Source organism: Anomaloglossus baeobatrachus, chromosome 5, assembly GCF_048569485.1.
Source record: "Anomaloglossus baeobatrachus isolate aAnoBae1 chromosome 5, aAnoBae1.hap1, whole genome shotgun sequence".
Classification (NCBI taxonomy): domain Eukaryota; kingdom Metazoa; phylum Chordata; class Amphibia; order Anura; family Aromobatidae; genus Anomaloglossus; species Anomaloglossus baeobatrachus.
This window is the reverse complement of record NC_134357.1, coordinates 39,533,764-39,675,990: the sequence shown is the minus strand read 5'-3', so window position 1 is coordinate 39,675,990 and position 142,227 is coordinate 39,533,764. Positions and strand designations below refer to the sequence as shown.

General features: G+C 49.1%; 2 protein-coding genes across 5 annotated transcripts; one reads left to right on the top strand and one right to left on the bottom strand.

Moving 5' to 3' along the window:
* Positions 1 to 47,222: 47,222 nt before the first annotated feature.
* Positions 47,223 to 96,922, bottom strand: CUTC (cutC copper transporter). Of its 4 annotated transcripts, none has more exons than XM_075348423.1 (9): positions 96,690 to 96,922; positions 95,094 to 95,170; positions 94,944 to 95,003; positions 92,164 to 92,373; positions 71,318 to 71,353; positions 70,038 to 70,171; positions 57,476 to 57,503; positions 55,323 to 55,428; positions 47,223 to 47,960 (listed from the first exon to the last, which is right to left on the bottom strand). In XM_075348423.1, the coding sequence occupies exons 1-9, from the start codon at positions 96,695 to 96,697 to the stop codon at positions 47,849 to 47,851; spliced, it is 771 nt and encodes a 256-aa protein (XP_075204538.1). In that variant the 5' UTR covers positions 96,698 to 96,922; the 3' UTR covers positions 47,223 to 47,848. The 4 variants fall into 4 exon arrangements, with proteins under 4 accessions (XP_075204538.1, XP_075204541.1, XP_075204539.1 ...); XM_075348426.1 differs by having other exon boundaries at positions 96,672 to 96,698; XM_075348424.1 differs by lacking the exon at positions 96,690 to 96,922 and adding an exon at positions 96,625 to 96,662.
* Positions 96,908 to 134,632, top strand: COX15 (cytochrome c oxidase assembly factor COX15). The gene is made up of 10 exons (XM_075348422.1): positions 96,908 to 97,098; positions 101,601 to 101,731; positions 101,971 to 102,158; positions 102,542 to 102,664; positions 104,970 to 105,156; positions 105,246 to 105,413; positions 107,447 to 107,528; positions 127,010 to 127,164; positions 132,129 to 132,242; positions 134,329 to 134,632. Exons 2-10 carry the CDS (start codon positions 101,651 to 101,653, stop codon positions 134,458 to 134,460), a joined length of 1,230 nt encoding a protein of 409 aa, XP_075204537.1. The 5' UTR covers positions 96,908 to 97,098; positions 101,601 to 101,650; the 3' UTR covers positions 134,461 to 134,632.
* Positions 134,633 to 142,227: the final 7,595 nt, after the last annotated feature.

Genomic DNA, 142,227 nt, shown 5'->3' with positions numbered 1-142,227 from the left:
AGAAAGCATAGGTCCCTTAAGCTCAAATTTCGAAAGGAGGCGAATGGGAGGGTCATCCGCTGACAAAAAAAGGCCCCTCTCATAGTCAAACATAGTTAAACCTTAGAGAATGGAGACCAAGGGTTTTCCAAAAATAGTACCACATCTGTCTCGCCAGAGCGAGGGATCGCTGGGCGTGTGGCACAACAGGAGGTGTACATCAGGGAAGATGTAAAGAAAGGTGCTGGAGATAGGGAGAGGTCGAGTCACCACCTCACACGCACCTGTGTCTGATCCCTGCATTCCCTAACATTCCTAGATGAGTCTTTGCTCCTGTGCGTCATCGGATGACTAAACCCTGGCTGACCCTGGACTAGCCCTGGCTAGTGAGCAGGCCAGCAAGACACTAGTCCTACTACTAATATAAATACAACACAAGGTAAGGGAGACAATCCAGGAGACAGATACAAAAGAACTCCAAATCTAATCCAGAGTGAGAACTCCACTGGAAAGCTGACCACAGCTTTCTTCAGAGACGTCTTCACAGGTCAGCATAGAATGAACTAATCACTGACACATGGGGGGGATCCAGGAGTGAGTTTAAATAATGACGAGCAGTGGCAGCAAGGTGCAGCAGCTGAGATTAGAGTTAAGTGCTATCTGAGCAGAAACAACAAGGATCCCTTAACCCCTTCAGCACCAAATAAGGTTAAATCCACTAATGTTAAAGAGAACTTGCGATCTCCAAATCGCCGTGACCTTTAAATGACAGATACTGCAACGGTCTCAGCCAAATGCGACACACTTGTGCCAACATCGGTGTATGGTTGTGTTTGTGATAATATTTTTATTCATTTATATAGCGATATTAATTCCACATTGCTTTACATACATTGGCAACACTGTCCCCATTGGGGCTCACAATCTAGAGTCCCTATCAGTATGTCTTTGGGGTGTGGGAGGAAACCGGAGAACCTGGAGGAAACCCACACAAACACGGGGAGAACATACAAACTCCTTGCAGATGGTGTCCTTGGTGGAATTTGAACCCATGACCCCAGCGCTGCAAGGCTGCAGTGCTAACCACTGAACCACCGTGCCACCTGTGATTGCAACTTATCTCCATTGAAGTGAATAGACAACATTCTTGTCATTTGAACAAGTATCACAATGTTTTTACAAGAGAGTTGCCTTGTATCTCCAACATAATACTTTCCAATCTATCCGAAGATTAACAAATAATTTAACTGGTTGCTGGTATTGTATATGGCATAGATAATATTTTTGACCCAACTATTTTTTCACATGTTAGTCAACTGCGTAAAAAAAAATATTTCCTATTAAAGTGTATTTTATCATTTTTTATTCAATTTATAATGAGTTTTACTTTTTATTATATTGTAACAAAAAACATCATTTAAACAAATTGCTTCTTTTTATCCAAAAATTCCTTGTACAAAACGTTAATGTTTGTATTATTTAATGAAAGGATTTTTTTGCAACTTTTAGGTTAGAGAAAAAAAACGTTAGGTCAGTTAATAATTTATTGATTTTGTTTTTTCATTTTTTTTTTTTTTTTAAAGACTGGCAGCCGCAGTAGCAGAAAAAAAATAGGCAGTAATTCATCGTATCTCTCCACTTATATCTATAAATACAGTATATCCACATTTATTCGTCTCCGATTGTTCCATTTAGTCTTTCCACCAATCTCAAGTACTATTTTATTTATATACATATATATATATATATATATATATATACACACACACTGTGTATATATATATATATATATACACTGTGTATATATACATATATATATATATATACACATACATATATATATATATATATATATATATATACACACTAACAGATTAAAAAGATCAAACGATGTAGACAGAATATTGTTACTCTGTAAAAAAAAAAAAAAAAAAAAAGGGAAAAACAAACACACAAAAAAGGCAGCTTTATTTTATTTGCACCCTACAAGGCCGCCTTCACCTCTTGTTTCATCTCTCCCTTTTTTTTGAATGGCCGATATTATCATCAGGAGTTCATCAAGAGCAGAAGTTATCTTATATATTTAAGACCTCCAATAACAATAACCCCCCCCCCAGTTATGAGGTCACAGTCCTTAGCGATTGCCTTGGCTAAAGTTGACCATTTCTGTTCATTTTCAGATTAGATGTGAAATGCCTAATTTTTCAAATTTTTGAAAAAAGATATTTAACGGGTTTGTTTCACCATAAAGAGAAAAGCAATGCGGAGGGGTTGGGTGGGGGTCAGAGGAGCTGTTGCCTCCATGAGCAAAATTTCCACTCCCACCAAACGAGCCAGGATTTCACTGCACTGAGCCACTTCTTGAATTGACGTCCAGACACATTGAGTTCCTGTGTTGCGGTGAGATGACAAAAGCATTCAGTATATTGAAGGGAGATTTGTGATCTCAGTCACTGCCTATGCAGAGATCAACAGACAATGACAAACTCATCTCACCTGTTGCACTGTACATAGGCAGCGACATTGTTGAATCATGTGCACTTACACATGTGCTACACTGTTCTCCGTGAAGTGAGCCAGGAACCCAAATTTAGATCAGCACTCCCACTAGTGATGAGCGGGCACTACCATGCTCGGGTGCTCAGTACTCGTAACTAGTGATGAGTGGGCACTACCATGCTCGGGTGCTCAGTACTCGTAACTAGTGATGAGTGAGCACTACCATGCTCGGGTGCTCAGTACTCGTAACTAGTGATGAGCGGGCACTACCATGCTCGGGTGCTCAGTACTCGTAACTAGTGATGAGTGAGCACTACCATGCTCAGGTGCTCAGTACTCGTAACTAGTGATGAGTGAGCACTACCATGCTCGGGTGCTCAGTACTCGTAACTAGTGATGACCGGGCACTACCATGCTCAGGTGCTCAGTACTGGTAACTAGTGATGAGCGGGCACTACCATGCTCAGGTGCTCACTACTCGTAACTAGTGATGAGCGGGCACTACCATGCTCGGGTGCTCTGTACTCATAACTAGTGATGAGAGAGCACTACCATGCTCGGGTGCTCTCTACTTGTAACTAGTGATGAGCGAGCACTGCTATGCTCAGGTGCTCAGTACTCATAACTAGTGATGAGCGGGCACTACCATGCTCAGGTGCTCAGTACTGGTAACTAGTGATGAGAGAGCACTACCATGCTCAGGTGCTCAGTACTCGTAACTAGTGATGAGCGGGCACTACCATGCTCGGGTGATCAGTACTGGTAACTAGTGATGAGCGGGCACTACCATGCTCGGGTGATCAGTACTGGTAACTAGTGATGAGAGAGCACTACCATGCTCAGGTGATCAGTGTGACGGGAGTGATCCAACAGGTTTATTCACAAGAACACTGGAACAGCACACGATAAGTCCACGTAAAACAGATTTGGGGGCCCTTCCCGACAATCCTCGGACCGGATAACAAAGCAATCGTCCTTACAGTAGTCCAAAGAGTTCCACACAATCCCACGGGCCGCCACACAGGCCTAGCTCCGTCCGTGTCCACAGCCACCCAGGCTGGAGCTCCTTCCTCTCTTTAGTTTCAGCTCACTCTGAAGTTACAAAAAGGGAAATGCATTGTCTGTGCTCCTTGACCAGCCCACCATGTTTGTTCAGGGGGTAGGGGTCACACATCCTATCATCAATGGTTTGGTCCATCACAGGGCTCTGATATGTCTGCCAGCCACAGTAGATGAAGGGATCCCCTGCTGTGCAGAACAATGACTATTCCTTCACTGGCCAATGCAATTACAGACTAGATACACAACTCTGGATAGAAGACGACAGGCTATTTACATAATCACATTAGATGCCAAGACTGCAATTGTATGAGAGAGACACATTGAGACCAGTAGCTCCCCCAAGGAAATACATGAATTACAACTAATACAACCAGGGAAATATACATATCATGACATAGTATCACAGCATATACAGTGAGAGGGTAAATTACATCATGACAATTCCTTCCCCTCCCAACTTGTGTACGTACTAGGGACCTCTACAGGTCACTGGTTAAGTACACACAGGCAGAGCGTTACTTACATGTGGCTTCATGCAGCCACGAATTGGCATCGTAGCTCTCCCACATCATTGCCCAGGAGAACAGCTGCAGGCAGACCACCCATCACCCCAACCACACATCGCCTGACCCCAAAACCAAAGTTCAGATCCACAGTGGCTGTGGGAATAGTCCTCCATTGTCCACCAGCCAGTTCAATAACAATCCCCGGTCCTCTATGGATTGCCTCAGGCCGAACCACTCGGGGATCAGCCAGTGTGAGGAAAGCACCCGAGTCACAAAATCCAACAAGTCTCTGTCCATCCAGCACAACCTCCTGCAAGTGCTTACCTTGATGAGCAGAAGTCGTCATAACTGCGAGTCGCACCCCGTAAACTCCTGGTGGTGCAACATGGGGGGCTGAGTCACTAGGCCAGTCCTCACATAGCGGTGCCACATCTTCCTCCATGGCACTGGGCTGTAAATAATTAACAATCCGATTGGGTGCAGGATCAGTCCTCATTTGAACAGCTGGGCAGGAGACTTGCCGATGCCCTGGCTGTCCACATTGATAGCATCTGAGCTGGGTCTCCCTCCATCCAAGGCGTCCTCTTGGGTAAGGGGTAGGGGAACTTGGAGGCCGGCTCCCACCTGAAGGTGCTGTAGGGGTTTGAGGATGATTCCTCCATGGCCTGGCTGGGCATGAGGCCTGCAAATGCCCGGGATGCCTACAAACATAACACCTGCGCTCTGTTACTTCCTCTCCCCGGCGTATTCCAGAAAGTGCAGTAGAAGCAACTGGAGGCACATTAACACGGGTATCAACATGTGGTGGCTTAGAGGAACGGGGAACAATGGGGACAGAATAACTGGGGGCATCCGGTGTTGTGGAGCTGTTAGGCGTCTCTCCATCCTCCAACAGAACCCTCCACTGAGGCTTGATGGTGAGAGCCTCATCAGCGAGAGCAGCAGCTTCCTCCACAGTGGCTGGTCTCCTTTCACGCACCCATTCCCGGATCTCAGCGGGGCACTTGAAGTAAAACTGCTCTTTTAGGAGGACCTGGAGGACGGTCTCCAAGGTTAAGGCCTCCTCTGCCTCCAACCAACGATGCCACAGATGTTTGAGTTTGTGGGCATACATCTTGAAGGACACTTCCTCATCACATGCTAGAGTACGGAACTGGGTCCTGTAAGTGTCTGGCGTTACAGCATAATGTTCTAGAATAGTCTGTTTAATATCCGCATACTCACAATTCCACCGATGGTCCATAGCTCTATAGGCTACAGCAGCTCCACCCTCTAAGAGCCCAACCAGATGCCGGACGCGCTCCCTTTCTGGGACTTCCATTAATCGACACTGATGCTCAAAGTCCTGGAAGAAGCCCTCAATGTCGCCTGCAGCCTCATTAAACGGCTTAAAGTCTTTGCGGGACACCCTGGGAAGTTCCCTCATGATGGGTGATGGGGTTACAGTCTGTCTGGAACCTCTCGCGGCTTCCACAGCGAGCTCCTTATCCAGCAGTGCCATCTCCTCCATCCTGCGCTCCTTCTCTTTAGCTCCACACATGGCCTCCCTCTTATCTTCTATGGTGGCCTCATCTCCAAGCAGTGCCATTTCCTCCTCATACCACACAATCCATTGACTTTTTTGGGTATTTACCTCCAGCTCCCGTCTTTCCTCCCCTTGCTGTGGAAATCCTTCCTCGGTGCCATCTTGCAGGCAAGCGTTTTCCAATGCCTCAATTAGTTGCTCCTTAGAGAGTCCTTTGTAACCGACTCCTAATTCACGGGCCATTGTTTGTAGGCTCACCACAGTCCAGTTCTTGTACTCTGAGGTTCTGATTCCAGATGTTAATGGGCCGTTGTCCTCTATTCTTTCTGCTCTGATCCCAGCGCTGCCAACCAGTTTGTGACGGGAGTGTACAACAGAGCAAAGGATGGACGAGGCCGAGGGACGATCCAACAGGTTTATTCACAAGAACACTGGAACAGCACACGATAAGTCCACGTAAAACAGATTCGGGGGCCCTTCCCGACAATCCTCGGACCGGATAACAAAGCAATCGTCCTTACAGTAGTCCAAAGAGTTCCACACAATCCCACGGGCCGCCACACAGGCCTAGCTCCGTCCGTGTCCACAGCCACCCAGGCTGGAGCTCCTTCCTCTCTTTAGTTTCAGCTCACTCTGAAGTTACAAAAAGGGAAATGCATTGTCTGTGCTCCTTGACCAGCCCACCATGTTTGTTCAGGGGGTAGGGGTCACACATCCTATCATCAATGGTTTGGTCCATCACAGGGCTCTGATATGTCTGCCAGCCACAGTAGATGAAGGGATCCCCTGCTGTGCAGAACAATGACTATTCCTTCACTGGCCAATGCAATTACAGACTAGATACACAACTTTGGATAGAAGAGGACAGGCTATTTACATAATCACATTAGATGCCAAGACTGCAATTGTATGAGAGAGACACATTGAGACCAGTAGCTCCCCCAAGGAAATACATGAATTACAACTAATACAACCAGGGAAATATACATATCATGACATAGTATCACAGCATATACAGTGAGAGGGTAAATTACATCATGACAATCAGTACTGGTAACTAGTGATGAGCGGGCACTACCATGCTCAGGTGATCAGTACTCGTAACTAGTGATGAGCGGGCACTATCATGCTTGGATGCTCGGTACTTGTAACTAGTGATGAGCGTGCACTACCATGCTCGGGTGCTCAGTACTGGTAACTAGTGATGAGTGAGCACTACCATGCTCGGGTGCTCTGTACTTGTAACTAGTGATGAGCGGGCACTACCATGCTCGGGTGCTCTGTACTTGTAACTAGTGATGAGCGGGCACTACCATGCTCGGGTGCTCTGTACTTGTAACTAGTGATGAGTGGGCACTAGCATGCTCAGGTGCTCAGTACTGGTAACTAGTGATGAGTGGGCACTATCATGCTTGGATGCTCGGTACTTGTAACTAGTGATGAGTGGGGGGCGTGGCCTGGACGGCAATGTGAAGAGACGTGTTTGTGGAGCTCTCCTGCAAACTCCCTTGATAAATCCCTGAATACCGCTGTTATCACTGCCTCAGCCGGCTGTCAGGAAGATAAGGTGGTGAGGACTTATCTGGAGTGAGTCTGGTGGATGCAGAGAGGTGCCATGGTCCCTCACAGGCAAAAAGATAATGGAGGCGGGAAAGTCCCCAGCTCTCAGGATGGTGCCATGATAAGGCAGGAAGCTGAGAAACTTAATGCAGCCTGTCAGGAAAGGATGCAGGTCGCGGCAAGGCTGGAGAAATTTTCCCGGACTTCAGAGAAATCACATCAGCATACAGATAACAGAGGTGAGGAGGGAGAAGACAATGCCAGCTCTGATGAGATGGGGGATGGTGAACAGCAGCAAGATAAGACAGGAGAAGTAGAGGAAGCACATAGTGCAGACCAGGCTCCAGAAAACCCCACTTTAAAGGACATTTTTGCAGTGGTGTCTTTTTGTAAAGAGGCTCTGACTTCCCTGACGAAGCAAGTTAAGGGATTACAGGCAGAGGTTGCTGACATTAAGAAAGACCTCAAGAAAGCAGACCTGAGAACAACGGCTGTAGAGGAGAGAGTGGGGATAACAGAGGATCATATTACAAAACTACAAAAGTCTGAAAAAACATTTGCACAGCAGATAGCTGAAATCATGGCAAAAAATGATGATTTAGAGAACCGCTCTAGAAGAAATAACATCCGAATTGTCGGCATCCCTGAGAAAGCGGAAGGAAGAAACCCCACTGAATATGTAGAAGACTGGCTCAGGGGGAAAATGGGTGCTAATGTCTTATCCAAGCTCTATGCTGTGGAACGTGCACACAGAGTCCCGATGCAGCCACAACCAGCAGGCAGGGGCCCTCGCACTATGCTAGCCAAGCTCCTCAACTACAGAGACAGGGACACTATACTGCGAAAGGCAAGAGACATGGAGGATCTTATGATTGACGTCCAGAGAATTTCCATATACCCGGACTACTCCATTTCTGTTCAAAAGCTACGTATGACTTTTACAGGAGTAAAGAGGCGCCTGCGAGAGATGGGGGTGCAATACTCAATGATGTTCCCGGCAAAGCTAAGAGTGACGGCGTTGGAGCGGGTGCACTTTTTTACAACTCCAGAGGAAGCCATGCAGTGGTTGGACGCAAACGAAAAGCGGATCCGTTTGAAGGAATGAGCTGACTGTCTGAATCTGCAGTGTGTTGGAGAAGGCCGGCTGAGGCTCTACAACATCCTTAGGAGCTTACAGGGGACCCTTCTTGTTTTTTCTTTTTTTTTCTCCTTCCCTTTGGGATTGAGGTAGTATGCAGGGGGAATGCGAAGGGTTTGATGTGAGCTTCGCAGGACATGGGGACTGCCTAATTTGGCGCGGTGGTGGTATTTACAATTTGAGATTCCAGTTTAATTACTGTTCGCCATTTTACTGTTATATTGGTTGAGTGGAATATGATTATACATAGAAAGGGGGGGAGTGGAGAATTGTTGGAAAAGGGACGAGTTTTAAAATGTGTCTAAGAGGGGAAGGCGAGGGAGGTAGGGGGGAATTTAGTAGGGATTATGGACCAGGTTTGGAAAACCCGATGCTTCACGGGAGTACTCAAAAACATGAAGTGGTGGGGAGTAGGAGGGGAGGGGAGCAGGGGGGGAGGGGGGAAAGGGGTAGGGTAGAGGCAGCATTGGGAGATACTACAAGGTTTGATGGTTTTACTGGGTGGGATAATGGGGGATAGAAATAAGGTGTTGAGTTGGAATATTAGAGGGTTATCAGATAGGTCTAGGAGAGCGGCAATAATTAAATATGTTCAAGACCAGAACCCGTCAGTAATATGTCTACTAGAAACGCATCTAACAAAGGAGACAACACATGTTTTAAATAGGAGATGGGTGCAGAAGGCCTATCACTCCACCTTTTCCAACTATGCAAGGGGTGTATCACTGCTGATCCATAACTCTGTGCAATATGAAGAGATAGAAGTGTATGTGGATAAAGAGGGACAGTGTGTGGCCGTCAAGTGTAAAATATTTGGCAGACTCATGTGTATAGCTGCAATATATATACCACCTCCATATAAGTGCACCAAACTAAGGGAGATAAGGGAGTTCTCTGAGAAGGGGGGAGTAATCCCTTTTTTACTGGTGGGGGACTTCAATAATGTGATAGACCTGTACTGGGATAGGAGTAGTAGACCTCCAGGTATTCAGGATAGTTGTATGACTTCGTTTGGCACTCTTATTGGGGAACTTGGAATGGTGGATGCCTGGCGAGTGAGGAATGGAAGGGTATCCTGCTTCTCTTGTTATTCGGCTTCGCATAACACTCTGTCCCGCATTGACATGGCTCTAGCTAGTGATCTGATGGATGCAATGATAAGTGACGTGCAGTATCTGACAAGAGTGATTTCAGATCATAGCCCAATTCTAGTGTCCATACGACGGGGGACCCTGACAGGGGGAAGGAGGGGAGAGTGGAAGCTTCATCCAACATGGATCCGTCATATTAATATGGGGAATATAGAACGGGATCTTGGGGATTTCTTTATCCACAACGAGGGTAGCACTGGTCCGCTGGTGGTATGGGATGCGATGAAGGCATACCTCAGGGGGCTCCTGTTCAGGGATATCTGTAAACGTAAAACACAGACGAGGCAGGATGAGAAAGACAGCCTGGAGGCCTTAGATAAGGCAGAGCTGGAAGCAATCCGGAGTACTACTACGGACGCGAAGCAAAATCTTAGGCAGGCGCATGAACAGGTTAATAAGATGCTTTTGGAGAAGGCGGCAAGGAAGCAGGCATTCCAAAAATTGCATTTTTATGAGGAGGGGGAAAAAGTTGGTCATCTATTATCGGTCATAGCTGCAGCTCAAAGGAGTAGTTCATTTGTGCATGGTATGGACACAGTGGAGGGGACACAGGTCACTGAGGTTGAGGCGATCCTTGAGATCTTTAAAGATTTCTATCGCACGCTATATTCTTCTAGCGGAGAGATGAGGGTGGAAGAGGTGGACTCATTTCTTGAGCGAGGTGAGCTTCCGGTGTTGTCTGTGGCGGATAGAGATAAACTGGAGTCACCTATTACTATTGATGAACTGGAGGGCGCTCTGCATGGCATAAGCAATGACAAGGCACCGGGAGCAGACGGGCTACCAGTTGAAATTTATAAACAGTTAGAAGAAATCCTATTACCCAAACTATTGAAAGTCTTTGAGGTGGCGTAGGGGGAAGGTGTATTGCCTGAATCTATGAGAGAAGCAATAATAGTAGTAATTCCTAAGGAGGATAAAAATCCGAGGCTTCCAGACTCATATAGACCCATCTCGTTATTAACAGCGGACGTGAAGCTTCTGGCTAAGGTGTTGTCAAACCGGCTGACTGGAGTTATATCTAACCTAATCCATATGGACCAATCAGGGTTCATGGCCAATAGGTCGACAGCTGCTAATATCAGGAGATTGTACCTTAATCTACAGTTGCCGCCTGACAACCCTGGCCGGAGGGTGATTGCTTCGTTAGATGCCCAGAAAGCGTTCGATAGTGTTGAGTGGGGGTATCTGTGGAAAGTGTTGCAGCATATGGGTTTTGGCCCACGGTTTGTAAAGTGGGTGCAGCTGTTGTATAATAGGCCTACTGCTAAAGTTAGAGTTAACGGTATGACCTCCTCAGCGTTTGAGTTGCACCGGGGAACGAGGCAGGGCTGCCCACTATCGCCGCTCCTATTTGCTATTGCAATAGAGCCTCTGGCGGCGGCCATTAGAAAAACAAAGGAGATCCATGGATTTAAGTATGGGCATTTAGAGGAGAAAATAGCTCTTTATGCTGACGATTTATTACTTTTCTTGGGGGATCCATCAGCCTCATTGGATCATGCCATGCAGATAATAGAGAAATTTGGAGAAGTTTCGGGACTGACCATTAATTGTTCTAAATCGAGCCTCTTTAAGGTGGATGGGGAAGTAGCCTGGACAAATGAGGATACTGGGGCTAACAAATTGAAGAATGTGGACGAATTTAAATATCTAGGTATCCAGATATCTCTGCCAGTAGAAAAATACATACAGGTGAACTTATGGCCGCTCCTTAAAAAATTGAGAACCAAGGTGGATGCCTGGAACAAGCTACATTTGTCAGTTGTTGGAAGGGTTAATTTACTAAAGATGGTAGTAATGCCTAAACTCCTATACATACTGCACAATGCCCCTGTTTGTATTTCAAGGAAAAGATTTAAAGGGATAAACTCGCTGTTTAGGGACCTGGTGTGGGGTAAAAAGCAGCCTAGGGTGCGATTAGAGACTTTACAAAGGCCGAAGGATGAGGGGGGTCTAGCAATCCCAAATCCGGAATTGTATTATATAGCGGCGCAATGTCAACACCTCAGGGGTTGGTCTGATCGAGAGAAAGATGGGGGCATTAAAGAAGTACTGGAATACATAGTGGGTAGAAGTCCATTGGTAATGGGACTAGAGGATGGTGCGGTGGGGCTCCTGGGTAGAACATCTCCTACAATGGCACTTATAAATAAGACCTGGGATAGGCTGAAAAGGGTGAGAGGGGTGACCCGGTTAACTAAGTTTACACCTATCTGGGATAACAGTAATCTCCCGGAGATTCGGAAAATGGGGAATATTGAGGAGTGGAGACGCAAGGGTGTGATATACATGCATCAGATATTGGACGGAGGAATTGTGAAATCGTTCCCGCAGTTACAGAGCGAGTTTCAGTTACCGGCGTCCGGCTGGCTCCACTACAGACAATTAAAACATGCGATTGCAGCCCAAGCGGCTAAACAAAGTGTGGCCATACAGACTGACCTGGTACTGGAGTATGTGTGTAAGGGCGGAGGAAGCACTAAAGGGATCATTTCTGGCACGTATAAAGATATACTACATACCTTTCTGTTAGAATACCCAATTAAAACTAAATCTAAATGGGAGGAGGAAGTTGGGCCGATAACGGAGGAGGTGTGGGAGAGTATCCTGAAGTATGTCCGTAAACTTTCCATGAGCGAACCGGCCAGACTGTCTCACCTATACGTGATTCACCGGGTATATAGGTCTCCCTTACTGATGTTTAAAATGGGGTTGAAAAGGAATTCGGAGTGTCCAAGGTGTCAGGGATCTGACGCAGGTATTTTTCACATGATGTGGTCTTGTCCGAGACTGGTTTCCTTTTGGACTAAGGTTATCCACAAGATAGGAAGAACATATGGGTGTGTCCTCCCCAGGGAACCAGTGATCTGCCTATTGGGATATGTTGAGGAGCTTGGGGTGGAAAATACTATGAAAATTGTCATTGCTAGGCTGCTGTATGCGGCAAGAAAGCTGATCGCCAGGTCCTGGATTAAAAAAGACCCCCCGACCAGGGGAGAGTACATTAAAAGGGTGAAATGTATTCTTCAGCTGGAACGGGGAGTGTATGAAAGAAGGGGGAATGTTAAAATGTTTGAGAAGCTCTGGTCTCCTTGGCTGCAATGCGGATAGGACGAGTGATGGACCAGTAAACTGATATGGGACGGGGATAGCCGTCTGAGACCTCTGATGTGTATGTTTTGTTTTATTTGTGTTACTAGTTGTTCCTCCTGCACAACGGGATGGTTGCTATACTACAGTTGAAGGGTTTTATAAGTGTGTACTATATGGGATGTAGTATCGGGGAGAAGTGTTGCTGCCGGGGTGGGGGAGGGGCGGGAGGGGGAGTTAAAGGGGTAATAGATGTGATAAATTTAATTTGGATGCCGATTTGTTATTCTGTTGTATGTACTCTGTTTTAATAAAAAAGTATCTGATTTAAAAAAAAAAAACTAGTGATGAGTGAGCACTACCATGCTCGGGTGTTCAGTACTAGTAACTAGTGATGAGCGGGCACTACCATGCTCGGGTGCTCAGTACTCGTAGCTAGTGATGAGCGGGCACTACCATGCTCAGGTGATCAGTACTCTTAACCAGTGATGAGCGGGCACTACCATGAATCCCCATTGAATTCCATTATACTCAGGTACTCGAGTCGCGCCTATCCAAGCATTCATCTGCCCGTTGCGAGTACGGAGCACCCATGCATGGTCGCAGTCACTCATCACTGTGACTAAGATGTAATCGTGAGATCTGCAGTGTCATGCTTTGTCAGACCAGAAGTCACTGGTTGGATACAAACTGGCTGTGGCCATAAACAAGAGGCAGGACCTCGAGGTCCAATGTACAAATAGTCGAACACAGGTATATCATTCATCTGTTAATAATTAGAGCGAGAAAGTAATCACTCTTATCACATCTTCATAAAGAGCAAGTTAACTCCGAGAAAACTTTCACCTCCATCCAATAAACAATTACCTAATTTCCTTACTTTGGAGGGAAATTTACTTTTTGGATGCTAAATGACCTCTCATGACCGGGCAATTTTTCATTTTGCGTGTTCATTAATTCCTTTTCCTCTTTCAAGAGTCATCAGAATTATTTTTTTTTACATAACATCTAAGGGATTTTTTTTGTGTGTGCAGGATGAGTTGTACTTTTGAATGACACCATTCATTTTATCATGTAATATACTGGAAAAAAATAAAAATTTCACATGGAGTGAAATAGTGAAATAAACACAGTTCCGCCATTGGTTGTGGATTTTATTTTTACAGCGCAAAAATGATGTAGAAATATGATTCTCCAGGGGTGAGTGTGATTATGGCAATACCCAATGAATAGGGTTTTTTTTCTTAGAGTTTATCGGTTAAAAGAAATTCAGAACTTTATTAAAAAAGGAAAATGTTTGGGTGATGTCTCCATTTTCTGAGATCCCTAATTTTGTTTTATTTTTTTTCTGTCAATTGAGCTGTTTGAGGGAATGTTTTGTTGTTGTTTTTTTTTTTTGCAGTTTGACGTTTGCCCGTGACCACAGACTAAAGATGGCTGTCACAGACACTCAGCAGGATCTCGAGGACCCCGAAACCCTTCAACCCCTGTATAGGGATCTGGAATTACACAGGGTGCAGGAGATCTCTGCCTATGGAAGACTGCAATCTGGAGAAGAATAGTCATCAGGCAGGGTCAAAACCAGGAGGTATAAAGGGACAAAATTAGCAGGCAAGAGAGTAGTCAGGAAATCAGGCAGAGGTTAAAACTAGGAAATACAAAGGGATAAAATCGACAGGCAAGAGCGTGGTCAGGAAATCAGGCAGAGGTCAAAACCAGGAGATACAAAGGGACAAAATCGACAGGCAAGAGCGTGGTCAGGAAATCAGGCAGAGGTCAAAACCAGGAGATACAAAGGGACAAAATCGACAGGCAAGAGCGTGGTCAGGAAATCAGGCAGACGTCAAAACCAGGAGATACAAAGGGACAAAATCAGCAGGCAAGAGAGTAGTCAGGAAATCAGGCAGAGGTCAAAACCAAGAGATACAAAGGGACAAAAATCGACAGGCAAGAGAGTAGTCAGGAAATCAGGCAGAGGTCAAAACCAAGAGATACAAAGGGACAAAAATCGACAGGCAAGAGAGTAGTCAGGAAATCAGGCAGAGGTCAAAACCAAGAGATACAAAGGGACAAAAATCGACAGGCAAGAGAGTAGTCAGGAAATCAGGCAGAGGTCAAAACTAGAGATGGCAGCAAAGTACAAAAATGGCAGGCAGGAGAATGGTCAGACAGCAGGCAAAGGTCAAAACACAGGGATCAATAATACACAGAGGGGTGTGAACCAGGCAGCAGCAATAAACAACAAGACTATATCTGGCAGCTACCAGCAGACGGGAGGAGGAATAAGAAGGGTGTGGTGTGTTCCTATTGGCCCTAGCTGATAAGTGGTGACTTCAGCTGAAAGGCACACACCACCACAGTCAGCCAGTGGTACTGCAGGTCCCAGGGAAACCCAGAGCCTGCGCCCACCAGGGTCACTGACTCCTGCCCATCACCAGCACTGCCTACGGCAGGAACATGGCGGCGCCTGGTGATCGAAGCAGAAGTTGCAGGAGCAGACTTTGGTGGCGACGTGACACAGAGTCAGCGTTTTTATTGATATCTTTTTTGGTTACATGGAACATTTTGGATGCTTTTTATTTCCTTTTTTGCAGGCAGTGAAGAGGCCAGAACGATTATTATGGTGTTTTGATTTTTAAGTGTTTAACTTACAGTTTAAATAATTTTAGAAGTTCTAATTTTATGGACACAACAATACCAAACATGTTTCCATTATTTTTCATCTGAAATAGTAAAGAAATTCAAACTTTTATATACTTTTTAAAATTAATTGTCAAGATATTTTTTAGTCCCTATAGGTGACTTGAACTTGTGATTGTTAGATTGATAGTTTTATATACTACAATGATACTGGCTGAGCTACCTAAGAGCACCAACATGGCAGTGTGGGTGTCTTTAGAAGGCCCCCACTGCCATAGTGCCCCATCGGCTCCAACTATTCCATGGGACCCATGTGTACAGGATATTTTGTCATTTAAATTCTGCCATCAGTGATTGACAGTTGCATTTAAATGGTTAAACAACAGCCATTGGAGGTAGCTCTGGTCGCTGCTGATAGTGGCAGGTGCTGGATGTAAAACACAACCACACTTGCACCTACTGGGAAAGGAGCGGATGCTGGTACTAAGCCATTTTCATACGTCTGCACCTGACTTAGGACGTGATCAAATAATATTCATCACTAGATAGAAAAACGATTTATACTATTGACTTCATAGGATTGTACATTTAGATTTGCCATTAGGCTGGACACCTTTTTCTAAAAGTCCAGTTCTTGTGGAAGAACTTAAAGGGAACCAGTCACCAGGATTTTCGTATATACCCTAAAGCCAGTGCTATACTGGAACTATCAGGCTGATTCTATACATACCTGTAGTGGTCAGCTCAGATGTTTAGGTTTTGAAATCCAAGAAAGTAAAGTATATAAAATCGGCAGCTTCTTGAGTGACAGCAGCTGAGGATCAGATAATATCTGGAGGGGTATGCATAGTTATCCCCTCCCCCTGTTAGAATTAGCATAAGTACTAGACAATCCATTTAACTTTTTCCCTTCCAGGACCTGTGTGAGGTCATACCCATGTGACCAGAAGGGGGGGGGGGCCTCAGCCAAAAGAAAAATGTTGCTTTATGGTATCAGCTTTGTTGTCTGATGCTCCGCTCCATCTGGTCACATGGGTATGACCTCACACAGGTCCTGGATGAAACAAAGTGAATCGTCTGTATAATACTTATGCTAATTCTAACAGGGGGAGGGGATAACTATGGATACCCCCCAGATATTATCTGATCCTCAGCTGCTGTCACTCAAGAAGCTGCCGATTTTATATACTTTACTTTCTTGGATTTCAAAACCTATACATCTGAGCTGACCACTAAAGGTATGTATAGAATCAGCCTGATAGTGCCAGTATAGCACTGACTTTAGGTTATATACGTAAATCCTGTTGATTGGCTCCCTTTAATTTTTGGCTTGCCAGTTAAAAGACTATTTTTCCATTTGTAAGGTCCTGTGTACACGCTGCAGTTTTTGATGCAGTTTGCAATTCTGAGATAAAAAATAAACTCACTTTTCATGTTGAGAGACTTGACTACAAAGATGCAATCACCACCAGACGGAGCACAGCCCTTAAAGCACCACTGCAGCGTTTTGTTTTTTTATTCCACTTCTGGGGTGGTGCTTTAACTCTATGTCCCCTGTCTTATATTCACCTTCCTTTGGCTTCATCTTCTTTCTCTGCCGCCCCGGTCAGTTTCCGGGGATTTGTGCCTTTCCGGCAGCTGCACTGTTTTATGGAGCGGCTGGAGGTCACAACTCAATACAAGTCTATGAGAGCCTCATCCTGACCTCGTTTTGGCTCTCATAGTTTTGTATTGTGAGATTGTGATGTAAGTTCTCACTTCCGGGCAGTCAGAAGTTAGAGGCATAAGATGGCACCGCGGGATCGGAGTGGCACCGAAAAAAGGTGAAAACGCCGGAAGGAAATAATAGTATAATACAGGGGGCAGGGAGCTTACATTTAAAGCACCACTCCAGCACTGAAAAGAAGAAATGATGGAGTGGTGCTGTGATGCCCCTGACCTATTCAGGGTGTCACAGAGAGATGCACCCTTGTCCTTATGGTGCAGAACTCACCCTTCATGGTTCTGGGATCCTAACCTTTGGTATTGCTTCCATCAGCATCCAAATCCTAGCCACACCTCACACCACACCCTGTCAGGCACACCAGTGGGTGGTCTAGCTGGAAAAAGGCCACCCGCCTAGGGGTCAGGCAGACTGGTGGGAGGGACACAGTTCAGTCGAGTGGTAGCCCCCAGAGAGTGAGGAGCTGAGGGAGTTGTAGCTCCCTGGAAGACGTTGGTTAGGTCGCAGACTGTGGTCTGGGACCGGAGGAGTCGGAGACCCGGTCGCAGGGTATTGGAGAAGGGTGCCCAGACTTAGTTTTGGAGAACGGTCGGCACCGGAGTATCTAGTAACTGAATCGGTACCGAGCACGGTGGGGTACTGGACCCTAGATCAGGGAGTAGCTTCATGCAACCTGATAATTCACCTGTGGAGGATAGTCTCTTTATGAACTTTCCCCAAGAGCTCAGAGATCGAAGGCACCAACACAACGACGGGGATAGGGCTTTCCAGCTTATGCGGCCCACTGAAATCCCAAGTGTCAGCCATCAAGAGCACAGCTCCTTTATTTAACCATAGGGAGCGGGACCCCGACAGCTTCAAGCCGACGGGTCTCTCAGAACATCTAAATACAGTGCATGGAGGCAGGGTACAGACCATCAGCAATACCAACGGGAGCGGACACCCAGACGAGCTCCCCTGAAGTGGCAGCGGCACCCAGAGACTTGGTTTACTTCGTTGTCAGAGTCTGCTTTATAGTCGCATCACTACCAACACTGCCTGAGTGAGTATGCTGCCCTCCCCTGCGTCCAACCTGCACTACGCTCCCCTACACCTCATTATCCAGAGTCCCGGGGCCTCCCCTACCTGTGGAGGGAACGTCATCTGGCTGCCCCCACTCCATGTCCACTGGGTACTCCCATCGGCAGCGGCGGTACTCCCCTTACCGCAATCCACGGGTGGCGTAACGAACTCTTATCCCCTGTAAATACCCCCTTTACATTTGAGTGGCCGCAAGCCCCCGGGTCCGGAGACCCTCGAGCCACGGCAACCCCGGATCCGCCTGCTGCAGGGGCGGCACACCTCTTTAAGCAAAGATCAAGTGTTAAATACTTATGGGTGCGATACTTCCAAGTGTATGCATGGTGTGTCATCCAGTATGTGACTCTAGCCCTCCAAATCAAATCCATGACCCTAGCTGCTTGAAAGTCCAAGAAGCAGACGTGTCAGACGTGGTGACCCTGGGTGCCTTCACTCACTATGGGTGGAATCTAATATCCTTCCAGGAGGGTGAGTATTTGTCACATGGATTTTTTCAGTGTTAGGTGCTCTCATGGAATGTCACTCCTGGAAGGATAGGGGATGTGTGTGTCCATCAGATTCTTTGACCCACTGCCCGATTTTTTTTCTCCAATAATCATTAACTATTATTGATCTGCTTTGGTGTAAGCTCAGATAGAATCCAGGAGCAAGATGGGCTCTTAAAAGGGAAGCAACCAGCAGGATTTTCAGGTATAAAGTAAAGCCAGTGCTATATTGGTGCTAGGATGCTGAACGTAAGCATAGCTTTTGGTCAGAGATTGGATGTTTTATTTCAGAAATATGTGCAAGTAAAGTTCCAGCAATGCACTGCTATGTGATTGACAGGTGCAACAAAGGCAGGAATAGGTAAGTCGGGTCTTGCTTTCTATTCTCACCCCTCTCTATGAGGGTGACTGTGGGGGGAAGGCCAGACAGACAGGGGCGGGAATAGGTATGTCGGGTCTTGCTTTCTATTCTCACCCCTCTCTATGAGGGTGACTGTGGGGGGGAAGGCCAGACAGACAGGGGCGGGAATAGGTATGTCGGGTCTTGCTTTCTATTCTCACCCCTCTCTATGAGGGTGACTGTGGGAGGAAGGCCAGACAGACAGGGGCGGGAATAGATAGCAAAGCCCAACCCACATATTCCCTTCCTGCTGCACCTGTCAATCAAATAGAACTGCATTACTAGAACTTTACCTGCACATACTTCTCAAATAAAACATTCAATATCTGAACAAAATTTATACTTAGATTCAGCATCCTAGCCCCAGTATAGCACTGGCTTTACTATGTATATGAAAAATCTGCTGGTTGCTTCCTTTTAAGCTTTGGTGCAGGAAGGCCATTAATTTCTGAGGCTTGTAGGGCCTTGGCTCGGAGCGTTGGGAAAAGTTTACAGTGGTCACTTACAGAGGTTTAATTATTCTAATTGAGGAGTGTTAAATTCTGATCCTGACTCTGTTGTATTTGGAGGGATTTTCACATTATGTTGGTATATATATATATATATATATATATATATATATATATATATATAAAATCTGTATATATATATATACCATTCTTATTCTAGTCATCTTTGCTATGATTAAGATTGTGTAACATTCAAAACGTGTGGGAAGTGTTTCTGAATTTTTTCCATGGAATTTTTAAAGATATTTTTATAGAACTCTCAATTTTTTATTTTTATTTTGCAGAATCTGGATACGCCTTCTTCTTTTCTTTCATTGCTTACTGCCTGGGAGCCGGCCCATGAACCATCCGCGTTCCGCACCTTCATATAATCTTCACTTGGACTAGGTAAGCTGAGGTCTGTTTTTTTTTTTGTGTTGATCATTAGAAGAGGGCCGGTGATGAACTGCATCTAATGATTAGCGACTTTCGAAATACTCGGATTCGCGATACTCGTAACGAGTACTGTCTAATATACGTGTATGCATTCCAAATAGTGTGTGCAATGCAAGTCAATGGGGAATAGTCGCAATGTAACGAGTAACCCGAATTCCACAGTATTCGCTACTTGCACGAATAGTACAGAATTCAGGTTGCTCGTTACATTGCGACTATTCCCCATTTACTTGCATTGCACACACTATTCGGAATGAATATGCGAGTATTAGACAATACTCGTTACGAGTCTCGCGAATCCAAGTATTTCAAAACTCGCTCATCATTAACTTCATCCTTTTTCATGTTTTTTTGTGTGCCACGTTGTACTTTTTTTTTAAGCCCTTATATGGAGAAAAAAAACTTGCCTGTCTCTCCATGGGGAGTCCGGCTGTGTCTGACAGCTGCCTCCACGGGCCTTGTAGCTGCTCAATCTTGTACAGTAGCTTACTGTACAATGAAGTTTTAGAAGGTAATTGCAGAGTAATACGTGAAATTCTCAGGCATTTTAAGTCTATGGGCAGTTAGAAGTTTAAAGGGAACCTATCAGCTGATTCAGGCTGCCCAAACCATGCTCCACGATTGAAGCCACTTAGCTTTATGATCCAATACTATTCCGGTGCTGCACTGCCTGTCTTCTCCCCACATTGCTCCAGGTGACGGACTGATCTCTACCTACGCTCAAACATGTGACAGGCTTGTCAATCCGTAGAGCGGTGCGCTGAAAAGCAGTCTGTGGCCGGTGCGGCACTAGTATCATTAGTGAAGAGTAAGGCCTTCCCTGCTTGGGTGCTTGCTACTGGTAATGAGCAGTTGGATGCTCGGATGGACTCGACTCAAATACCGATGTTTGAGTTCCCTATTGATTTTCACTATACTTGGGTAATCAAGTCGAGCCTGAGCATCCAACTGCTCATTACGAGTACCAAGAACCCGAGCATGGTAGTGCCCGCTCATCACTAGATCTATAGATATATAGATATACACACTTGCACTGCACACACATACACACTTGTCATTGCACTGGGCACCTTATAACCTGATAATCCGCAGCTAATATTTGGGAACTTGATCCAGTCCAGTATTTATTCCTTATATTTATTATGTACAGGATGTTTTTAATGGTAAGATGAAAATAATGGTAAAACATTGTATTTTATTTATCAGAGGGCCATGACTTTTTAATTTTTCTAGGTGAAATGAACTGTGGTTTTTAGAAGCAGCATCTCTGGGTGTATACATTTCGATAAGGATTAACAAAAATGGCAATTCTGGAGTATTTTTCCCGAATTTGATTTGATTTGCGGTTTTCAGCATGGCTGGGAATGAAGAACGATAATGGTTTATTGTGTTGGTAGTTACATACTCCAGAAGTAGCAGATTTGTAGGTGGGCAGGTTTCCAGTGTGCCCCAATGGGATGGTCCAAGTACGTGTACCCTTCATAAACCAATAATGAGAATCAAAATGCGTACAAAAAAATGTCAATACGAACACATCAGGTGATCGCACTGTGTGTGGAACATTAGCTTCAATCTCAACTGATCCACGTTTCTTATTTTTATGATCAAGTGAAATTAGTACTACATTGTCGGACTCTGTTCACATTGCAGAGTCCGTTAGGCAACCTGGTCTCTCTTAAATACTCAGCTTTGCTGGGTGTCGGCTGAGTTGTTTCATTGCTCCCAGCCGTGCAGTAATTAATCCTGAGAGCCAGGTTGCTGATTAGCATCCACACCTAATCTTCTCCTATTTAAGGCAGAGGAGTGTAGTAAGGAGAACGCCGAAGATAGCTTCAGCGATCCTGCTCTCAGTGATTATTCCGTTCATGGTGAACTACAGTTGCTGTTCTGTGTGGTGTGAAAGTTCCCCTGTTGGGAGTTTATTTCCTACCCGTTGCTTTATGCCCTTTGTGTTTGAGTGCAGTGTGTACGAGGTTTCATTCTCCCTTGTTGGTGTTTATCCTGTGGGGTTTTGTTACTGGGTTTCCGGCCCGCTCCCAGGGTCAGGGGAGTAAGATCAGAGCACGGACAGAAGTCAGAGTCACGCTGGTTGCTTGGACCTGGCTACCATCAAGCCTACCTCCGAGATAAGGTACAGCACAGGGTCTCGAGTCTGAGGGCCAGCTTTGGGTCTCCTGTTCCATCAGTACATACCCCATGACATTAATTTAATTTCTATTTCCCAGACTCCCAACAAACTAATCTTGTGATGAAAATATATTGTATAACAATATAAACCCAGCACACCTTGTTTTTCTCCCATTTTTCATGAGCTGAACTAAAAGATGTAAGACTTTTTCTATGTACAAAAGACCTTTTTCGCTCAAATATTGTTCACAAATCTGCCTAAGGGTATGTGCGCACGTTGCTTTTTACCTGCTTTTTTGCTGCTTTTTCTTCTGCGCTGTTTAATGCCAAAATGGATGTGTTCTTCTATTCAAGCAAAGTCTATGGGAATTTGGGTTTCTTGTTCACACTATGTTGTTCAAAATGCTGCCTTTTTGTGGCAGAACTTTGGTCAAAAACTCAGCTTTTCAAAGAAGCAACATGTCAATTGTTTTTGCCATTTGGGTTTTGCACTGCAAAGCTGAGTTTTTGACCAAAGTTCTGCCACAAAAAGGCAGCATTTTGAACAACATAGTGTGAACAAGAAACCCAAATTCCCATAGACTTTGCTTGAATAGAAGAACACATCCATTTTGGCATTAAACAGCGCAGAAGAAAAAGCAGCAAAAAAGCAGGTAAAAAGCAGGTAAAAAGCAACGTGCGCACATACCCTAAATCTGTGTTAGTGAGCACTTCTCCTTTACCGAAATAATCCGTCCACCTCACAGGTGTGGCATATCAAAATGCTGATTGGAGAGCATGACTATTACACAGGTGTGCCTTAGGCTGGCCACAATAAAAGGGCATTCTAAAATGTTCAGTTTTACAGTAGTGGGAGGGGTTTCAGAAAACCAGTCAGTATCAGGCATGACTACAGATTTAGAAAAAACAAAAAGCCAGCACTAAATGTGCACTTCAGCACTAAACATTCCAAACTGTACTTATAAAAATTTTGAGATTTTTGGCAAAAAATTGCAATTTCTTGAGCTGCCTCGCCACGTCACAACAAATCTCATTTGGGGCAGTCCTACACTAAAACATTTTTATAAAATGTGCCATACGGCCTCACATATGAATAGTAGAACTGCTCTCAGCAGCACTCACCTGGTCTATTTCAATCCCGTACCCATGACTGAGTCATGGCTGTAAGCGGGACAGGTCCAAGCAAATGCTGCATGAAGTAAATAGCCTGTGGACAAGGCCTGATGACTGAATGTGAACAGTCACCAGCCGCCAAAATCTAGACAGATGGAATACATCCCAAATTGGGGTGCATAGCAAGGCGGAGGTCAACCACCGACCAATTCAATAAAGAAAAAACAAAAAGCCAGCACTAAACTGTTTTTTCTTCATTGAATTGGTTTTTCTTCAATGACTACAAATTTGCCTATCTGCCCTGTACAGTGAAAGCCGGGATTCATCAGTGAAGAGAACACCTCTCCAACGTGCCAGTCACCATTGAATATGAGGATTTGCTCAATCAAGTCCGTTATGATGACGCTCTGCAGTCAGGTGGAGACCCCCGATGAGGACGACGAGCAGCAGAGGAGCTTCCCCGAGACGGTTTCTGACAGTTTGTGCAGAAATTCCTTGGTTTTGCACCGATTGTTGCAGCTGCTGTCCGGGTGGCCGGTCTCAGACGATCTTGGAGGTGAAGATGCTAGAAGTGGAGGTCCACGGCTGGATTGGTTACACGTGGTCTGCCGTTGTGAGGCCAGTTGGATGTGGTACGAAATTCTCTGAAACGCCTTTGAAGACGGCTTATGGTAGAACAATGGTCCCCAACTCCAGTCCTCAAAGGCCACCAACAGTGTGTATTTTCAGGATTGCCTTAATATTGCACAGGTGAAAATTTAAATTACCCGCACAGACGATGATTCCAACACTGGTGCACTGCTAAGGAAATCCTGAAATTTGCACTGTTGGTGGGATGGCTCTTGAGTTGGGGAACATTGTGGTAAAGAAATGAACATTCAATTCAAAGGCAGCAGCTCTGGTGGACATTAGTGCAGTCAGCATGCCAAGTGCACGCTCCCTCAAAACTTGTGACATCTGTAGCATTGTGCTGTGTGATAAAACTGCACATTTTAGAGTGACCTTTTATTGTGGCCAGCTTAAGTCACACCTGTGCAATAATCATGCTATCCAGCCTAAAGCACACCTGTGCAATAACCATGCTGGCCAGCCTAAGGCACACCTACCTGTACAATAATCATGCTATCCAGCCTAAGGTACACCTGTGCAATAACCATGTTGGCCAGCCTAAGGCACACCTGTGCAATGATCATGCTGTCTAGTCAGCATCTTGATATGTCACACCTGTGAGGTGGATGGATTATCTTGGAAGATAAGAAGCGCTCACTAACACAGATTTAGACAAATTTGTAAATATTTGACACAAAAAGACCTTTTGCGTACATAGAAAAAAAAAGTCTTTAGATATACGGTACTGACTCATGAAAAATGAGAGCAAAACCAAAAGTGTTATATTTAAATTTTTGTTCGGTATATACAGTAGCATGCAAAAGTTTGGGCACCTCTGGTCAAAATTACTCTTATTGTGAAACATTAAGTATGTTGAAGATGAAATGATCTCTAAAAGACAAAGTGCAAGATGACACATTTCCTTTGTATTTTAAACAAAACAAAATTTTCAGTTTTTTCCATTTTAAAATTAACAAAAAAGGAAAATGAGCTGAAGCAAAAGTTTGGGCACCCTGCATGGTTAGTACCTAGTATCACCGACTTTGACAAGTATCACAGCTTGTAAACGCTTTTTGTAGCGGCCAAGTCTTTCAATTCTTGGTTGAAGGATTTTCAGCCATTCTTCCTTGAAAAAGTCTTCCAGTTCTGTGAGATTCCTGGCTCGTCTTCCAGTTCTGTGAGATTCCTGGCTCGTCTTCCAGTTCTGTGAGATTCCTGGCTCATCTTGCATGCATGGCTTTTTGGTGTCTAGCCACAGATTTTCAATGATGTTCAGATCAGGGGACTGTGAGGGCCATTGTACAACCTTCAGCTTGCACCTTTTGAGGTCGCCTATTGTGGATTTTGACGTGTGTTTGGGATCATTATCCATTTGTAGAAGTCATCCTCTTTTCTTCTATTTTCAACTTCAGCTTTTTTTTTTTTTTTTCTTACAGATGGTGTTATCTTTGCATGAAGAATTTGTTGAAATTTCATTGAATTCATTCTTTCCTCTACCCATGAAGTGTTCCCAGTACCATTGACTGCAACACAACCCCAAGGCATGATTGATCCACCCCCATGCTTAACGGTTGGCAAGATGATCTGTTCCTGAAATTCTGTTCCTGAAATTCTGTGCCCCTTTTTCTCCACACATAACTTTGATCATTGTGGTCAGAGTTCTATTTTAACCTCATCAGTCCACAGAACTTGTTTCCAAAATGCATCATTATATATATATATATATATATATATATATATTTTCAGGAAACAATTGAAAGTGAGTTGGTGTCTCTTTACAACCAGGTAGAACATCAAGAGGTTAAATTTAATCTGAGTACTTCTGAACATAGGGCAATTGATGAGCTGAGAGCAAACAGCGATCTCCTTATTGTCCAGGCAGACAAGGGGGGCGCTGTTGTAGCTCTCAATGCTGGTTTATACAGGAAAGTGAACTTGTTGGATCTGGAAAATAGTAGCACCTATGTTGAATTGGCATCAAATCCAACTAATTCATTTAATTCTGAATTATTACATCTGTTACAGGAGGGGATCAGTATGGGTGCCATTTCAGATAGAATTAAGAAGTTTATTTTTTGTGAAACACAGATTGTCCCAATATACCACTCACTCCCCAAAGTTCATAAAGAGGTATTTCCTCCCCCTCTCAGACCTATTGTGTCTGGGATAGGGTCATTCAGTGAGAAACTAGGGGAGTGGGTGGATTTTTATCTTCAACCCCTAGTGCCATTAACACCAAGTCACCTTAAAGATTCCAAGAGTATGATACAGATTATGGAAAAATTTCACTGGCAATCTGACTATATGTGGCTATCTTGCGATGTGGTGGGGTTATATCCCTCTATCCCCCATCACATCGCGATACGATGTATCACATATTATTTGTCCAGATACAGTAATTACGAGTATTCCATCCAGAAGTTTATTGTCTCTTCAATTCAGTTTCTTTTAAGTCACAATTATTTTTCGTTTGATGAGAGATACTTCCTCCAGACACAAGGCGTGAGTATGGGCGCTAAGTTTTCACCTTCCCTAGTAACCTGGTTATGTCCGTGTGGGAGGAAAATTATATTTTTAACATTGATAACCCATACAAGGATAATATTGTTTGGCTGGGGAGATTTATTGATGATCTGATATTTGTCTGGAGGGGTGGTCTCTCGTCTGCGAGAAGTTTTTTTTCTTATTTGGATTTGAATGATTTCAATCTAAAATTTACGAGTAGTAGTCATGAGGTATCAACAAACTTCTTGGACTTAAAATTGACCGCAGATTTGGATAGCAATAAGGTCTTGCTATCTCCCTATAAAAAATCTACTGCATGCAATAGTATTTTAATGGCTTCCTCTAATCATCCCAAACATGTCATTCAGAATATTCCTGTGGGGGAGCTTATTAGACTAAAAAGGAATACCACATCTAGTGATAGATTGGAGGAAGAAATTGAAATAACTTGTAACAATTTAAAAAAAAGGGGGTATCCCAATTGGTCTTTGGAGAGAGCCAAGAAAAAAATAGCAGGCATTGATAGTAGAATCCAACAGCTTAACCCTAAGAAAAAAAAGACAGTTTGACTCCAAAAAATCTGGGGTAGTTTTCAGCACTAACTATAGTCCTCAGTTTAATTGTATTGTCAAAATTATCAGAAAATATCTTCCTTTATTATCTCAGAATGATATTTTGAAAAACATTGTGGAAAATAATGATATTGCCTTTGTGGCAAAAAGAGCCCCAACCTTAGCTACATTATTATCACCAAGCATGTTCAAAGATCCAGACAAAATCTCCCCTATCAACTGGTTAAAAACAATAGGATTTTTTAAATGCGGTGCTAATATTTGTAAGTGCTGCGGTTTTGCTAATAAGTCTAAAATATTTACATCTATTTCCAATGAAAAACAGTTTAATGTTCGTTCTTTTATAAACTGTAATACGGAGAATGTAGTTTATCTAATTAATTGCAACATATGCCGCATGCAATATGTAGGTTGCACGATGAACCCCCTCAAAACCAGAATCCGCAAACATCTTTCAGATGCTAGCAATTTGCCAATGGTTGGTGCATCAGTAGTATCCCGACATTTTTCAAAAAAACACAATGGGGATTTACGCGGTTTTTCTTTTATGGGCATAGAGCATGTAAAAAAACCATTGACGGGGAGATTTTCATAAAAAAGTGCTTGCAAGAGAGAGTAGGTGGATATTTGAGCTGGGGACTCGCATGCCACAGGGCTTTAAAGGGAACCAATCATCAGCATTTTCGTGTATAAGCTGCAGCCAGTGCAGTGCTGGCACTATCATGCACAGTGTGTACATACCATCAGGGGGCAGCTCGGGTGTTTAGGCAGCGAAATACAACTTTATAAAGTTTGAAATTTCGTGCACTTTTTGATTGACGTGTGCACCTCTGCTGCTAATGTCCGGGCGGGTTATGCAGGAGTTCCCCGCCCCCCTCCAGCCTGTTCCTCCCTCTCTCCTGATGTCCGGGCGTGTTATGCAGGAGTTCCCCGCCCCCCCTCCAGCCTGTTCCTCCCTCCCTCCCTCCGGCTGTATGTACATATCTAATCTTCAGAAACATGGCGCCGGAGTGGGCCTCTGCGCATAGCGCTTATCTCCGGCGACATGTTTCTGAAGCCCCCGCATTACACAACTTGCTGTCTGAGAGGGCGGCGCATGCGCCCTCGTTTCTTCACAGCACGTTGTGACCGCGGGAGCGCGCGCGATTAGAACAGGACCGAACAGCTGACCGGAGGACGCGATCAGCTGGAGCTACGATGGCGTGCCGCGTCAGGACACCGGGCCAGGACAGCAGCCGCGAAGGACAACGGGACGCCAAAGGAAAATGCCACCAGCAGGATTCATCTCACTGTCCTGCAGGTATGTTTGAAGGAGGAGGAGGAAGAGGATGATAATGATGATGGAGGATGATGATGATGATGATGATGATGGAGGAGGAGGAGGATAATGAAGGAGGAGGATAATGAGAAGGATAATGATGATGGAGGATAATGATGATGGAGGAGGCTAATGATGATGGAGGAGGATGATAATGATGATGGAGGATGAGGATAATGATGATGGAGGAGGATAATGATAATGATGATGGAGGAGGAGGAGGATAATGATGATGGAGGAGGATAATGATGGAGGAGGAGGGTAATGAGAAGGATAATGATGATGGAGGCTAATGATGATGGAGGAGGCTAATGATGATGGAGGAGGATGATAATGATGATGGAGGATGAGGATAATGATGATGGAGGAGGATAATGATAATGATGATGGAGGAGGAGGAGGATAATGATGATGGAGGAGGATAATGATGGAGGAGGAGGGTAATGAGAAGGATAATGATGATGGAGGATAATGATGATGAGGAGGATAATGATGGAGGAGGATAATGATGATGGAGGATAGTGATGGAGGAGGAGGATAATGATGGAGGAGGAGGATGATGATGGAGGATAGTGATGGAGGAGGATGATAATGAGGAGGATAATGATGATGGAGGATAGTGATGGAGGAGGATGATAATGAGGAGGATAATGATGATGGAGGATAATGATGATGGAGGAGGAGGATAATGAGGAGGATAATGTGTGTGTGTGTGTGTGTGTATATGTGTGTGTGTGTGTGTGTGTATATGTGTGTGTATAGTGTGTGTATAGTGTGTGTGCGTGTGTGTGTGTATGTGTGTGTGTGTATGTGTGTGTGCGTATAATGTATGTATGTGTGTGTATGTGTGTGTATAATGTGTGTGTGTGTATAATGTATGTATGTGTGTGTATAATATGTGTGTGTGTATAATGTGTGTGTATAATGTATGTATGTGTGTGTATGTATGTGTGTGTATAATATGTGTGTATAATGTGTGTGTGTGTGTGTATAATGTGTGTGTGTATAATGTGTGTGTAGTGTGTGTATAATGTGTGTGTGTATAATGTGTGTGTGTGTGTATAATGTGTGTGTATAGTGTATATGTGTGTGTGTGTATGTGCGTATAATGTATGTATGTGTGTATAGTGTGTGTGTATAATGTGTGTGTGTATAATGTGTGTGTGTGTGTGTATAATGTGTGTGTGTATGTGTGTGTATAGTGTGTGTGTATGTGTGTGTATGCGTGTATGTGTGTGTATGTGTGTGTGCGTATAATGTATGTATGTGTGTGTATGTATGTGTGTGTATAATGTGTGTGTGTGTGTATGTGCGTATAATGTATGTATGTGTGTGTATAGTGTGTGTGTGTGTATGTGCGTATAATGTATGTATGTGTGTGTATAATGTGTGTGTGTGTATGTGCGTATAATGTATGTATGTGTGTGTATAGTGTGTGTGTGTGTGTGTAATGTGTGTGTGTAATGTGTGTGTGTATAAAGTGTGTGTATAATGTGTGTGTGTATAATGTGTGTGTGTGTATAATGTGTGTGTGTATAGTGTGTGTGTATGTGTATGTGTGTGTATGTATAGTGTGTGTGTTTAATGTGTGTGTGTATAGTGTGTGTGTGTGTGTTTAGTGTGTGTATAGTGTGTTTAGTGTGTGTATAGTGTGTGTGTGTGTGTGTGTGTGTGTGTATAGTGTGTGTGTGTGTATAGTGTGTGTGTGTGTATAATGTGTGTGTGTGTATAGTGTATATGTGTGTGTGTGTATGTGTGTGTGTATAGTGTGTGTGTATAATGCGTGTGTGTGTATGTGTGTGTGCGTATAATGTATGTGTGTGTATGTGTGTGTGTGTATATGTGTGTGTGTGTATATGTGTGTGTGTGTGTGTATATGTGTGTGTGTGTGTGTATATGTGTGTGTGTGTGTGTATATGTGTGTGTGTGTGTGTGTGTGTGTGTGTGCGTGCGTATAATGTATGTATGTGTGTGTATAATGTATAATGTATGTGTGTATATGTGTGTGTGTGTATATGTGTGTGTGTGCGCGTGTATAATGTGTGTGTGTGCGTGCGCTGTGTGCGCCTCTCTGCTGGGGCAATGACGTCACTGGTGGAAGTGAGAGGCTCCTCTCACAAGCAATGGTGGACTTTTAGTTCTGCATTGAACGTACCAGGGATTATGGGATCAACCCCAGATTTGGATCTCGGTGGACCTGGATTATGGATGTCACGGAATTAAATTTGAAAATATGGCGTCTATTGTGTTCTAATTTCTATTTTTATGTCTTTTCAGGTTCAACTTTGGAGAACGTCGGGGGACATCTAAATGGATTACGGCGAACCATTAGCATTTGAATATTTTTGTTAATAAATTGGTCAACGAGGGATGGTATCGGGGGTTTTTTTGTCCTAATAAAAAGTATTACTTTCAAATAAAGGAATTCGTAATGGGGGTGTCTACTAGATGCCCACACATTACTAATACCAGGACTTGATGCTGCTGGCAATTCACAGCTGTTATCAACCCCATTTATTACCCCGATTGCCACCGCACCAGGGCAACGGGAAGAGCTGGGTCCAGCGCCAGAATTAGAGCATCTATAAGATGCACCACTTCTGGGGCGGCTGCGGGCTGCTATTGTTAGGCTGGAAAGGGCCAAATAACCATGGCCTTTCCCACCCTAATAATATTAGTCCACAGTTGTCTGCTGTTCCTTAGCTGGTTATAGAAAAATGGGGTGGACCCAATGCCATTTTTTTTTTATTTTTTATTATAAAAGCGTGGGATCCCTTCGATTATTCATAACCCGCCGAAGCAGTTATCTGAGTGTTGCAGCCTCCAGCTGCTGCTGTTCCTGTGCTGTATATGAAAAATTGAGTGGGACCCTCATGTCCTTTTTTTTTTTTTTTTTTTTTTTTAAAAAAAAAAACAAAACATTTTTTCTTGCTCAATGAGTTGTATTTTTAATAACAAATGAGTTTTACCATATAGTGAATGGTCAATATTCATATTCAATATTCATATATGGTGAATACCAAAAAGCTGTTTAAGGACACAAGAAACAAAATTGTAGCTCTGCACAATGCTGGGAAGACTCTGGCTATGTGCGCACGTTGCGTACTAGCCCTGCAGAAATTTCTGCAGCGATCTGAAGAGCACACGTGCGCTTCAAATCGCTGCAGAAAATGTCCGTAGAAAAAAAAAAAAAAAGATTCCATGCGCTCTGACTGCAGCTCCTGCCCTAGACACAGCAGGAGCTGCCGGCAAAGCGCACGGAAGAAGTGACATGTCACTTCTTAAAACGTGCGCTTCGGGCAGCAGCCGAAGCCCTGCGCTCTAAGACGCCACGTGCGCACGGCACCAGCACAATCTCCAGAGATTATGCAGGGGACGCAGGACGCATGGAGTTACGCTGCGCTACAAAGCGCAGCGTAACTGCATGAATTACGCACACGTGCGCACATAGCCTAAATCTGCAATAGGCAAGCAGCTTTGAAAAATGAAAACTACTGTGGGAGCAATAATAATAAAATAGAAGACTTGTATGTATGTATGTATGTATGTATGTATGACCACTGATAATCTCCCTTCTTCTGGTGCTCCACTCAAGATCTGATGGGTCGAAATGATTACAACAACGGTGTCCAAAAGTTAAAGAACCACAATGGGGAACCTAGTGAAAGACCCGCATACATTTTGGACCACCGTAACAAAGGCTACCATCAGTAACACACTACGCCGCCAGGGACTCAGATCCTGCATTGCCAGACGTGTTCCCCTGCTTAATCAAGTCCATGTCCATGACCATCTGCAATTTTCTATAGAGCATTACGATTGTCCAGAAAAGGGTTTGGAGAATGTGCTTTGGACTGATGGAAAATCAAGTATGAACTCTTTTGTAGAAACACAACTGGTCGTGTTTTGATTAGTAGACAGAATGCCTACTTGCAAACAAATAACAACATACCAACTGTGAAGCATGGTGGTGTCATCATCATGTTTTGAAGCCGATTCTCTGCAAAGGTACCATGACGAGTGATCCGTGTATATGAAAGTATGAATTGTGCCATGTATTGTGAGGTTTTCATTGCAAGCCTCCTCCCATCAGCAAGGGCATTGAAGATGAAAGTGACTGGCATGATAATGAACCCAAGCACACCGCCAGTGAAATGAAGGTGCTGCTTCGTAAGAAGCATATTGTCTGGTAGTGGCCTACCCAGTCTACAGATCTCCACCTCATAGAAGCCCTTTGGTGGGAGTTGAAGGTCCGTGTTGCCCAGTGACAGGCCAAAAACATCACAGCTCTAGATGAGATGTGCAAAAAGGAATGTGCCAACATACCACCAACAGTGTGTGCCAACCTTGTGAAGACTTACAGAAAACGTTTGAACTCTGTCATTGTTAATAAAGGATATAGAACAAAATATTGAGAAACTTTTTTTTTTATTGATCAAATACTTATATATGTAGAGTAAACAAACTAAAAAAAATCCGTATCAAATCTGAAAAAATTAAGCCCACCAAACTCATTTACATTGAGTAAAAAACATTTTTTTTCTTGAAAGAATTAAACGTTAAGGTTTCCACTTGATGTAAAGCGGCTGATTTTTTGTCTCTTGATGTCCTCTTTAATGGGACGTTCCCTATTTGACAGGTTTGGAGGTAGGGATGGTGCTCTTGAGGTCCACTCCGAAATCTTCTGACCCTTACAAATTTTCAAAACAGTAACGCAGATTTCATGGAGAAAGTAAACATCCACCTTTTCATACACGTTTTTTTATCACCCATCGCCCCTGTGACTTTGGAGCTACAAGTTTTGTTCTTTTGGTTCCTTTGCTTTCAGTGTTTTTTCTTTCAAATCTCACCACCGCCTGCTCTCGTCCTACATTTTTGTTATGTGACAAGGCTGCTAATTTCGTGCGAGCTTCCATGGCATCAATTCCAAAATGGATCCTTTTTGTTCTATATTTAAGGGCCATGCTGTGGAAATTTTCTAATTGCCCAGTATGACAGTTTAGAACCAAATGCGGGATGTCTTTCAACATTTTGTCATTACTGACAATCCGCTCAATGTTATTAAATGGTGGTGTACCATTGATAAGCCAAAATATCTCTTCATCTCCCATTTCTATGGGAACATGTCCACATTTACGGTATACTTCACCATCCCACTCATGCTGATTAGTAATGTGATGGAGAAGTGAAAGCCATTTTTCTCGAAAAATTTGTTCTTTTTGTTCACACGTAGTTACACACCACCAGAAGTGTAACACAATCTTCTCAATCCAGGGTATAATGCCTTTGCATAGACTTCCATGGCTTGCAGTAGTGAGTTTTTTCTTTAATGATTTGGCATAATGCCATATGTCAAATTGGTGATTGATCTGTGGGAAGTCTTCACGCATCTTTTTCCTTATGCCAACATGTCTGTCAGAGGCAAAAAATTTTATTTTGTATCCTGATGAAATTAGTCGATCTAATACTTTTTTAAATCCAAATTTCTCCATAGCGACAGAGGAAGAACATTGACTGCGTTGCACTACCTCAAAGTCCATTATTTTATCGGTGATAATATCCATAATTGTATAAATGCAATATTTGGCATTGTGACCGGGGCTATCACATTGCCCATCACCAGATACACACAGTGGATGTTGTATTTTTTTTTGTTTAAATTCTTCCTTTTCTTTTGTCCAAGCATGATCAATTGCAGGAAACAGAAACATACTCTGGTACCGATAGTATGTGGCTTCAGAAATGGAAACAAATCCAAGCAGATTGAAAAACTCTTTTACTTTTTGAAAATTTAGGCCACTAAACAAGATTGAAGCAGCAATTAACACATTTCCAGTAGCTAACTTTCCTATTTTTGGCTGGCTTTCAAAAATGGTAAATTTATGACCCTGGAAGCATCTGCCAATAATTTTACAAAATGACCCTTCGATATACTTTTTAAATGAAGAAACTGTTGATTTACACATAGGATCATGTTGACATTTAACCTTCCTAATTAGATTGTCTAGGCAGGATTCAAAAACCAACAATTTCCTATCTTCAACAACCTCTTCCTCGGTTACATTTCTCACTGTCACAGGTGGAACATGGTACGAATCTGGGAGAAGAGATTCACTGATACAAAGGTCTGATTCCTCCAAACTAGTGAGATGTGGTACATAGTCAGGATCTTGTAATGGTATAGGTTCCATTGATTCTTCAAAAGAAGTATTCTGACTTACAGGGACTGTGTTGGGTACTCCAGAGACTGGAGATAAAATATTTAGATTTTCCAAACATTCTGCTCCATCATTTTCAAAGAGTACGGTTCTCATTGGTTTTTTCTTCAAGGGAGATGACAATTCCAGTAATGATGCTGAAAGTAACAGGTCTTTTTTTGCAATGGGTGTCGAAGTACTTGGAGGGCACTGTAAAGCTGATAGATGGTTTGCTGAAAAATCGACAACAGGCTCAAACATAACTTTTGAATTTAGCAAGGTGCTGTCTGTTTGAGTGCTGCAGTTTCTAAATCTGGGATTGGATACTTCTTCTTCTTGTGCTACTGCAGTAATCGACCCTTGGCTAGACAACTGAGTAAAGAATCTCTTCCGGCCCCTGTTTTTATCTTTATGTGAACTTTCTTCAACAATTTTTTCTCCCTTAATGACCGTGGGAAATAAGGTTGGTATGGCATTTTTCTTCAAAAATTTTATTGAACCGCGGTAATCATAACTGTCAGGAGTAAAGTGTTCTGAACATATGGCATATTTACTGTTTTTCCCGCTAGACAGAATTGTACTTGCAAATGCCTGAATGTCAATGAACTGTTCTCCGGTTTGATTCAACCATGCAATGATTCTGTCAATATCATTGGGAAATTTGTGTAACTTTATATCTTTTTTTGGTCCCGTGCGTCCACTTGTGTTGAAACACTGATTAACAATGCAGCAAGGCATGGTGATTTTCTAAGAATATGGACAAAAACCTATAAAACAAAATAGATTTTTGCGATGTTATTGTACATGTGGTTGTAAAATGTACATGAAATCTTTATACATGACATGTCGTCCGTTTGTACTTACCAGATTATGGAAAAATGTTGCTAGTGATACCTAAAGATTGTTGATGATATCTGGAAACAGAAAAAAATGGAGCATAGATATAAATAGATAAAGACAAAATCAATTTAAAACTAATAAAGTACGGTACATATATATAAAATGTGTGACTATAGAAGACATATGTTTCTAATTGTTCATATTGGATCATGTGACCCGGCAATTAAATGTAAAAAAAATAAATATGTCTACATATCCGTATGTGACATGCAAATAAGGCCCTGTGCGCACTAGGCGTTTTTACCCGCGGTTTTGCTGAAGAAATTTCTTGAGAAATGTTTGAAATCTTTCTGCAGACATTTCCCAGCAATACCTATGGAGAAAAAAAATACCTGTGCGCAATCTGCGTTTTTTTCTCAAGAAAATTCTGTCTGAAGATTTTCTGGAGAAACTTTGAGAAAATGAGCATGTCACTTCTTTTCGGCAGGTACCTGCGGAATACCCCCGGTATTTCACTCCATTCACTGTAATGTAATCGCAAGATTCCGGGGGTATACCGCAGGTAGCAAATGCAGTGCGGTATACCCTCGGTATAGCCGCGGTTTACCTGCGGTAATGCTCATCGCTGCCTGCGGTTTTGCAGGAAGTAATATCATTATGTCAGGAAGAGGAAGCGGAGCAGAGTAAACACAATGTCACACTCCCTGGACGCCGCACAAACTCTTCCGTATGACCTCCAGGTGCCCATGCAGTCTGTGTCCTGCTCCGGCCCTGCGGCTGCACGCAGTGTAAGCAGCTTGTAACCCTTCAGCACAGGCAGACACTAACACACAGCAGTGCGCGCAGCCGTGGGGATGCCGAGCGCTGCTGTCAGGAGGTGAGATGAGGTCATTACATGCGGTAACTATCTCCTGCCTCCTGACGTCACCGCTGTCACTGCCGTCTATGCCCGCGGACCGAGACTGTCACTAGCGGTGACGTCAAGGGCTCTCGCGATACTGCTGAGAACGCGCCGGGCATATAAGGCAGTGACAGCGCTGACATCAGTAGTGCAGGAGATCATCACTGCAGGTAATGGTCTCATCTATCCTGACAGCAGCGCTCGGCATCCCCTGCAGTGACCTGGGCTATTGATGTTCGCTCAGGTCACTGCATTACTCTCCCAGCCAAGGTGGAACATTCTGTTTTTCATAGACTGGGACAGTGACTATGGTATGGATCGCCGTGGGACCCCCTTATTGGATTACACTGGACCTGGAATTGATTGTTCTGGTAAATAAATTGGTGAAAGAGGGAATGTTTCAAATAAAACTTTTTTTGTTGTCTATTTTTTATTTCTTACTGACTGGGTTGGTGATGTCTGGTATCTGATAGACGCGTGACATCACCAACCCCAGGGCCTGATGCCAGGTGACATTACACATCTGGCATCAACCCCATATATTACCGCGTTTGCCACCGCACCAGGGCGCGGGATGAGTTGGGGCGAAGCGCCAGTATTGGCATGTCTAATGGATGCGCTAATTCTGTGGCGGCTGCAGCCTGCTATTTTTAGATACACACACACACACACACATTATACACACACACATTATACACACACACACACACACACATTATACACACACATACATACATTATACGCACACACACATACACACACACATTATACACACACACACATTATACACACATTATACACACATACATACACACACATACATACATTATACGCACACACACATACACACATACATACACACACATACATACATACATACACACACATACATACATAATACGCACACACACATACACACACACGCATTATACACACACACATTATACACACACACATTATACACACACACACACACATTATACACACACACACTATACACATATACACACATATACACACACATACACACACATACACACACACATACACACACACACACATTATATACATACACACATTATACGCACACACACACATACACACACACACACATTATACACACACATATATACACACACACACACTATACACACACACACATTATACACACACACACACATTATACACACACATACATACACACACATACATACATTATACGCATACACACACATACATACATTATACGCACACACATACACACACATACACGCACACACACATACACACACATTACACACACACACACATACACACACACACACACACACTATACACACACTATACACACACACATATACACACACATATACACACACACACACTATACACACACACATTATACACACACACACACACTATACACACACACACTACATACACACATATACACACACTATACACACACACACACATACACACACACACACACTATACATTATACGCACACACACACACACACACACATACACACACACACATATACACACACATACACACATTCACACACACATACACACACATTATACACACACACATTATACACACACACACACATTATACACACACATACATACACACACATACATACATTATACGCACACACACACACATACATACATTATACGCACATACGCACACACATACACACACACATACATACACATTACACACACACATACACACACATTACACACACACACACACACACATTACACACACACACACACTATACACACACACATATACACACACATACACACACACACACACTATACACACACACACTATACACACACTACACACACATACACATTATACACACACACACACATTATACACACACATACATACACACACATACATACATTATACGCACACACACATACACACACACACACACTATACACATACACACACACACATATACACACACATATACACACACACATACACACACACATACATACATTATACGCACACACACATACACACACATTATACACACACACATTATACACACACACACACATTATACACACACATACATACACACACATACATACATTATACGCACACACACACACACATACATACATTATACGCACATACACACATACACGCACACACATACACACACACACACATACACGCACACACACACTATACACACACACATATACACACACACATACACACACACACACATTATCCTCCTCATTATCCTCCTCCTCCATCATCATTATCCTCCATCATCATTATCCTCCTCATTATCATCCTCCTCCATCATTATCCTCCTCCTCCATCATCATTATCCTCCTCCATCATCATTATCCTCCATCATCATCCTCCTCCTCCTCCATCATTATCCTCCTCCTCCATCACTATCCTCCATCATCATTATCCTCCTCCATCATCATTATCCTCCTCATCATCATTATCCTCCATCATCATTATCCTTCTCATTATCCTCCTCCTCCATCATTATCCTCCTCCATCATCATTATCCTCCTCCTCCTCCATCATCATTATCCTCCTCCACCATCATTATCCTCATCCTCCATCACTATCCTCCATCATCATTATCCTCCTCCATCATCATTATCCTCCTCATTATCATTATCCTCCTCCATCATCATTATCCTCCATCATCATTATCCTTCTCATTATCATCCTCCTCCATCATTATCCTCCATCATCATTATCCTCCTCCATCATCATTATCCTCCATTATCATTATCCTCCATCATCATCCTCCTCCTCCTCCATCACTATCCTCCATCATCATTATCCTCCATCATCATTATCCTCCTCCATCATCATTATCCTCCATCATCATTATCCTCCTCCATCATCATTATCCTCCATCATCATTATCCTTATCATTATCCTCCTCCTCCATCATTATCCTCCTCCATCATCATTATCCTCCTCCTCCTCCTCCATCATCATTATCCTCCTCCACCATCATTATCCTCATCCTCCATCACTATCCTCCATCATCATTATCCTCCTCCATCATCATTATCCTCCTCATTATCATTATCCTCCTCCATCATCATCCTCCATCATCATTATCCTCCTCCATCATCATTATCCTCCTCATTATCATTATCCTCCTCCATCATCATTATCCTCCATCATCATTATCCTCCTCATTATCATCCTCCTCCATCATTATCCTCCTCCTCCATCACTATCCTCCATCATCACTATCCTCCATCATCATTAGCCTCCTCCATCATCATTATCCTTCTCATTATCCTCCTCCTTCATTATCCTCCTCCTCCTCCTCCATCATCCATCATCATTATTATCCTACTCCATCATCATTATCCTCCGCCTCCTCCTCCATCATTATCCTCCTCCTCCATCACTATCCTCCATCATCATTATCCTCCTCATCATCATTATCCTCCATCATCATTATCCTCCATCATCATTATCCTTCTCATTACCCTCCTCCTCCATCATTATCCTCCTCCATCATCATTATCCTCCTCCTCCTCCATCATCATTATCATTATCCTCCTCCATCATCATTATCCTCATCCTCCATCATCATTATCATCCTCCTCCATCATCATTAGCCTCCTCCATCATCATTATCCTCCATCATCATTATCCTTCTCATTATCCTCCTCCTTCATTATCCTCCTCCTCCTCCATCATCATCATCATCATCATCCTCCATCATCATTATCATTATCCTCCTCCATCATCATTATCCTCATCCTCCATCATCATTATCATCCTCCTCCATCATCATTAGCCTCCTCCATCATCATTATCCTCCATCATCATTATCCTTCTCATTATCCTCCTCCTTCATTATCCTCCTCCTCCTCCATCATCATCATCATCATCCTCCATCATCATTATCATCCTCTTCCTCCTCCTCCTTCAAACATACCTGCAGGACAGTGAGATGAATCCTGCTGGTGGCATTTTCCTTTGGCGTCCCGTTGTCCTTCGCGGCTGCTGTCCTGGCCCGGTGTCCTGACGCGGCACGCCATCGTAGCTCCAGCTGATCGCGTCCTCCGGTCAGCTGTTCGGTCCTGTTCTAATCGCGCGCGCTCCCGCGGTCACAACGTGCTGTGAAGAAACGAGGGCGCATGCGCCGCCCTCTCAGACAGCAAGTTGTGTAATGCGGGGGCTTCAGAAACATGTCGCCGGAGATAAGCGCTATGCGCAGAGGCCCACTCCGGCGCCATGTTTCTGAAGATTAGATATGTACATACAGCCGGAGGGAGGGAGGGAGGAACAGGCTGGAGGGGGGGCGGGGAACTCCTGCATAACACGCCCGGACATCAGGAGAGAGGGAGGAACAGGCTGGAGGGGGGCGGGGAACTCCTGCATAACCCGCCCGGACATTAGCAGCAGAGGTGCACACGTCAATCAAAAAGTGCACGAAATTTCAAACTTTATAAAGTTGTATTTCGCTGCCTAAACACCCGAGCTGCCCCCTGATGGTATGTACACACTGTGCATGATGGTGCCAGCACTGCACTGGCTGCAGCTTATACACGAAAATGCTGATGATTGGTTCCCTTTAACAATCGTATGGATATCATTATGCACTATTGATACATTGTTGCATTATATGTTGCTGGATATTACTACTGTGTTATGCTTTTGTATCACTTAAAAAATAATTTTATGGTCAGGTTATTGGATTTTCTGATTGTATTCTTCTCCAAAATGCTGAATCCTTTCCTTATAACTCCTATGCATGCTGTATATTGATTAATAAGCGGATAGCTTACATGTTTGATTTGCTTTTCTAGCTCATGTTTTTAAATCTCTCACACATGTTTGTACTTACCCTGATGGGAGTGAGATGTATATAAGGTTCTATGTTTGGAAAGCAGATCAGATTCTGGACCGTGAAGAAGGCGGATTTTACCGCTGAAACGCGTAGTCCTATCTGCGCTATTTTCCTGCGATAATGCTGTTCTGAATTGCTTGGACCATTATATTTTAATGAATTTATGAATAAAAAGAAAGAAGGGAATTTTGTTTACTTACCGTAAATTCCTTTTCTTCTAGCTCCAATTGGGAGACCCAGACAATTGGGTGTATAGCTATGCCTCCGGAGGCCACACAAAGTATTACACTAAAAGTGTAAAGCCCCTCCCCTTCAGCCTATACACCCCCCGTACTGCTACGGGCTCATCAGTTTTGGTGCAAAAGCCAGAAGGAGGAAAAAATTATAAACTGGTTTAAAGTAAATTCAATCCGAAGGAATATCGGAGAACTGAAACCATTTAACATGAACAACATGTGTACACAAAAACAGGGGCGGGTGCTGGGTCTCCCAATTGGAGCTAGAAGAAAAGGAATTTACGGTAAGTAAACAAAATTCCCTTCTTCTTTGTCGCTCCTAATTGGGAGACCCAGACAATTGGGACGTCCAAAAGCAGTCCCTGGGTGGGTAAATAATACCTCATAATAGAGCCGTAACGGCTCCGTCCTACAGGTGGGCAACTGCCGCCTGAAGGACTTGCCTACCTAGGCTGGCATCTGCCGAAGCATAGGTATGCACCTGATAGTGTTTCGTGAAAGTGTGCAGGCTCGACCAGGTAGCTGCCTGACACACCTGCTGAGCCGTAGCCTGGTGTCGCAAGGCCCAGGACGCTCCCACGGCCCTGGTAGAATGGGCCTTCAGTCCTGAGGGAACCGGAAGCCCCGAGGAACGGTAAGCTTCGAGAATTGGTTCCTTGATCCACCGAGCCAGGGTTGATTTGGAAGCTTGTGTCCCTTTACGCTGGCCAGCGACAAGGACAAAGAGTGCATCGGAGCGGCGCAGGGGCGCCGTACGAGAAATGTAGAGTCTGAGTGCTCTCACCAGATCTAACAAGTGCAAATCCTTTTCCCATTGGTGAACTGGATGAGGACAAAACGAGGGTAAGGAGATGTCCTGATTGAGATGAAAAGGGGATACCACCTTAGGGAGGAAATCTTGGCGGACGTTGGTTTCCTAGCCTGTCTCATAGTGGCAATGACCTCTTGAGATAATCCTGAAGACGCTAGGATCCAGGACTCAATGGCCACACAGTCAGGTTGAGGGCCGCAGAATTCAGATGGAAAAACGGCCCTTGAGATAGCAAATCTGGTCGGTCTGGCAGTGCCCACGGTTGGCCGACCGTGAGATGCCACAGATCCGGGTACCACGACCTCCTCGGCCAGTCTGGAGCGACGAGGATGGCGCGGCGGCAGTCAGCCCTTATCTTGCGTAACACTCTGGGCAACAGAGCCAGAGGAGGAAACACATAAAGGAAGCTGAAACTGCGACCAATCCTGAACTAAGGCGTCTGCCGCCAGAGCTCTGTGATCTTGAGATCGAGCCATGAATGTTGGGACCTTGTTGTTGTGCCGTGACGCCATTAGGTCGACGTCCGGCATCCCCCAGCGGCAACAGATCTCCTGAAACACGTCCGGGTGAAGGGACCATTCCCCTGCGTCCATGCCCTGGCGACTGAGAAAGTCTGCTTCCCAGTTTTCTACGCCCGGGATGTGAACTGCGGATATGGTGGATGCTGTGGCTTCCACCCACAGCAGAATCCTCCGGACTTCCTGGAAGGCTTGCCGACTGCGTGTCCCACCTTGGTGGTTGATGTATGCCACCGCTGTGGAGTTGTCCGACTGAATTCGGATCTGCTTGCCTTCCAGCCACTGCTGGAACGCTTTTAGGGCAAGATACACTGCCCTGATCTCCAGAACATTGATCTGAAGTGAGGACTCTTGCTGAGTCCACGTACCCTGAGCCCTGTGGTGGAGAAAAACTGCTCTCCACCCTGACAGGCTCGCGTCCGTCGTGACCACCGCCCAGGATGGGGGTAGGAAGGATTTTCCTTTCGATAATGAGGTGGGAAGAAGCCACCACCGAAGGGAAGCTTTGGTTGCTTGAGAGAGGGAGACGTTCCTGTCTAGGGACGTCGGCCTCCTGTCCCACTTGCGTAGGATGTCCCATTGAAGAGGACGCAGGTGCAACTGCGCGAAAGGAACTGCTTCCATTGCTGCCACCATCTTCCCCAGGAAGTGCATGAGGCGCCTCAAGGGGTGTGACCGACCTTGAAGGAGAGATTGTACCCCTGTCTGTAGTGAACGCTGGTTGTCCAGCGGAAGCTTCACTACCGCTGAAAGAGTATGAAACTCCATGCCAAGATATGTCAGCGATTGGATCGGTGTCAGATTTGACTTTGGAAAATTGATGATCCACCCGAAACTCTGGAGAATCTCCAGAGTAACGTTGAGGCTGTGTTGGCATGCCTCTTGAGAGGGTGCCTTGACCAGCAGATCGTCTAAGTAAGGTATCACTGAGTGACCCTGAGAGTGGAGGACCGCAACTACTGTAGCCATGACCTTGGTGAAAACCCTTGGGGCTGTCGCCAGGCCGAACGGCAGTGCTGCGAACTGAAGGTGTTCGTCTCCTATGGCGAAGCGCAAGAAGCGCTGATGCTCTGGAGCAATTGGTACGTGGAGATAAGCATCCTTGATATCGATCGATGCTAGGAAATCTCCTTGGGACATTGAGGCGATGACGGAGCGGAGGGATTCCATCCGGAACCGCCTGGTCCTTACGTGTTTGTTGAGCAGTTTTAGGTCCAAAACAGGACGGAAGGACCCGTCCTTCTTTGGAACCACAAACAGGTTGGAGTAGAAACCGTGACCCTGTTGCTGAAGAGGAACCGGGACCACCACTCCTTCTGCCTTCAGAATGCCCACCGCCTGCAGAAGAGCCTCGGCTCGCTCGGGAGGCGGAGATGTTCTGAAGAATCGAGTCGGAGGACGAGAGCTGAACTCTATCCTGTAACCGTGAGACAAAATGTCTCTCACCCAACGGTCTTTTACTTGTGGCAGCCAGGTGTCGCAAAAGCGGGAGAGCCTGCCACCGACCGAGGATGCGGTGTGAGGAGGCCGTAAGTCATGAGGAAGCCGCCTTGGTAGCGGCACCTCCGGCGGTCTTTTTAGGGCGTGATTTAGACCGCCATGCGTCGGAGTTCCTCTGATCCTTCTGAGGCCTTTTGGACGAGGAGAATTGGGACCTGCCCGTACCCCGAAAAGGACCGAAACCTCGACTGTCCCCTCCTCTGTTGGGGTGTTTTTGGTTTGGCCTGGGGTAAGGATGTTTCCTTTCCCTTGGATTGTTTGATGATTTCATCCAATCTCTCACCAAACAAACGGTCGCCAGAAAATGGCAATCCAGTTAAGCACTTTTTGGAAGCCGAATCTGCCTTCCATTCCCGCAGCCACAAGGCCCTGCGTATTGCCACCGAATTGACGGCTGCAACCGCCGTACGGGTCGCAGAGTCCAGGACAGCATTAATAGCGTAGGACGCAAATGCCGACGTTTGAGAGGTTATGGACGCCACCTGCGGCGCAGACGTACGTGTGAGTGCGTCAATTTGTGCCTGACCAGCTGAGATAGCTTGGAGTGCCCATACGGCTGCGAATGCTGGAGCAAAAGACGCGCCGATAGCTTCATAGATGGATTTCAACCAGAGCTCCATCTGTCTGTCAGTGGCATCCTTGAGTGAAGCTCCATCTTCCACTGCAACTATGGATCTAGCCGCCAGTCTGGAGATTGGAGGATCCACCTTGGGACACTGAGTCCAGCCCTTGACCACGTCAGGGGGGAAAGGGTAACGTGTATCCTTAAGGCGCTTGGAAAAACGCTTATCTGGACAAGCTCGGTGTTTCTGGACTGCCTCTCTGAAGTCAGAGTGGTCCAGAAACATACTCCTTGTACGCTTGGGAAACCTGAAACGGAATTTCTCCTGCTGAGAAGCTGACTCCTCCACTGGAGGAGCCGAGGGAGAAAAATCCAACATTTGATGTATGGACGCGATAAGATCATTCACTATGGCGTCACCATCAGGAGTATCAAGGTTGAGAGCGGCCTCAGGATCAGAATCCTGATCAGCTACCTCCGCTTCATCTTCTGAGACCCTGAACAATGTGATGAGGTCGAGGGGATTTCCCAGCGAGCTCGCTTAGTCGGTCTGGGGCTGCGGTCCGTGTCAGAGACCTCACCCTGGGATCCATTGGACACCCCGGGAAGACATTGCTGTTCCCACTGAGGGGAACCAGGGGACAATGATTCCACAGTGCCCCTGGCTTGAGATGCCGGCCTGGACTGCAAGGCTTCTAATATCTTAGCCATAGTCTCAGAAAGTCTTTCAGTAAAAACTGCAAACTCCGTCCCTGTCACCTGGACAGTGTCAACAGGTGGTTCTCCCTGGGCCACCCTTAGCAGAGGCTCCGGCTGAGAAAGTGCCACAGGGGCCGAGCATTGCACACAATGGGGGTCAGTGGAACCTGCCGGCAGTATAGCCGTACATGCTGCACAGGCAGCATAGTAAGTCTGTGCTTTGGCACCCTTGCTATTTGTGGACGACATGCTGTTGTCTCCTCTGAGCAATACAGGAGGGTATATAGCCAAAAACAACCGTGCACCATACAGTGTAAAGTATAGCCTATAATCATATAATCTATAAGTACACTTCTGCACTAGTGGGGCCAGCAACACAGGTGCTGCTTACCGCCTGCGCAAAGCGGTTGTGTGGGCACCAGAATTCCTGCCTGGGTCTCTTTGAGCTTGTCTCTCCTCTCCAGCGTTAGCAGAGCTGAGAGGAATGGCTGCCGGCGTCCTGAGGAGAGGAGGGAGCCGTGGGCGTGACCCAGAAAAGTGCGGGAACTGGTGCCCCACTGTGCAGAGTGAGGGGGGTGGAGTATGCAAAGCATGCTCCAGCCCTCAGTGCTGCCGTCCTGTACAGCGTCCCGCCCTTCCCGACTGGCAGGGCTGGGGGCGGGAAGAAAGACACAAACACAGTCAGCGACGCTGAAGTGTATAGTGGCACAAATGCAGCCAGCGCTGCTGTCCCCGGTGCACTAGCACACCCAGCAATGCTGGAGTGTTGCTGTGCGCGGTCCCCACGGGGACACAGAGTACCTCCAAGTAGCAGGGCCATGTCCCTGAACGATACTCGGCTCCTATCCAGCAGGGTCCTCAGGAGCTGTGGATGGAGCACGGTCTCCTGTGCCTGGAGACCGATGGGATCCCACTTCACCCAGAGCCCTAATTGAGGGATGGGGAAGGAAAGCAGCATGTGGGCTCCAGCCTCCGTACCCGCAATGGATACCTCAACCTTAACAACACCGCCGACAAGAGTGGGGTGAGAAGGGAGCATGCTGGGGGCCCTGTTATGGGCCCTCTTTTCTTCCATCCGACATAGTCAGCAGCTGCTGCTGACTAAGCTGTGGAGCTATGCGTGGATGTCTGACCTCCTTCGCACAAAGCATAAAAACTGATGAGCCCGTAGCAGTACGGGGGGTGTATAGGCTGAAGGGGAGGGGCTTTACACTTTTAGTGTAATACTTTGTGTGGCCTCCGGAGGCATAGCTATACACCCAATTGTCTGGGTCTCCCAATTAGGAGCGACAAAGAAGAAAACATTTTTTAACAGCATCCTGGATTGCTCACGTTATTGCTGGATTCTGCCTTGTCGTTGTTCACATTTGTATGGATGGACTCCTACGTCCTGATCCGGGCACAACGGAGTTAACCAGGTCAGCTGAGGTTCCAGGTGATTCACAGGAGTGAGCTGGTCTACATTGTTGGACTTATAGATATATATATTATATTATATATTATATATATATAAAAAAAAAAAATTCATATTCCTTTGCACACTTCTGACACTGAATTTTATGGTGCGGACGCTTCTATGAAGGCCATATTTAAGTAAGACAATGTACCACAACTCCAGACTGCTAAATTTTCCTGAAGATCTTTTGCAGTCATGCAGGATTTTGATTTGCCTCCCTACAAATCATACAAGCAGCTCTTTCAAAAATTTTGCTTGGTCTTCCAGCCCTTATCTGAACCTCCACTGTTCCTGGTAGCTACCATTTCTTAATTACATTTCAAACCGAGGAAAGCGCAACTTGAAAACGTTTTGCTATCTTTCTATAGCCTTCTCCTGTTTTGTGGGCCTCCTCCATTTTCAGAGTGCTAGGCAGCTGAGCTGCATAAAAGAACACATGGCTGCAGTTTTTTGACACAAGGTTAGAGGAGGCTGGGTTTTTATAAAGCTGTTTAGCTGTTCACAATAACAGTAATTTTGACCAGGGGTGCCCAAACTTTTGCATGCCACTGTATTAAAATCAGAAGAAACATTCTAATTGGACTTTTCCTTTATTTTATTTTTTTCAGATGGCTCACAAGGAATTGACCAATTAATACCACGTTATCCAACTATGAATTGTATCTAAGAAGTAGTCTGTATTCAGCCGGCCACAGATATCCCCCTTAAGTCAACCAGCAGCACCATTGTCTTTCACAGTTGGGATGCCCATGGACAAAGGGACGTTCACAGAGTCAGGATTGGCTGAAGATGTGCCAGCGGACCCAAAAAATGGATTTGCCCCATGGTCATTGGAGACTAATCCAAACTGGAAACCATTATGTATTTTCACTAAAGAACATTTCCTAAAAGACAATTATTGTAATTATGGCCACTCCAAAATAAAAATGCCCACAAAAGGTGAATCCAACCCAGAACAATGTGCCGCTTTTCTCCACGGCGCGGAAGAGTACATCCGTGCATCACAGGACTGTATTACCGTTGATTTCCTCTCAATCATTTCTTCACCCAGAGTGGACAAGCAGAACACAGAACCCAAAATCCATCATGCAGTCGCATCCACACCGGGGCTCGGCCGCTATCCCCCCGAACACCAGTCAGTGCCCGGTAGCAATCTTCTCTGTGTTGATGCAACACCACATTCATTCCCTGCGGCTCCATGGGAGGTTGTTTCAGAGGAAATTCTTTGCCATTGCATTCAATGTCCTGACTTTGGTCACATCAGCAACCTTGATGGAATACTCCGAGGTAGTAAGTGCGGCTCCCATTGTCACAGAGTTGTTTCTGATAGAAAGAGCACATATTTCAGTATGAATCATGTGTAAACGAAAAGTGTAACGAAGCATGCACCCAAAAAAACCCCAAAAAACATGTTAGACGGTGCAGGCATGACCGAGATCTGCAGGATGCAAAAAGCAGTGTGTGGTGGCTCAGCCATGGCCGGCACCTGCGGGATATAAAAAGCAATGTGTGGTGGCTCAACCACGGCCAGGACCTGCAGGATGCAAAAAAGCAATGTGTGTGGTGGCTTAACCACGGCCAGGACCTGCAGGATACAATAAGCAATGTGTGTGGAGGCTGAGCCATGGCCGGCACCTGCAGGATGCAAAAAGCAATGTTTGAGGAAGAACAGGCATCTATAGAATGCAATGGCTGACCAGTTAGTACCATCATAAATATGTTTTTTGAGGGCCAAAAGTGCATTTTTTTTTTTTTTTTTTTAGCTACACCTTCCCCAAAAATGTTAAAAGAATGACTTGTGTACCCCAAAAATGGTACCAATAAAACTAAAGCTAAATGCAAAAAGACCTCACACAGGTCCATTAAAGTTACAGGTCTAAGAAAATGGCTATACAAACTAAATGTTTTTATGAAGTTTTGATTTTTTTTTTTTTAAATAAAACAAAGTAAAAAAAATATAAACTATATAAGAAAAAAAACGAAATATAACTCTGGTATTGACATAAGCGTAATAACCTGGAGAATTACAGGGCCAGGTTAGTTATCAATCCAGTGCAAACATAAGCCAAAAGAAGGGAATTTTGTTTACTTACCGTAAATTCCTTTTCTTCTAGCTCCAATTGGGAGACCCAGACAGTGGGTGTATAGCTACTGCCTCTGGAGGCCGCACAAAGAACTACACTTAAAAGTGTAAGGCCCCTCCCCTTCTGGCTATACACCCTCCCGTAGGAGTACAGATTCCTCAGTTTTAGTACCAAAGCAAGAAGGAGGAAAGCCAATAACAGTTTCAAAAACAAATTCAATCCGATAACTAGATCGGAGAACTTAAGAAACAACGTGAACAACATGTGCACCCGAAAGAACGAAACCCTAAAAACAGATAGGGCGGGTGCTGGGTCTCCCAATTGGAGCTAGAAGAAAAGGAATTTACGGTAAGTAAACAAAATTCCCTTCTTCTTTTTCGCTCCTAATTGGGAGACCCAGACAGTGGGACGTCCAAAAGCAGTCCCTGGGTGGGTAAAAAGATACCACATGAACGGGCTGTCATACAGCCTCTTCCTACAGGTGGGCCACCGCCGCCTGAAGGACCTGTCTACCTAGGCTGGCGTCTGCCGAAGCGTAGGTATGCACTTGATAGTGTTTGGTAAACGTGTGCAGACTCGACCAGGTAGCCGCCTGGCACACTTGCTGAGCCGTAGCCTGATGCCTCAACGCCCAGGACGCACCAACGGCTCTGGTAGAATGGGCCTTCAGTCCAGATGGAATCTGAAGCCCAGCAGAACGGTATGTGTGAAGAATTGGTTCCTTGATCCACCGCGCCAGGGTGGATTTGGAAGCTTGCGATCCCTTATGCTGACCAGCGACTAGGACAAAGAGCGCATCCGAACGGCGTAGGGGCGCCGTGCGAGAAATGTAAATCCTGAGTGCTCTCACCAGGTCCAACAGATGTAAACCCTTTTCAAATTGGTGAACTGGATGCGGACACAAAGATGGCAAAGTGATATCCTGATTGAGATGAAAGGAAGAAACCACCTTGGGAGAAAACTCTGGAATTGGACGCAGTACCACCTTGTCTTGGTGAAATACCAGGAAGGGAGATTTGCAAGATAACGCCGCCAGCTCGGACACTCTTCGAAGAGACGTGACCGCTACAAGAAAAACTACCTTTTGTGAAAGCCGAGAAAGGGGAACCTCTTTCAAAGGCTCGAAAGGCGGCTTTTGAAGAGCAAGGAGAACCTTGTTCAGATCCCAGGGTTCCAATGGCCGTCTGTAAGGAGGAACGATATGACAAACTCCTTGGAGAAACGTGCGTACTTTAGAAAGCTGTGCCAAGCGCTTCTGAAAGAATACGGATAACGCGGAGACTTGACCCTTAAGCGAGCTAAGGGACAAACCTTTTTCCAACCCAGACTGCAGGAAGGAAAGAAAAATTGGCAATGCAAATGGCCAGGGAGAAAACCCTTGAGCCAAGCACCACGCTAAGAATATCTTCCACGTCCTGTGATAGATCTTAGCTGAGGATGGTTTTCTAGCCTGTCTCATTGTGGCAACAACTCCCTGAGATAAACCTGAGGCCGCTAGGATCCAGGACTCAATGGCCACACAGTCAGGTTCAGGGCCGCAGAATTCAGATGGAAAAACGGCCCTTGAGACAGCAGATCTGGACGGTCTGGTAGTGCCCACGGTTGGCCTACCGTGAGATGCCACAGATCCGGGTACCACGACCTTCTTGGCCAATTTGGAGCGACGAGTATGGCTCGCTGGCAGTCGGACTTGATTTTCCGGAGAACTCTGGGTAACAATGCTAGAGGTGGGAACACATAGGGGAGTCGGAATTGCGACCAATCCTGAACCAAGGCGTCTGCCGCCAGCGCTCGGTGATCGTGAGACCGTGCCATGAAAACTGGGACCTTGTTGTTGTGCCGTGACGCCATCAGATCGACGTCCGGCGACCCCCAGCGGCAACAGATCTGTTGAAACACGTCCGGGTGAAGGGACCATTCTCCTGCGTCCATGCCCTGGCGACTGAGAAAGTCTGCTTCCCAGTTTTCCACGCCTGGGATGTGAACTGCAGATATGGTGGACGCTCTGCTTTCCACCCACGTCAAAATCCGCTGGACTTCTTGAAAAGCTTGGCGACTGCGTGTTCCCCCTTGGTGGTTGATGTACGCCACCGCCGTGGAATTGTCCGACTGAATCCGAATCTGCTTGCCTTCCAGCCATTGTTGGAAGGCTCGCAGGGCAAGGTAGATTGCTCTGATTTCCAGAACATTGATCTGCAAGGTGGACTCTTCCTGAGTCCACGTCCCCTGAGCCCTGTGGTGGAGAAACACCGCTCCCCACCCTGATAGGCTCGCATCTGTCGTGACCACTGCCCAGGACGGGGGAAGGAACGACTTTCCCTGTGACAATGAGTTGGGGAGAAGCCACCAACGTAGAGAATCCTTGGCAGTCTGAGAGAGGGAGACAGTCCTGTCGAGGGACGTCGATTTCCCATCCCATTGGCGTAGAATGTCCCATTGTAGAGGGCGCAGATGAAACTGCGCGAACGGGACTGCCTCCATTGCTGCTACCATCTTTCCTAGGAAATGCATGAGGCGCCTCAGTGAGTGCGACTGGCTCTGAAGGAGAGATTGCACTCCGGTCCGTAGCGAGCACTGCTTGTCCAGTGGAAGCCTCACTATCGCTGATAGAGTATGAAACTCCATGCCAAGATAAGTCAGAGATTGGGTCGGGGTTAGATGAGACTTTGGAAAGTTGATAATCCACCCGAAAGTCTGGAGAGTGTCTAGCGCCACCTTCAGACTGTGTTGGCATGCTTCTTGAGAGGATGCCTTTATAAGCAGGTCGTCTAGGTACGGGATGACCGAGTGACCCTGCGAGTGCAGAACAGCTACTACTGCTGCCATGACTTTGGTGAAGACCCGGGGGGCTGTTGCCAGACCGAAGGGTAACGCTACGAACTGTAGGTGCTCGTCGTGTATGACGAAACGTAGGAAACGCTGATGCTCTGGTGCAATCGGCACGTGGAGATACGCATCTTTGATGTCTATTGATGCTAGAAAATCTCCCTGAGACATTGAGGCTATGACGGAGCGTAGGGATTCCATCCGGAACCTCCTGACTTTTACGTGTCTGTTGAGCAACTTCAGATCCAGGACGGGACGATACGATCCGTCCTTTTTTGGGACCACAAACAGATTGGAGTAAAAACCGTGACCCTGTTCCTGAAGAGGGACGGAGGTCACCACTCCTTCCGCCTTTAGAGCGGCCACCGCCTGCAACAGAGCATCGGCTCGGTCTGGTGGTGGAGAAGTTCTGAAGAAACGAGTTGGCGGACGAGAACCGAACTCTATCCTGTACCCGTGAGATAGAATATCTCTCACCCAACGGTCTTTGACATTTGCTAGCCAAATGTCGCCAAAGTGGGACAGCCTCCCACCGACCGCGGGTGTGGGCATCGGAGACCGCAAGTCAGGAGGACGTCGTTTTGGCAACGGTTCCTCCGGCTGGTCTTTTTGGGCGTGACTGAGACCTCCAAGAATTTGAACGTCTCTGGTCCTTTTGAGTCTTTTTTGACGAGGCGAATTGGGACCTGCCCTGTCCTCGAAAGGACCGATAACCAGACTGACCCCTCCTCTGTTGGGGCTTGTTTTGTCTGTGTTGCGGTAAGGAAGAGTCCTTACCCTTGGAGTGTTTGATGATTTCATCCAAACGCTCTCCAAACAATCGGTCACGAGAAAAAGGCAAATTGGTTAAGCACTTCTTGGAATGAGAATCTGCTTTCCAATGTCTCAACCACAGAGCCCTACGCAAAACAACTGAGTTGGCTGACGCCACTGCCGTGCGGCTTGTAGCGTCAAGAACAGCATTAATCGCGTACGACGCGAATGCCGCCATTTGCGAGGTCAATGGTGCTACCTGCGGGGCAAATGCACGTGTGACAGAGTCGACTCGCGCAAGCCCGGCCGTGATAGCTTGGAGTGCCCATACGGCCGCAAAAGAAGGCGCTAATGACGCTCCAATCGCTTCATAGATGGATTTCAGCCAGAGCTCCATCTGCCTGTCAGTGGCATCTTTAAGTGCCGCTCCATCTTCAACAGCAACCAAGGATCTGGCTGCAAGCCTGGAAATTGGAGGATCCACTTTTGGACACTGGGTCCAACCCTTGACCACTTCAGAGGGAAAAGGGTAGCGTGTATCTTTAAGTCGTTTAGGAAAACGCCTTTCAGGATAAGCGTGGGGTTTCTGGATTGCGTCTCTGAAGTCAGCGTGGTCCAGAAAAGTGCTTAATGTACGCTTAGGGTATCTGAAATGGATTCTCTCGTGCTGCGAAGCTGACTCCTCTACAGGAGGAGCTGGTGGGGAAATATTCAACATCTTATTGATGTTAAATATAAGATCATTAACTATTGCGTCACCATCTGGTGTATCTAGATTGAGAGCGGTCCCAGGATCAGAATCCTGATCAGTTAAGTCCGCCTCATCACCCATAGATTCATCCCGCTGGGATCCAGACCATTGAGATGAATGTGAAGGCCCGTCATAACGAGCCCGCTTAGGCTGCCCGGGGCCATCGTCCGAGTCAGAGTCTTCACCCTGAGGTGTAGATGCCCGTCCCGGAGCTAGGAGCTGAGGGGGACCAGGGGGCAATACATGCACAGTGTCCGTGGTCTGAAGTACAGGCCTAGCTCGCAATGTGTCAAGAATTTGTGACATAGTGAGAGACATTCTGTCAGCAAAAGCTGCAAACTCAGTTCCTGTCACCTGGACAGCATTCACAGGTGGTACACCCTGGGACACGTCCAGCAGAGGTCCCGACTGTGCAAGCGCCGCAGGGGCCGAGCACTGCACACAATGGGGGTCCGTGGAGCCTGCCGGTAGAAAAGTCCCACATGCGGTGCAGGAAGCATACAATGTCTGTGCCTTGGCACCCTTGCGTTTTACGGGCGACATGCTGCTGGCTCTCTGCATGTGAGAGAGTCTATAGCCAAAGGGCGACCAGCGCTATGTAATACCAAGTATTTGTAGCAACAAAATACTAAGAATACTACGAGCACAAGAGGGGGTGAGCCCTGAGGGCTGCTTACCGCCCGCTGAACAGCGGGTAAGAGGCTGCTGAATGCCTTGTCTGGGTCTCCCCGGCTCCCCTCTGCAGCTCAGCGTGTCTGTAAGAATGGCTGCCGGCTACTGTGGAGAGGGGCGGTCCGTGGGAGTTCCCAAACAAAAGTGCGGGAACAGTGTCCCCTCTGTGCTGACTGTGAGGGCTGGAGTATGTAAAAACGACTCCAGCCCTCAGCGCTGATGCCCTGGCCAGCGTCCCGCCCCTCTCCTGACTGGCAGGTCTGTGGGCGGGAACGAACGCAAGCAGGCCGCAAAAGCCGGGGACTCGAGTTATCAGCGCGGCCGCCGTAAAAGCGCGGGCCGCGCTGAAGTCCCCGGCGCACCGCAAGTGCCAGCCGCGCCGCTGTTCGAGCGGCCGGCGCGACCGAGTTCTGGACGTGGGCAGCGTCCCGCCCCTCTCCTGACTGGCAGGTGTGGGGGCGGGAACGAAAGGAAGCAGGCCGCAAAAGCCGGGGACTGTAGTTATCAGCGCGGCCGCCGTAAAAGCGCAGGCCGCGCTGAAGTCCCCGGCGCACTACAAGTGCCAGCCGCGCCGCAGTCCCAGCGGCCGGCGCGTCCTATTCCCATAAATGTGCCTGCTTCAGCAAAGCTGAATGAGGCCATGGCACAGGCGCCGCAGCGCTGATGTCCCCCGGCGCACTACAACACCCAGCATGCTGCGGTGTGAGCGCCAGATACACGGGGACACAGAGTACCTTGAGGATGCAGGGCCATGTCCCTGATGTACTCCGCTCCATCCAGCATCTTCTCCAGGGGCTGTAGATGGAGCACGGTCTCTGTGCCTGGAGACCGGTAAATCCCACTTCACCCAGAGCCCTGTAAAAAGGGATGGGGAAGGAATCAGCATGTGGGCTCCTGCCGCCGTACCCGCAATGGGTACCTCAACCTTACAAACACCTCCGACATAAGTGGGGTGAGAAGGGAGCATGCTGGGGACACTATATGTGTCCTCTTTTCTTCCATCCGACATAGTCAGCAGCTGCTGCTGACTAAAAACAATGGAGCTATGCGTGCGTGTCTGACCTCCTTGCGCACAAAGCTAAAACTGAGGAATCTGTACTCCTACGGGAGGGTGTATAGCCAGAAGGGGAGGGGCCTTACACTTTTAAGTGTAGTTCTTTGTGCGGCCTCCAGAGGCAGTAGCTATACACCCACTGTCTGGGTCTCCCAATTAGGAGCGAAAAAGAAAACAAGGGCAGAATTGCATTTTTTCTTTTCCACCGTTTCATCCCAGTGGGAATTATTATTTTTTTTACAATATGAAATAAAATGGATGGTTTCATTCAAAATTACAAATGTAGTCGCAAAAAAAAAAAAAAAAAAAAAAAATATAAAACATCATAACAAGCGCTTATATACGATACAAAAATCATACTGAAAAAACAAAAAAGCAAAAATAAAAAAATCCCCCAGGAATGAAGGAGCACTGGCCCAGATACACCACCAAGTATCCATCCACATGCGGGCATGAGAAATAAAAAATAATAAAAAAAAAACAACAAAACAAATCACTGATATTGGACGTTGGTAATTTTCTGCTCTAAGTATAATATGCTTCACCTATATTTCATTAGCGATTCCTTGGTGGAGCGCGCAGAACAGTGAAATTCTTGGACTCCGGCACCTTCTAGAATTCTATGGAGGTTCCTCTCGGTGATGCCGCCACCTACAGCACCGGAAAAAACATTATATTATATGTGACAAAGACAACACTTGGGTTTGCACACATTTGCTCACTTGCCGTGTAATGGATCCTCACTTGTTGTAACCCAACCTCCATGTGGTGCATCAAATTTCATATGAGCATTTAGAGGATAGACGACCCCGTGGTCACTTCACACTTCTACACATTGTCTAGGACTAAGCAAAGTGTTCTACCCATTGGTCAGCTGCAATCTTTAAAGGGAACCCGTCAGGTGCAATATGCTCCCAGGACCACGAGCAGTTCTGGATGTATATTGCTAATCCCTGCCTAACCGTCCCTGTATACACTAGCATAGATAGTTACTTAGGTTGAAAAAAGCCCTCGGTCCATCTAGTTCAACCTTCCTCCACCAGTTCTACCTTTTTCCCCTAAGTCACTTATAACAGACAATGTTGTGTGTACTGAGGAAATCCTCCAGCCCTGATATAAAAGCGGTTATATTATCGGCCATCACTACCTCTTGTGGTCGGCATTCCACAGTCTGACCGCTCTAACTGTAAAGAACCCTTTCCTATTTAGCTGTCGGAATCGCTTTTCTTCCACTCGCAGTGAGTGCCCCCTGGTCCTTAGTATTGTCATTGGAAATATATTGACCACACATATATTTATACATATAAATGAGATCTCCTCTGAGACGTCTTTTTTCTAAGCTAAACATATCTAACCTCTCCTCATACGGGCCGCCTCCATTCCTCATCATACGGGCCGCCTCCATTCCTCATCATACGGGCCGCCTCCATTCCTCATCATACGGGCCGCCTCCATTCCGCATCATACGGGCCGCCTCCATTCCGCATCATACGGGCCGCCTCCATTCCGCATCATACGGGCCGCCTCCATTCCGCATCATACGGGCCGCCTCCATTCCGCATCATACGGGCCGCCTCCATTCCGCATCATACGGGCCGCCTCCATTCCGCATCATACGGGCCGCCTCCATTCCGCATCATACGGGCCGCCTCCATTCCGCATCATACGGGCCGCCTCCATTCCGCATCATACGGGCCGCCTCCATTCCGCATCATACGGGCCGCCTCCATTCCGCATCATACGGGCCGCCTCCATTCCTTGTAGTATTCTAGTTATCCACCTTTGACCTGACTAACTTCTGAATGTCCTTTTTAAAATGTGGAGCCCAAAACTGGATCCCATATTCCAGATGTGGCCTTACAAGTGATTTAGCATAGATAAAGGGATCTTTAGAAAAAGTATTTCTAAAGATCTTTCATCTTATGCTAATGAGTGCAGGGGACTAGTCCCAAGGGCGTTACTTCCCCCGACTAGGCATTTCTCTTAGCAGATTAGGATGCCCACAGGGGTGTACTAACATTGTATTCAGTGCAGCGTCACCAGTGGTGAAGCATGTACCTGTGTTCGCACTTCTGAATGCTCGGCACACGTCCAGTCATGCGCAGGTATGTGTGTCTCGGCTTCAGACAGGTCTAGTGCACATGACCAGAAGTGCCGGGACATTCAGCTTCAGCGCGCCTGTGGGTGTACTAACATGCTAAGAGGGCGCACTAGTTGAGGAATGTAACACCCTTGTGACTAGTCCCTGTGCCCATTTGCATATCATAAAGGATCTCTAGAAATACTTTTCTATAGATCCCTTTATCTATGCTACTAGATACAGGGACAGTTAGTCAGGGATTAGTAATATGGGCCAAGAACTGCTCCGGATGCTGAGTGCATATTGCACCTGACAGGTTCCATTTCCCTGCAGCGCCTCCACAGGAACAATTAGGTACTGCACATTCAAATCAAAGGGTTAGGTGTAGAACGAATAATGCAGGACAGGACTAGTCCTCCAGAGCAAGACACTGTATCCGCTCTCCAGTCTGGCCAGAAGTGAGGATTCGAAATATGGGACCCTCCTCTAATAGGAGACTACTAAAGTAGAGCTTCCATCTGTACAACACTGACTGCCTAGACATAGTAGGGGCGCACTTTCTATTGCTGGGGTGAATATAGGCTCTTCAAATACACAGGCGGCTTGTGGTTTACTTACCGGGCATCACTATGATTCTACCTTTAGCCTAGAGGAGAAAAATATCACGTTACTGATGCAATGATGATTAAAAAGTGGAATCAAAAAGGTAAATGACAGAATATAACATTTACAGAATAGGTTCTAGGTATTTCCAATTAATTAAAGCTCATGTATGTATGCCATCAGTTAGATAAATCAGTCGTCCATGACATCCAGCTCCCCTTCCCGCAGCCCGGGGACCCACTCATACCTAAAAATGGTCAGAAATCATGTAAAAAGGGATAGCCCCAATGTGATGGGCAGTAAAAGGGTTTTGCGGTTTGGGAAAACCCATCCCCGGCTGTAGTTTTTCCTCTTTAAAAGCAAGAAGGGAATTTTGTTTACTTACCGTAAATTTCTTTTCTTCTAGCTCCTATTGGGAGACCCAGACAATTGGGTGTATAGCTTCTGCCTCCGGAAGCCACACAAAGTATTACACTTTAAAAAGTGTAACCCCTCCTCTCTGCCTATACACCCTCCCGTGGATCACGGGCTCCTCAGTTTTGGTGCAAAAGCAGGAAGGAGAAAACTTATAAATTGGTCTAGGGTAAATTCAATCCGAAGGATGTTCGGAGAACTGAAAACCATGAACCAAAAGAACAATTCAACATGAACAACATGTGTACACAAAAGAACAACCAGCCCGAAGGGCACAGGGGCGGGTGCTGGGTCTCCCAATAGGAGCTAGAAGAAAAGGAATTTACGGTAAGTAAACAAAATTCCCTTCTTTGTCGCTCCATTGGGAGACCCAGACAATTGGGACGTCCAAGAGCAGTCCCTGGGTGGGTAAAAAGAATACCTCGATAAAAAGAGCCGAAAAACGGCCCCCTCTTACAGGTGGGCAACCGCCGCCTGAAGGACTCGCCTACCTAGACTGGCGTCTGCCGAAGCATAGGTATGCACTTGATAGTGTTTCGTGAAAGTGTGCAGACTAGACCACGTAGCTGCCTGACACACCTGCTGAGCCGTAGCCCGGTGCCGCAATGCCCAGGATGCACCCAGGGCTCTGGTAGAATGGGCTTTCAGCCCTGAAGGAAGCGGAAGCCCAGAAGAACGGTAGGCTTCGAGAATCGGTTCCTTGATCCACCGAGCCAAGGTTGACTTGGAAGCCTGAGAGCCCTTACGTTGGCCAGCGACAAGGACGAAGAGCGCATCTGAACGACGCAGGGGCGCCGTGCGAGACACGTAGAGCCGGAGTGCTCTCACAAGATCCAAAGAGTGCAAATCCTTTTCACACTGGTGAATTGGATTAGGGCAAAATGAAGGCAAGGAGATATCCTGATTGAGATGAAAAGGGGATACCACCTTAGGGAGAAATTCCGGGACCGGACGCAGAACCACCTTATCCTGGTGAAACACCAGGAAGGGGGCTTTGCATGATAGCGCTGCGAGCTCAGACACTCTCCGAAGTGATGTGACTGCCACTAGGAAGGCCACCTTCTGCGAAAGACGTGATAGAGAGACATCCCGCAGCGGCTCGAAAGGTGGTTTTTGAAGAGCCGTTAGAACCCTGTTAAGATCCCAGGGTTCCAGCGGACGTTTGTAAGGTGGGACTATGTGGCAAACTCCCTGCAGGAACGTGTGGACCTGCGGAAGCCTGGCTAGACGCTTTTGAAAAAACACGGAGAGCGCCGATACTTGGCCCTTGAGAGAGCCGAGTGACAAACCCTTGTCCATTCCAGATTGAAGGAATGAAAGAAAAGTGAGTAAGGCAAATGGCCATGGAGGAAAACCGTTATTAGCGCACCAGGATAGGAAGATTTGCCAAGAACTGTAATAGATCTTGGCGGACGTTGGCTTCCTGGCCTGTCTCATGGTGGCAATGACATCCTGAGATAACCCTGAAGACGCTAGGAGCCAGGACTCAATGGCCACACAGTCAGGTTGAGGGCCACAGAATTCAGATGGAAAAATGGGCCTTGTGACAGCAAGTCTGGGCGGTCTGGAAGCGCCCACGGTTGACCCACCGTGAGATGCCACAGATCCGGATACCACGACCGCCTCGGCCAGTCTGGAGCGACAAGAATGGCGCGACGGCAGTCGGACCTGATCTTGCGTAGCACTCTGGGCAGCATCGCCAGAGGAGGAAATACATAAGGCAGTCGAAACTGCGACCAATCCTGAGCCCTGTGGTGGAGAAAAACCGCTCCCCAACCTGACAGGCTCGCGTCCGTGGTGACCACAGCCCAGGTTGGGGGTAGGAAGGATTTTCCCCGCGACAGAGAATTGGGAAGGAGCCACCACTGAAGTGACGTCTTGGTTGCAAGGGAAAGAGACGTTCTTGTCGAGGGAAGCCGCACTCGTCCCATTTGCGGAGAATGTCCCATTGGAGTGGCCGAAGATGGAATTGCGCGAACGGGACTGCCTCTATAGCTGCCACCATCTTCCCTAGGAAGTGCATGAGGCGCCTTAAGGGGTGTGACTGACTCCGAAGAAGAGATTGCACCCCTGCCTGCAGAGAAAGCTGTTTGTCGCTCGGAAGCTTGACTAATGCTTGCTGGGTATGAAACTCCATCCCAAGGTACGTCAGTGATTGGGTCGGTGTCAACTTGGATTTCGGGAAGTTGATGATCCACCCGAACCGCTGGAGAGTCGCCAGAGCGACGGATAGACTTTGTTGACACGCCACCCGAGACGGGGCCCTGACTAGGAGATCGTCCAAGTAGGGGATCACCGAGTGGCCCTGAGAATGCAGGACCGCTACAACGGATGCCATGACTTTGGTGAAAACCCGTGGGGCTGTCGCCAAGCCAAAAGGCAATGCCACGAACTGAAGGTGTTCGTCCCCGATGGCGAAACGCAGGAAACGTTGATGTTCGGGTGCGATCGGTACATGGAGATAAGCATCCTTTATGTCGATCGATGCTAGGAAGTCTCCTTGTGACATCGAGGCGATGACCGAGCGGAGAGATTCCATCCGAAACCGTCTGGTTCTCACATGTCTGTTGAGTAGCTTGAGGTCCAGAACGGGACGGAATGACCCGTCCTTTTTTGGCACCACGAACAAGTTGGAGTAAAATCCGCGACCACGTTCCTGAAGGGGAACGGGGATCACAACTGCTTCCATCTTTAGAGCGTCCACTGCCTGAAAAAGTGCGTCGGCCTGAGCGGGGGGCGGAGAGGTTCTGAAGAAACGAGGCGCAGGACGAGAGCTGAACTCTATCCTGTAACCATGAGACAGAATGTCTCTCACCCATCGGTCTTGAACATGTGGCCACCAGGCGTCGCCAAAGCGGGAGAGCCTGCCACCGACCGAGGATGCGGCTAGGGGAGGCCGAGAGTCATGAGGAGGCCGTCTTGGAGGCAGTGCCTCCTGCGGCCTTTTTGTGGGCGTGACTTGGATCGCCACGCATAGGAGTTCCTCTGGCCTTTCTCCGGCCTGTTGGACGAAGAGGATTGGGACTTGGCGGAGGGACGAAAGGACCGAAATCTCGATTGGATTTTTCTCTGTTGAGGTCTCTTAGGTTTGGCCTGGGGTAAGGAGGAATCCTTTCCTTTGGATTCCTTAATAATCTCATCCAATCGTTCGCCAAACAAACGGTCTCCAGAAAAATGCAAACCGGTTAAGAACCTCTTGGAAGCCGAGTCTGCCTTCCATTCGCGCAGCCACATGGCCCTGCGGACTGCCACAGAGTTAGCAGATGCTACCGCCGTACGGCTAGTGGAGTCCAGGACGGCGTTCATGGCGTAGGACGAAAAGGCTGACGCCTGAGAGGTCAAAGACGCAACTTGCGGAGCAGAATTCCGTGTGACAGCATTAATCTCAGTCAGACAAGCCGAGATTGCTTGGAGTGCCCACATGGCTGCAAAGGCCGGGGCGAAAGACGCGCCCGTGGCCTCATAGATGGACTTCACCAGGAGCTCTATCTGTCTGTCAGTGGCATCCTTCAGGGATGAGCCATCTGCAACAGACACCACGGACCTAGCCGCCAATCTGGAGACTGGAGGATCCACCTTGGGACAGTGAGCCCAACCCTTAACGACTTCAGATGGGAAGGGGTAACGCGTGCCAGTGAGGCGTTTAGCAAAGCGCTTGTCCGGGACCGCTCTGGGCTTCTGGACAGCATCTCTGAAGTTAGAGTGATCAAAAAATGTATTGCGCGTACGTTTGGGGAACCGAAACTGGTGTTTCTCCTGCTGAGACGCCGACTCCTCTACAGGAGGAGGCGGGGGAGAGAGATCCAACACCTGGTTGATGGACGAGATAAGATCATTAACTAAGGCGTCCCCCTCAGGTGTATCAAGGTTAAGGGCGACGTCAGGGTCAGAGCCCTGAGCTGCGACGTCCGCCTCGTCTTCCAGAGAGTCCTCAAGCTGGGATCCCGAGCAGCGAGAGGAAGTCGGGGAAGAGTCCCAGCGAGCCCGCTTAACCGGTCTAGGACTGCGGTCCGGGCAGGAGTCCTCCGCCTGAGACCGAGGGGCCAACCTGGGAGCGCGCTGCGGCGCGGACCGAGAGGGGCCTGGAGGCGACGAGCTAACAGGGGCCGGGGCCTGTGAAAGGTCCGGTCTGGACTGCAAAGCCTCAAGTAGCTTAGAAGACCATTTGTCCATAGACAGTGCAATGGATTGAGAAAGAGACTCAGAGTTTCTCAGCAAAAGAGGCCAACTCTGTCCCCGCAGCCTGCTCAGGGGGAGCAGGGGGGTCTACATGAGCCGAGGGGCCCACCAGTGCCCGAGGCTCCGGCTGAGCAAGCGAGGCAGGAGTCGAGCATTGCTCACAGTGAGGGTAGGTGGAACCCGCAGGTAACATAGCCCCACAAGAGGTACAGGCCGCGAAAAAAACCTGTGCCTTAGCAGCCTTGCTCCTTGTGGACGATATGCTGTTGTCTCCTAGGAGAGTGACCACTGAGGGTATATGGGAAAGGGGTATACAGCCCGACCGAACAGATATATATATCTGAGATATATATATATATATATATATATATATATATATATATATATATATATATATATATATATATATATATATATATATATATATATATATATATATATATATATATATATATATATATATATATATATATATATATATATATATCTGATAGATATATATATCTGATCTATCTATCTATCTATCTATATCTATTCCGGCACCCTAGGGGGACCAGCACCGGGTGACCGGTGTGGCTTACCGACCGCTAACGAGCGGAGTGTGTCCTCCAGATTCCCTGCCTTGGATGCCCCGGAGCTGCAGAGCTGTTCACTGAGAAACCTCCACCGGCAGAATGCCAGAAAATGGCTGCCGGAGCTCTCAGGGGAGGAGTGGGGCCGTGGGCGGCGCCAGCAAAGTGCGGGAATCTGGGGTCCCCACAGTGATCAGCGAGGGGGGAGGAAGACATGCAGGATGCTCCAGCCCTCACATCCGACGTCATGTCGGAAATCCCGCCCTTACCCCTGACAGGCAGGCCCGGGGGCGGGATTTTCGCGAATAGGCCGCGATGAAGCCGGGGACTAAATTTGAGGCCGCGCCCGACAAGCAGGCGCTGTTGGCGCGGAAGTCCACCGGCCTCCTCAATTCAGCAACTGCCGCGGCTTCCGGGAAGAAGGTGCGCTCCCTGCACAGTCCCCTATGGGGACACAGAGTACCTTTAAGTTGCAGGGCCCGGTCCCTGAGGTTGAAGAGGCTCCGGTCCGTCAGGTTCCCACAGGGGCTGCGGATGGAGCACGGTCCCAGCAAATGGATGACCGCTTAGGATCCCACTTCTCCCAGAGCCGCATAAGGGATGGTGAAGGAGACGGCATGTGGCTCCAGCCTCTGTACCCGCAATGGGTACTTCAACCTTAACAACACCGCCGACATAGTGGGGTGAGAAGGGAACATGCCGGGGGCCCCGTGGGAGCCCTCTTTTCTTCCAACCGACATAACTAAGTATGAGAATGCATGAGTGGATGTGTGCCTCCTTCCACACAAAGCATAAAACTGAGGAGCCCATGATCCACGGAAGGGTGTATAGGCAGAGGGGAGGGGTTACACTTTTTAAAGTGTAATACTTTGTGTGGCCTCCGGAGGCAGAAGCTATACACCCAATTGTCTGGGTCTCCCAATGCAGCGACAAAGAAACTGTGCTTTACTCAGCCTCTCCAGTTCGGTCCATAGCGGATTTTCTGGGGCTGCAACCGATCAGCGAGCTCAACTGCTGACAATCACAGGCACTGGGCGCGGCGGCGGAGACTCTGCGCTGGACCCGGAGAAAGCAAGTGAAGCACAGTTTTTAGGTTTTCTTTGACTTTCCAAAAACCAAAAAACCTCTTTGGGTTGCTGATCACCGGGGGTCTAAGGTCTCCACTGATCCCAAAAATGGGGCTCAAGAGTTTTTTGTATGCAATGACGGTCCTATGAAGAGCTGATGACGCAATATTGACATATGTTGGCCATGATGACTGGTCGGTCAGCCGGTATCATGCACACACTAATGACCAGGACAGGTGCACAATGGCTGCTTATTGTGCTCGTGCCCTGACAAGCAACCATCGATGCAATGTGATACCAGTACCAACTGTGTGCGCGTCCTGGCAGACATCTGTGAACGCAAGGTCATCAGAACTGCTCACCTCCCTCCGGACATGAGCAGTACTAGAGGGACTCCTTCCCAAAAAATGACCAACACGTACAGAACCTCTGATTATGAGGGCGCTACAGCTTTACGTGAGCGATCAGAACCAGAAGCCAAGCTCGGATGGACAGTTGCCCTTTTGCACTATTTTGTGAAGCCCTACAATCAGCCCTGATTGAGAAGTGGGGAAAAAAAAAAGAGAATTTTGTTTACTTACCGTAAATTCTTTTTCTTATAGTTCCGTATTGGGAGACCCAGACCATGGGTGTTTAGCTTCTGCCTCCGGAGGACACACAAAGTACTACACTAAAAAGTGTAGCTCCTCCCTCAGCTTATACACCCCCTGGAGAACCAGATCTAGCCAGTTTAGTGCAAAAGCTGAAGGAGAATAGCCACCCACAAGTAGAACTGAGCAAGAACCGGAACAACCGGAGACTCTGTCCACGACAACAGCCGGTGATAACACACGGAACAAGAAAATTGCCAACAGGCAACAGGGAGGGAGCTGGGTCTCCCAATACGGAACTATAAGAAAAAGAATTTACGGTAAGTAACAAAATTCTCTTTTTCTTTATCGTTCCTATGGGAGACCCAGACCATGGGACGTTCCAAAGCTGTCCCTGGGTGGGAATAAACAGAAAAAAACTAAGAAATAGGCGGAGCCTAACTTCACAAGTGGGCGACAGCCGCCTGAAGGATGCGTCTGCCCAAGCTCGCATCTGCCGAAGCATAAGCATGCACTTGGTAGTGCTTCGAAAAGGTATGCAGGCTGGTCCAAGTGGCAGCCTGACAGACTTGTTGAGCCGTAGCCTGGTGCCTAAAAGCCCAAGAGGCACCGACAGCTCTGGTCGAGTGTGCTTTGAAAAGCTTGAGAGGTGCACCGCCTAAGCGCAGCGGTGCGAGACACAAATCCGGAGAGCACGCACCAGATCCAGAGAATGCAGCGCTTTCTCAAAGCGATGAACAGGGGCCGGACAGAAGGAAGGCAAGGAAATATCCTGGTTAAGGTGGAAAGGAGAGACCACCTTAGGAAGAAAGTCCGGAGTCGGACGGAGAACTACCTTGTCTTGGTGAAAAAACAAAAAAGGTGACTCCGAGGAGAGCGCAGCCAAATCAGAGACTCTCCTGAGAGAAGTTATGGCAACTAGAAAGGCCACCCTTTGAGAAAGACGATACAAAGAAACCTCCCTAAGGGGCTCAAAAGGGGGTTTCTGCAATACCAAGGACCAAGTTAAGGTCCCAGGGATCCAAGGGCCGCCGATAAGGTGGAATGATGTGAGACGCGCCTTGCATGAAGGTGCGGACCGGAGCCAGCCGGGCGAGACGCCGCTGGAACAGCACTGATAGAGCTGAGACTTGTCCCTTGAGAGAGTTGAGGGACAGTCCTAGCTGCAGACCGGACTGTAAAAAAGACAGAAGGGTCGGCAACGAGAATGGCCAAGGAGGATGGCCGGAAGAGCGACACCAGGACAGGAAAATTTTCCAAGTCCTGTGATAGATCTTGACGGAGGAAGACTTACGGGCCCGAGTCATAGTGGAGCTGACTTCAGGAGGAATACCAGAAGCCGTCAAAATCCAGGACTCAAGAGCCACGCCGTCAAATTGAGTGCCGCAGAATTCGGGCGGAAAAACGGACCTTGCGAGAGTAGGTCTGGACGATCCGGAAGATGCCACGGCATCTCTACGGACAGTTGGAGCAGGTCCGGATACCAAGCTCGCCTGGGCCAGTCCGGTGCAATGAGGATGACTCGACGGCCCTCCATTCTGATATTGCGCAGGACTCTGGGCAAGAGAGCTAGAGGGGGAAACACGTAGGACAGACGAAACTGGGACCAATCCTGAACCATAGCGTCCGCGGCGAAGGCCTGAGGATCGTGGGAGCGAGCCACGTAAACCGGAACCTTGTTGTTGTGACGGGATGCCATTATGTCCACGTCCGGAGTGCCCCACTTGCGGCAGATTGACTGAAACATTGCCGGGTGCAGGGACCACTCGCCACCGTCCACGGATTGACGGCTGAGATAATCTGCTTCCCAGTTTTCCACTCCTGGGATGTGGACTGCGGATATGGTGGACTTGGAGTCCTCCGCCCATTAAAGAATGCGTTGGACCTCCAACATTGCCAGGCGGCTGCGTGTCCCGCCTTGGTGATTGATGTAGGCAACCGCTGTCGCGTTGTCTGACTGGACTCGAATGTGCCTGCCCGCCAACAGGTGGTGAAAGGCTAGGAGAGCTAGAAGCACAGCTCTGGTTTCCAGCACATTGATTGAAAGGGCTGACTCGGATGGAGTCCAAGTGCCCTGTGCTCTGTGGTGGAGATATACAGCTCCCCAGCCGGATAGGCTGGCATCCGTGGTGAGAATCACCCAGGACGGAGTCAGAAAGGAGCGCCCTTGGGACAGGGAGAGGGGTCGAAGCCACCACTGAAGAGAGCTCCTGGTCCGTGGCGACAGAGCCACTAACCTGTGTAAGGAGGAAGACCGCTGGCCCCAACAGCGGAGAATGTCCAGCTGCAGGGGGCGCAGATGGAACTGGGCAAAGGGAACCGCCTCCATGGACGCCACCATTTGACCCAGCACCTGCATCAGGCGCCTGAGGGTATAACGGCGGGGCCTCAGCAGAGAGCGCACCGCCAGTTGGAGGGACTGCTGTTTGACTAAGGGCAACTTCACAAGTGCCGGCAAAGTCTCGAACTGCATCCCTAGGTACGTGAGACTCTGGGTCGGAGTCAGGGTGGACTTGGGAAAATTGACAAGCCACCCGAATTGGGCTAGAGTGGCGAGAGTGAGCGAGACACTCCGCTGACAGTCTGCGCTGGATGGAGCCTTGACCAGAAGGTCGTCCAGATAAGGAAGCACTGCCAACCCCTGGAGGTGCAGGACCGCAATAACTGCCGCCATGACCTTGGTGAATACCCGAGGGGCCGTGGCTAACCCGAAGGGGAGAGCCACGAATTGGAAATGATCCTCTCCTATTGCAAAACGTAACTAACGCTGGTGTGACACTGCGATTGGCACATGCAGATAGGCATCTCTGATGTCGATGGACGCCAGGAAATCCCCTTGGGTCATAGAGGCAATGACTGATCGCAGAGACTCCATGCGAAAATGCCGCACCCGGACATGCTTGTTGAGAAGCTTGAGATCCAGGATGGGCCGGAAGGTACCGTCCTTTTTTGGAACTAGGAAGAGATTTGAGTAAAAACCTCTGAACCGTTCTCGAGCAGGAACTGGTACAATCACTCCGTTTGCCTGCAAGGATGCCACGGCCTGTGAGAAGGCGGCGGCCTTGGAGCAGGGGGGAGTTGAGAGAAAAAATCTGTTTGGCGGGCTGGAAGAGAATTCTATCCTGTAGCCGTGAGATACGATGTCTCTCACCCACTGATCAAAGACTTGTTTTAACCAAGCGTCGCCAAAGTGGGAGAGCCTGCCACCGACTAAGGACGTGGCTGGAGCGGGCCGAGAGTCATGAGGAAGCTGCCTTAGTGGCAGAACCTCCTGCGGTCTTCTGCGGACGCGCTTTTGTGCGCCAGTTGGATTTCTGATCCTTAGCGGAGTTAGCGGACGAGGCGGAAGGCTTAGAGGATGACCAGTTGGAGGAACGAAAGGAACGAAACCTCGATTGATTCCTACCCTGGGCGGGTTTCCTGGTCTTGGTTTGTGGCATGGAAGTACTCTTCCCGCCAGTAGCTTCCTTAATGATTTCATCCAGCTGTTCACCAAACAGCCGTGAACCAGCAAAAGGGAGCCCAGCAAGAAACTTCTTGGAAGAAGAATCTGCCTTCCACTCTCGAAGCCACAAAATCCTGCGGATAACAAGAGAATTAGCTGAAGCCACCGCAGTGCGGTGAGCAGCCTCTAGCATGGCAGACATGGCATAGGATGAAAAAGCTGAAGCCTGAGCAGTTAAGGTAACCATCTCAGGCATAGATTCCTTGGTGAGGGAATGCATCTCCTCCAGAGAAGCAGAGATGGCTTTGAGAGCCCACACTGCTGCAAAAGTCGGGGAAAACGCGGCCCCCGCAGCTTCATACACAGATTTGGCCAAAAGGTCAATCTGATGGTCAGTGGAATCCTTAAGTGAGGTGCCGTCAGCCACCGACACAACGGTCCGGGCTGAGAGCCTAGACACCGGAGGGTCTACCTTTGGGGAGTGAGACCACTCCTTGACCACCTCAGGTGGAATTGGAAACCGGTCATCAGAACCACGCTTTGGAAAGCGTTTGTCAGGGCAGGCCCTGGGCTTGGTCACAGCGGTCTGAAAACTGGAATGGTTAAAGAACACTCTCTTAGGCGAGGTAAACTGATGTTTTTCTGCCAAAGAGGGTTGCTCCTCTGAGACTGGCGGATTGAGATCCAGTACAGAATTAATAGAAGCAATCAAGTCACTAAGATCTGAGTCACCCTCAGAGAAATCGATGGGATACATAGCCTCCGAGCCATCATCATGCGAGTCAGCTCTTGAGACAGAGCCGTGGGATGGGGAGGGGGAGGAAACCCTGCGCCTTCTCTCAGAAGGACGGGGTCTGGGACCTGATGATGAATCCTCTGTGAGCTCTGATGGACGGAGGTCAGAGGATAGGGATCCTCTGGCAAGAGTATTAGAGGCACCCTGTGAGGGGGGCTGATGCATATTCATCAAAGTCCTGGACAAAAGTCCCATGGACTCAGCAAATGACTGGGATATGGACCTAGAAAAAGGACTCTACCCAGGACGGGGGTTCAGCCACAGGTGCAGCAGCAGCCTGAGAGACCACTGGGGGTGAGACTCCAGGCTGTGGCACCGCCAAGTTAGAGCAACCATCACAGTGTGGATAAATGCTCGGCTCAGGCAGCAGGAGCTTACATGCAGTGCATAATGAATAAAGCTTTGGAGCCTTGCTCCTTGTGTGAGACATGCTGCTGGAGTGGGGGCTTGAACACAAAGCGATAAACTGGCTAGATCTGGTTCTCCAGGGGGTGTATAAGCTCAGAGGGAGGAGCTACACTTTTAAGTGTAGTACTTTGTGTGTCCTCCGGAGGCAGAAGCTAAACACCCATGGTCTGGGTCTCCCATAGGAACGATAAAGAAATGGTTAATAAAACCCAAAGTGCAGAAGTGACTTTTACAAGAATAAAACAGATTTAATTTAAAGAAAAAAAAAAAAAAAACACAGTCATGCTCAAGGTAAAAAAAAAACCTCAGTCCTTAAAGCGCACCAACCACCAGGATTTTGATATATAAACTAAGGCCAGTGCTATACTGGCGATATTATGCCAATTCTATACATATCTGTAGTTGTCAGATCGGATGTATAGTTTCTGAAATACAGGCAAGTAAAGGTCGTGAAATATACAGTTATTTGACTGATAGCAGCTACAGAATATCTAATAGGTGGGTCGGGTTTTGCTAGTTATTCCTGCCCCTTTCTGCTGCCTGTCCTTCCTCCCTCCTTCTGTAATAACAGAGACAGGGGGAGGAAGGACAGGCAGCAGACATGGGCGGGAATAACTAGCAAAACCCGACCCACCTATTAGATATTCTGTAGCTGCTATCAGTCAAATAACTGTATAATTCACAAACTTTACTTGAATGTAATTCAGACACTATACATCCGATCTCAAAACTAAAGGTATGTAAAGAATCAGCATGATAGCAGCAGTATAGCACTGGCTTTAGTTTATATAGGAAAATCCTGGTGGTTGGTCCTCTTTAAGGGGTTAATATCAAAACTTGCATTAGGTTAATTAAGATATAATAGGCACAATTCATTTAGACCAATAAATTCTTTGCTTTCTGCCTCATCTCCTGTGTAGATGTCGACAAGGACATGGAGAGAAGTAAAAACTGCCGAAAAACTAAAAATGATCTGATTGGATAAAAAGATTTAAAAATTCAGCGGCAACAGAGACACCAGGCAGCGCATTATCTTCCCTCTAATAAACCAGGAACTGGATGGATGACGACAGTTAGGCTCATTTTAGTATGGCTGTGAAGATTACCTGCTCCACGAGCCTCTTTATTAGAGGCAGACCCTCCAGTGCGGAGCTGTCACAGCCGCTGGTCAGCACCCGCTCAAACCCCAGTGAAATCAGGGTTTCCATAGCCAGCAAGGGGTCGTAGACCATGTCAAACGCTGCAATACAATAGCACATAGAAAACATGAGCGGAAAGTGTAGATCTGTACATCATATAGTATCATTGCTACTGGGGGCGTAATTACAACAGGTGCAGGGGCTGCAATCGCACCGGGGCCTGGAGTCTGGGGGCCCCAAAAGTCCCTTTGGCATATAATATTTGCAATAATTTGGTGGTCCCTTTGGATTTTTGCATTGAGGCCCATATGTTTCAAGGTACGCCATCAATCACTACTACGGCATCATAAAAACTGGCTCCATCCTTCTCTCTGCAACTTTTTTCATAAAGCTCTTTACACCCTTAGGGTAAGTGAACACAAAGACTGGCGGCTTGTGTGCTCCCACAAAAAAAAAAAAAAAACAAAAAAAACAATGAACCCAAGTCTTTGTAAAACTGACGCCAAGAGATTAAAAGTAGTGACTGGTCCATTCACAAGGCGTAATCTACTCTGAAGACGCTTGGGTGTCATAACAGAAGAAAGTGGAAGGTTCAGAAGATGCCCGGGAGTTTGTTTTTGGGGTTTTTTAGCGTCTTTTGCTTTAAAAAAAAAAAAAAAAAACACTTACAAATTCTTTACTGCAGTCACAAAAAAAATTAAAATAAATAAATAATATAAAAAAAAATATATTATTTTTTTTTGATTGCCAGTGAGAGAAAAAAAAATTATATATTATACACACAATTTATATAAAAATATGTATGTATACACAAAAATTATAATATTATATCTGTCTCTCACTGGTGATCAAAAAAAATAAAATAAAAATATATTATATAATTTTTTTTTTTTTTACTGCCAGTGAGAAAAAAAAATTATATATTATATATTACACACACACACATACATATACACATTATTTATATAAAATATATATATGTATACACAGAAATTATAAGATTATATATGTCTCCCACTGGCGATCAAAAAAAAAAAAAACCCCGAAAAAACCCAAAAAGAAAACAACTACTAAAAGCGCTAAATAAATGCAAGAACAAAACAAAAAAATACAAATAAATAAAATCAATAAAAAAATTGGCCTTTTCAGTATCGTCGTCTGGAAAAACTCAGCAGGTTTGCGCCCACCTGGAATAGAGGTTGTGTGCACAGACCCTTACACAGCCCACCCAAAGTCATCATTCTTACCTCGATGGAACGTGACAGGAAGGGGGCGAGAAACAGCTGGAAGATGAAACAGAGGAAGACAGTTATCCATTGAAATTCTGTTTTAAAGGACACCTGCTTTAATTGGGGATGGGGGGGAGGGGGTGCGCTGGAGGGGTGCTGAGATAATTTGAGTTATACAATGCAAATGGAAGAAAAAATAAACAAAATAAAAAAAAAAAACTAAGGGTATGTCCTCACAGGTTTTTTTTTTGTGAAATTTTGGAGCCGAAACATCAGTTTTTGAAGAGGATTTTGGTTAGTTACTGTTCAGTTTTTGCTCCAAAAACGCAGTATGAGCATTCCCTTATTCTCATTTCCTCAGCCCTTCCCGTATCTGCTGAAACTAGGAGAACCAGGGGAAACGTAGTCATGGGTCATAATAAGACCACTAAGTCAAAAATACCATGATCACAACTTTTTTTGCAAAAATATAACAAATATTTTATTACATAGAATAAATAGCAAAAAAGTTTCAATACAGCAGCAGTGTCAGAAATATTTACATAATTTAATTAATTTAATATTATATTGATAAAATCCTGTCTTAAACTCACCCATAATGGTTGGCGTGGAGCCCGAGAAAAACGTGCCCCGACGCGCACGTTTCGCTGTCTTCTTCGGGGGGCCGTGGATTTTATCAATTACCTCTAGACACTGTTTACTTCTACCTGTCTATTTATTAACTGGGATCTTGGTTCATGACCTGACTCCTCCATGCACTGAGGACTTAACTGATCTTTAGCTCTGCACGATCGGATATACGCTGATGCGTCATTGATTTGTCTGTACATTATGTGCTTTATTATTGGGGCAATTTTCCATTCGGTATATAGGAGCATATAGGAGTTATTGCTGGTCATGTCCTTACGGTTTATGATATTACTCCCCATATGGGATGTGGACCCATGTGTTTAACATCAGCGATACCTTATGAGCCTGATCATTGTTCTTTGTAAATATTTCTGACACTGCTGCTGTATTGAAACTTCTTTGCTATTTATTTTATGTAATAAAATATTTGTTATATTTTTGCAAAAAAAGAGAATTTTGTTTACTTACCGTAAATTCTTTTTCTTATAGTTCCGACATGGGAGACCCAGACCATGGGTGTATAGCTTCTGCCTCCGGAGGACACACAAAGTACTACACTAAAAAGTGTAGCTCCTCCCTCCTAGCATGTACACCCCCTGGATCACCAAATACAGCCAGTTTAGTGCAAAAGCTGAAGGAGGACATCCACCCACAAGTAAAAACAGAGCAAAACCCGGAACAACCGGAGCCTCTGTCTACAACAACAGCCGGTGAAAACACACGGAACAAGAAAACTGCCAACAGGCAACAGGGAGGGTGCTGGGTCTCCCATTACGGAACTATAAGAAAAAGAATTTACGGTAAGTAAACAAAATTCTCATTTTCTTCATCGTTCCTTATGGGAGACCCAGACCATGGGACGTCTCAAAGCAGTCCATGGGTGGGAATAAACAGAAAACTGAGAAGTAGGCGAAACCTAACTTCACAAATGGGCGACAGCAGCCTGAAGGATGCGTCTGCCCAAGCTCGCATCTGCCGAAGCATGAGCATGCACTTGGTAGAGCTTCGAAAAAGTATGCAGACTGCACCAAGTGGCAGCCTGACAGACCTGCTGAGCCGTAGCCTGGTGCCTGAAAGCCCAAGAGGCACCGACAGCTCTGGTCAAGTGTGCCTTGATCCCCGGCGGGGGAGGCACTTGAGTACACTGGTAGGCATCGGAAAAGACCGACCCAATCCAACGAGGTAGGGTCGGCTTAGAAGCCGAGAGGCCCTTACGCCGACCAGTGGTCAGCACAGAGGAGAGGTGCACCGCCTAAGAGCAGCGGTGCGAAACACATAGATCCGGAGAATACAACGCCTTTTCAAAGCGATGAACAGGAGCAGACCAAAAGGAAGGCAGGGAAATGTCTCGGTTAAGGTGGAAGGAGAAACCACCTTAGGGAGAAAGTCCGGAGTTGGACGGAGAACCACCTTGTCTTGATAAAAAACCAAAAGAAAAAGGCGACTCCGAAGAGAGTGCAGCCAAATCGGAGACTCTCCCGAGAGAAGTTATGGCCACTAGAAAAAACACTTTCTGTGAAAGACAAGACAAAGAAACCGCCCTAAGAGGCTCAAAGGGGGGTTTCTAGAAGCCGTGAGGACCGGATTAAGGTCCCAGGGCTCCAAGGGCCGCCGGTAAGGCGGAGAGATGTGAGATGCGCCCTGCATGAAGGAGCACACCTGAGCCAGCCGGGCGATACGCCGCTGGAACAACACTGACAGAGCCGAGACCTGTCCCTTGAGGGAATTGAGGGATAGTCCTAGCTGCAGACCGGCCTGTAGAAGGGACAGGAGGGTCGGCAAGGAAAAAAGGCCAAGAAGCATGGCCGGAAGAGCGACACCAGGACAGGAATATTTTCCAGGTCCTGTGAAAGATTTTTGGCCAAGGAATACTTCCGAGCCCGAGTCATAATGGAGATGACTTCAGGAGGAATACCAGAAGTCGTCAAGATCCAGGACTCAAAAGCCACGCCGTCAATCTGAGAGCCGCAGAATACTGGCGGAAAGACGGACCTTGAGAAAGAAGGTCTGGACGGTCCGGGAGATGTCACGGCACCTCTACGGACAGACGGAGCAGGCCAAGGTACCAAGCTCGCCTGGGTCAGTCTGGAGCAATGAGAATGACCCGACGGCCCTCCATTCTGATCTTGCGCAGGACTCTGGGCAAGAGCTAGAGGGGGAAACACGTAAGACAGACGAAACTGGGACCAATCTTGAACCAGCGCGTCTGCTGCAAAAGCCTGAGGATCGTGGGAGCGAAGATCCACGTCCGGAGAGCCCCACTTGCGGCAGATTGACCGAAACACTGCCGGATGCAGAGCCCACTCGCCTCTGTCCACGGTTTGACGGCTGAGATAATCTGCCTCCCAGGTTTCCACGTCTGGGATGTGGACTGCGGATATGGAGGACTTGGAGTCTTCCGTCCACGGAAGGATTCGTTGAACCTCCAATCTGGACTCGAATGTGCTTGGCCGCCAACAGGAGGTGAAAGGCTAAGAGAGCTAGAAGCACAGCTCTGATTTCCAGCACATTGATCGAGAGGGCTGATTCGGCCGAAGTCCAAGAGCCCTGCGCTCCGTGGTGGAGATATCCTACTCCCCAGCCGGATAGACTGGCATCCGTGGTGAGGATCACCCAGGACGGAGCCAGGAAGGAGCGTCTCTGAAGAGAGAGGGGCCGAAGCCACCACAGAAAGGAGCCCCTGGTCTGTGGCGACAGAGCCACCAACCCGTGGAAGGAGTAAGTCCGCTAGTTCCAACAGCGGAAAATGTCCAGCTGCAGAGGACGCAGAAGGAACTGGGCAAGGGGACCGCTTGTATTGACGCCACCATCTTACCCAACACCTGCATTAGGTGCCTAATGGAACAACGGCGGGGCCTCAGCAAAGAGCGCACCGCCAGAAGAGGGACTGCTGTTTGACTAAGGGCAGCTTCACAAGTGCCGGCAGAGTCTCGAATTGCATCCCTGGGTACGTGAGCGGAGTCAGAGTGGACTTGGACAGAAAGACAAGCCACCTGAATTGGCTAGAGTGGCGAGAGTGAGCGAGGTACTCCGCTGACAGTCTGCACTGGATGAAGCCTTGACTAGAAGGCCGTCCAGGAAAACGGGATCACTGCCAACCCCTGGAGGTGCAGAACCGCAACCACTGCTGCCATGGCCTTGAGAATACTCGAGGGGTCGTGGCTAACCCCAAGGGAAGAGCCACGATTGAAAATGTTCCTCCCCGATTGCAAAACGTAGCCAACGCTGGTGTGAAACTGCAATTGGCATATGCAGATAGGCATCTCTGATGTCGATGGACGCCAGGAAATCCCCTTGGGTCATTGAGGCAATGAATGATCGCAGAGACTCCATGCGAAAAGCCGCACCTGAACTGCTGGTTGAGAAGCTTGAGATCCAGGTCGGAAGGCACCGTCCCTTTCGGGGACTAGGAAGAGATTTGAGTAGAAATCTCAGAACCGTTCCCAGGGAACCGGTACAATTACTCCGTTGGCCTGCAAGGATGCCACGGCCTGCGAGAAGGCGGCGGCCTTGGAGCAGTGGGGAGTTGACAGAAAAAATCTGTTTGGCGGGCTGGAAGAGAATTCTATCCTGTAGCCGTGGGAGATGATATCCCGCACCCACTGATCGGAGACGTGTTGAAACCACACGTCGCCAAAGTGGGAGAGCCTGCCACCGACCAAGGATGTTGCTGGCGCGGCCAGATAGTCAAGAGGAGGCTGCCTTAGTGGCAGCAGCTCCTGCGGTCTTCCGAGGACGCGGCTTCGTGCGCCAGTTGGTCCACGGTCCTTGGCTGAGTTAGTGGACGAGGCCGAGGGCTTAGAGGACGACCAGTTAGAGGAACGAAAGGAACGAAACCTCGACTGGTTCCTGCCCTGGACAGGTTTCCTGGTTTGTGGCATGGAAGTACTCTTCCTGCCAGACGCTTTCTTAATAATTTCATCCAGTTATTCACCGAATAGTCTGGTCCCAGCAAAAGGGAGCCCAGAAAGGAACTTCTTTGAAGAAGCATCTGCCTCACTCTCGAAGCCACAGGAGCCTGCGGATAGCGAGGGAATTAGCCGAAGACACCGCAGTGCGGTGAGAGCTTTAGTATGGCAGACATGGCATAGGATGAAAAGGCTGAAGCCTGAAGGTTAAGGCAACCATTTCGGGCATAGAGTCCCTGGTGAGGGAATGCATCTCCTCTAGAGAAGCAGAGATGGCTTTGAGAGCCCACACTGCTGCAAAAGATGGGGAGAACGAGGCCCCTCTTGCCTCATATACAGATTTGACCAGAAGGTCAACCTGGCGGACAGTGGAATCCTTAGAGAGGTGCCATCAGCCACTCATACAACTGTCCGGGCTGAAAGTCTAGACACCGGAGGGTCCACCTATGGTGATTGAGCCCACTCCTTGACCACCACTGGTGGAAGGGGAACAGTCATCAGAACCACGCTTTGGGAAGCGTCTGTCAGGACAGGCTCTGGGTTTGGTCACAGTGGCCTGAAAAAACTGGAGTGGTTAAAGAACACACTCCCCGTTCTCTTAGGCAAGGTATACTGATGCTTTTCTGCTAGAGGGGGTTGCTCCCCTGATACAGGCGGATTGAGGTCCAGTACAAATATAATGGACGCAATCAAATGATTAGCATCTGCGTCACCTTCGGACAAAATGGTACATAGAGTAGCGTCCGAGCCCCTAGTAAAGGCATCCTCCTCGTCCTGCGAGTCAGCTCGTGAATCAGAGCCGCGGGACGAGGAAGGAAGAAGGGAATTTTGTTACTTACCGTAAATTCCTTTTCTTCTAGCTCTTATTGGGAGACCCAGACGATTGGGGTATAGCTACTGCCCTCCGGAGGCCACACAAAGCACTACACTAAAAAGTGCAAGGCCCCTCCCCTTCTGGCTATACCCCCCCGTGGTATCACGGGTTCTCCAGTTTTAGTGCCAAAGCAAGAAGGAGGAAGCCAATAACTGGTTTAAACAAATTAACTCCGAATAACGTCGGAGAACTGAAAAACCGTTCAACATGAACAACATGTGTACCCGCAAACAACAAAACAATCCCGAAGGACAACAGGGCGGGTGCTGGGTCTCCCAATAAGAGCTAGAAGAAAAGGAATTTACGGTAAGTAACAAAATTCCCTTCTTCTTCAGCGCTCTATTGGGAGACCCAGACGATTGGGACGTCCAAAAGCTGTCCCTGGGTGGGTAAAGAGATACCTCATGTTAGAGCTGCAAAACAGCCCTCCCCTACGGGGGTGTCACTGCCGCCTGCAGGACTCTTCTACCTAAGCTGGCATCCGCCGAAGCATAGGTATGCACCTGATAATGCTTGGTGAAAGTGTGCAGACTCGACCAGGTAGCTGCCTGGCACACTTGTTGAGCCGAAGCCTGGTGTCGTAATGCCCAGGACGCACCCACGGCTCTGGTTGAGTGGGCTTTTAACCCTGAAGGAACCGGAAGCCCCGCAGAACGGTAGGCCTCTAGAATTGGTTCTTTGATCCATCGAGCCCGGGTGGCTTTAGAAGCCTGCAACCCCTTGCGCGGACCAGCGACAAGGACAAAAGAAGGGAATTTTGTTTACTTACCGTAAATTCCTTTTCTTCTAGCTCCAATTGGGAGACCCAGACAATTGGGGTGTATAGCTATTGCCTCTGGAGGCCACACAAAGTATTACACTTAAAAGTGTAAGGCCCCTCCCCTTCTGGCTATACACCCCCAGTGGGATCACTGGCTCACCAGTTTTAGTGCCAAAGCAAGAAGGAGGAAAGCCAATAACTGGTTTAAAGACCAATTCAATCCGAGGAAACATCGGAGAACTGAACCATACCACATGAACAACATGTGTACCCGAAAAAACAGAAAAACCCAGAGAAAACAGGGCGGGTGCTGGGTCTCCCAATTGGAGCTAGAAGAAAAGGAATTTACGGTAAGTAAACAAAATTCCCTTCTTCTTTGTCGCTCCATTGGGAGACCCAGACAATTGGGATGTCCAAAAGCAATCCCTGGGTGGGTAAAAGAATACCTCATGATAGGGCCGTCAAACGGCCCTCTCCTACAGGTGGCCAACCGCCGCCTGAATGACTTATCTACCTAGGCTGGCGTCTGCCGAAGCGTAGGTATGCATCTGATAATGCCTGGTAAAAGTAAGTAGACTCGACCAGGTGGGTGCCTGACACACCTGCTGAGCCGTAGCCTGGTGCCGTAATGCCCAGGATGCACCCACGGCTCTGGTAGAATGGGCCTTCGGCCTTGAGAGAACCAGAAGCCCAGTAGAACTGTAGGTTTCAAGAATTGTATCCTCGATCCCCCGAGCAAGGGTGGATTTGGAAGCTTGCGACTGTTTACGCCGACCAGCGACAAGGACAAAGAGTGCATCCGGGTGGCGCAGGAGCGCCATGCGGGAAGTAGAACCTGAGTGCTCTCACCAGAACCAACAGATGCAAATCTTTCTGAAATTGATGGACTGGACGAGGACACAAAGAAGGTGAGGTGATATCCTGATTGATATGAAAGTGGGATACCACCTTAGGGAGAAATTCCGGAACCGGACGCAGAACTACCCTGTCCTGGTGAAGGACCAGGAAGGGAGTTTGTATGAGAGCGTTGCTAGCTCGGAAACTCTCCTAAGAGACGAGACCGTTACTAGAAGGCCACTTCCCGTGAAAAGCGGGAAGGGAGACATCCTTCAAAGGCTCGAAAGGCGGCATCTGGAGAGCAATTAGAACCTTGTTCAGATCTCAGGGCTCTAACGGCCGCTTGTACGGAGTGCTGAGAAGACAAACTCCCCGTAGGAACGTGCGTACCTGAGGAAGTCGTCGTTTCTGAAAAAATACAGATAGCGCTGAGACTTGTCCCTAAAGGGAACTGAGCGACAACCCATTTTCCTACCTAGATTGCAGGAAGGAAGGAAACATAGACGATGCAACCGGCCAGGGAGAAACACCCTGCGCCGAGCACCGAGATAAGAACATCTTCCACGTCCTGTGGTCAATCTTGGCGGACGTTGGTATGCTAGCCTGTCTCATGGTGGCAACCACGTCCTGAGGTAATCCTGACGACACTAGGTTCCAGGACTCAATGCCACACCAACCGGTTGAGGGCCGTAGAATTCAAATGGAAGAATGGCCCTTGAGACAGCCAGTCTGATTGGTCTGGTAGTGCCCCCGGTTAGCCTACCGTGAGGCACCACAGAACCGAGTACCACAACATCCTCGGCCAATTTGTAGCGACGAGGATGGCGCGGCCGCAGTCGGTCTTGATCTAGCGCAGTACTCTGGGCAACAATGCCAGAGGTGGCACCTAAGGTAGCTGGAACTGCGACCAATGCTGAACTAAGGCGTTTGCCGCCAGAGCTCGATGATTGTGAAACCGTGCCATGAAGCTGGCACATTGTTGTTGTGCCGTGACGCCATTAGATCGACGTCCGGCCTCTGTCAGCGGCGCCAGATCTCCTGAAACCCGTCCGGGTGAGGAGACCATACTCTTTCGGCCACACCTCAGCGACTTAGGAAGTCAGCTTCCTAGTTTCCACACTTGGGATGTGAATTGTGGATATGGTGGATGCCGTGTCTTCCACCCACATCAGAACCTGCCGGACTTCCTGGAAGGCTTGCCGGTTGCGCGTTCTTCCTTGGTGGTTGATGTATGCCACCGCTGTGGAGCTGTCCGACTGAAGTCGGATATGCTTGCTTTCCAGCCGCTGTTGGAAGGTTTGTAGGGCAAGATACACTGCTCTGTGTTCAAGAACATTGATCTGAAGGGTGGACTCTTGCTGAGTCCACGTACCCTGAGCGCTGTAGTGGAGAAAAACTGCTCCCCACCCTGATAGACTCGCGTCTGTCGTAACTATCGCCCAGGATGGGGATAGGAAGGACCTTCTTTTTGACCAAGAGGTGGGAAGAAGCCACCACCGTAGAGATTCCTTGGCCGCCTGAGAAAGAACGACGACTCTGTTGAGGGACGTCGACTCCTCGTCCCATTGGCGGAGAATGTCCCATTGTAGTGGACGCAGTAAAACTGCGCGAAAGGAACTGCCTCCATTGCTACCATCTTACGTAGGAAGTGCATGAGGCGTCTCAATGTGTGCGACTGGTTCTTAAAGAAGAGCTTGCAGCCCGTAGTGAATGCTGTTTGTCTAGCGGAAGCTTCACTGTCGCTGAGAGTGTAAGAAACTCTATGCCTAGATATGTTATCGATAGGGTCGGGGTCGGATCTGACTTTAAAAAGTTGAAGATCCACCCAAAACTCTAGAGAGTCTCCAGCGCAACGTTCGGGCAGTGTTGGCATGTTTCCTAAGAGAGTGCCTTGACAAGTAGATCGTCTAAATACGGGACCACAGAGTGACCCTGAGAGTGCAGGACTGTGACTACTGCTGCCCTGACCTTGGCGAAGACCAGTTGGACTGTCGCTAGCCGGAAGGTAGAGCTACGAACAGAAGGTGTTCGTCTCCTATAACGAAGCGTAGAAACGCTAGTGCTCTGGATCAATCGGCACGTGTGGATAAGCATCCTTGATGCCTAATGATGCTAGGAAATATCCTTGGGACCTTGAGGCGATGACATGGCGGAGGGATTCCATCCGGAACCGCCTGGTGTCCACGAGCTTGCTGAGCATTTTTAGATCCAGAACGGGACGGAACGGCCCGTTGTTATAGGTACCGCAAAGAATTTGGGGTAAAAACCGTGACCTTGTTCCTGAAGAGGAACGGGGGTCATCACTCTTTCTGCCTATAGAGTGCACCCTGTTTGCAGAAGAGCAGCGGCCCGGCCGGGAGGTGGAGAAATTCTGAAGAATCGAGTTGGAGGACGAGAAGTGAGCTCTATCCTGTACCCGTGAGACAGAATGTCTCACACTCAATGGTCATTGACCTATGGCAGCTAAATATCGCCAAGGCGGGAGAGCCTGCTACCGACCGAGGCCGCAAGTCATGAGGAAGCCGCCTTGGAAGCGGGTTTTCAGACTGTCGCTTTTTTTGGGCGTGACTGAGCCCGCTAAGAATCTTAGCTCCTCTGATCCTTTTGAGTCCACATTGGACGAGGAAAAATGGGACCTGCCCGAGCCTCGAAAAGGCCGAAAACCCCGACTGCCTCTTGCTGTTGGGGTTTGTTGTGTCCGGGCTGAGGAAAGGATGAATCCTTACCCCTGGACTGTTTAATGGTTACATCCAACGCTCACCAAACAGTCGGTCAGCAGAAAAAGGCAACTGGTTAGGCAACCTTTTTTGGAAGCAGAATCTGCCTTCCATTCACTTAACGAGCAGACCAGGCTCTGCTTAAAAACACGGAGTAGCGGAGGCTACCGCCGCACGGTTCGCAGAGTCCAGGACAACCTGAATCGCGTAAGAAACAAATGCAGACATTTGAGAGGTTAAGGATGCCACCTGCGGCACAGATGTACGTGTAACCGTGTCAATCTGTGTAAGACAAGCTGAAATAGCTTGGAGTGCCCCAAGGGAGAGAATGCCGGAGCCAACGGTGCGCCGACAGCCTCATAGATGGCTTTCGACCAGAGATCCATCTGTCTGTCAGTGGCATCTTTGAGTTTGCAGTTCCATCTCCCACTGCAACTATGGATCTAGCTACAAGCCTGGAGATTGGAGGATGCCGCTCGGGACACTGGGTCCAGTCCTTGACCAAGTCAGGGGACAGGGATAACGTGTATCCTAAGCCGTTTGGAGAAGCGCATATCTGGATAAGCGTGGTGTTCCTGGACTGCCTCTCTGAAGGCAGAGTGGTCCAGAAAAATACGTGAAGCTGACTCCTCCACTGGAGGAGCTGTGAGAAATAACCCACATTCTATAGATGGACGCTATAAGATTATTTACTATGGCGTCACGATCAGGTGTATCCAGATTGAGAGCGGTCTCAGGATCAGAATCCTGAGCCGCTACTTCCGCCTCATTACACAGCGAGTCCTTCTGCTAGGACCCTGATGAAACCGAGGCCGCTCATAGTGAGCCCGCTTAGGCTGTCTGGGACTGACGTCCGTGCAGAGCCGTGACTCTGGGATGCGTGTGACATTCCCGGAGCTGTTAGTTATTCACACTGAGGGGGGCCATGGATCAATGATTCAACAGTGCCCTTGTGAGAGACATGTCCGGACTGCTAGGCTTCTAGTATCATAGCCATAGTCTCAGAAAAACTGTCAGTAAATACTGCAGACACCGTCCTCATCCCCTGGCCATTAGTGCATACAATGGGAGTCTATGTAACCTGCCGGCCGTATAGCCGTACATGCTGTACCAGCTGTATAGAAAAACATGTGGTTCTGCACCTTTGGTTTACACAGAGAATATGCTGATAACTCCTCCGCATAATCCAGGAGGGTATATACAACGTGCGACCAAACAGTGCAATGTATATAGTACAAGCATATCTATAAGTGCACTTCTGCACTAGTGGGGTTAGCACCACAGGTGCTGCTTAACGCCTGTTGCAGCGATTGTGTGACTATCAGAATGCCAGGGTCTTCCACACTTGTCTCTGTATCGTACAGAAACTGACACTAATGGCTGCCGGCGTCCTTGTAGAGAAGGAAGCCGTGGGCGTGCCTGAGAAAGTGCGGGAATCCGGATTCACAGTGCACACAGTGAGAGGGGTGGAGTATGCAAAACATACTCCAGCTCTCAGCGCTGCTGTGCTATGCAGCGTCACGCCCCTACCCTGACTGTCAGGGCTGTGGGCGGTAACGAAGGGAGACTAGGCCCAGAAGCCGGGGACTCGAGTTAACAGCGCGGCCGCCGTAAAAGCGCGGGCCGCGCTGAAGTCCCCGGCGCACCACAAGTGCCAGCCGCGCCGCAGTCCCAGCGGCCGGCGCGACCGAGTCCTAGAAGTGGCCAGCGTCCCGCCCCTCTCCTGACTGGCAGGTCTGGGGGCGGGAACGAACGGAAGCAGGCCGCAAAAACCGGGGACTCTAGTTATCAGCGCGGCCGCCGTAAAAGCGCGGGCCGCGCTGAAGTCCCCGGCGCACCACAAGTGCCAGCCGCGCCGCTGCCAGCGGCCGGCTCGACCGATTCTTAGAAGTGGCCAGCGTCCCGCCCCTCTCCTGACTGGCAGGTCTGGGGGCGGGAACGAACGGAAGCAGGCCGCAAAAGCCGGGGACTCTAGTTATCAGCGCGGCCGCCGTAAAAGCGCAGGCCGCGCTGAAGTCCCCGGCGCACTACAAGTGCCAGCCGCGCCGCAGTCCCAGCGGCCGGCGCGACCAATTCCCATAAGTAAGCCTGCTTCAGCGAAGCTGAATGAGGCCATGGCACAGGCGCCGCAGCGCTGATGTCCCCCGGCGCACTACAACACCCAGCATGCTGCGGTGTGAGCGCCAAATGCACGGGGACACAGAGTACCTTGAGGAAGCAGGGCCATGTCCCTGATGTACTCCGCTCCATCCAGCATCTTCTCCAGGGGCTGTAGATGGAGCACGGTCTCAGTGCCTGGAGACCGGTAAATCCCACTTCACCCAGAGCCCTGTAAAAAGGGATGGGGAAGGAATCAGCATGTGGGCTCCTGCCGCCGTACCCGCAATGGGTACCTCAACCTTACAAACACCTCCGACATACAGTGGGGTGAGAAGGGAGCATGCTGGGAGCCCTTAGTATGGGCCCTCTTTTCTTCCATCCGACATAGTCAGCAGCTGCTGCTGACTAAAAAGTGGAGCTATGCGTGGATGTGTTGCCTCCTTCGCACAAAGCACAAAACTGGTGAGCCAGTGATCCCACTGGGGGTGTATAGCCAGAAGGGGAGGGGCCTTACACTTTTAAGTGTAATACTTTGTGTGGCCTCCAGAGGCAATAGCTATACACCCCAATTGTCTGGGTCTCCCAATGGAGCGACAAAGAAAGTGCATCGGAACGGCGCATGGGCGCCGTGCGGGAAATGTAGATTCTGAGTGCTCTCACCAGATCTAGCAAACGTAAGTCCTTTTCATACCGGTGAACCGGATGAGGACAAAAGGAAGGCAAGGATATATCCTGATTAAGATGAAACGAGGATACGACCTTAGGGAGAAACTCCGGAATGGGGCGCAGCACTACCTTGTCCTGGTGGAACACCAGGAAGGGAGCCTTGGATGACAGAGCTGCCAGCTCCGACACTCGCCGAAGCGATGTGATCGCAACAAGAAACGCCACTTTCTGTGACAGGCGAGAAAGGAAACTTCCTTCAGAGGCTCGAAAGGCGGCTTCTGGAGAGCAACTAGTACCCTGTTCAGATCCCATGGATCTAACGGCCGCCTGTACGGGGGCACAATATGACAGACCCCCTGCAGGAACGTGCGCACCTTAGGAAGACGTGCTAGACGCTTCTGAAAAAACACGGATAGTGCCGAGACTTGCCCTTTAAGGGAGCTGAGCGACAAGCCCTTTTCCAACCCCGATTGCAGGAAGGAAAGAAAGGTGGGCAATGCAAATGGCCAAGGGGATACTCTCTGTGCAGAGCACCAGGGTAAGAAAATCTTCCACGTTCTGTGGTAGATCTTAGCAGACGTTGACTTCCTAGCTTGTCTCATTGTGGCTACGACTCCTTGAGATAATCCTGCGGACGCTAGGATCCAGGACTCAATGGCCACACAGTCAGGTTCAGGGCCGCAGAATTCTGATGGAAAAACGGCCCTTGGGACAGTAAGTCTGGTCGGTCTGGCAGTGACCACGGTCGACCGACCGTGAGATGCCACAGATCCGGATACCACGATCTCCTCGGCCAGTCCGGGGCGACGAGTATGACGCGGCTGCAATCGGATCTGATTTTTGCGCAGTACTCTGGGCAAGAGTGCCAGAGGTGGAAACACATATGTGAGCCGGAACTGCGACCAATCTTGCACTAAGGCGTCTGCCGCCAGAGCTCTGTGATCGCGCGATCGTGCCATAAATGCCGGGACCTTGTTGGTGTGCCGAGACGCCATTAGGTCGACGTCCGGCACCCCCCAGCGGCAACAGATTTCCTGAAACACGTCCGGGTGAAGGGACCATTCCCCCGCGTCCATACCCTGGCGACTGAGGAAGTCTGCTTCCCAGTTTTCTACGCCCGGGATGTGAACTGCGGATATGGTGGATGCTGTGTCCTCCACCCACATGAGGATTCGCCGGACTTCCTGGAAGGCTTGCTGACTGCGCGTCCCTTCTTGGTGGTTGATGTATGCCACCGCTGTGGAGATGTCCGACTGGATTCGGATCTGCTCTCTTTCTAGCCACTTCTGGAAAGCTAGTAGGGTAAGATACCCTGCCCCGATTTCCAGAACATTGATCTGAAGGGTGGACTCCTGCTGAGTCCACGTCCCCTGAGCCATGTGGCGGAGACAAACTGCTCCCCACCCTGACAGACTCGTATCTGTCGTGACCACTATGAGGTGGGAATAAGCCACTATTGCAGATAGTCCTCGGCCGTCTGGGAAAGGGAGACTTTCCTGTCCAGGGAGGTTGACTGCCCGTTCCATTGGCGGAGAATGTCCCATTGCAGTTGGCGCAGATGAAAATGCGCAAAGGGAACTGCCTCGATGGCTGCCACCATCTTCCTTAGGAAGTGTATGAGGCGCCTTAAGGGGTGCGACTGGCCTTGAAGGAGAGACTGCACCTGTCTGCAGTGAACGCTGCTTGTTCAGCGGAAGCTTCACTATTGCTGATAGAGTATGAAACTCCATGCCGAGATACGTTAGTGATTGAGTCGGAGACAGATTTGACCTTGCCAAATTGATGATCCACCCGAAAGTCTGGAGAGTCTCCAGCTTAACATTCAGGCTGCGTTGGCATGCCTCGAGGGAGGGTGCTTTGACGAGTAGATCGTCCAAGTACGGGATCACCGGGTGTCCCTGAGAGTGCAAGACTGCTACCACTGCTGCCATGACCTTGGTGAACACCCGTGGGGCTGTCGCCAGACTGAATGGCAGAGCTACGAACTGAAGATGTTCGTCTCCTATCACAAAACGTAGAAAACGTTGGTGTTCCGTAGCAATTGGCACGTGGAGATAGTCATCTTTGATGTCTGTTGAGGCAAGGAAGTCTCCTCGAGACATTGAGGCAATGACGGATCGGAGGGATCCCATCCGGAACCGCCTGGCGTTCGCATGCTCGTTGAGCAGTTTCAGGACCAGAACAGGACGGAAGGAACCGTCCTTTTTTGGAGCCACAAAGAGATTGGAGTACAAACCCTCGCCCTCGTTCCTGAGGGGGACAGGGATCACCACTCCTTCTGCTCATAGAGCGTCCACCGCCTGCAGCAGGGCATCTGCTCGGTGGGGGGTGGGGCCGTTCTGAAGAATGGAGTCGGAGGACGAGAACAGAACACTGTCCTGTGCACGTGAGCACAATGTCCGTCACCCACCGGTCTGTGACCTGTGGCAGCTAAACGTCGCCAAAGGCGGGGGAGTCTGCCATCAACCGCGGATGCGGAGAGAGAGAGAGAGAGCTGAGAGTCCTGAGGAGGCCGCCTTGGTAGCGGTTCCTCCGACTGCCTTCCTTGGGCGTGATTGAGCCCGGCCGGAATCTGACCCCGTCTGAGGTTTTGTAGCCCTTTTGCACGAGGACAATTGGGACCTGCCGGAGCTTGGGAAGGACCGAAACCTCGACTGTACTTTTAGGACAGTATAAACAGGGTAAGTCGCAGTGCAGACATTGCGGGGTTACGGACGCCTCTGCGGTACAGATGTCCCTGTGCTCAAGGCCAGCTGCGCAAGAACAGCTGAAAAGGTTAGGTTGCCTATACGGCTGTGGATGCCGGAGCAACCGACACGCCGATAGCTTCCTAGACAGATTTCAACCAGAGTCCATCTGTCTGTGAATGGCATCTTTAAGTGAAGCCCCATCTCCAGTGCAACTATGGCTCTAGATGCAAGCCTGGAGATTGAAGAATCCACCTTTGGACCCTGGGTCCAGCGCTGACCACGTCAGGGGAAACGGGATAACGTGTATCCTAAAAAACGTTTGGAGAAGACGCTTATCTGGTAAGCGTGGTGTTCCTGGACTGCTTCTCTGAAGTCAGCGTGGCCAGAAAAATACTCAATATCTGTGTGAGATACTGAAAAAGGACTTCTCCTGTTCGTCTCCTATCTCCACTGGGGGAGCTGAGGGAGAAAGATCCAACCTTCCATTGATGGACGGTATAGGATCATTCCGTATGGCGTTACCACCCGGTGTATCCGGATTGAGAGCGATGTCAGGATCAAAGCCCTGAAGAGCTGCCTTTTGGTCAAGTAGATTGCCCATGGCCTGTCTGGACTGCAAGTCTCTATATTATGACTACTCCGTCCCTGTCCATGGACAGGGTTGACAGGTGGTTTCTTTGGCCACGACTAGTAGAGACCCCGGCAGACGAAGTGCTAGAGACCCCGGCAGACGACGTGCTACAGGGAAGCAGGCACCCAATGGGACGGTGTCATGAACAGCATCCCATGTAGTAAAAACAGCACTGAAAATCTGTGTTGCTTTTTTGCCGCTGCCGACTAGCTATCTAGAAGTATATAGCCAAGATTGGTGACCGTACTGCAATGTATAGCATACAGGCATAAAGTACAAATGACCACTGCAGCACAAGCAATACAAGCAGCATAGAAGCCTGTGCCCTGGCACCCCTGCTCTTCTGCTGCTGTATACTAGTCATCTAGGGGAATATAGCCCAGAAGAGTGACCCTACAGTGCAATGTATAGCATACAAGCACAAGTACAAATGAACACTGCAGCACATGCAATACAAGCAGCATAGAAGCCTGTGCCCTGGCACCTCTGCTCTTCTGCTGCTGTAGACTGGTCATCTAGGGGAATATAGCCCAGAAGAGTGACCATACAGTGCAATGTATAGCATACAAGCACAAGTACAAATGCACACTGCAGCCCATGCAATACAAGCAGCATAGAAAAAAAAAAACCTGTGCCCCAGCACCCTTGGTTTTCTGCTGCTGTAGTCTAGCCATTCCAGGAGAATATAGCTAAGACTAGCGACTGTACAGTGCAATGTATAGCATATAAGCATAAACACAAATGAACACCTCAGTCGTGCAATACAAGCAGCCTAGAAAGCCTGTGCCTTAGCACACCTGCTTTCCTGCTGCTGATGTGTCGCTCCCCAAGCGGGCATATAGCGACCTATGCAGTTAAAAACAACACATGTACACACTGCAGTATATATATGTGTGGTCAGCACTATGTGTGCCGCTTACCGCCCGCCTATAAGCGGGTGTATGGTCGCCACCGTCCTGCCTGGTTGCCGAAAGTCCGAGCTCGGACTGCAGTAATGGCTGCCGGCTTCTTCCCCAGCTCGTGTGAGGAGGGGCGGGCCATGGGCGTGCCCCAAGGCAGAGCGGGAATCCGGCGTCCGACAGTGTGCAGTGAGAGGGCTGGAGCATGTAAATAAGGCTCCAGCCCTCGGCGCTGCTGATTGCTCAGCGCCTGTCCCCTTCCCTGAGTGACAGGGAGGGGGCGGGAACGAAGCGGCACTAGGCCGCAGAAGCCGGGGACTGGATTTATAAGCGCCGCCGCCGTAAAAGCGCGGTCGGCGCCCAGTCCCCGGCGAACTACAAGTCCCAGCCGCGCCGCCGCTCCCGGAGCGTCCGGCGCGGTAGTTCCCAAAACACAAAGTCACTCAGCAAAGCTGCAGTGACTGTAACCCATTACTGTCCCCGGCGCACTAGCACACCCAGCAAGTCTGGAGTGTGCTGTGTCCGTGTGACCGGGGACACAGAGTACCTGTAATGGTGCAGGGCCATGTCCCTGAACGGTACTCCAGCTCCGTATCCAGCAGGTTCAAATGGGTCTGTGGATGGAGCCCGGCGTCAGAGCTTTGAGGCCGGCAGGATCCCACTTCCTCAGAGCCCCCCAGGGGGATGTGGAAGGAAAGCAGCATGTGGGCTCCAGCCTCCGTACCAGCAATAGGTACCTCAACCTTACAACACCATCAACGGGTGAGAAGGGAGCATGCTGGGGGCCCTATATGGGCCCTCTTTTCTTCCATCCGAAATAGTCAGCAGCTACTGCTGACTAAAATCTGTGGAGCTATGCATGGATGTCTGACCTCCTTCGCACAAAGCTTGAAAACTGGAGAACCCGTGATACCACGGGGGGGTATAGCCAGAAGGGGAGGGGCCTTGCACTTTTTAGTGTAGTGCTTTGTGTGGCCTCCGGAGGGCAGTAGCTATACCCCAATCGTCTGGGTCTCCCAATAGAGCGCTGAAGAAAGGGGACCCTGCGTCTCCATTTTAGGAGGACGGGGTCTGAGACCAGATGAAGAATCCTCTGTGAGCTTTGCTGAGCGAGCCGTGGCAGCAGAAGCGCCCTGAGAAGGGGGCTGATGCATGCTCAGCAGTGTCCGGGACCGCTGTCCCCTGGAGAGAGGGATTCAAGCCAAGCCGGGGGTTCAGCCACAGGAGCCGGAGCAGCCGGAGGGACCACTGGGGATGAGCTTCCAGGCTGCGGCACCACTATGTTAGAGCAGGCATCACAATGTGGTTATGTGCTCGGTACAGGCAGTACGAGTCTACATGCAGTGCATATTAAGAACAGCCTTGCAGCTTTGCTCTGATGTGAGACATGCTGCAGAAGTGGGGGCTCTGGCCAGAATGACCCCCAGCAGAGTATATAAACAGAGTATATAAGCAGGTCCACAACCGGAGGTTGTGGCTTGCCAGACCGTTTACATAGAGACATCTCTGTGCCCTCCAGATCCCCCAGCCCAGGCCCCCAGTGTCATAATGTGGTTATGCAGACATGCATGAAAACGCTGGTAAAATGGCGCCGGAGCGAGGAGAGGGGGCGGGGCCTACTCAGAGCGGGAAGGGCAAATTAGGTATACAGGGGAGGGAATCTTTCCTCAGTGAGGAGTGTCCCTTCCCTGTGCTGAACAGCCGCTGGGCGGAGCCACACTGTCCCTCTGCATGACTGACATGCAGGGGTAGAGAATCGAAACTAGGCCTCAGGCGAAGCCGGGGCCTAGATTTAAACATGCGGCCAGCGCGCAGGCACCATCGGCGCGGTTCTCCAGTGAAAACTGGAGAACCGGCCGGAAATGTTAACACAGTCACATAACACACTCTCCCCCACAAATAAAGTACAAGGGACCCCTGGAAAGACCACTTTCTGTGGTAATAACGTCTCAGTACTTAGCTTGTGAGACGCAGGGCCATGTCCCTGAGGGATGAGTACTCCGTCCAGCAGGATCCATACGGGCTGCGGATGGAGACCGGTCTCCTGCGAGGCAGGGAGAACAGTGTTGGCTCCCACTTCAAGCCAGAGCCCGAGGGGATGGTGAAGGAGCGCGGCATGAAAGGGCTCCAGCCATGAAATCAACCTTAACAACACCGCCGACACAGTGGGGTGAGAAGGGACATGCCGGGAGTCCAGGCTTGGACCCGCTTTTCTTCAAACGCTTCCAAAAATGAAAATCAGATGAGAATGCATGTGTGGATGTATGCCTCCTGAACACAAAGCATTGAACTGGCTGTATTTGGTGATCCAGGGGGTGTATATGCTAGGAGGGAGGAGCTACACTTTTTAGTGTAGTACTTTGTGTGTCCTCCGGAGGCAGAAGCTATACACCCATGGTCTGGGTCTCCCATAAGGAACGATGAAGAAAAAGTTGTGATCATGGTATTTTTGACTTAGTGGTCTTATTATGACCCATGACTACGTTTCCCCTGGTTCTCCTAGTTTCAGTTTATATATTTGGGGTGTAGTCATATCACAATGCTATATTTGGTTTTACATCTTACCCTCCCTCGCTTAATTTATACGTGCCTTCCCATATCTGCCCTGCAGCCAGGGCTTCTATTTTTGTATCAGGTCTCTAGTCGGGTCTTCTGTCCGCTATGCCTCACGTAGGGCGTGATGTGCATCATTGTTATGCGTTATGTCACATGCCTGGACTTAGGTACATTGTACCTCGTGTGACCTAGAAGTGCCTAGTGACAGGAACACCCAGCCAGAATTGGCCGGGGAACTAGTGATGTGTCGGTCACGAACGATCCGACACAAAAATCCGGCTCCCTGAAGTGACCGACAGGAGCCGGATCACTAATGAGAGCCACTAAAATATCTAAACGGCTCTTTTCGCCGCTGAAACCCCGCCCACCCACGGCGAATCTCCGCCTACTCAACAATCTAATTGGTCATTTGTAAGTGGGAGGGGTTTAGCCACGGGTGGGCGGGGTTTTGGCGACGTTACTATAATCTTAAATATGTGTTCACCTGGGATGAACACATATTTAATAAGGAGCCGAGAACGATCTGAAAGATCCGGCTCTTTTTGGCGAGCGGAGCCACGGGAACCGGATCACTAAAAAGAGCCGGACTGCCCATCACTACGGGGAACAAGAAAGAAGAAACAAGATGGATAAGCTGATCAGACTGGCGGTGGTGGGAAAGGTATGAGTGTTCCATATAAATGCCGCTGTCCGTGACTGACAGTAGCATCTAAATGGTTAACAGCCAAGGTCCAGCTGATCTACACAGCCGTCATCTGTGTCTTACAGCCAGGTGGGGTGAAGGGGGGGGGGTAGAGCTCGGCTCCGGAGCCCCTACACATATGCAAACAGCTTCCTGAAAGGTTTATTCACTTCCCAATGTGGGAAAGAGTTAGAGAAACTCCCATCTGGGACATTTATGACGTAGCCATAGAATATGACAAAAGTGTCTGATTGCCGCAGGTCCCGTATCTATCTACAAATCGCTGCAAACAAATAATCGTCAGTTTTCTGAATTCTAACAGACATGACTGCTTGATGGCAAGTAAAAAACTAACCACTGAAAAGAGGTTAAAAAAAAAATAAAAAAATAAAAAAAATAAAAAAAAAAGGCTTTTTTAATAATATATGGTCTCAGGACGGAATATTAGGAAGTATACACAGACACCTTCCCATTACAGTATGCCGCCGCCTCCTCCTATTCACTGTCCAGTCTCCGGCTGATGGATAACTGCAGCAGGAGCCTCCCCCTCTTGTCTGTAGTAGGACAGTAAGATTGTTAAAGGGGTTGTCCGCCTTTAGAGACAAGTTTTCTTTCTTTACTTAAAAACATATAATTAGGGCTAAAATTATTTTTGCAATTCGGTTTATGTATCACCATGTGCAATTTATAGCCTCTGGGTTGCATGGTCTATTGCGGACGGCAAAATGAGTTATCCAAGAATCATTCAGTGAGCTCATCCTGCAGTATTATTGGTGATTTGGTCACTCTCTTTATTTATATTTGGGATGACAGATCACGTCAGAGCTGAAATGTGCAGGAAAACTGAATGTGACTATAAAAGTCAAAAATCAGATCCACCTCCCTGGTAACAACGCCCGCCGTATTTGTCTCACCCAGTAAATCCATGCACAGTTCTGCATCGATCCTGCCGTCTTCCGTCAGGGCGCCGAACACCAACCCGTCAGCACCATGGATTTTTGCCAGGCGGATGTCAGCCTTCATCACTTCCATCTCTCGGTCGGAGTAGAGGAAGTCTCCTCCCCGCGGCCGGATCATCACATATACCGGGATCTGCACATACTGCTTCACCACCTGCAATAGACCTGAAAAACGGAGAAGATGTTGGTGCGGGCGAATATTCTCATCTGTGCAGCCTCATCCCTTCCCAAATATTGCTGAAGAGTGGGACACAAAGAACATAGGACATGTACACAGAAAATTACAACATCTGTAAACCTATTGCATTACTTATCTTGTACTGATCCTGAGTTATACTCCGGAGCAGCAATCACAATTCTACAGGTGTCTTTATTGTGAGTGTCTCTCTGGAGTAATAAGATAATGCAGGAAAAACAAAAGGTCACTGAATTACAAGAGCTCAGCTCGACTGTTAAGGATGTGTCCAAGATCAGGCTTGTCCACTGTCTCCTATACCAACCCAAAGAATAGTGAGCGCAGCTCTGGAGCACAAAATACAGTGACGACTGTTCAACACAAGATAAGGAATGCAGAGGTGAGAGACTGCAGCACAATCAGAAGAGAATCGATTCAAACCTATATCAACTATAAATTAAAGGGGATCTGTCAGTAACATCAACCCTCCTAAGTCATTTACATGGTCATTTAGGTCATAGGAAGCTGAATTAAATGACACCTTGATATCTGCAATCCGATGTCTTATTCCAGAGAAATCAGTGTTTTTCTTATATGTAATTGAGCTGTTAAGATCTATAGGCCGGACATAGATCTTCCTGAGACTCTGCCTCCACAGATTATTATAACTGAAAGGAGGCGTATTCCGTCTGAGACATGTAATGACTGACAGCCTGCTCTCCTGATCTCACTATAGAGCTGTGTGTGATTTTAAGGGCTCGGTTCCACTTGTGATTAACACGGACGAGTGCAATCAGACAAAACATCAGATTGCATCAGTGTTAATCAGCAGTGTCCATATGCGATTCTTTTCTAATGCCATATCAGCATGAGAAAAGAATTGCAACATGCTGCCCTTGGTAGTGAGTCTTGGCTCACACGCACCCATAGAAGTGTGCGTGTGTGTGTGTGTAACATCGAACTGCATTCGGATGTCATCCAAGTGCAGTGCAATATTCGGCGAGACAGGTCATGGAGGGGAGGGAGAAAGTGCTCCTTCCCTTTTCTCTGCAACTGTGATCTGATTGCAAGATTGGATCACAGTCAAATGACCCTCACCCTCGCAGCAGAGCCTGAACCAAGAGGCTCATTAGGCCCGTTTCAGACATCCGGCATTTCGCCGGATCCGGCACGCATTCAGTACAGTACATTCATTTATAGTGAAAGCGCGACACCATGCGGTTGTGTGCTTCATTTGTCCGCATGGTGTCGCGCTTCCACTATAAATGAATGTACTGTACTGAATGCGTGCCGGATCCGGCGAAATGCCAGATGTGCGAAACGGGTCATAGCATGTTGCTTCCAATGCTCTTGTATTGGAAGCGAAACGCAAGTGCAACTAAGGCCTAACTGACACATCTGCAGGTTCCTCTCAGCTTCCATCACACAGGCACAGTGCTGCAATACAGCAGAGCTGTGAGAGCTGCAGCAAATGTGTTTCTTACGAGAGAGTTCAGCTCTGCTGTATTTGCTACATGTCACACGGATTACGCCTCATTTTATTAAAGATAATCTCTGGAGGCAGATTCTCAGAGAGATCTATGTCCAACCCATAGATCTTAACAGCTCATTTACATATTAAGAAATCTGTGGATTTCTTTGAAATAAAACAACGGATCTCAGATATCAAGGTGTCATTTTATTCCATATGACCTGTGTCCATATAGACAATTTAGGAGGGTTGACCCTACTGACAAATTCCTTTCTTTTAATGACATATCCCAATAATGTACAAGATTAACAAAACTCCCTTTAGGCCCTGTGCGCACGCTGCAGTTTTTACTGCTGCCTTGCTGCAGAAAATGTTCATAATCTTTCTGCAGTCATTCCCCAGCAAAACCTATAGTAAAAAAAAAAAAAAGGTTTTCACCAAGTTTTGCCTCATGTTTTCTAGAGCAAAAAGAATTGCATGTCCCTTCTTTTCCGCAGGTACCTGTGTTTTTTGCCATTGATAATGGGCAAAAACCGCAGGAAACAGCCCGCGGAAAAAACGCGGCAAAACCGCATGCGGTTTTCGGGTTCGGTTTGCTGCGTTTTTTTACCGCAGGTGCGGTAATCTTTCAGAGGGTCCAGAATTTTCTTAAGAAAATTCCATTTTCTAGTGCGCACAGGGTTATGGGTCCCAGAGGTCATACCAGAACCAATCAGGAAGTGATATCAGGTCGGACCAAAACTGGTTTGTGCCTCATTGGACAAAATTGTGGCTTAGCGGGAAAGGGAGTTGTCAATGCAACCCCCCCCCCCCCCAACTGCACCAAATCGTAAGAGCGAAAAAGGTGGTAGGAAATCAACCAAAAGTTGTGTAAAGTTAGACAAAAGTGTCTAATGATGTAATAATATGGACTATACTGTATCCCAGCATGCAATGTGTTACATTTTAGGATTGTCTGCACACTAAGTTTTTTTGTTTTTCTTTAGCTGGAATTCTCCAAATGCCTCCTTAGTGGACAGGATCAATAAATCTGCCCGGCGTCAGATCACACCAAACACAACAATACTTTCAGAACTGTGTACAGCGCACCTATAGTCGGGGTGATGCCTCCTTCCAGTAAGCTGGCGCACAGCTCTATACGTCCCGCACCTGGGGAGAAAACAAAGCTGAGGAACCTGTAGGCAAGGAAAATCCCATTCCCCAAAATAAATGAATAATGTCCGCACCCCCCCACCTTACCTCCCCTCTCAGCGTTCACTGCAGACTCCACAGAATCTACACAGACTTCCATAAGGAATCCCTGATCCGCCATCTCCCTGCGGAATAAGATGAGAGACGGCGCATGTGAGAGTCCGGGGGGCGCAAAATAAACATTAGGAACATGAAGAGTTAAAGATGATAATAAAATAATTGTAAAACATGAAAGCTGCAGCCAGAAGCCATAAGGGCAGGTAATGGGGACGTGTATGGGGGCGGCACCGGGCCTCAGGTGGGAAGTAACGCAAAATCCTTGCTGCATCATGGGTAATGAACCAACTGCAGGTCCCGCTACCACAGCTGCGTGAGGCGTCACAGTGCAGGGGGTTAGAAGGTTTATTGGCGTCTGACAGACACCAACAGCGCAGGAGGGAAAGAGCTGCAACAGTGTAACAGCAATACTAGCCCCGCGCTGCTCCGCAACAGCGATACTAGCCCTGAGCTACACCGCAACAGTGATACTACACCCCGCGCTACGCCACACAGTGATACTACACCCCGCGCTACGCCACACAGTGATACTACACCCCGCGCTACGCCACAACAATACCAACCCTCGCGCTACCCCACAACAGTGATACCAGCCCCCGCGCTACACCGCAACTGCGATATTAACTCCCGCTATGCCCCAACAGTGATACCAGCCCCCACGCTACACCGCAACTGCGATATTAACTCCCGCTATGCCCCAACAGTGATACCAGCCCCCACGCTACACCGCAACTGCGATATTAACTGCCACGCTACGCTGCAACAATACCAGCCCCCGCAACAGAGATACTAAGCCCTCAGCTGTGTCTCAATAGTGATACTAGCCCACACGCTATGCCACACAGCAATATTAACTCCCGCGCTACGATGCAACAAAGATACCAGCCCTTGAGCTATACCGCAACAGCAATATTAATTCCCGTGCTACGCCGCAACAATACCAGCCCTTGAGCTATGCCACAACAGCAATATTAACTCCCGCGCTACGCGGCAACAACACCAGCCTTCGCGCTATGCCGCAACTGCGATATTAACTCCCATGCTATGCCGCAACAATGATACCAGCCCTCGGGCTATGCCGCAACTGCGATATTAATTCCAGTGCTACGCCACAACAATGATACCAGTCCCCGCGCTACACCACAACTGCGAGATTAACTCCTGCTCTATGCCGCAACAGCGATACTAAGCCCTGAGCTACGCCACAACAGTAATACTAGCCCCCGCGCTACGCCGCAACAGCGATACTGACCCTAGAGCTCTATTGTAACAGTGGTATTAGCCCCAGCATTACATTGTAGCTGAGGAATTAACCCCTGCATTACATCATAATAGTGATAGTAATTCCAGCATTAACCCCTGCTCTGCCAGGGCCACCCAGGATGTCTTGGGCATTGCACCAGCATTCTCCAGTGTATGTTTCCACCTAACCCTTGCAATCTGTATGGTGACACATGACAAGGACATACAGGGGCAGTCACCCACATCCTCAGCGCGGCTCACACACACACTGCATGTTTACCTCCCTGGATCACCATCCCCCACTCCCTACCCAACCACAACACCCACTGGCCTCTGATTGGTTACCCGTCCATCTCGTTTCCTTCCGGTTTCACGCCTTTCCCGTTCGGATTGGTTATCTAAAAGTCAGTGTCGCCACTGATTGGCTCTCCACAGGAATCCTTATTTCATTGGTTCTACGTCTGACAGCAACGCTCAGTGATTGGTCAGACTCCTGTCTCGTGTGTTTTGAAGCTTTCCTTGCGGCGCCATAATAGTGTCAGCTGCGTGACTATTCCGGAGCGGGGAGCGGCCGCACTACGCTCCTGAGCAGCTCGGACTTATTCACTCTGTGGCTACGCAGAAGCGAACCTGACGCTTCTTTACGTTCCCTCCTGACGTAACGCGTTACGTGATGACGTATTATCCAACATGGCTGCGCCCATGAGTGACATTTTGGTCCTCACCGGTGAGCAGCCATATCTGCAGGGGGAATGTAAGTGTCCGCATCTGAGTGCTGCGTGTATCCGCTGACGAGAGCTGTGACATTGCGGGTTGTGTTGAGTCCCGTCCTGTATGTAATGTATGTCACCTGTTACCGGGGCTGATACCTGTCTGTGATAGCAGCACCGCACAGCTCAGTCTCCTCAGTATGGGGGCGTCAGTGCTGTCTAAGCCCCTGCAACGCGACGGAAGTGTTTGGTTGCTATGGGTAACTAATCAGGATAATGCTTTCATTTTCTAAATGACATTTAAAATTGAGAGCTGGAATCTGATTGGCTGTATAATTGCCACGAGTTACCCTGGAGACAGGTTTGATCATTCACTTCCAATAACTTTTATGGCTGTGATTCTGCTGCAACATGTGAAGCCCCTCTCCACTCCCCCAGTAATCCTAGCGGCCCCTCTCCACTCCCCCAGTAATCACAGCTGCCCCTCTCCACTCCCCCAGTAATCCTAGCGGCCCCTCTCTGCCCTCCCTATAGCCACAGCGGCCCCTCTCTGCCCTCCCTATAGCCACAGCGGCCCCTCTCTGCCCTCCCTATAGCCACAGCGGCCCCTCTCTGCCCTCCCTATAGCCACAGCGGCCCCTCTCTGCCCTCCCTGTAGCCACAGCGGCCCCTCCCTGTAGCCACAGCGGCCCCTCTCTGCCCTCCCTATAGCCACAGCGGCCCCTCTCCACTCCCCCAGTAATCCTAGCGGCCCCTCTCTGCCCTCCCTATAGCCACAGCGGCCCCTCTCTGCCCTCCCTATAGCCACAGCGGCCCCTCTCTGCCCTCCCTATAGCCACAGCGGCCCCTCTCTGCCCTCCCTATAGCCACAGCGGCCCCTCTCCACTCCCCCAGTAATCCTAGCGGCCCCTCTCTGCCCTCCCTATAGCCACAGCGGCCCCTCTCTGCCCTCCCTATAGCCACAGCGGCCCCTCTCTGCCCTCCCTATAGCCACAGCGGCCCCTCTCTGCCCTCCCTATAGCCACAGCGGCCCCTCTCTGCCCTCCCTATAGCCACAGCGGCCCCTCTCTGCCCTCCCTATAGCCACAGCGGCCCCTCTCTGCCCTCCCTATAGCCACAGCGGCCCCTCTCTGCCCTCCCTATAGCCACAGCGGCCCCTCTCTGCCCTTCCTATAGCCACAGCGGCCCCTCTCTGCCCCCCCACCACAATAGTCACAGCAGCCCCTTTGTTTTCCCCCTCAGGAATCACAGCAGCTCCTCCCCCACAATAGTCACTGTGGCCCCCAGCCGCTTCCCCACAATAGTCACAGCAGCCCCTCTGCTCCTCCACAATAGTCACAGTGCCCCCCCCTCGTTCCTCCCACAATAGTTCCAGCAGCCCCTCTCCCCCCCTCCACAATAGTCACAATAGCCCCTCCCCCTCCAATAGCCACAGCAGCTCCTCTCTGCTCTCCCCACTACTCATTTCGGCCCCTCTCTGCTCCCTCCCCCATAGTCGCAGCGGCCCCTCTCCACTCCTCTCAATAGTCGCAGCGGCCCCTCTCCACTCCTGTCAATAGTTCAGCAGCCCCTCTCTGCTCACCCCAATAATCACAGTGGCCTTTTTCTACTCTTCCCAGTAGTCACAACGGCCCTTCGCTGCTCCCCCCAATGGTCACAACGGCCCCTCTCCACGGCTCCTGTTCGGTCCCCCCAATAGTCACAGCGGCCTCTCTCCACTCCTCCCAGTACTCACAGCAGCCCCTTTTTGCTCCCCTCAGTAGTCACAGCGGCCCCTCTTCACTCCCTCCAGTAGTCACAGCAGCCCCTTTTTGCTCCCCTCAGTAGTCACAGCGGCCCCTCTTCACTCCCTCCAGTAGTCACAGCGGCCCCTCTTCACTCCCTCCAGTAGTCACAGCGGCCCCTCTTCACTCCCTCCAGTAGTCACAGCGGCCCCTCTTCACTCCCTCCAGTAGTCACAGCGGCCCCTCTTCACTCCCTCCAGTAGTCACAGCGGCCCCTCTTCACTCCCTCCAGTAGTCACAGCGGCCCCTCTTCACTCCCTCCAGTAGTCACAGCGGCCCCTCTTCACTCCCTCCAGTAGTCACAGCGGCCCCTCTTCACTCCCTCCAGTAGTCACAGCGGCCCCTCTTCACTCCCTCCAGTAGTCACAGCGGCCCCTCTTCACTCCCTCCAGTAGTCACAGCGGCCCCTCTTCACTCCCTCCAGTAGTCACAGCGGCCCCTCTTCACTCCCTCCAGTAGTCACAGCGGCCCCTCTTCACTCCCTCCAGTAGTCACAGCGGCCCCTCTTCACTCCCTCCAGTAGTCACAGCGGCCCCTCTTCACTCCCTCCAGTAGTCACAGCGGCCCCTCTTCACTCCCTCCAGTAGTCACAGCGGCCCCTCTTCACTCCCTCCAGTAGTCACAGCGGCCCCTCTTCACTCCCTCCAGTAGTCACAGCGGCCCCTCTTCACTCCCTCCAGTAGTCACAGCGGCCCCTCTTCACTCCCTCCAGTAGTCACAGCGGCCCCTCTTCACTCCCTCCAGTAGTCACAGCGGCCCCTCTTCACTCCCTCCAGTAGTCACAGCGGCCCCTCTTCACTCCCTCCAGTAGTCACAGCGGCCCCTCTTCGCTCCCTCCAGTAGTCACAGCGGCCCCTCTTCGCTCCCTCCAGTAGTCACAGCGGCCCCTCTTCGCTCCCTCCAGTAGTCACAGCGGCCCCTCTTCGCTCCCTCCAGTAGTCACAGCGGCCCCTTTTTGCTCCCCTCAGTAGTCACAGCAGCCCCTCTTCACTCCCTCCAGTAGTCACAGCGGCCCCTCTTCACTCCCTCCAGTAGTCACAGCGGCCCCTCTTCACTCCCTCCAGTAGTCACAGCGGCCCCTCTTCACTCCCTCCAGTAGTCACAGCGGCCCCTCTTCACTCCCTCCAGTAGTCACAGCGGCCCCTCTTCACTCCCTCCAGTAGTCACAGCGGCCCCTCTTCACTCCCTCCAGTAGTCACAGCGGCCCCTCTTCACTCCCTCCAGTAGTCACAGCGGCCCCTCTTCACTCCCTCCAGTAGTCACAGCGGCCCCTCTTCACTCCCTCCAGTAGTCACAGCGGCCCCTCTTCACTCCCTCCAGTAGTCACAGCGGCCCCTCTTCACTCCCTCCAGTAGTCACAGCGGCCCCTCTTCACTCCCTCCAGTAGTCACAGCGGCCCCTCTTCACTCCCTCCAGTAGTCACAGCGGCCCCTCTTCACTCCCTCCAGTAGTCACAGCGGCCCCTCTTCACTCCCTCCAGTAGTCACAGCGGCCCCTCTTCACTCCCTCCAGTAGTCACAGCGGCCCCTCTTCACTCCCTCCAGTAGTCACAGCGGCCCCTCTTCACTCCCTCCAGTAGTCACAGCGGCCCCTCTTCACTCCCTCCAGTAGTCACAGCGGCCCCTCTTCACTCCCTCCAGTAGTCACAGCGGCCCCTCTTCACTCCCTCCAGTAGTCACAGCGGCCCCTCTTCACTCCCTCCAGTAGTCACAGCGGCCCCTCTTCACTCCCTCCAGTAGTCACAGCGGCCCCTCTTCACTCCCTCCAGTAGTCACAGCGGCCCCTCTTCACTCCCTCCAGTAGTCACAGCGGCCCCTCTTCACTCCCTCCAGTAGTCACAGCGGCCCCTCTTCACTCCCTCCAGTAGTCACAGCGGCCCCTCTTCACTCCCTCCAGTAGTCACAGCGGCCCCTCTTCACTCCCTCCAGTAGTCACAGCGGCCCCTCTTCACTCCCTCCAGTAGTCACAGCGGCCCCTCTTCACTCCCTCCAGTAGTCACAGCGGCCCCTCTCGGCTTCCCTCAATAATTACAGCGACCCCTCTTCACTCTCCTCAATAATCACAGTGGCCCCTCTCTTCTTCCCCTCCACTAGTTCCATCAGCCCCTCTCCGCTCCTCCCAGTAGTCACATCAGCCCCTCTCCGCTCCTCCCAGTAGTCACATCAGCCCCTCTCCGCTCCTCCCAGTAGTCACATCAGCCCCTCTCCGCTCCTCCCAGTAGTCACATCAGCCCTCTCCGCTCCTCCCAGTAGTCACATTAGCCCCTCTCCGCTCCTCCCAGTAGTCACATCAGCCCCTCTCCGCTCCTCCCAGTAGTCACATCAGCCCTCTCCGCTCCTCCCAGTAGTCACATCAGCCCCTCTCCGCTGCTCCTTCCAGTAGTCACATCAGCCCCTCTCTGCTCCTTCCAGTAGTCACAGCGGCCCTTATCCTCTTCCCCTCCACTAGTCCCATCAATCCCTCTCCGCTCCATCTAGTGAGTCCCAGCAGCCCGGTCACCAGAGCAGATTTTCTAGTCAACGTTGCAACTAGTTTTTGTTTAGCCCCCGACTAGAGGAGACCAAATCTTGTCATTACTGGAGCTGAGGGGAACACTAGCCTGCCATTCAATATTCCCACTCCTACACAATGTACTGAGAATTTCTCCCTAGGGGGTAACATTGGGTCTTAAACATCCCAATATCTTGCAATTGAGACGGTGTATGCACCAGAGAGGAGGATGGACTGAGAGTCTGATTATTTCATTTTTTTTCTCTTTATAGGTGAACTTTGAGGACAGTTTATGAATTTGTATTGTCTGAAGTAACCAAGGATGCTTTTTTTGAGTCTTCGCTCCAGTCTGTCCCACTATAGAGTGCAAGCTGTGCGCCTCATTCACTCAACAGGAGGAAAGGTAAATGCTCCTATGGATTATTACCGCTATGTATTTTACCCTCCCGTCTATATATTTGGTCTGCAGGATACGGGATGCCAAAATGTTGGCGATTGATTGGTATGAAAATGTGTTCCTGCATTGTTAGGATGTATCGATGTCAGCGATGGGGTCCTCTGCTATGAGCCAAATGGGTAAAGAGGCTCGGGAGGAGATTAGCTGGCATGTAAGCGTTAATTTCAGCATCTCCTCTGTATTAGAGCCCCGGCACTCAGTGGAAGCAGACGGTGCAGAGAAGATGGAAGAGCAGCGTGGTGTCCGAAGCCGGTGCTCAGTCCAGAGCTGTGGGGTCGGTGCCGAACTCTGCTGCTGAACGAGTCATGGGCCGCTGGCTCCTTGCTTGCAGCGGTATGGTGGCCGGAGCTGTGATCCTGGGGGGAGTAACTAGGTAGGTGCTATCTTGAAGGTCAGAGGGCTCCTATTATCAATTACTACTGTAAGCTCCTAGGAGTCTGTGGACACCGGGGAGACGTCTTCAGCTTATGCCGAGATTGCAGGGCGGTCACACGAGCTCCACACTAAAATGACTTTGAGAATAAGAAGAATCCTTTAATTAAATATTATATGTTGCAAATCTTAATTGTGTTCCTCTGGTGCAATGTTGGGTGATCGTCCTAACGCCGCTCAGGCTCTAGACATATTAAGTTCAGGACGATAACCCGTGTCGACCCTGCACTGGCATCTGCCCTAGCTGTCCCTACACTTTCAAGGAAAAAGAAATGATTGTACTTGTACTAAAAATCAAGTGTTTTCCCACTTTTTGTTCCGAAGGTTAACAGAGTCCGGACTTTCAATGGTCGACTGGCACCTGGTCAAAGAAATGAAACCACCAAGAACGCGGGAAGAATGGGAGGCCGAGTTTCAGAAATACCAGCAATTCCCAGAATTCAAAATGTGAGACAACTCCACAAACTAGAAATTGTCAGGAATGGCTGGTCGGGGTCTGAGTAGTCAGGCATCCAGAGAACTACTGTTTCCATTTCTCTTGAGACTGTAATCGAGGGACCCGTCATGTGCAGACAAAAGGGTTCCTGGGACAGGAGGAAATAACTAACAAAAGCTGAGAGCATAAATCAAGACTAGAAGTTACCTCCTATCCATAGGGTCAGGGATAGCTTCTGATCGATGGGGGTCCGACCACTAATTCCACCAAAGATCCCAACAATGGAGCAGAGGTGCAGCATGTGCCCCTGCACTCTATTCATTCTCAATGGGACCACTGGATGCAGCTGAACTCTGTCCTTGGCTAATCTTCTGCAGTCCCATTAGAATGAATGAAGTAGAGGTCCAGATGCTCAACATGCGCTCTTCAAAGCCCCATTATTGGGTTTGGTGGGGTCCCCACAGGTGGACCTACAGAGATAGGGAATAACTTCCCAATCTAATGGATACGCAATAACTTCCAAACTCAGCACAATTGCTTTAAAAGAAGTCTATGAGCAAAAAATGACTATTCATACCAAGCACAGTGCACCCTTGGTGTGGCCGAACAATTCAGTGCACCTTCCCACCTACTTGATTTCCATCTCCACTGTTCTCTGGCTTCTGTAATACCAGAGCTGTCGATCAAGGAATATGAGGCGGAGATGGTAAGAAACAGGTAGGTGGGAAGAGGCACTGAACTGCTCGGCCACAAGGGTGCACTGTTGTGAATGTCATACGAGTGGGTACTGGTGTGGAGCTCCCTCTGGTGGCCAGGAATGGTAATGAAGCTGAGTTGGAATCTGTGATTCAGACAGGTGATGGAATTAATTGGGAATCCAGGAAATCCTATTGCATATCAGCCTAGTTTATTTAGAAGAACAATGTGTGCCTGGCGGTCGCCAGTGATAAATGTTCCTGCCTGCTTCTGAAGATGGCTGGGAGTTTTCCTTTCTGATTTTCCCATTTATTTGGTGCCTGAATCTACTCCAGATAAGTTTACTGTTTCTGTGCTTAATTGCTGGATTTGCACTTAAGAGTGTTTCTGCCTATTCCATTTGGTTCTGTGTTTGGTTTCTTGTATGTGAGGATCTGTCTTTCTGTGAATCAAAAAGGTCAGTGGAGCCTCTGTTAGGAGTCTCGACACGGAAAATAGCCAGATATCCCCCCAGTAAGGACCTAGCCTATCCTAAAAAGAGCCCCTCCTTGGCTAGGTCCTTCCCGGAGGGATATCTGGCTATTTTCCGTGTCGAGACTCCTAACAGAGACTCCATGGACCTTTTTGATTTGCATACTTCCCAGGGGGGCAATGCACCTAGGATTTCACTGTGTTGAGGGCCTTTGTTGGCTCCCCGAGATCAGTGATTGTTTTGTCTTTCTGCTTTTGTGAGCCGGGCACTTCCTCCAGCAAGAAAGGGAGCTTGCTCCCTGGTCAGTTTTGGATTATTTGCACTTTAGAAAATTACTTGTTCTGTGATTTTGTTTCTTCCCATTATATCTGTAGTTCTGTTTAAAGTGTCAAGCACAAGAGTACCTGATATAGTGGGGGAGAGTCCGTGTGGTCTCAGTATTTTTTATTATCAGGAGATTGGTATTTTTTCAGGGTTTTTTGTTTGCTGGCTGCAATCAGTTATCTGTCCTGTCCTATCTAGTAAGTCGGGCCTCAACTTTGCTGATCTATATTTTCTATCTGTGCATTGTATTTTCTTACATCACCATTGTTGCATGTTTGGGGCTTGCTATTTCTTTGGGGGCTGCTCTGAGGCAAGTTGGGGTTCCTCATTTCTATCTTTGGGGTGTGGCAGTTTTCTCAGGCAGTGATGAGGTGTCTAGGTGTGTTGGGGGCATCCCACTGGTACTTCTAGTGTTGTCCGATAGATAGGGGATTGCGGTCAGCTTAGTTTCCAACTACTCTTGTGGTTCTAGTTTTTTCCCTATTAATGGGATTTTTCGTGATTGTCCACGGTTACCAGATCATAAGAGTGCACCGAGTGCTTGTGCATGGTTTAAACAGTCATTTTGTGTTGATAGTCTCCTTATTTTCCTCTAATTTCTCGTGGAAATGTGTAAGTAAACCGAAAACTGTCTGTTACCGTTCCTCTTGTCAGTTAAGGGTGTCACTGTATAATCAGTGCTCACGGTATCGGACTGTGTAGAGATACACCACAATAACAAGGGCAATGGTATTATGTGTTATAGGAGGACCTCTATGTCCATGGCCGGCTCTAGAACGATCACTTACAGCCAATCTAACACCTTTTTTCGCTTTTCCCTTTAGTTTAAATCACGACATGACCCTGAATGAGTTCAAGTTCATCTGGTACATGGAGTACTCCCATCGTATGTGGGGCCGGGCGGTGGGCCTAGCTTACATATTGCCCACTGTTTATTTCTGGAGGAAGGGATGGTTTACCCGGGGAATGAAGGGAAACGTGCTGTTTCTGTGCGGATTTGTTTGCTTCCAGGTAAAGACTGAAGGGCAGAGATAAAGTAGTGGTCGCCTTCCCGGCGCAGAGATCTTGTCCCCCTGATGATTGTATCTGTCTCCTTCCAGGGGCTGCTGGGCTGGTACATGGTGAAGAGCGGATTAGAAGAGAAGCCGGACTCCTACGACGTGCCCCGTGTCAGTCAGTACCGCCTGGCCGCACATTTAGGGTCTGCACTGGTTCTCTATTGTGCAAGTCTTTGGACAGGATTATCTCTTCTTCTGCCCAGACATAAGGTATTCGTGTTATTGGATTCTCTGTCTCAAGACGTCTTCTCACATTTTCTTCCTCTCTTCTCTACGTGGTCTGTGTCGGGTGCGGCAGATCTCACCTAAGTTGAAATTCGCTCTCTGCAATTTCACTGAAGGACCCGATTCTGTAGTGGACAAAAAAAAAAGATAGGAAATGAACAGGTTACAGATCCAATTGCTTAAGGCTGGGGGCGCTGCAGGAAGTGCTTGGTCTGAAAATTTGCAACTTTTGAGGACCCCCTTCTATAGGTCATTCCCTGATATACCAAGGTCAAGTGGAAGCACCAATTTTTTTCATTTAAAGGGAACTTGTCAGGTCCAATATGCACCCAGAACCATGAGCAGTCCTGGGTGCATATTGCTAATCCCTGCCTAACCGTCCCTGTAGATTAAGAGATCTTTAGAAAAAGGATTTTTAAAGATCTTTTACCGTATGCTAATAAGCAAGGGCAGTAGCCCCCTGGGCGTTCGTTCCCCGGCCAGTCGCCCCTCATTACCCCTGTGGGCATGCTAACATACTAATGAATACGCAGCATCACACGATGATCTCACTCGCCTCTCCGCCGCTATCGCTGGATTTCGGCTCAGTGTGCATGACCCCAGAGTTCGGGTCATGCGCACTATGAAGCCGGGTGTACGCATCCTGGCTTCAAATTGAAGTAGTGTGGGGAATACACCGTGGGAGGGGACACTGTGGGGACATCATAGTGTGTAGGGGGACACTGTGGCAGGAGGCATTGTGGGGACATCATAGTGTGTAGGGGGACACTGTGGCAGGAGGCATTGTGGGGACATCATAGTGTGTAGGGGGACACTGTGTCAGGGGGCATTGTGGGGACATCATAGTGTGTAGGGGGACACTGTGGCAGGAGGCATTGTGGGGACATCATAGTGTGTAGGGCGACACTGTGGCAGGAGGCATTGTGGGGACATCATAGTGTGTAGGGGGACACTGTGGCAGGAGGCATTGTGGGGACATCATAGTGTGTAGGGCGACACTGTGTCAGGGGGCGTTGTGGGGACATCATAGTGTGTAGGGGGACACTGTGTCAGGGGGCATTGTGGGGACATCATAGTGTGTAGGGGGACACTGTGTCAGGGGGCATTGTGGGGACATCATAGTGTGTAGGGGGACACTGTGGCAGGGGGCATTGCGGGGACATCATAATATGGCTGGGGGTGATAGACTTGTTTTCAAACTGTGAGGCAACACTAAGGGGTTTCATTAGGAGTACAATTTCTATATGAGTGTACAAAAGGTCCCCCTTCCCTGTCCTTCAGAGTTGGGAGAAATGCACCAAAATCCTTATATCTGTCCACTGGCTGCATGTAGCAGGGATCTTTCACTTCACAGCGTCAAATCTCATCAGAAAATCTCACATTGCACTCGGATCAATGTTATTCAATAAGGGAGAGAGATGGTCTGCTTTTTTCTCATACAGATTCTGGATGAGCAAAAAGTCGCAACATGCTGCGTTTATCAGCGAGAGATGTGTCACTCGCACCCATACAAGTCTATGGGTGCGAGTGCAACATTCAACTGCACTTGGATGACATCCGAGTGCACTGCGATAATGGGGGGATTAATCCCTCCCTCTCCTGCACAGCTGTGATCCGATCGCAGGATCGGATCACAGTTGCATAACACTCGGCTCACGCTGGCAGCACAGCTGGAGCGGCGGCGGAGAGGTGAGTGAGATCATCGTGTGATGCTGCGTATTCATTAGCATGATAGTACACCCACAGGGCGTGCTAACATGCTAATGAGGGCTAACTAAAGCCCAGGGGACTAGTGCCCTCGCTCATTAACATACGCCAGAAGATGTTTAGAGATCTCTTTATCTATGCTAGTGTATACAGGGACAGTTAGGCAGGGATTAGCAATATACACCGGAACTGACCGTGGTCCTGGGTGCTTATTGCCCTTGATAGGTTCCCTTTAAATTTAAGAGATTCTGATTATCCAGTTATTTTGTTACAACATAAATATATATTATATATACTTTTTCCTTACACAGTTCATTGAAACCAGTCAGCTGCTGAAGCTGAGGAAGCTCACACACTGGACGGCCGGCCTCGTCTTCCTTACGGCGCTTTCAGGTACGTGTCATATAAAGTGTGTAACAAGTTGTCATTTATTTAAAGGGAACTTGTCTGGTGATTCTTGCCTCCAACCATGGGCAGCATAATTCGGGGACTGGCTTCCTTGTGTCGGATATCAACGCATCTCTCTCCCTGGATTCGGTTTGATTGACAGGTCTCGACCCTATTCACAGACACCTATAAATCTTGATGACTGGTCTTCACATTCAGGAATAGGAAAACGTTTTCTTTGTCAATAGATTATGCAATATTAAAGGGAACCTGTCACCAGATTTCGGGCCTATACGCTCCGGCCACCACCAGTGGTCTCTTATATACAGCATTCTAACATACTGTATATAAATAGAGCTGTGGAAATAGAAGCGCAGATAGGGTATTACCCCAATAATATGAGGGGAGGGGAGTAATACTCACCAGATATAGTTGTGTAAGTCACAACTCCTTTACTAGCATGTAAAAATAGCATGTAAAAATGTGATCCAGGCTGCAGCCCCCCGACGGCAGATAACAGAGAAAAGTAGAGAGGGGTGATATGCTGCGCCAAAAGATCACTTGTAATGTCAGATTAACATGTCTTTATTATTGGCATAGGTCTACGCGTTTCAGGAGCTCTGCTCCCTTCTTCAGGACCGACAAATTTGATGTTTCTTTGATGCTTGTCGGTCCTGAAGAAGGGAGCAGAGCTCCTGAAACGCGTAGACCTATGCCAATAATAAAGACATGTTAATCTGACATTACAAGTGATCTTTTGGCGCGGCATATCACCCCTCTCTACTTTTCTCTGTTAACATATTGTATATAAGGGCCCAGGCCACTGTGTAGAACGTAAAAAACACTTAAACGGTTGCTGCAGTGGCGATGGGTCATATGGGCGTCTCCGGGTACAGCACCTCCTCTTTCGGCCATCTTTGTCATCCTTCTTCTGAAGCCTGGGTGCATGACGCATCCTACGTCATACACACTCGCCGGCATTCAGGTCCTGAGCAGGGCAGATCAAAGTACTGTAGTGCGCCTGCACAGGATCAGCGAGTGTGGATGACGTAGGATGCGTCATGCACCCAGGCTTCAGAAGAAGGAGGACAAAGATGGCCGAAAGCGGAGGCACCAGAGAACGGGGACACCCATCCGACCTGTCCGCATCGCCACTTAGGTGAGTATTATAAAGTGATTTTTACGCTCTACACAGCGGCCTGGGCTCTTATATACAGAATATCATAATGTTGTATATAAGAGCCCACTAGTGGTGGCCGCAGCTGATAGTCGCCAAGTCTGGTGACAGGTTCCCTTTACAGGTTATGTACACCTTATTTTCTTTATCGTTCCTTTGGGAGACCCAGACCATGGTTGTTTAGCTTCTGCCTCCGGAGGACACACAAAGTACTACACTTAAAAGTGTAGCTCCTCCCTCTGAGCTTATACACCCCCTGGTAGCCAGTCCTAGCCAGTTTATTGCTTTGTGTCAGGAGGCATACATCCACACATGCATTCTCATCTGATTTGTTTGACTTTTGGAAAGAGTTTGAGGAAAAGCGGGTCCATGTCTGGACTCCCGGCATGTCCCTTCTCACCCCACTGTGTCGGCGGTGTTGTTAAGGTTGATTTACAAGGCTGCAGCCTTACATGCCGCGCTCCTTCACCATCCCTTCTGGGCTCTGGCTTGAAGTGGGAGCCAGCACGGTCTCCATGCCTGGCAGGAGTCCGGTCTCCATCCACAGCCCCTTGAGGATTCTGTTGGACCGGAGCACTCATCCCCAGGGACATGGCCCTGCGTCTCAGCAGCTAAGTACCTGAGACGTTTATGTTGGGGGTCCCGATTCTTTATTGTAAGGGGAGAGTATGCTGTATGTGATTGTATTAACTTTTCCGGCGGGTTCTCTAGCTTTTGCCTGAGAACCGCGCCGATGGTGCCTGCTTGTCGGCCTCGCCGCTTAAATTTAGGCCCTGGCTTCGCCGGAGGCCTAGTTTCATTTTCCTGCCCTCGCATGTCACTCATGCAGAGGGACAGGTTCGGCTCCTCCCGGCGGCCGTTCTACACAGGGGAGGGACACTCCCCACTGCTGGGGCGTCCCTCCATCCCTGCAGGTCTCTATAGCCCTCCAGTTCCCGCTCTTTTATAGGAACGCCCTCTTCTCAGGCAGAGTTCACTCTGCTCTTTGACATCCTGCATTCTGCATCTCTGCTGAGGTGCTGCGACTGGGGGACCGGGCTTCGGGATCTGGAGGGCACACAACACCGCGCTCAGCGGTCTGGTAAGCCACAGCCGGTCTCCGGTTGTGGACCTCTGTATATTCTCCCTGGGGTTCATTCTCTGCAAAGCCCCCACTCCAGCAGCATGTCTCACACAAGGAGCAAGGCTCCAAGAAGGGAATTTTGTTTACTTACCGTAAATTCCTTTTCTTCTAGCTCCAATTGGGAGACCCAGACAGTGGGTGTATAGCTACTGCCTCTGGAGGCCGCACAAAGAACTACACTTAAAAGTGTAAGGCCCCTCCCCTTCTGGCTATACACCCTCCCGTAGGAGTACGGATTCCTCAGTTTTAGTACCAAAGCAAGAAGGAGGAAAGCCAATAACAGTTTCAAAAACAAATTCAATCCGATAACTAGATCGGAGAACTTAAGAAACAACGTGAACAACATGTGCACCCGAAAAAAACGAAACCCTAAAAACAAATAGGGCGGGTGCTGGGTCTCCCAATTGGAGCTAGAAGAAAAGGAATTTACGGTAAGTAAACAAAATTCCCTTCTTCTTTTTCGCTCCTAATTGGGAGACCCAGACAGTGGGACGTCCAAAAGCAGTCCCTGGGTGGGTAAAAAGATACCACATGAACGGGCTGTCATACAGCCTCTTCCTACAGGTGGGCCACCGCCGCCTGAAGGACCCGTCTACCTAGGCTGGCGTCTGCCGAAGCGTAGGTATGCACTTGATAGTGTTTGGTAAACGTGTGCAGACTCGACCAGGTAGCCGCCTGGCACACTTGCTGAGCCGTAGCCTGATGCCTCAACGCCCAGGACGCACCAACGGCTCTGGTAGAATGGGCCTTCAGTCCAGATGGAATCTGAAGCCCAGCAGAACGGTATGTGTGAAGAATTGGTTCCTTGATCCACCGCGCCAGGGTGGATTTGGAAGCTTGCGATCCCTTATGCTGACCAGCGACTAGGACAAAGAGCGCATCCGAACGGCGTAGAGGCGCCGTGCGAGAAATGTAAATCCTGAGTGCTCTCACCAGGTCCAACAGATGTAAACCCTTTTCAAATTGGTGAACTGGATGCGGACACAAAGATGGCAAAGTGATATCCTGATTGAGATGAAAGGAAGAAACCACCTTGGGAGAAAACTCTGGAATTGGACGCAGTACTACCTTGTCTTGGTGAAACACCAGGAAGGGAGATTTGCAAGATAACGCCGCCAGCTCGGACACTCTTCGAAGAGATGTGACCGCTACAAGAAAAACTACCTTTTGTGAAAGCCGAGAAAGGGGAACCTCTTTCAAGGGCTCGAAAGGCGGCTTTTGAAGAGCAAGGAGAACCTTGTTCAGATCCCAGGGTTCCAATGGCCGTCTGTAAGGAGGAACGATATGACAAACTCCTTGGAGAAACGTGCGTACTTTAGAAAGCTGTGCCAAGCGCTTCTGAAAGAATACGGATAACGCGGAGACTTGACCCTTAAGCGAGCTAAGGGACAAACCTTTTTCCAACCCAGACTGCAGGAAGGAAAGAAAAATTGGCAATGCAAATGGCCAGGGAGAAAACCCTTGAGCCAAGCACCACGCTAAGAATATCTTCCACGTTCTGTGATAGATCTTAGCTGAGGATGGTTTTCTAGCCTGTCTCATTGTGGCAACAACTCCCTGAGATAAACCTGAGGCCGCTAGGATCCAGGACTCAATGGCCACACAGTCAGGTTCAGGGCCGCAGAATTCTGATGGAAAAACGGCCCTTGAGACAGCAGATCTGGACGGTCTGGTAATGCCCACGGCTGGCCTACCGTGAGATGCCACAGATCCGGGTACCACGACCTTCTTGGCCAATTTGGAGCGACGAGTATGGCTCGCTGGCAGTCGGACTTGATTTTCCGGAGAACTCTGGGTAACAATGCTAGAGGTGGGAACACATAGGGGAGTCGGAATTGCGACCAATCCTGAACCAATGCGTCTGCCGCCAGCGCTCGGTGATCGTGAGACCGTGCCATGAAAACTGGGACCTTGTTGTTGTGCCGTGACGCCATCAGATCGACGTCCGGCGACCCCCAGCGGCAACAGATCTGTTGAAACACGTCCGGGTGAAGGGACCATTCTCCTGCGTCCATGCCCTGGCGACTGAGAAAGTCCGCTTCCCAGTTTTCCACGCCTGGGATGTGAACTGCAGATATGGTGGACGCTCTGCTTTCCACCCACGTCAAAATCCGCTGGACTTCTTGAAAAGCTTGGCGACTGCGTGTTCCCCCTTGGTGGTTGATGTACGCCACCGCTGTGGAGTTGTCCGACTGAATCCGAATCTGCTTGCCTTCCAGCCATTGTTGGAAGGCTCGCAGAGCAAGATAGATTGCTCTGATTTCCAGAACATTGATCTGCAAGGTGGACTCTTCCTGAGTCCACGTCCCCTGAGCCCTGTGGTGGAGAAACACCGCTCCCCACCCTGATAGGCTCGCATCTGTCGTGACCACTGCCCAGGACGGGGGAAGGAACGACTTTCCCTGTGACAATGAGTTGGGGAGAAGCCACCAACGTAGAGAGTCCTTGGCAGTCTGAGAGAGGGAGACCGTCCTGTCGAGGGACATCGATCTCCCATCCCATTGGCGCAGAATGTCCCATTGGAGAGGGCGCAGATGAAACTGCGCGAACGGGACTGCCTCCATTGCTGCTACCATCTTTCCTAGGAAATGCATGAGGCGCCTCAGTGAGTGCGACTGGCTCTGAAGGAGAGATTGCACTCCAGTCCGTAGCGAGCACTGCTTGTCCAGTGGAAGCCTCACTATCGCTGATAGAGTATGAAACTCCATGCCAAGATAAGACAGAGATTGGGTCGGGGTTAGATGAGACTTTGGAAAGTTGATAATCCACCCGAAAGTCTGGAGAGTGTCTAGCGCCACCTCCAGACTGTGTTGGCATGCTTCCTGAGAGGATGCCTTTATAAGCAGGTCGTCTAGATACGGGATGACCGAGTGACCCTGCGAGTGCAGAACAGCAACTACTGCTGCCATGACTTTGGTGAAGACCCGGGGGGCTGTTGCCAGACCGAAGGGTAACGCTACGAACTGTAGGTGCTCGTCGTGTATGACGAAACGTAGGAAACGCTGATGCTCTGGTGCAATCGGCACGTGGAGATACGCATCTTTGATGTCTATTGATGCTAGAAAATCTCCCTGAGACATTGAGGCTATGACGGAGCGTAGGGATTCCATCCGGAACCTCCTGACTTTTACGTGTCTGTTGAGCAACTTCAGATCCAGGACGGGACGATACGATCCGTCCTTTTTTGGGACCACAAACAGATTGGAGTAAAAACCGTGACCCTGTTCCTGAAGAGGGACGGAGGTCACCACTCCTTCCGCCTTTAGAGCGGCCACCGCCTGCCACAGAGCATCGGCTCGGTCTGGTGGTGGAGAAGTTCGGAAGAAACGAGTTGGCGGACGAGAACTGAACTCTATCCTGTACCCGTGAGATAGAATATCTCTCACCCAACGGTCTTTGACGCTTGCTAGCCAAATGTCGCCAAAGTGGGACAGCCTCCCACCGACCGCGGGCGTGGGTATCGGAGACCGCAAGTCAGGAGGACGTCGTTTTGGCAACGGTTCCTCCGGCTGGTCTTTTTGGGCGTGACTGAGACCTCCAAGGATTTGAACGTCTCTGGTCCTTTTGAGTCTTTTTTGACGAGGCGAATTGGGACCTGCCCTGTCCTCGAAAGGACCGATAACCAGACTGACCCCTCCTCTGTTGGGGCTTGTTTTGTCTGTGTTGCGGTAAGGAAGAGTCCTTACCCTTGGAGTGTTTGATGATTTCATCCAAACGCTCTCCAAACAATCGGTCACGAGAAAAAGGCAAATTGGTTAAGCACTTCTTGGAATGAGAATCTGCTTTCCAATGTCTCAACCACAGAGCCCTACGCAAAACAACTGAGTTGGCTGACGCCACTGCCGTGCGGCTTGTAGCGTCCAGAACAGCATTAATCGCGTACGACGCGAATGCCGCCATTTGCGAGGTCAATGGTGCTACCTGCGGGGCAAATGCACGTGTGACTGAGTCGACTCGCGCAAGCCCGGCCGTGATAGCTTGGAGTGCCCATACGGCCGCAAAAGAAGGCGCTAATGACGCTCCAATCGCTTCATAGATGGATTTCAGCCAGAGCTCCATCTGCCTGTCAGTGGCATCTTTAAGTGCCGCTCCATCTTCAACAGCAACCAAGGATCTAGCTGCAAGCCTGGAAATTGGAGGATCCACTTTTGGACACTGGGTCCAACCCTTGACCACCTCAGGGGGAAAAGGATAGCGTGTATCTTTAAGTCGTTTAGGAAAACGCCTTTCAGGATAAGCGTGGGGTTTCTGGATTGCGTCTCTGAAGTCAGCGTGGTCCAGAAAAGTGCTTAATGTACGCTTAGGGTATCTGAAATGGATTCTCTCGTGCTGCGAAGCTGACTCCTCTACAGGAGGAGCTGGTGGGGAAATATTCAACATCTTATTGATGTTAAATATAAGATCATTAACTATGGCGTCACCATCTGGTGTATCTAGATTGAGAGCGGTCCCAGGATCAGAATCCTGATCAGTTACGTCCGCCTCATCACCCATAGATTCATCCCGCTGGGATCCAGACCATTGAGATGAATGTGAAGGCCCGTCATAACGAGCCCGCTTAGGCTGCCCGGGGCCATCGTCCGAGTCAGAGTCTTCACCCTGAGGTGTAGATGCCCGTCCCGGAGCTAGGAGCTGAGGGGGACCAGGGGGCAATGATTGCACAGTGTCCGAGGTCTGAAGTACAGGCCTAGCTCGCAATGTGTCAAGAATTTGTGACATAGTGAGAGACATTCTGTCAGCAAAAGCTGCAAACTCAGTTCCTGTCACCTGGACAGCATTCACAGGTGGTACACCCTGGGACACGTCCAGCAGAGATCCCGACTGTGCAAGCGCCGCAGGGGCCGAGCACTGCACACAATGGGGGTCCGTGGAGCCTGCCGGTAGAAAAGTCCCACATGCGGTGCAGGAAGCATATAATGTCTGTGCTTTGGCACCCTTGCGTTTTACGGGCGACATGCTGCTGGCTCTCTGCATGTGAGAGAGTCTATAGCCAAAAGGGCGACCAGCGCTATGCAGTACAAAGTATTTGTAGCAACAAAATACTAAGAATACTACGAGCACAAGAGGGGGTGAGCCCTGAGGGCTGCTTACCGCCCGCTGAACAGCGGGTAGAGGCTGCAGAATGCCTTGTCTGGGTCTCCCCGGCTCCCCTCTGCAGCGCAGCGTGTCTGGCAAGAATGGCTGCCGGCTTGTGTGGAGAGGGGCGGTCCGTGGGAGTTCCCAAACAAAAGTGCGGGAACAGTGTCCCCTCTGTGCTGACTGTGAGGGCTGGAGTATGTAAAAACGACTCCAGCCCTCAGCGCTGATGCACTGGCCAGCGTCCCGCCCCTCTCCTGACTGGCAGGTCTGGGGGCGGGAACGAACGAAGCAGGCCGCAAAAGCCGGGGACTCGAGTTATCAGCGCGGCCGCCGTAAAAGCGCGGGCCGCGCTGAAGTCCCCGGCGCACTACAAGTGCCAGCCGCGCCGCTATTCCAGCGGCCGGCGCGACCGAGTCCTAGACGTGGGCAGCGTCCCGCCCCTCTCCTGACTGGCAGGTCCGGGGGCGGGAACGAACGGAAACAGGCCGCAAAAAGCCGGGGACTGTAGTTATCAGCGCGGCCGCCGTAAAAGCGCAGGCCGCGCTGAAGTCCCCGGCGCACTACAAGTGCCAGCCGTGCCGCAGCCCCAGCGGCCGGCGCGGCCGATCCCATAAGTGTGCCTGCTTCAGCTAAGCTGAATGAGGCCATGGCACAGGCGCCGCAGCGCTGACGTCCCCCGGCGCACTACAACACCCAGCATGCTGCGGTGTGAGCGCCAAATGCACGGGGACACAGAGTACCTTAAGGAAGCAGGGCCATGTCCCTGACGTACTCCGCTCCATCCAGCATCTTCTCCAGGGGCTGTAGATGGAGCCCGGTCTCAGTGCCTGGAGACCGGTAAATCCCACTTCACCCAGAGCCCTGTAAAAAGGGATGGGGAAGGAATCAGCATGTGGGCTCCTGCCGCCGTACCCGCAATGGGTACCTCAACCTTACAAACACCTCCGACATAAGTGGGGTGAGAAGGGAGCATGCTGGGGACACTGTATGTGTCCTCTTTTCTTCCATCCGACATAGTCAGCAGCTGCTGCTGACTAAAAACAATGGAGCTATGCGTGCGTGTCTGACCTCCTTGCGCACAAAGCTAAAACTGAGGAATCCGTACTCCTACGGGAGGGTGTATAGCCAGAAGGGGAGGGGCCTTACACTTTTAAGTGTAGTTCTTTGTGCGGCCTCCAGAGGCAGTAGCTATACACCCACTGTCTGGGTCTCCCAATTAGGAGCGAAAAAGAAAGCTTTATTCTGCATGCACTGCATGTAAGCTCCTGCTGCCTGAGCCGAGCATTTATCCACACTGTGATGGTTGCTCTAACTTGGCGGTGCCACAGCCTGGAGTCTCACCCCCAGTGGTCTCTCAGGCTGCTGCTGCACCTGTGATTGAACCCCCGGCCTGGGTAGAGTCCTTTTCTAGGTCCATATCCCAGTCACTTGCGGAGTCCATGGGGCTTTTGTCCAGGACTTTGATAAATATGCATCAGCCCCCCTCACAGGGTGCCTCTAATACTCTTGACGGAGGACTCCTATCCTCTGACTTCCTTCCATCGGAGCTCACGGAAGATTCATCATCTGATCCCAGACCCCGTCCTTCTAAGAGAAGGCGCAGGGTTTCCTCTCCCTCCCCATCCCACGGCTCTGTCTCAAGAGCTGACTCTCAAGATGAGGAGGATGCCCTCACTGGGGGCTCGGAGGCTATGTATTCCATCGATTTTTCTGAGGGTGACTTAGATCTTAGTGATTTGATTGCTTCTATTAATTCTGTGCTGGATCTCAATCCGCCAGTGTCAGAGGAGCAACTCTCTTTGGCAGAAAAACATCAGTTTACCTCACCTAAGAGAGTGAAGAGTGTGTTCTTTAACCACTCCAGTTTTCAGACCGCTGTGACCAAACCCAGGGCCTGCCCTGACAAACGCTTTCCAAAGCGTGGTTCTGATGACCGGTTTCCATTTCCACCTGAGGTGGTCAAGGAGTGGTCTCACTCCCCAAAGGTAGACCCTTCGGTGTCTAGGCTATCAGCCCAGACCGTTGTGTCGGTGGCTGACGGCACCTCACTTAAGGATTCCACTGACCGTCAGATTGACCTTCTGGCCAAATCTGTGTATGAAGCTGCGGGGGCCGCGTTTTCCCCGACTTTTGCAGCAGTGTGGGCTCTCAAAGCCATCTCTGCTTCTCTAGAGGAGATGCATTCCCTCACCAAGGAATCTATGCCTGAGATGGTTGCCTTAACTGCTCAGGCTTCAGCTTTTTCATCCTATGCCATGTCTGCCATGCTAGAGGCTGCTCACCGCACTGCGGTGGCTTCAGCTAATTCCCTCGTTATCCGCAGGATTTTGTGGCTTCGAGAGTGGAAGGCAGATGCTTCGTCCAAGAAGTTTCTTGCTGGGCTCCCTTTTGCTGGTTCCCGGCTGTTCGGTGAACAGCTGGATGAAATCATTAAAGAAGCTACTGGCGGGAAGAGTACTTCCATGCCACAAACCAAGACCAGGAAACCCGCCCAGGGTAGGAATCAATCGAGGTTTCGTTCCTTTCGTTCTTCCAACTGGTCATCCTCTAAGCCTTCCGCCTCGTCCGCTAACTCAGCCAAGGATCAGAAATCCAACTGGCGCCCAAAAGCGCGTCCGCAGAAGACCGCAGGAGGTTCTGCCACTAAAGCAGCTTCCTCATGACTATCTGCCCGCTCCAGCCACGTCCTCAGTCGGTGGCAGGCTCTCCCACTTTGGCGACGCTTGGTTAAAGCAAGTCTCCGATCAGTGGGTGAGAGACATCATATCTCACAGCTACAGGATAGAATTCTCTTCCAGCCCTCCAAACAGATTTTTTCTCTCAACTCCCCCCTGCTCCAAGGCCGCCGCCTTCTCACAGGCCGTGGCATCCTTGCAGGCAAACGGAGTGATTGTCCCACTTCCTGCTCAGGAACGGTTCAGAGGTTTTTACTCAAATCTCTTCCTAGTTCCAAAAAAGGACGGTACCTTCCGGCCCATCCTGGATCTCAAGCTTCTCAACAAGCATGTCCGGGTGCGGCATTTTCGCATGGAGTCTCTGCGATCAGTTATTGCCTCTATGACCCAAGGGGAGTTCCTGGCATCCATCGACATCAGAGATGCCTATCTACATGTGCCAATCGCAGTGTCACATCAGCGTTGGTTACGTTTTGCGATAGGAGAGGATCATTTCCAATTCGTGGCTCTCCCCTTCGGGTTAGCCACGGCCCCTCGGGTATTCACCAAGGTCATGGCGGCAGTGATTGCGGTCCTGCACCTCCAGGGGTTAGCAGTGCTTCCTTATCTGGACGACCTTCTGGTCAAGGGTACATCCAGCTCAGACTGTCAGCGGAGTGTTTCGCTCACTCTCGCCACCCTAGCCCAATTCGGGTGGATTGTCAATCTTCCCAAATCCACTCTGACTCCAACCCAGAGTCTCACGTACCTAGGGATGCAGTTCGAGACTTTGCCGGCACTTGTGAAGTTGCCCTTAGACAAACAGCTGTCACTCCGGTTGGCGGTGCGCTCTCTCCTGAGGCCCCGCCGTTATACCCTCAGGCGTCTGATGCAGGTGCTGGGTCAAATGGTGGCCTCCTTGGAGGCGGTTCCCTTTGCCCAGTTCCATCTGCGTCCTCTGCAGCTGGATATTCTCCGCTGTTGGGACAAGCGGCCTTCCTCCTTACAGAGGTTAGTGGCTCTGTCGCCACGGACCAGGAGCTCTCTTCAGTGGTGGCTTCGCCCCCTCTCCCTGTCCCAAGGGCGCTCCTTCCTGACTCCGTCCTGGGTGATTCTCACCACGGATGCCAGCCTATCCGGCTGGGGAGCGGTACATCTCCACCACAGAGCGCAGGGCACTTGGACTCCGTCCGAGTCAGCCCTTTCAATCAATGTGCTGGAAACCAGAGCTGTGCTTCTAGCTCTCCTAGCCTTTCACCACCTGTTGGCGGGCAGGCACATTCGAGTCCAGTGAGACAACGCGACAGCGGTTGCCTACATCAATCACCAAGGCGGGACACGCAGCCGCCTGGCAATGTTGGAGGTCCAACGCATTCTTCAATGGGCGGAGGACTCCCAAGTCCACCATATCCGCAGTCCACATCCCTGGCGTAGAAAACTGGGAGGCAGATTATCTCAGCCGTCAATCCGTGGACGGTGGCGAGTGGTCCCTGCACCCGGCAGTGTTTCAGTCAATCTGCCGCAAGTGGGGCACTCCGGACGTGGACCTAATGGCATCCCATCACAATAACAAGGTTCCGGTTTACGTGGCTCGCTCCCACGATCCTCAGGCCTTCGCCGCGGACGCTCTGGTTCAAGACTGGTCCCAGTTTCGTCTGTCCTACGTGTTTCCCCCTCTAGCCCTCTTGCCCAGAGTCCTGCGCAAGATCAGAATGGAGGGCCGTCGAGTCATCCTCATTGCACCGGACTGGCCCAGGCGAGCTTTGTACCCAGACCTGCTCCATCTGTCCGTGGAGATGCCGTGGCATCTTCCGGACTGTCCAGACCTGCTCTCGCAAGGTCCGTTTTTCCGCCCGAATTCTGCGGCACTCAAATTGACGGCGTGGCTCTTGAGTCCTGGATTTTGACGGCTTCTGGTATTCCTCCTGAAGTCATCTCCACTATGACTCGGGCCCGTAAGTCTTCCTCCGTCAAGATCTATCACAGGACTTGGAAAATTTTCCTGTCCTGGTGTCGCTCTTCCGGCCATTCTCCTTGGCCATTCTCGTTGCCGACCCTTCTGTCTTTTTTACAGTCCGGTCTGCAGCTAGGACTGTCCCTCAACTCTCTCAAGGGACAAGTCTCAGCTCTATCAGTGCTGTTCCAGCGGCGTCTCGCCCGGCTGGCTCAGGTCCGCACTTTCATGCAAGGTGCGTCTCACATCATTCCGCCTTATCGGCGGCCCTTGGATCCCTGGGACCTTTAACTTGGTCCTCACGGTATTGCAGAAACCCCCTTTTGAGCCCCTTAGGGAGGTTTCTTTGTATCGTCTTTCTCAAAAGGTGGCCTTTCTAGTTGCCATAACTTCTCTCAGGAGAGTCTCTGATTTGGCTGCGCTCTCCTCGGAGTCACCTTTTTTGTTTTTTCACCAAGACAAGGTAGTTCTCCGTCCGACCCCAGACTTTCTTCCTAAGGTGGTCTCTCCCTTCCACCTTAACCAGGATATTTCCTTGCCTTCCTTCTGTCCGGCCCCTGTTCATCGCTTTGAGAAAGCGCTGCATACTCCTGATCTGGTGCGTGCTCTCCGGATCTATGTGTCTCGCACCGCTGCGCTTAGGCGGTGCACCTCTCTTTTTGTGCTAACCACAGGGCGGCGCAAGGGTCTCTCTGCTCCTAAGCCGACCTTGGCCCGTTGGATTAGATCGACCATTTCGGACGCCTACCAGAGTACTCAGGTGCCTCCCCCGCCGGGGATCAAAGCACACTCGACCAGAGCTGTCGGTGCCTCTTGGGCTTTTAGGCACCAGGCTACGGCTCAACAAGTCTGTCAGGCTGCCACTTGGACTAGCCTGCATACCTTTTCGAAGCACTACCAAGTGCTTGCTCATGCTTCGGCAGATGCGAGCTTGGGCAGACGCATCCTTCAGGCGGCTGTCGCCCACTTGTGAAGTTAGGCTCCGCCTACTTCTTAGTTTTTTCTGTTTATTCCCACCCAGGGACAGCTTTGGAACGTCCCATGGTCTGGGTCTCCCAAAGGAACGATAAAGAAAAAGAGAATTTTGTTACTTACCGTAAATTCTTTTTCTTATAGTTGGAATAAATCTGTGAATTTGCACTTTTTATATGATGCATGCCATTTTCAGATCGTGCTGGCTCCCCTCTCTCTCTGTTTGGTTGTAGTTATGCTACAAATGTCTGGTGGCTGGTCACCACCATGCTATGCACGCCTGATCTTGGTTTGCAATATATTCCTCCTGTTGGTAGCTGTACACATTCAGTTGCCTCACCCTTTCCACAGGCATTGCTAATTAAGCACCATACTTGGATCTGGTCCGCCTTTTATCAATGGTTGCTGTCTGGCACTGGGAGGGTCAGTTCTGATATAGTCCTGGTATGTGTAGAGCTTCCTCCACATGCTGGGACCTGGGCTGGCCTCTATCCACAATTGCCTCTTTTGCAACATAGAAGCGGTTATATATACAGGTTACAGGTATGTGTGCTCCATTATGGTTCTGCTTTTAACTTTATCTAGGAGGCCGCATGGCACATGAAATACAGAATATAGAGTAGGACCCCCCTATTGAGATTTGCCGTGACGTTGGCAGGGGTGGCTCAAAGAATTGATCAATTATTTGCTAAAAATCTCATTTATATTACAGTACAGTTGGAATAAATCTGTGAATTTGCACTTTTTATATGATGCATGCCATTTCTTTTTCGCTCCTAATTGGGAGACCCAGACAGTGGGTGTATAGCTACTGCCTCTGGAGGCCGCACAAAGAACTACACTTAAAAGTGTAAGGCCCCTCCCCTTCTGGCTATACACCCTCCCGTAGGAGTACAGATTCCTCAGTTTTAGCTTTGTGCGCAAGGAGGTCAGACACGCACGCATAGCTCCATTGTTTTTAGTCAGCAGCAGCTGCTGACTATGTCGGATGGAAGAAAAGAGGGTCTATACAGACTCCCAGCATGCTCCCTTCTCACCCCACTTATGTCGGAGGTGTTTGTAAGGTTGAGGTACCCATTGCGGGTACGGCGGCAGGAGCCCACATGCTGATTCCTTCCCCATCCCTTTTTACAGGGCTCTGGGTGAAGTGGGATTTACCGGTCTCCAGGCACAGAGACCGTGCTCCATCTACAGCCCCTGGAGAAGATGCTGGATGGAGCGGAGTACATCAGGGACATGGCCCTGCTTCCTCAAGGTACTCTGTGTCCCCGTGCATTTGGCGCTCACACCGCAGCATGCTGGGTGTTGTAGTGCGCCGGGGGACATCAGCGCTGCGGCGCCTGTGCCATGGCCTCATTCAGCTTTGCTGAAGCAGGCACATTTATGGGAATAGGCTGCGCCGGCCGCTGGGACTGCGGCGCGGCTGGCACTTGTAGTGCGCCGGGGACTTCAGCGCGGCCTGCGCTTTTACGGCGGCCGCGCTGATAACTACAGTCCCCGGCTTTTGCGGCCTGCTTCCTTTCGTTCCCGCCCCCAGACCTGCCAGTCAGGAGAGGGGCGGGACGCTGCCCACGTCTAGAACTCGGTCGCGCCGGCCGCTCGAACAGCGGCGCGGCTGGCACTTGCGGTGCGCCGGGGACTTCAGCGGCGGCCGCGCTGATAACTCGAGTCCCCGGCTTTTGCGGCCTGCTTTCGTTCGTTCCCGCCCACAGACCTGCCAGTCAGGAGAGGGGCGGGACGCTGGCCAGTGCATCAGCGCTGAGGGCTGGAGTCGTTTTTACATACTCCAGCCCTCACAGTCAGCACAGAGGGGACACTGTTCCCGCACTTTTGTTTGGGAACTCCCACGGACCGCCCCTCTCCACAGAAGCCGGCAGCCATTCTTGCTGACACGCTGAGCTGCAGAGGGGAGCCGGGGAGACCCAGACAAGGCAACTCAGTTGTTTTGCGTAGGGCTCTGTGGTTGAGACATTGGAAAGCAGATTCTCATTCCAAGAAGTGCTTAACCAATTTGCCTTTTTCTCGTGACCGATTGTTTGGAGAGCGTTTGGATGAAATCATCAAACACTCCAAGGGTAAGGACTCTTCCTTACCGCAACACAGACAAAACAAGCCCCAACAGAGGAGGGGTCAGTCTGGTTATCGGTCCTTTCGAGGACAGGGCAGGTCCCAATTCGCCTCGTCAAAAAAGACTCAAAAGGACCAGAGACGTTCAAATTCTTGGAGGTCTCAGTCACGCCCAAAAAGACCAGCCGGAGGAACCGTTGCCAAAACGACGTCCTCCTGACTTGCGGTCTCCGATGCCCACACCCGCGGTCGGTGGGAGGCTGTCCCACTTTGGCGACATTTGGCTAGCAAATGTCAAAGACCGTTGGGTGAGAGATATTCTATCTCACGGGTACAGGATAGAGTTCGGTTCTCGTCCGCCAACTCGTTTCTTCAGAACTTCTCCACCACCAGACCGAGCCGATGCTCTGTTGCAGGCGGTGGCCGCTCTAAAGGCGGAAGGAGTGGTGACCTCCGTCCCTCTTCAGGAACAGGGTCACGGTTTTTACTCCAATCTGTTTGTGGTCCCAAAAAAGGACGGATCGTATCGTCCCGTCCTGGATCTGAAGTTGCTCAACAGACACGTAAAAGTCAGGAGGTTCCGGATGGAATCCCTACGCTCCGTCATAGCCTCAATGTCTCAGGGAGATTTTCTAGCATCAATAGACATCAAAGATGCGTATCTCCACGTGCCGATTGCACCAGAGCATCAGCGTTTCCTACGTTTCGTCATACACGACGAGCACCTACAGTTCGTAGCGTTACCCTTCGGTCTGGCAACAGCCCCCCGGGTCTTCACCAAAGTCATGGCAGCAGTAGTAGCTGTTCTGCACTCGCAGGGTCACTCGGTCATCCCGTACCTAGACGACCTGCTTATAAAGGCATCCTCTCAAGAAGCATGCCAACACAGTCTGAAGGTGGCGCTAGACACTCTCCAGACTTTCGGGTGGATTATCAACTTTCCAAAGTCTCATCTAACCCCGACCCAATCTCTGACTTATCTTGGCATGGAGTTTCATACTCTATCAGCGATAGTGAGGCTTCCACTGGACAAGCAGTGCTCGCTACGGACTGGAGTGCAATCTCTCCTTCAGAGCCAGTCGCACTCACTGAGGCGCCTCATGCATTTCCTAGGAAAGATGGTAGCAGCAATGGAGGCAGTCCCGTTCGCGCAGTTTCATCTGCGCCCTCTCCAATGGGACATTCTGCGCCAATGGGATGGGAAATCGACGTCCCTCGACAGGACTGTCTCCCTCTCTCAGACTGCCAAGGACTCTCTACGTTGGTGGCTTCTCCCCAACTCATTGTCACAGGGAAAGTCGTTCCTTCCCCCGTCCTGGGCAGTGGTCACGACAGATGCGAGCCTATCAGGGTGGGGAGCGGTGTTTCTCCACCACAGGGCTCAGGGGACGTGGACTCAGGAAGAGTCCACCTTGCAGATCAATGTTCTGGAAATCAGAGCAATCTATCTTGCCCTGCGAGCCTTCCAACAATGGCTGGAAGGCAAGCAGATTCGGATTCAGTCGGACAATTCCACGGTCAGGCTACGGCTCAGCAAGTGTGCCAGGCGGCTACCTGGTCGAGTCTGCACACGTTTACCAAACACTATCAAGTGCATACCTACGCTTCGGCAGACGCCAGCCTAGGTAGACAGGTCCTTCAGGCGGCGGTGGCCCACCTGTAGGAAGAGGCTGTATGACAGCCCGTTCATGTGGTATCTTTTTACCCACCCAGGGACTGCTTTTGGACGTCCCACTGTCTGGGTCTCCCAATTAGGAGCGAAAAAGAAGAAGGGAATTTTGTTTACTTACCGTAAATTCCTTTTCTTCTAGCTCCAATTGGGAGACCCAGCACCCGCCCTATCTGTTTTTAGGGTTTCGTTTTTTCGGGTGCACATGTTGTTCACGTTGTTTCTTAAGTTCTCCGATCTAGTTATCGGATTGAATTTGTTTTTGAAACTGTTATTGGCTTTCCTCCTTCTTGCTTTGGTACTAAAACTGAGGAATCTGTACTCCTACGGGAGGGTGTATAGCCAGAAGGGGAGGGGCCTTACACTTTTAAGTGTAGTTCTTTGTGCGGCCTCCAGAGGCAGTAGCTATACACCCACTGTCTGGGTCTCCCAATTGGAGCTAGAAGAAAAGGAATTTACGGTAAGTAAACAAAATTCCCTTCTTTCAGATCGTGCTGGCTCCCCTCTCTCTCTGTTTGGTTGTAGTTATGCTACAAATGTCTGGTGGCTGGTCACCACCATGCTATGCACGCCTGATCTTGGTTTGCAATATATTCCTCCTGTTGGTAGCTGTACACATTCAGTTGCCTCACCCTTTCCACAGGCATTGCTAATTAAGCACCATACTTGGATCTGGTCCGCCTTTATCAATGGTTGCTCTCTGGCACTGGGAGGGTCAGTTCTGATATAGTCCTGGTATGTGTAGAGCTTCCTCCACATGCTGGGACCTGGGCTGGTCTCTATCCACAATTGCCTCTTTTGCAACATAGAAGCGGTTATATATACAGGTTACAGGTATGTGTGCTCCATTATGGTTCTGCTTTTAACTTTATCTAGGAGGCCGCATGGCACATGAAATACAGAATATAGAGTAGGACCCCCCTATTGAGATTTGCCGTGACGTTGGCAGGGGTGGCTCAAAGAATTGATCAATTATTTGCTAAAAATCTCATTTATATTACAGTACAGTTGGAATAAATCTGTGAATTTGCACTTTTTATATGATGCATGCCATTTTCAGATCGTGCTGGCTCCCCTCTCTCTCTGTTTGGTTGTAGTTATGCTACAAATGTCTGGTGGCTGGTCACCACCATGCTATGCACGCCTGATCTTGGTTTGCAATATATTCCTCCTGTTGGTAGCTGTAGACATTCAGTTGCCTCACCCTTTCCACAGGCATTGCTAATTAAGCACCATACTTGGATCTGGTCCGCCTTTATCAATGGTTGCTGTCTGCCACTGGGAGGGTCAGTTCTGATATAGTCCTGGTATGTGTAGAGCTTCCTCCACATGCTGGGACCTGGGCTGGCCTCTATCCACAATTGCCTCTTTTGCAACATAGAAGCGGTTATATATACAGGTTACAGGTATGTGTGCTCCATTATGGTTCTGCTTTTAACTTTATCTAGGAGGCCGCATGGCACATGAAATACAGAATATAGAGTAGGACCCCCCTATTGAGATTTGCCGTGACGTTGGCAGGGGTGGCTCAAAGAATTGATCAATTATTTGCTAAAAATCTCATTTATATTACAGTACAGTTGGAATAAATCTGTGAATTTGCACTTTTTATATGATGCATGCCATTTTCAGATCATGCTGGCTCCCCTCTCTCTCTGGTTGGTTGTAGTTATGCTACAAATGTCTGGTGGCTGGTCACCACCATGCTATGCACGCCTGATCTTGGTTTGCAATATATTCCTCCTGTTGGTAGCTGTACACATTCAGTTGCCTCACCCTTTCCACAGGCATTGCTAATTAAGCACCATACTTGGATCTGGTCCGCCTTTATCAATGGTTGCTGTCTGGCACTGGGAGGGTCAGTTCTGATATAGTCCTGGTATGTGTAGAGCTTCCTCCACATGCTGGGACCTGGGCTGGCCTCTATCCACAATTGCCTCTTTTGCAACATAGAAGCGGTTATATATACAGGTTACAGGTATGTGTGCTCCATTATGGTTCTGCTTTTAACTTTATCTAGGAGGCCGCATGGCACATGAAATACAGAATATAGAGTAGGACCCCCCTATTGAGATTTGCTGTGACGTTGGCAGGGGTGGCTCAAAGAATTGATCAATTATTTGCTAAAAATCTCATTTATATTACAGTACAGTTGGAATAAATCTGTGAATTTGCACTTTTTATATGATGCATGCCATTTTCAGATCGTGCTGGCTCCCCTCTCTCTAGTTCCGTATTGGGAGACCCAGCACCCTCCCTGTTGCCTGTTGGCAATTTTCTTGTTCCGGGTGTTATCACCGGCTGTTGTCGTGGACAGAGTCTGTGGGTGGCTATTCTCCTTCAGCTTTTGCACTAAACTGGCTAGGACTGGCTACCAGGGGGTGTATAAGCTCAGAGGGAGGAGCTACACTTTTAAGTGTAGTACTTTGTGTGTCCTCCGGAGGCAGAAGCTAAACACCCATGGTCTGGGTCTCCCAATACGGAACTATAAGAAAAAGAATTTACGGTAAGTAAACAAAATTCTCTTTTTTTTTTTCTTTTCTTATCTGAAGTCCTTTATCTAGCTGAGTGCTGTGTAAAAATAATTCTGCCCCCGCTCCTGACGGCTGTCTTTCCTCTACCCCTCCATTCTCTGAGATAGAGGTGTAGGTGGTTGTGCACAGATCTGCAGTGGAAAGGGGAGAAAGTATCTAAAGTTTTATGGAGAGCAGAGAAAACCATATTATATAGGATCAGTAGAGATCATCATGGGTAATAAGCAATACATGGATATGTTCTGTCTGTGACCACAGGAGCCTTTGTGGCCGGACTGGACGCCGGTCTCGTTTACAATTCTTTTCCGAAGATGGGGGAGCGCTGGATCCCGGATGATCTTCTGGCTTTCTCTCCAACATTGAGAAACGTTTTTGAAAATCCAACAACAGTGCAGTTCGATCACCGCATCCTGGTAAGTTGTGTATATTATCGGTGTGAGTACTTGAATCTATCCATATGCGCACTCACCACAGGAAAGCTCAGTTATTGATGTGGATCGCCCACAGGACTCATAACCCCAGAGTCAGCCAGGAAATGAGATAATAAATTGCAGATTATACTAAATCTTTTTTTGCAGACTACATACTGTGTAATAGTATCTTGCCCCATACCTGACTGGCATGATACCAAGTATAGCATAGCTGGGAAGAGCAGGGTTAATCCTAGCTCAGCAGGTCTTGATTACGAGTGCCCCTGCAGTGGTTAGCTAAAGAACCACAAAATGGGTTGAGTGTGCGGCTGGTGAGTCTGTCTGCTGGATGTAGCAGAGGGGAGTGTGTAAGCTGAAGCTGGGAGAGACAAGCCAGGGTCTCTCTGTGAACGGAGTGATCGGGGGGTCAGCTGAGGAGCGGAGCAGTCTTTGGTCCTAGAGAAGAAATGGATCATTTAATGGTGGACAGTCTACAGAGTGTGAGGGCTGGAGAAATCTCATACTGATCGGTGTGTGTGGGTGGACGTGTATCTGCTGGAGTATTACCCTTCTGTATGTACTGTACTGTCCTGCTGTATGTACCTCTGTGCCGGAGCATGACCATTTTGTTTTATAGTCCCCCTGGGGTTTAAGGAGCTAATAAACCTTGCCTTATTGAACTAAACATGTTGCCAGAGTGAACACTGCCCAATACCCCGTGCCTATGTGAACAAACCCCTACATTTTCACAAGGGTATCAGGAAAAATGCACCATAAAATTAATTGTGCAATTTCTCCTGAGTACACCGATATCTCATATGTGGGGGAAATCAACTGTTTGGGTGCACGGCAAGGCTCGGAAGAGAAGGAGCATCATTTGAATTTTTGAAAGCAAAATTGTCTGGAATAATTAGCAGACGCGATGATGCGTTTGGAGACCCCCTGCGGTGCCTAAACAATGGAGCTCCCCCACAAGTGACCCCATTTTGGAAACTAGACCCCTCATGGAATTTATCTAGATGTTTATTGAGCACTTTGAACCACTAGGGGCTTCACAAAAGTTAATAACTTTGAGCTGTGAAAGTAAAAAAAAAAAAAAAAATTACCACGAAATTGTTACTTCAACCAGGTAGCTTTTTTTTTCACAAGGGTATCAGGAAAAATTGCAACATAAAATGTATTGTGCATTTTCTCCTGAGTACACAGATACCTCATATGTGGTGGAAATCAAATGTTTGGGCGCACAGTAGGGCTCGGAAGGCAAGGAGCGCCATTTGACTTTTCAAACGCAAAATTGTCTGGAATCGTTAGTGGATGCCATGTTGTGTTTGGAGACCCCCTGAGGTGCCTAAACAATGGAGCTCCCCCACAAGTGACCCCATTTTGGAAACTAGACCCCTCATTGAATTTATCTAGATGTTTACTGAACACTTTGAACCCCTGGAGGCTTCACAAAAGTTTAGAATGTTCAGCCGTGAAAATATATATATTTTTTTTTTTACCATGAAATTGTTATTTCAACCAGGTAGCTTTTTTTTCCAAAAGGGTATCAGGAAAAAATGCACCATAAAATGTATTGTGCAATTTCTCCTGAGTACACAGATACCTCATATGTGGTGGAAAGTAATTGTCTGGGCACACGGCGGGGCTCAGAAGAGAAGGAGCGCTATTTCACAGCAAAATTGGTTGGAATTATTAGCGTACGCCATGTTGCGTATGGAGACCCCCTGAGGTGCCTAAACAATTGAGCTCCCCCACAAGTGACCTCATTTTGGAAACTAGACCCCCATGGCATAAATCTACATGGGTAATGAGCACTTTGAACCCTCAGGTGCTTCATACATTGAGGCATAAAAACAAAAAAGTACTTTTTTTTTCCACAAAAATGTTATTTTAGGCTCAATTTTTTAATTTTTACAGGGGTATCAGGATAAAATGGACCGCAAAATTTGTTGGGCAATTTGTTCTGAGTATGCTGATACCTCATATGTGGCAGAAAACCACTGTTTGGGCGCACGGCAGAGCTCCAGAGGGAAGGAGCGTCATTTGACTTTTTAAATGGAAAATTAGCTGGAATCGTAAGTCGCACCATGTTGCGTTTGGAGATCCCCCCACATGTGACCCCATGTTTGAAACTAGACCCCCCCATACAAAGAAATATTAGTTTGGCAAAATAAAAAATACAGACGTCAGTAAAAAAATAATAAAAAAAATAAATAAATATATATATATATAAATATATATATATATATATATATATATATATATATATATATAATATAAAATAATGAGCGCCTGCAACTGACACTAAGGCAAGTGCCACACGTGAGAGCAATGCACAAATCTCGCAACGCATCACGCGGCACAGCCGCACCCTCCTGTCTGGAAGAGAGCGACCATGCCGGATGATGCGGTGTGAGACTTGTGCATCGTTCTCATGTGTGGCACTGGGCTGACCCTTACAATATTCAGTAAAAAATACTGTAGTTGACGATTACTACAGTATAATTTTACTGGCCCTAAACTAAGTTTATTTGTATTTATTTCTTAGTTTACATAAAAAAAATTAGGACGAACGCACGGATGTGCTGCAAAAAGGGGGGGACTAGGTGGGATGGAAAAAAGATGGATGGAGGATAGAAGAGGGCGCAACGGATGCAGGAGCAGCGGAGGATGGGAGAGGGGGTGCGGCGGAGGATGGGAGAGGGCGCGGCGGATGGATGGGAGAGGGCGTGGTGGATGGAGGAGCGGCGGAGGATGGGTGAGGGCACAACGGATGCAGGCGCGGCGGAGGAAGGGGGGGGGGGCGAGGGGAGTGGGAGGTGAGATTGGGGATAGCTACCTTACAGAATGGATCTAGGCAGCAGGATTGCAGCAGATCCGGGAGGGAGGAAGGGGGCAGAGGATTAAGGGGATGGGAGAGAGCAGGCAGCAGATCAGGGAGGGGGCAGAGGCTATTCGGGGAGTGAGGTGTCAGATGCAGGGGCGCAGAGGCTGATGGGGGAGTGAGGTGTCAGATGCAGGGGCGCAGAGGCTGATGGGGGAGTGAGGTGTCAGATGCAGGGGCGCAGAGGCTGATGGGAGAGTGAGGTTCAGATGCAGGGGCGCAGAGGCTGATGGGGGAGTGAGGTGGCAGATGCAGGGGCGCAGCGGCAGATGCAGGGGCGCAGCGGCAGATGGGGAGAGTGCGGCGGCAGATGGGGAGAGTGCGGCGGCAGATGGGGAGAGTGCGGCGGCAGATGGGGAGAGTGCGGCGACTGATGGGGAGAGTGCGGCGGCAGATGCAGGGGCGGTTGAGTGGCAGATGGGGAGAGTGCGGCGGCAGATGGGGAGAGTGCGGCGGCAGATGGGGAGAGTGCGGCGGCAGATGGGGAGAGTGCGGCGGCAGATGGGGAGAGTGCGGCGGCAGATGGGGAGAGTGCGGCGGCAGATGCAGGGGCGGTGGAGTGGCTGATGGGGAGAGTGCAGTGGCTGATGGGGAGAGTGCGGCGGCTGATGCAGGGGCGGTGGAGCGGCTGATGGGGAGAATGCAGTGGCTGATGGGGAGAGTGCGGCGGCTGATGCAGGGGCGGTGGAGCGGCTGATGGGGGGAGTGCAGTGGCTGATGGGGAGAGTGCAGTGGCTGATGGGGAGAGTGCGGCGGCTGATGGGGAGAGTGCAGTGGCTGATGGGGAGAGTGCGGCGGCTGATGCAGGGGCGGTGGAGCGGCTGATGCAGGGGCGGTGGAGCGGCTGGTGGGGAGAGTGCAGTGGCAGATGCAGGGGCGGTGGAGCGGCTGATGGGGAGAGTGCAGCGGCAGATACAAGCAGGCAGCAGAAAGAAAGCAGCAGCGTCTGATGCGGGGGGGGCGCAGCGTGAGGAGAGCAGCGGCGTCAGATGCCCCCATGCATCTGACGCCGCTGCTCTCCTCCCGCTGCGCCACCCCCTGCATCTGACGCCGCTGCTCTCTTACTGCTGAGTAGCGGCGTAACATACAGGGGCGAAGCGGAAAAGTAGCGGCGTCACGTGCAGGAGCGCAGCGGGAGAGCAGGGGCGAAGCACATGGAGCAGGGCAGCGGTGGATCGGGGGCTGTGACTCACAGATGGGCGCCCGCAGGGATCGCTCTCCTCAGATTCCACGGAGGGAGAAGCTAAGGAGAGCGATCTGCTACAGCGAGCTCACCCGATCCCAGATGCACGGTACTGCTTGGAGAAATCGGTCACAAGGCCGATCTCTCCAATCAGAGCTGGGGGCAGGTACAGTAAAGCTCACTGAGCTCCAGCCAATGGCCAGTGCTGCAGCTGCACTGACAGAGCTGGATTTCAATGCTTCAGCAATTTTCAATGGCTGAAACATAACACTGGCTGTGATTGGCTGAGCGGCGTTCGTCAGCCAATCACAGCCTCTGTAGGTCCAGGAAGGAGACACCACCCCTCCTGAGGTCAGGTACAAGTCCTCTCCTTCCCGAATCTACAGTTTTTTAAAACCGATCGTGGTGCCCGGTGCTCTGGTGCCGCGATTCCGCCATGACGGATGTATCCGTCATGGGTCTTTAAGTACCAGGGCACCATGACGGCTAGATCCGTCAAAGGTCGTGAAGGGGTTAAGAGTATAGCTGCAATGATGGAATAACATGCCGCAGCGCACAAAGGCACCTATCATGGGGACGGGCACAGAGAGAGGCATTTGTTTGCCTATTAGATATGAGCAAATGCATTTGTAGGACCCAGTCCAGTGATCGATCAGTAATCCATGGCCGCTGGCGTCCCTGCTCCATTTTTTGAGTAGCTAGCCTAGCCGGCTAATCAGTGGAGTAGCTGTGGATGCCGGCAACTAGGAGACAGGACACTGACCAAGGTCCTATGAATCAATTAGCTCATCTCTAATGTTTACAAACAAATGCTGCTTTTTTATTAATTTATTTCATTTGTCAATTTTTTTGCTTTTTGTTTGAGTTTTTGCAATTGTTTGTACCTTGTTTTTATAGGGGATCAGCTCAGTAGCGGCCATCACTGGCTTATATTACTATTCCCGGAAGATTCCTCTGCCCCGAAGAGCAAGACTCGCTGTGAACTCGCTCATTGCTGTGGCCTATTTACAGGTAGCGTACGACCCTGCGGATACTCCTGCTGTGAACTAGTGTCAGGCGTTTCCAGAAAAGCACAGATTTGACATAATGTATAGATGTTTAGTCCTCCTGTTTTTGGGTTAATAAAAAAAATAACATATATGTATATATATATGTGTGTGTGTGTATATATATATATATATATGCGTGTGTGTGTGTATATATATATAGAACTCTGTATATAAGAGCCCAGGCCGCTGTGTATAATGTGAAAAAGACCTTTCTAATACTCACCTAGGTGGCGGTCCAGTCCAATGTGTGTCGCTGTTCTCTGTCTAGTGCCTCCTATCTTCTTACAATCGCCGTCCTCGTCCCCAGCCCCGTGTGCAGGACGCGTCCTGCATCATTCACACAGCGGCCTCCATTGGGCTCCAGCGCATGCGCGCGTCTCTGTCCTGCTGAGAGCAGAGCATAGTACTGTAAAGTGCGAGGAAAGGTGAAAGACAGCCCACGCATGCGCGCTACAGTACTTTGATCTGCCTTCAAATGGGCAGAGCAAAGTGCACATGTGCAAGAGCACAATGGTGGCCTCTGTGTGAATGACGCAGGATGCATCATGCACACAGGGTTGGGCAGGAGGACGGTGATCACCCAAGATAGAGGAGGCGCCGGACCTAGAGCTGCGACACAAATCGGACTGGACCGCCACCTAGGTGAGTATAATAAAGGTGATTTTTTTACGTTCTAGAGAGCGGCCTGGGCTCTTATATACAGTATTCTAGAATGCTGTATATAAGAGCTCACTGCTGGTGTCCACAGATCATAAGGGGAAATACCTAGTGGCAGGTTCCCTATTAAAAAAAAAAAAAATGGGGGGAAAAAGTGTGGTGAAATGGTGAAGAACAATGGGAGGCCATAAGGACACCTGGGCGGGTTATTCTCCTTTAATGCTCTTCTCATAAATTGAAAATGGCATTTAAGGACACACAGGAGTGATTGTAACTAGCTCTGGTCGCTTCTGTTACAGGCAGACACTGGCTGTACAAGACAGCTGGCATCTGCTGCTTCTGGTGCCTTCTCCACTCCTGAGCCTGCTTCATACAATCGATGTGTAACCTACATACAGTGTGTCCACCCATATCCTGTCCACCGCCATTAGCTTGATAACGGCGGCAGCTATAGGCATAGAAGTGGTGTCTAGGTATAGTAAAGTATCCATGTGCTACGCAATGAAACCACCTATAGCGCCACCTGGTGGAAAACAACGAAATTAGCATTTTTATTTCGAAAACGGAACGAGATAGGGGAAAAAAAAAGTGAATAAAAAAATTGTAGGGCATCATCAATTCAATACGAATCGACACCTTGCATACAGAAATGCTATGATGTGAAACCCATGACCCCCCAAAACATTGAATGCTTGTCACGCATATGGCGCTCATGTAACTTTGATGCTCACAGTGGCCCCCGTCAGCTGCAATGCACATCTGGCCTCTGCACAGCATACTGTATCTTGCTGCACGTTGTGCAATATGGTAGGTGACACGTTTGCACAAGCATCTGTGATACGTCGTCGTAGGTCCTGCAATGTTGGTGGAGGGGTCGCATACACCTGCTGCTTGATGTGACCTCACAGAAAGAAGTCCAATGGGGTCAGCTCAGGTGAGCATGGAGGCCACTCCACACAGCCACCATACCCAATGACTTTTAGGAAGGTCTCCATGAGGTATCGCTTCACGTCCGCAGCCTTGTGAGTGTTACACGTTCTAATCATAGCATTTCTGTATGCAAGGTGTCGATTCGTATTGAATTGATGATGCCCTACAACTTTGTAATTCACTTTTTTTCTCTCTCGTTCCGTTTTTGAGATAAAAATGCTAACTCCGTTGTTTTCCACCAGGTGGCGCTATAGGTGGTTTCATTGCATAGCGCATTGCTACTTTACTATACCTAGACACCACTTCTATGCCTACAGCTGCCGCCGCTCTCAAGTTAATGGCGCTGGACAGGATATAGGATATGGGTGGACACACTGTATACAAAGGGGGTAATAATTTCAGGAGTGACCTTTCCAGAACACCCGTCCGACCTTCTAATGTTTGTTCTTCTTCTTTCTCAGGTCACATTGGGCATCAGCACTCTGCTCTTGTACGTCCCTACACCTTTAGCTGCCACCCACCAGTCCGGCTCGCTCGCTCTCCTCAGTATGGCCATCTGGCTCATGAATGAACTTAGGCGAGTTCCAAAGTAACGACCGAGACATGAAGACATTATTTTTTTTTTTTTTTTAATTTGGAATCATGAAAACATTTTTGAAATAGACTATTTAACTACGGAAAGATTCTTCATTTTCTGTATTTTTTTTCTGATCTGGTCCATAAATCATTTTCTTTTACGTATATTAAACCTGTTCTTTCTAAAATGTGGCGCTTTATTTCTATTGAATTTTTCTTTAAATATAAGATCATGGTCTTTGCTAAATAACGTTTTATAGCATTTCTTTGTCGCTCCATTGGGAGACCCAGACAATTGGGTGTATAGCTACTGCCTCCGGAGGCCACACAAAGTATTACACTTAAAAGTGTAAACCCCTCCCCTCTGCCTATACACCCTCCCGTGCATCACGGGCTCCTCAGTTTTTATGCTTTGTGCGAAGGAGGCTGACATCCACGCATAGCTCCACATCTTAGTCAGCAGCAGCTGCTGACTATGTCGGATGGAAGAAAAGAGGGCCCATATTAGGGCCCCCAGCATGCTCCCTTCTCACCCCACTCTGAGACGGCGGTGCTGTTAAGGTTGAGGTACCCATTGCGGGTACAGAGGCTGGAGCCCACATGCTGTTTTCCTTCCCCATCCCTTTAGGGCTCTGGGTGAAGTGGGATCCTAATCGGTCTCCAGGCACAGGGGACCGTGCTCCCTCCGCAGCCCCTGGGGAATCTGCTGGACAGGAGCCGGGTATCGTCAGGGACAAGGCCCTGCTACTGTGAGGTACTCTGTGTCCCCGTGGGGACCGCGCATGGAGCGCTGGTGCCATATACACTGCAGCACTGCTGGGTGTGTTAGTGCGCCGGGGGACCACCGCGCCGGCCGCGCTGTGAGGTACTCTGTGTCCCCGTGGGGACCGCGCATGGAGCGCTTGTGCCATACACACTGCAGCACTGCTGGGTGTGTTAGTGCGCCGGGGACTACCGCGCCGGCCGCGCTTATTTGCGGGCCGCGCTTATAAATTTAGTCCCCGGCTTTTGCGGCCTAGTATCGCATATTCCCGCCCACAGGCCTGCCAGTCAGGGGAAGGGCGGGACGCTGCACAGGACGTCAGCGCTGAGGGCTGGAGCATACTCTGTATCCTCCTCCCCCCTCACTCAGCACAGTGGGGCTCCAGATTCCCGCACTTTCTAGGGCACGCCCACGGCCCCCTTCTTCCCACAGAGCGCCGGCAGCCATTACTGTCAGCACTTCTGACGCTGGAGAGGAGAGACACCAGGGAGGCCCAGGCAGGGATTCTGGTGATCACACAGGGGAGTGGTCCCTACATGTCCAAGAACGATGTAGGAGACATTCTGTCTTACGGTCACAGGATAGAGCTCAGTTCTCGTCCTCCGACTCGTTGCTTCAGAGCATCTCCGTCCCCCGAACGAGCCGATGCACGTTTCCAGGCGGTGAACACTCCGAAGGCAGGAGGAGTTGCGATCCTCGTTCCCATTCAAGAACGTAGTCGCGGCTTTTTACTCCAGCTTGTTCGTGGTACCAGATAGGACGGATCACTCCGCCCTGTTCTGGACTTCACACTGCTCAACGGACAGAGAACCTGACGGTTCCGGATGGAATCTCTCCGCTTGCCATCGCCTTTGATGGCCCAAGGAGGCTTCCTAGCATCAATCGACATCAGGGATGTTTATCTCCACGTGCCGATTGTACCAGAATATCAGCGCTTCCTGCGCTTCGCCATAGGGAACGAACACTTTCTGTTCGTGGCACTAACTGCCGGCCTGGTGACAGCCCTACGGGTCTTCACCAAGGTCATGACAACGGTGGTAGCGGTCCTACTCTCTCAGGCAATCTGCTGGTCAAGGCCCCCTCTCGGGTGGCATGTCAACACAGCTTCCGCTGGACAAACAGCGTTCACTACTGACAGGGGTGCAATCGTTCCTTCGAGCCCAGTCACACCCTTTGAGGCGCCTCAGGCACTTCCTAGAGAAGTTGGTGGCAGCAATGGAGGCAGCTCCGTTTGCGCAGATTCATCTGCGCACACTTTATTGGGACTTTCTCCGCAAATGGGACAGCAAATCGACGTCCCTCGACAAGAACGTTGCTCCTTCTCGGGCAGCCATGGCCTCCCTTCAGTGGTGGCTTCTTCCCACTCTTGTCGAAGGAAAAATCCTTCCTGCCCACATCCTGGGCTGTGGTCACGGCGGACGCGAGTCTGTCAGGGAGTCTTCCTCCGCCACAGGGCTCAGGGTACATGGACTCAGCAGAGTCCTCCCTCCAGATCAATGTTCTGGAGGTAAGGGCAGTGTTCTAGCCCTAAAAGCGTTCCAGCCATGGCTGGAAGGCAGGCAGATCCGAATTCAGTCGGACAACGCCACGGCGGTGGCATACATCAACCACCAAGGCGGCACAAGCAGTCGGCAAGCCTTCCAGCAAGTCCAGCGGATTCTGCTGTGGGTGGAAGCCACAGCCTCCACCATCTCCGCAGTTCACATCCCGGGCGTAGAAAACTGGGAAGCACACAGAGCTCTGGCGGCAGACGCATTAGTTCAGGATTGGTCGCAGTTTCCACTGCCTCACGTATTTCTCCTCTGGCACTGCTGCCCAGAGCGTTACGCAGGATCAGATCCGACTGCCGCCGCGCCATCCTCGTCGCTCCAGACTGGCCGAGGAGGTCGTGGTACACGGATCTGTGGCATCTCACGGTAGGCCAACCGTGGACACTACCAGACCGGCCAGCCTTGCTGTCTCAAGGGCTGTTTTTTCCATCTGAATGCTGCGGCCCTCAACCTGACTGCGTAGCCATTGAGTCCTGGATCCTAGCGTCTTCAGGGTTATCTCAAGAGGTCATTGCCACTATGAGACAAGCCAGGAAACCAACGTCCGCCAAGATCTACCACAGGACGTGGAAGATCTTCTTATCCGGGTGCTCTGATCAGAGTTTTACTCTCTGGCCATTCGCCTTGCCCACTTTCTGTCCTTCCTTCAATCCGGAATGGAAAAGGGGTTGTCTCTCGGTTCCCTCAAGGGACAAGTTTCGGCGCTTTCTGTGTTGTTTTCAAAAGCGTCTAGCCAAACTCCCTCAGGTACACACGTTCCTGCAGGGGGTTTTCCACATAGTCCCTCCTTACAAGCATCGGCTAGAACCCTGGGATCGGAACAGGGTGATACCGGCTCTTCAGAAACCACCCTTCGAGCCAATGTTTGATATTCTTTTCCACGACTTTCGCAGAAGGTGGTCTTCCTAGTGGCAGTCACGTCACTCCGCAGAGTGTCTGACATAGCAGCGCTGTCATACAAAGCCCCCCTTCCTGGTGTTTCACCAGGACAAGGTGGTTCTGCGTCCGGTTCCGGAATTTCTCCCGAAGGTGGTATCCTCTGTTCATCTCAATCAGGATATCTTCTTACCTTCTTTTTGTTCTCATCCGGTTCACCAATGTGAAAAGGATTTGCACTTGTTAGGTCTGGTGAGAGCACTCAGACTCTACATTTCTCGTACGGCGCCCCTGCGCCGCTCGGATGCGCTCTTGTCCTTGTCGCTGGCCAGCGTAAAGGGTCGCAAGCTCCCAAGTCAACTTGGCTCGGTGGATCAAGGAACCAATTCTTGAAGCCTACCGTTCTGCTGGGCTTCCGGTTCCTTCAAGGCTGAAGGCCCATTCTGCCAGAGCCGTGGGTGCGTCCTGGGCGTTACTGCACCAGGCTACGGCTCAGCAGGTGTGTCAGGCGACTACCTGGTTGAGTCTGCACGCCTTCACGGAGCACTATCTAGTGCATACCTACGCTCGGCAGATGCCAGCTTAGGTAGGCGAGTCCTTCAGGCGGCGGTTGTCCACCTGTAGGAAGGAGCCGTTTTACGGCTCTTTTACCGAGGTATTCTTTTACCCACCCAGGGACTGCTTTTGGACGTCCCAATTGTCTGGGTCTCCCAATGGAGCGACAAAGAAGAAGGGAATTTTGTTTACTTACCGTAAATTCCTTTTCTTCTAGCTCCAATTGGGAGACCCAGCACCCGCCCCTGTTCCCTTCGGGCTATTATTTCTTGTGTACACATGTTGTGCAGATTGAATTGTTCTTGGTCATGGTTTCAGTTCTCCGAACATCCTTCGGATTGAATTTACCTTAGACCAATTTATAAGTTTCCTCCTTCCTGCTTTTGCACCAAAACTGAGGAGCCCGTGATGCACGGGAGGGTGTATAGGCAGAGGGGGAGGGGTTTACACTTTTAAGTGTAATACTTTGTGTGGCCTCCGGAGGCAGTAGCTATACACCCAATTGTCTGGGTCTCCCAATTGGAGCTAGAAGAAAAGGAATTTACGGTAAGTAAACAAAATTCCCTTCTTTTGTAATAAAATGTACATGGTAATGTTTCCCTTCAACTATTGTAACTTAAAGGGGGTTGTCTCCTCTCAGAAAATCTTGTTCCCCGGGTGCTGTTTGTTATAAAACAAACAAACAAGCCATGCTTTACTCACCCTTACCAGGTCCAGCGCTGAGTCTCTGCTGCTCCAGGTGTCCAGTATTGGCTTCAACGCTAATGTCACGTCCACAGCGCAGCAACCAATCAGTGAGCTCTGCGGCTCTGCCCGTGCAGACGGAATGGTCTTCGTAGAGCTGCTGAGCTCACTGATTGGCTGCTGGCGTCTGTATTATACTCCACTACTGCTGGTTATTAATGTACACCGTCAACAAGTTTCCATGAAGTCTCTAGTCAGATATTCCCTTAAAAGTTAGCTGAGATCCTGTAATGTATAGAACAATTTTCTGCCCACACAACCTGACAGCTGCAGCGTGTACTGAGCAGTGTGAGATCTCAGCAGGGAGGAGGGACACTGAGGAGCTTCCCATCAGGCTAGGTGAGCAGGGAATGTGCAGCAGCAGGGTGAAGGGACACTGGGGATCTATTAATCAGGCAAGGTGGCAGAGATTCAGTTAAGCTTTCATAAAGGATTATGCAGCCATTCTGACATGGATTAAAGGGAATCGGTCAGCAGGTTTTTGCTATCTCATTTGAGAACAGCATGTTGTAGGCAAAGGGACCCTGAATCCAACGATGTATCACTTAGATTACTGGATGAAGCTGTTCTGATACAAAGTTTTTACATTTAGCAATGCAGCAGAGTTGAGAAAGCTGTCCCCACCCACACCAGGCTCTCTATGTACAATGTCTATAGACAGTGAGCTGCTAATCATAAGAGGAGAAGTTCTGGACAACATGGCACAAGCTAACTAGTCACAACAAGTATAGTGTCCTAGTGATAAAACACTTTGTAAAAAAAAAAAACAGCACAGGAGGTGGCACATGACACAACCTTCAATTATGTGTTTTAACCCCTACAGCATGCGGTCCTTAAATTACATAGCAAAAACCTGACTCATTCCCTTTAACAAAGTAAGTACAATAGCTTCATCGGGCGTGAGAGATCTATTTAGTAATGTTTGCAGTTTGTACAGTGAAATCTAATGACATTCACAACCATTTTTTCTCATTGTATTTACGATGAACATTGAGGGCTTGTTTTTTTGCTGGGTGAGTTGTACTTTTGAATGACACCACCATTCATTTTACCACATAGCGTACTGGAAGACGGGGAAAGAATTCCAAATGGGGAGAAATGTCCAGTTTTTTTTTATTGTTTTAGTAGTTAAAAAAAAAATCAGAAGTTTGCAAAAAAAAAAAATTGGGGGTTGTGTCGCCATTTCCAGGACCCGTCACATTTCCATTTTCAGTTGATGGAGCCGTGATATAGCTTATTTTTTTGCTGGGCGAGGTAACATTTTTATTGATACAATTTTGTTTGTATATTATGTTTAATGAGGCAAAAGGGGGGTAATTGAACTTTGGTTTTTTTTGTTTTTATTTCATACTAGCTGTAGTAACCGGGCGTTGCCTGGGATAGTAACTGTTTGTCTGAGTCGCTGTCTGTCTGTCTCTCTGTCTATGTCTGTCTGTCTGTTTTTATCTCTGTCTTTGTATCAGTCTATCTCTGTGTCTGTTTCTCTCTTTCCCTGTCTGTCTCAATCAAGGTCTGTCGCTTTCCCTATCTGTCTTTCCCAGTCTGTCTCTTTCCCAGTCTGTCTGTCTCTTTACCTGTCCGTCTACCCACAGACATCATATTACCTCACACATAAGCTTCTTATACTAACAATGTCCTTTGTTCCTATAGCAACCACTCACAGCTCCTATTAATAACCTGTAGTTCCAAGTTCCATTCACTTTAATGGAGGCAGGTTTTTTGGGGAGTAACTAAAAGCGTGGGGTTAAATTTTCCTGACAAAATATAGTCTACAATGTTCCCTGAGTCACATGAGGTGTCTGTGCCAAATTTTGTGAGTGTAAATGCGACGGTGCGGATTCCTTTAGCGGACACACACACACAGCTTTATATATTAGATTTTTTAAAACTTTTTTCTTAATTTTTACTGCTCTTAATAGTCTTTTTAGAGGACTTGAAGCTGCGATCATATGATCACCTGTGCTACATACAGCAGTGCCCCAGCATTGCTGTATATAGTGAAAATCAGTCTCCTTTGAAGCCCGGCTTCAGGCAGGTATCAGAGGAGTGCTGCTATGACAAGCATGGAGGGGTTCAGCAGTGGTGCCATGGTAATCCATGGTGGGCCGAAGTGAGCTGAAAATGGTGCGGCCCTATGCTGGAGCATGTAAAATGCAGCTGGCAGAGTTTGACAGTGGGATTTAACAGGTTAACAATTGTACCTGGAGTTCCACCCGCCATTGTTAGAGGCAAATTCTGACTGTAACACACAGGCTTCCGGCTTGTGCTGTAGACGTATGGCAGATGTTGTGAAGGGGTTAAAGGGGTTTTCCTATGAATAAAGTTCATTTTAATCAATAGATCTTAGAATAATAATAAATTCCACAATTGGATGTGTTGTATCAAATGTGCCCCTGCTATGTACTGTGTAATAGCCGTGTCTGACCGTACAGGGACATGGTCTGATCAACACATGGTCAATTGTTTTTGCCATTTGGGTTTTGCACTGCAAAGCTGCGTTTTTGCCCAAATTTCTGCCACAAAAAGGCAGCATTTTGAACAGTATAGTGCGGTCTAGAAACCCAAATTCCCATAGACTTTGCTTGAAAAGCAGAACACATCCATTTTGGCATTAAACGCTGCAGTTGAAAAAGCAGGTAAAAAGCAAAGTGCAGTCGCACTTTTAGGCTAGGTTCATATTTCCGTCAATTTGTATCAGCCACAATCTGCGGCTCTGGTAAACAACGGAATCCGTTTGGCGGATTCTGTTGTTTCCCATAGACTTGTATGAGTGGCGGATTGCGACTGATGACCTTGCATTGCATCGCATCCGCTGCGCAGCGCATCAGTCGTCTTTGGACTGATCGCCGGGCGGAAACAGCGCAGTCTCAGAGGAGATCTCATTTATATGTATAAATACATGTGTGGTCAATATAAAGGACTGGCACATGACTTATTTCTTCCGAAGACAATACTAAGGACCAGGGGGCACTCACTGCAAGTGGAAGAAAAGCGATTCCGACAGCTAAATAGGAAAGGGTTCTTTACAGTTAGAGCAGTCAGATTGTGGAATGCCGACCACAAGAGGTAGTAATGGCAGATACTATAACAGCTTTTATATCAGGGCTGGAGGATTTCCTCAGTACACACAACATTGTTGGTTATAAATGACTTGGTGACCAGGTGTAGAACTGGTGGAGGAAGGGTGAACTAGATGGACCTAGGTCTTTTTTCAACCTTAGTAACAATGTAACAAGTATGTAACGTTTTTTGGGCCGTCAAAATTAACGCACCGTGTAGGAATCTGTCAAGCTTGT

What these genes read in the sequence shown, in the direction of transcription:
- CUTC (XM_075348423.1), bottom strand. An exon ending in AGTGAACGCTGAGAGGGGAG is followed by an intron (nt 95,004 to 95,093) that starts GTAAGGTGGGGG and finishes TTTTCTCCCCAG; the next exon opens with GTGCGGGACGTATAGAGCTG. An exon ending in GAATCGCTAATGAAATATAG is followed by an intron (nt 47,961 to 55,322) that starts GTGAAGCATATT and finishes TCTTTCTATCAG; the next exon opens with AAACAACTCTGTGACAATGG.
- COX15 (XM_075348422.1), top strand. Translation starts at nt 101,651, where the DNA reads ATGCTTTTTTTGAGTCTTCGCTCCAGTCTGTCCCACTATAGAGTGCAA. An exon ending in TTCACTCAACAGGAGGAAAG is followed by an intron (nt 101,732 to 101,970) that starts GTAAATGCTCCT and finishes CCTCTGTATTAG; the next exon opens with AGCCCCGGCACTCAGTGGAA. An exon ending in CAATTCCCAGAATTCAAAAT is followed by an intron (nt 102,665 to 104,969) that starts GTGAGACAACTC and finishes TTTTCCCTTTAG; the next exon opens with TTTAAATCACGACATGACCC.